Raw genomic sequence first — 116,338 nt, forward strand, 5'->3', positions numbered from 1 at the left:
GAAGCAGGCACTCTGTTTCATAGGTAAGAGTGGGGAGAGTTGGATGTGGGAAGAGAAGGTGCAGCAGGTAGACACGGGCAGGAAGAGCGACTGGAGGCTCAGACCTGGGGAAGAAAGAAAAACAAGACTTCTTGGAATAATGTTTCCTTCTTGTGGTTTCCCCAGATATTGGTCTCTAGGACTAAAATTCTATCTAATTTAATAAAAGAGAAACATGCAAATTGACTGTACCTCCCCTATACCCACAAGCCACGACCACAAGCCAATCAGGAGTGAGTATGCAAATTAACCCAACTAAGATGGCGGTGGCCATGAAGCTGGAGTGAGCAGGAGGCTTGGGTTGCCCCCAGCAATGGAGGAAGCCAAGCTTCCTGCCTGCCCTGCCGGCCCTGAGCTCCGCTCAAGCCTAGAAAGTTTCAATTATAGAAGATAAATAAATCCCAGATACCTGCTTCCAGCCTGCCTGCGGGCATGGCCAGCCTGAAAATGGCCATCAGCCCCTCACCCAGGCTGGCCAAACCCCCATGGGGTGAGGGTCCCCACTGGGGGGCTTGGCTAGCCTGAAAACAGCCATCAGCCCCTGACCCAGGCTGGCCAGGCACCCCAGTAGGGACCCCCACCCTGAAGGGGGTGTGGACAGCCTAAAAACGGCCCTGAGCCCCTCACCCAGGCTGGCCAGGCACCCCAGTGGGACCCCCACCCTGATCCAGGACACCCTTCAGGGAAAACCAGCCAGCCCCCACCCATGCACCAGGCCTCTATCTACACTAATCTACACTAATAAAAGAGAAAAATGGTAATTGGCGTACGGCGCTACCTTTTTCATTGGCTAATCAGGGCTATATGCAAATTAACTGCCAACTAAGATGGCAGTTAACTGCCAACAAAGATGGCGGCTAATTTGCATATGTAGGCACCATGCAGGGAGGCGAAAGGGAAAGCAGGAAGAAGCCCCCTGCCACTGACAGTGATCAGAAACCCAGGGGGGAGCCGCCTTTGCCCTGCCCCCCAGCCATGATCAGAGAATCAGGCGCCTTTGCCACCCTGGCCAGTGATAGCAGGAAGTAGGGGTGGAGCCAGCGATGGGAGCTGGGCACGGTTGAAGCTGGCAGTCCCAGGAGCTAGGAGTCCCTTGCCTGGGCCTAAAGCGGAGCCCACGATCGTGGGGCCACTGCAGCTGCAGGTCCCGGCTGCCCGAGCCGGACGCCTCAGCCAGAGGCGTCCTGCAGGGGCAGGGGCGGAGCCCGCGCGATCGCGGTGCCCCCCGCTGCCACTGCGGGTCTCCGCTGCCTGCGCCGGATGCCTTGGCCAGAGGCGTTAGGCCTGGACAGGGGCAGAGCCTGCAACCGCAGGGAGCTGGGGGTCCCCTGCCCAGGCCTAATGCCTCGGCCAGAGGTGTTAGGCCTGGGCAGGGGCAGAGCGGGAGATCGCGGGGAGCTGGGAGTCCCCTGTCCAGGCCTAATGTCTTGGCCAGAGGCATTAGGCCTGGGCAGGGGCGGAGCCTGCAACCACGGGGAGCTGGGGGTCCCCTGCCCAGGCCTGACACCTCTGCCGGAGGCCTCAGGCCTGGTCAAGGGGCCGATCCGGTGATTGGTGATCGGAGGGTGATGAAGGTCAACTCCTCTGGCCGAGGCATCAGGCCTGGGCGGGGGGCTGGGGGTCCCCTGCCCAGACCTGATGCCTGGGCCAGAGGCATCAGGCCTGGGTGGGGGGCAGAGCCGGGGATTGGGGGGATATGATGGTCCCCTTGCCCAGGCCTGAAGCCTGGGTCAGAGGCGTCAGGCTTGGGCGGGGGGTGGAGCAAGCGATCAGAGGGAGATGGGGGTCCCCTGCCCAGGAATGATTCCTGGGCCAGAGGCCTCAGGCCTGGGCGGGGGTCAGAGCCAGTGATCGGGGGGAGATGGGGGTCCCCTGTCCAAGCCTGACACCTCTGGCGGAGGCGTCAGGCCTGGGCAAGGGGCCGATCAGGCGATCGGAGGGTGATGGGGGTCTACGCCTCTGGCCGAGGCATCAGGCCTGGGCAAGAGGCAGAGCCAGCAATCGGAGGGGTCTGGGGGTCCCCTGCCCAGGCCTGACGCCTGGGCCAGAGGCATCAGGCCTGGGCTGGGGCAGAACCAGTGATGGGGGGAAATGAGGGTCCCCTGCCCAGGCCTGACGCCTCTGACAGAGGCGTCAGGCCTGGGCAGGGGGCCGATCCTGCGATTGGAGGGTGATGGGGGTCAACGCCTGAGGGCTCCCAGTATGTGAGAGGGGGCAGGCTGGGCTGAGGGACACTCCCCCCCCCCACCCAGTGCACAAATTTCGTGCACCGGGCCCCTAGTTTTTCATAAAACAAGTTTCATAAGGTAAAAAACAGTTTCGGAAATTAAATACTATTTATTTTATTTAGGAAAGCTCATTTTATCTGAATTGTACAACGACCATATGAAAACTATAAAAGGTTCTCATACTCAGTGACTCGACTTTGTTCATATCCCTACCAATTGCTATACATAAGGTAAAAGCAAACATTTTTTTCTAAAAGCCAAACAGGTAACTACATAACCATACAATGCAAACATTTTTTTCAAGTAAGATTAATTAACTAACTGCAGGACTTTAAACATTGCACATATTATAATAGGGCAAATACTGCTGCTTCTGATAGCAGCTGTTACTCCAGAGCTGAAATAGACAAACGTTGTTAAAACTCCAACACGAAGCAGGAGCCCTTAGGACCCAGTCTCAGAGGAAACCCATGTTGCTGGTACCCACTGAGGCTCCTCCTGAGCCTTCTGAACTGCAGACACCAACTGGGCACATGCATCTTGAAGGATGTCATTCACAATCACATGATCAAAAAACTGGCCAAACTGAGTCTCCATTTTTTGGGCTAAATCCTCCATCTCTTGTAGGTCTTCATCCTTCAGGAGAAGTGAAAGAATGCAGATAGTACAAACTCAACGAGAGAAGCAGAGATGATAGCAGTTTGTTACACTGTTATATTCAGATGCGAACTATTTTTTAAAAATTAGGTCAAATCAGTGTCCTCTATTTTAAACCAAAAAACATATGATTCTTTTGTTAGTCTTACTAATGTTTCCCTGGTCAAGGTTTTCCAAAGTTGAATGATGGTTTGTAGACAGACCAATCCTCTCAAGATCTCATTTGGACTTAAATTATCCTATTATCTAAACATTTGGAGCTCTCAAACCATATACAACATAAAACCAAAAAATGTTTACCAATTAAATATAAATAAAACTTAAACATAAATTTTAAATAAACATTAATAAGAATGGTGTTATTTTGGTCACTTTTAGCATGAGGATGGTAAGATGGTTCTATTGAATAGGCATACCTAAATTACACTTTGCTTCATGATGACTTAATTCACCTATAATATTGTCTATTTCTACTATTGTGAAATGTTCATTCAGTGAAGGATATTTGGCCTTCACTTGACACTAATGCTTTAAGTTCATTTCTGTTTTCTAGTTTGTCCACAACAATTAAAATAGTACAACTTGTCGTCAATACAATCATAAACACAAATATAAATGCAGACACTGAAATCTTGTGGCAGTACTCCTTTACAAGGTGACCATACACATGATCCAGAAATACTTTTAATTTGTCTACACTGTCATAAAAAATGAGAGAGAACACAGTTTTAAATGCCATTAGACTCAGAGAATATATCCATGGACTCCACTGTCTGAAATGCAAACTGGAGAATCAGACTTTCATACAGAAGTCATTGAAGTAAAAGAAGATACAAATAATGAGAGATAAAGGATAATATAAAGATACCTATGCTCACTTAGGCAACATACACACTATAATTAGAATGATACAGGCATTAGTATGGTCCCTATGTAAAAGATGGCATGCCAATTCATGGCACATTTCATATGTTTAATTTTGCAAGACAAAAAAGTTCTGGAGATCTTTTTCACAACGTAAATAAACACTACTGAATTATACCCTTAAAATGGTTGAGATGGTAAGTTTTGTGTTTTATGTTACATGTTGGTTTTTCTTTACCATACACAAAAATAAGTGGAAGTAATATCTTGATAGACGATGGCCATCTGGGTGCATAGACATGTAAAAATTCATTGAGCTGTACACCTAAGACTTACACACCTTGCTGAGTATATGCTATGACTTAAAATATTTAAAGTAGATTTAATTTTAAAAACTGGGGTTGTGAGGGGAAATCAGCAATCCTAGGAAAAGTTCACTGATTAATCCCACCTGGCTTGGCCCCTCTATTATTACCATCTTCATTAACATAAGTTTTCATGTTTAGAAATATATATATAAAGATACCTCATTACAGATGAGATATATTCGCTAAAGCATTTAAGAAGTAAACCCCCAAATGTTTTTATAAAATAAATAATTCATTTTAAATACAGATATCAGGCTTGTGCACACCCAATTTCTATGTGGCTTTGCAAACTGTGGTTTGAAGGGTTAAGCTAGATACTCACCCTCCAAAAAAAAATAAGAAGAAAAAACAAGAGTAGCATTATAATAGTTATTAAACTTTACTTTAATATTTATAAGTGATGTCCAGGAAAGATAAATCATAAGGCATTATTCATTAGAAACAAGAGTTATATCCCTTAACATAAGGAGGCTGTGGAAACAGTACAGTGATTTTTACCTTGAATTTCATGTCCACAAAGTAGTCTGTAATGATCTTGGCATTTTTTCGAGATTGCTTCATACAACTCAGGTTCGATGGCTTTATAAATATGACATAGGGCTTCAGTTCATGGGTTCGAGCCACTTGAATACCCTACACAGAAATGAAGTGCACATTTAAAAACAGAATTCCTACCCTAGCCAGTGTGGCCCAGTTGGTTGGAGCATCATCTCATATACCAGAAGGTGGTGGGTTCCATTCCTCATCAGGGTGGGGTCAATCTCTGGTCAGAGCAACCAATCAATTCTCTCTCTCTCTCTCTCTCTCTCTCTCTCTCTCTCTCTCTCATCAATAAAAAACATAGCCTTTGGTGAGAATTAAAAACACACACATACAAGTCCTAATTTCCTAGAGTCAACATGAATGTTCTCAAAATTTCTCAGACCAGAAATTAGCAATTATTTGTAGCCAGAGTATATTCTCATGTGCCCCCAAGTTCTCAACTCTAAAAAACATTTTAATAATCAAGAGAGCCCTAGCCGGTTTGGCTCAGTGGATAGAGCATTGGCCTGCGGACTGGTTCAATTCCGGCCAAGGACACATGCCCATGTTGCGGGCTCAATCACCCCCCAGTAGGGGGCGTGCAGGAGGCAGCCAATCAATGATTCTCTCTCATCATGTTTCTAACTCTCGACCCCTTTCCCTTCCTCTCTGAAATCAATATAAAAAATATATTTAAAAAAACAATAATCAAGAGGATTCTAGAATAAAAATTTACTTTAAATCCCGACTCTTCCTCTCACTAGCCATGACATCTTATTGAAATTCAAGAATATGATTCTATACATGATCTCACGAAACAAAGACAAAGACAGACACTCTCAAGGAGGATCAGCTCTGTTTCATCCTCACTTCCCTTTACTCTTGCCATTGATACTATTGACATCACACTGTCCACCAGCTTTGACCCTCGTAAGAACAAATCTATCGTCCCCTGATTCTCTTTAGCACACAGGTATACTTTTAAATGACTACAGAAAAGGGAAAGAAAGTACAAGTACCATAAAAATTGGGCCTACACATTGTATGTTCTTTATCTTATCTTAACTTGCTCACTCCTGCTCCATTCCACATATAGTCTTGAGGAGGTAGCTATAGATATAACAACATAGAAACCTCACCTCCTTGAGTAAAGCAACATCTTATTCCTTCTATGAAGTAAACTTGATGCCTTTGTGATCAAGGTCAAAGCAAGATTCTAATTTTTCTTTATAGCCACCTCTTAAGTTCTGGTTTTGTATCTGAGAAACTAAATTTATTTCCCAACTATACATAAGCTATTGGCAATTGGTTCTTTTTAAAAAATATCTTTTATTGATTTTAGAGAGGAAGGGAGAGGGGGAGAGAGATAGTAACATCAATGATAAGAGAGAATCATTGATGAGCTGCCTCCTGCACACCCCCTACTGGGGATCGAGCTCACCATCCAGGCATATGCCCTTGGCTGGAATTGAACCTGGGACCCTTCAGTCTACAGGCAGATGCTCTATTCACTGAGCCAAACCAGCTAGGGTGACAATTGATTCTTTATGTAAGATTCTGGCCCTTAGATATGGAAAGTAGTCTTATCCTTAAAAGGCCAACAATAACAAAATAAAACCTATAGCATGTGCCCAAAATGAATGGCATGCATTCATTACTTTGGGAAGATGGGAAACATTCCACCACAGACCCACCTGAGGCTCTAAGTCCATGACACAGATCTTCCCTTCATTGAGGACGGCTTGAACAGCATCCACGCTGGTGCCATAGAAGTGGCCTTTGTATTCCCCATACTCGAGCATCCTACAAGGGTGGAACAAAGAAAGCAAGAACTCTTTCTACAGGTAAGATATTAGTAGTAGTAACATGAAGATAAACCCCAACAGAATGGAATAAAATACTGAACTTTGCTAGCACAAAAACAATTAGTGGACATTTGACAGGAGAAAAAAATATTAGGAGATCTAAGACTTAATGAATTCTCCAAATTCTCTAAAATTTGCACTTCTATTCTGCTCCCTCTCAGAGCCCAATGACTGGTTTACGAGTATATCAATTTACATTCTTTGGTTAATTCTTCAAAAACAAACATCAATTTCCTCAGAACCTTTGAGCAGTGCATAAACTAGAGACTCTAGTTTGAATGTAAAACAAGCAGAGGTGAGAATCAGATTCTAAACATGAGCTTACCTGTGACTATACATGAGGCTTTCAAATGTTTCCTTTGACACATAGTGATACTCACGCCCATCTACTTCATAACTCTTTTTGGAACGAGTAGTATCTGTCAAAAAGGAATTTTAAAGATTTTAGAGTCTTCAAAATGTTTTGATTCATTACAAAATAAGTGAATGAATACATAAATAGGTAGACAAATAAAATACTAAAACCAAAAAGAAGTCTGACTTGGTGATAAGAAAGTAGTTCTCATATCAAAATTATTCAATCTGTAAACCTTTATTTAATGCTCATGGTGTGGACAAGAATATATTAGGTATTAGGCCAGGATAGAGATACCCGAAGGGAACACCTGATCTAACTTCTAAATAAGCAGCAGTAAATTATGTATGAGCCCTAATATGCCTCCCAGGTCGCAATCCCAGCAATATGCTATGTTTACATGGTGCACTTCACAGATCTCCTTTCACCCCTCACACTCCTGGCTGGGTGAAATGCTATTACCATAGCTAACTGGAGATTTCAGAGAGTAACTGACTTGCTCACATACACAGACTAATGAAAAGCTAAGTTGAGAACAAGAACCTAGGTGTTCTGACTCCTCCTAGACTGTTTTCTACTGCACCAGATTGTGTCAGATTTGAAATGGAGAAAGCCAAGGACCGTCCGCAGTCTGTGGGAAATGGTGACTCATTTTAGGGATCTCCAGAAGAGAGAGGGCGGTGGAGTCTGAATTCAGTCTGATTGGTTGATATGAGCACTTTGATTACAGTCTTCAACTTAAATAGCACCGGGTAGGGAACATAGGAGTCCATTGAATACCTGAAAGTGATCCATTGTCTGCTCATCCATTTATTCAACTAACGTGTATTCAAATCCATCCGCATGCCAGCCAGTCATTTGTGATTTCGTCCACACCCTGAAGTATCTGGGGTCCCCTTTTGGCCTCTTTCTACTGAGACTTCCTCTTTGGCAAAACTAAGACAACCCCAGGGGTCGCTCTCCCACATAATCCACCCACATCTGGTCCTTGGGAAACATCACAACATTTTTTGCTGTGACAGAGTCTAAAAGGGCAGCTACTTCCAAAATACAGCCGTGGGTCACTTCCTCCAAGCTCTGTCCTTTAGATAGTTTTAGGTTCAGTTTGACACCTAAATTGCAGGAAACCCATATTAAGCTCTTTAAGTGGCTTCCCCAAGGTCCTCTGTCTTGCCTTGGGGTGAAGGGGAAGCACCCGCAAGCTCTTCCCACAATGTACGGTACAAGCACACTTATAGTTACATAACATTATATGTGCATATATCATACATTTTAATAAAAAAGCAAGTAAGAGTCAAGCACAGTGCCAGGAAGGTAGCAAGTACTGAATAAATGGCAGTTACTATTGCTTTATATCAGTGGTCCTGAAAGGTCATATATATGATTGTTAACAAATGGAAAAAAGACAGTCACCTTTTAAAAGCCTAGTTAGTAAGCATTTCCCTCTTTAAAATAAATACAGTTAGACATTTTAAGAACTCCCCTTGCATCGTATATTTTTACAACAAAGAGGGTATGACATAACTGAGTGAGTTCGGTGCATCTGCAGACGCAAGGAAATGTTTACCCAAACATGAACCGCTATGAAAGAGAAACGAGAAACATACGTGGCACAGCAGTCTGAAAATGGCCAGGATTGAGTCCAATGAGTTGTCTTCTCAGTTCGTTCACTCCAACACCAGAAGGCCCTACACACACAGTCACAGACAGAACTCGTGAGGTGTGGGCAGGTACAGTGAGGCGGTGACATCACCGTGTCAGTCCTTCCCCTGAAGAAACCCGAGAGCAGCTGTTCTTAGGGAAACGGCAGAGCGTCCGGTCTCATGCACTGGAGCAGCCCAGAAGGATCCACGCTTCTCCAACGCGCAGAAACGAGGCGGGGAGTTGCCGGAAACTGACACCCCAGCCATCCTCGTCTAATATGGACCCTGAGCGAATTCCCTACCTCATTTCAGAGCATCTGCCACCCAGAAGCCAGGCCCCATAGTGAGCGGTCCTGCGACTGACAGAAGCCAGGGGCACTTTTCCCCACAGGCGACAGGCGGTTGAGTCAACACCCCCCATGCCACTGGAGGCAGGGCTGACCTCCTGGGCACGGAGCCTGTGTGGTACGCAGGGCCCATGCTTCGGGGACTGCACTTGGTTAAATGCTCTTCTTTTGCTGCGGTAAATCCCTAGTAACTTTTGAACAAGGGGCCTTGCAGTCCCGTTTTGCACTGTGCCCAGCACACTCTGCAGGTCCTGGCTGTAAGCCACATTGTTAGCCCTACAGGGACCTGCCCTGATTGCAGAGCAGGTGGCAGTGAGACGAGGTGACTGCCGCTGCCAAGACCCAGGACCGCCTGGGGGGATCTGGGTCACAAAAGGTTGATCCACACTTATGTGCCTTGTTTAGCACCAATGATACGGCCCAGGAGTTTTTGACACTTCTCTAAAGGAGATGGTTACAAATTTCTTTTAAAAATGGATCTTAAGGATTTTTTTCCCCTTATACAGAATAATGATCCAGTCTGGGAGCACAGTCATTTATGCTTAGAGAACAAATTCTAATCAGGCAAAAAAATAAATCCTATATAATAAAAGGGTAATATGCAAATTGATCCTAACAGCAGAACGACTGGGAATGACTGGTCACTATGACACACATTGACCACCAGGGGGCAGACGCTCAATGCAGGAGCTGCCCTCTGGTGGTCAGTGCACTCCCACAGGGGGAGCTCTGCTCAGCCACAAGCCAGGCTGATGGCTGCCAGTACAGCGGTGGTAGTAGAAGCCTCTCCCGCCTCCTCAGCAGCGCTAAGGATGTCCGACTGCAGCTTAGGCCTGCTCCCCACTGGCAAGTGGACATCCCCCGAGGGTTCCCAGGCTGCCAGAGAGATGCCAGGCTGCCAGAGTGATATCTGATTGCCAGCTTAGGCCCGTTCCCCCAAGGAGCGGGCCTAATCCAGCAGGTGGTCATCCCCCAAGGGGTCCCAGACTGCGAGAGGGCACAGGCCAGGCTGAGGGACACCCCCCCCCTCCCGAGTGCACAAATTTTTGTTCACCAGGCCTCTAGTATATAAATAAATGAATCTCAGTTATGACCTCATCACCGTACAACTTGTTATTCTGCAAGTTCAAATACACTACGGCATGTGACATTCAACTGTAGACAATAAAAGCATGATACATTAAGGGTTTATCTATAAACACACACACATAAAACAGCCTTTACTTTTTAAGCTGTCCCTATGGCAGCCCCTAAGAGTTCTGTGTTCACCACTGAGTGGAGAAGGGAGACCTCACTGTGGAGCAGGAGAGACACTGCCTGCCTGGATGGGACGTACCCACGAGCACGATGAGGCGGTGCTTGTCCGAGGGGCGCCGCTGGTGCCTCACCACCTCCTCATAGGGGGCCCCGGCCGCACTGTGGCAGCTGCTGGGGCAGCACAGGGTGGGGAGGAGAGACCTCCTGCGACAGAGACGCATGCTGCGGCGGAAACCAGCTGGAAGGGAAAAGCACAGAACGTGAGATCCAGGCAGGAAAGATTCCGTCCAGCTTCCAACCTGGTGGACACGCAGTGCCTGTGATCTGAAGTGCTGACTAGCAGAGCCATGCCTGTCTGACGGTAGGAGAGAGGAAGCAATAGGAAGGAAAAACAACAAGATGCCCAGACGTTACCTCTAAGTGGCACCCAGCGCCCACTATGTGCCAGGCATTGTACAGGTGCTGGTCAGATAACGGCTAACTAAACCCAGGCCTTTTCCTCATGAATTTACATCTTATGGAGGAGGAGAGACAAAAATCAACAACAACAACAACAACAACGAGTGATTAGGAGGAGGATCGGTGGATAGAGAGTTGACAAGGTGCTTCTTCAGGCAGGTGGTTCAGTCAAGTGTCCGAGACGTCAACACTGAGCAGGTGTCTGGATGAAGTAATGGAGCCAGCTAAGGAGGCATCTGGGGGGAAGAGCAGACCCGGCTGAGGGAACAGCAACTGCAAGGGTGCAGAGAAAGGAGAGGGCTTGAAGCGCTTGAGGAAGAGCATGGAGCATGTGTAGCCGTGGGCAGTGAGCAGTAGGGACAGTGGTAGGAAGTGTGTTGGAGAGGAAGCTGGGGAGACCACACAGGGCCTCGGTCCCATGTTGGACTGTGGTCAAAGTGGGGTGGGAAGTCACTGAATGGTCAAGAGGTGGGTGTGACATGATTTGGTTTATGTTGAAAGAATTCCTCCGGTTGCTGAAGGCGGGATGTAAACTGTAGGCTGAGGAGGCATAGGGTCAGGGGGCAGCAGTTTGGGGGCTACTCCCAGATGAGGGGGGCTGGTGGCTCGGGCCAGGGTAGAAACAGTGGAGCAGGCTTATTACTCACATTCTCTGATGGAAACACTAAGACACAGACAGGATTGGTGGTTGCTCACAACTGTGTGTCTAGTGGCAGAGTTGGACATTTTAGTCGTGATTTGCAAACTCCTGGAATCCTGCTTAATCTGCCCACTGAACCACAGGGCTTTCTGGTAGTGCCAAAGCTGTTCCCAGGCCCTCTCAGAAGGTAGAGCTGGGGACTATATATGTATATCTCTCTCTCTCTCACACACACACATACACACACATGCACACACATCTATATATATATATATATTTGCATCTATATATATTTTCATCTATATATGTTGAAAAGCATTAGTTCACACCAATACCTTCAAGGCCAATTCAGCACTATAGGATTTATCTTAGCATGCCTCAGCCCAGCCCCGCCCCCCACAATCCTTCCACATGTGTAACTCCTTTCTCTAACAAAGAAAAACAGCTCTTATTATCCTCAATACATTTGCTTATTGTATCACTAAAGAGCACTTGTGGGACAGTCTGGCAGAATACGGAAGATTTATATTGGGGAAATAATTAAGAAATATCCACTGGAAACCAGATTAATAACAATGAATGATCAACACATCAGAATACAGACACACACACAGACACAGACACACACACACACACACACACACACACACACACACACAAAAGATAGAGGAAAACCAGACCAAGGTTGGAAATGTCCACCAGAAAAACAAGCTATCAGAAGGTTGTCAGGTATGAATATAGCTTAGGGAGTGACAAAGACCCACCTCTGATTCATCCACACCTACCGATAAAGAACTTCTGACCGTAGCCAACAAACTCCTCCTTGTCTGGGACACAGAGAGCGGCAGGAGCGGAACACATGGGGAAGGAGGAGAAGTTTACTTAGAACAGAGGCATGTGATTCTCTCTGAATTCTCAGTGACCCTATTGCAGTCGATGGCAGCACCGCTGTCGTAGCCTTGAGTGACTGACTGAAGAATGTCCTAAGCACTTTCCATCCTATCCCGTGTTCCAAACTACATGGAGACACTCTTCAGAATGTTAGCAGTACAGTTCATATAGTCTGTCTCGTATGGTTGGGAACAGGAACCAATTTTAGGCTTATGTAAAGTTATAAGAAAGATATTGAGTCATTGTAAAAACATATAAAAATTGGGTATATTCTTAAACATGCCCAGAGTAAACTGACTTAAAAACACACACAGATAACTGGGTTTGGCTTTAACTTGTAGCTATTGATTTCTGCAGGTCCTGTAAGTAACCTCTTTGTTAGAGATGGGTTATCTTCCCCACTAGAGGCTTGGTGCACAAAATTCATGCACGGGTAGGGTTCCTAGGCCTGGCCAGCGATCAGGGCCAATCAAGTTCTCCACCTCCCGGCCTCCCCGCCCCCTCCTTCCCTCACTCCCTCAGCACCCGGAAGCTGCTGCTGGTTGCCTGCCATGTCCCATGTCACCCCCTGGTGGTCAGTGCATGTCATAGTGAGTGATCGAACTCCTGGTTAAACTCCCAAAGGGACAATTTACATATTAGCCTTTTATGATATAGGATTATTAAATGGCTCATTCTGTATAGTTAGTATTTGCTCTACAGCTGCCAATTACTTCTGACGGTCCAAGAACGGGAGAGGCAAAAAGGGAGGGAAACCGTCCAGTGGCCCTGAAACTCCTGCCTCTGCTTCCCCTGGGGTCTCAGTGAAATTGTTATAAACTCCAGAGAGAAATGTCACAGAAATGTCATTTCCAGGTACTTTTTGCTAACATCTGCTTCTCGTCACTTATGCAACTCTGTTCTGATCATTGAAAAAATACATAAAGAGCATTTTTCATAGAATGAACTGACACATACAAGCTTTTCCTCTTAACCTTTGTTTTCTTAAAAAAAAAAACAAACCCCACACATTTTAAAATATAAGGAAAACACAACAATATAGATTCCATCTCTGGTAAGTAAGCATATTTTTCTAACCGAAATATGCCAGTAAGTTTAAAGGGAAATGTTTACTTAGGGATCTATTCATCAAGCTGAATTTCTTTCATTGTTTACTTCTAAATATTTTCTATGAAATTGAATATTTCAGCCTTAAAATATCATGTATCTTAAAATGTACTCTGTCAGGTATTCATTGAAAAATCTTAAACATAGCTTTATTTGGCTTACCCAGGAAATAAAAACAGTTACCTTCTGAAAGTTCCTCTGGACATTTGAGGAAGTATAAGAATAAATAAACAAATAAATAAACAAATAAACAAACATGAAAAAGTTAAGCTTTTGAGATCAAGCAGCCATCAAATAAAGACAAATGACAAAGCGAGGCAGTCACGTCCCCCTTAGAGAAGCTGGGAGTCCTGGGAGTCCTGGCAGGATGAGCAACACCCTCCCCCTCACCCCCCAGACCCTGCTGCTGGGGGCACAGTAGCTTTTTCTGCAAGTTGCTTAGCTGGATTCTTCCTAAAGGCTTTTTATCCATGAAAACTCCTCTCTACTTGGCATGGAATGAGGCTTGAGAGAGAGAAATTATAGAAAGGCAACTGATTTGAGCCTCCGCTCTCCCCCTTCCCCAGAGGAGGCTGGGCTGCAGCCTGGGAAGCCAGGAAGTGGAGGAAGTGGGCAGGGGCGTGGGGCAGGGGCCTGAGGCAGGCACTGCCACAGGGGAGCCTGAGCGTCCTCCTTCCTCACCCTTCCCTGGTCCACGCACCCTCCCATCTCCAGCTGGCCCCTTGAAGATAGGCGAAACCGAGCACAAACATTTCCTTGACTATGGTAAGAGAAAGAGAACTTGCCTTAAGTGAACGAGGGGGGACATGCCAAAGCAGTTATAGATGATGAAAGGGAGAAAGTGAGGAGCACCCACTTGAAAGAGGGTGAGTAATGCTAACAGGCCCCAGAAGGTGGCCAGTTTTTTAAAGATATTCTGAGGGGTCTATGCTGCTCTAATGATGTCAACATTATTTTGAGGGACAGACACTTGATGATACCGTGTATCATCAGTAATAACAAATGACACATTAAAGAAAATAACGGATTCGGCACCCATAGCTCACTATCCAGGTTATCTGCTATCAGTGTGCGGAATTGATTGATGTTCAGCAATTGCAAGGCCATGTCTTTTTTCTGTTCAAACATCTCTCGCCATGGTGACTGGCTTCTAAGCCACCAGCTCTTCGTGTCCGTCTGGTGAGAACTTACCTCACTATTGTGTACCGAGGAACTTCTCGCGTGTTTGTACTGAGTTTTGTTCAGAAGGAAGTTCAAAGCATTGTGCCGGACGGTGTCATGGACTGCACAACCTCTAGCCTTCCCGATTCCGACCAATTAAAGGCCAGGGGCGCCCCTAACCAAGGTGACAACCAACAATGCCCTCACAATTCCAAAATGGCCCTAATGGCTAAGGTGAAATTTACATCTCACAACTACACTGTTGATGAATTTAAACAATGCTTGTGCCATACCCCTAACAGGTGTTCAACTTACACCAAAATCCGAAATACTATATACATTTAAAAATCAGAGCCACACACTCATGTTTTACTGACCTGATTCAAATGTTTCTTCATCTATGGTTTTTCCATGGAGGCAAAACACCAAAAGCATCATTATATTACTAGTCATACTCAATTTGCAGTTTAACAGCATAATTCCCTGTCCCTGTGCTTCTGCACGCACACCAACTGCAGAATGTGTTCCTAAATCCAGGCCAACTCAGCGGTGTCTCTATGGCACATATAAGCCTTACATGAGAGATGGTGTTAAGCAGTTGGGCCATGATGTCAAGCAAGGGTACAGCAGGAGCTTAAAAATAAATGACACAGAAGAGAATAAATAAAGCGAGGCTCAGTGGGGAGGGACAGGCAGAATGTTGTGGGGAGCTCGTATAGGTGGTTGGGTAGTGCACAGCTTTGCTGCTCAAAGGCCCGCAGATGCAGGAGGGCTGCACCCTGCGGAAGACTGGGGGTTCCTCACCCAGGGAAGTGTGGCAAGGAGAATAAGTATATGAAAGGCTTGACTGGGTGACTGGGAAAGATTTGACAAAACCCAACTTTCTCATCAGTTAAAGTGTTCTTGTTAGTGTTGTAAAGAGAAACTGAGGATTAAGAAACTAGATTTTATACGGAGAGCAACTTGAAATATAGAGCAACATCACCAATGCACACATCCTTGGATCAGGCAGTGCTGCAGCTAACGTATTCCTTGCAGCATTGTTTATAATAAAAATAAGCTGTTTAACAAATATGAGGTGGCTTTTTATGTACTAAGATGGAATCATCTCCAAGATATATAACGCTAAGTAAAAAGCCAGGAACAGAACAGTTTGTGTAGGGTATTATCAGAGGGTATTTTTATTTGTGTGTGTGTTCTTTTAAGGTAAGGATGAGTGTGAGATAGAGGAGGAAAAAATGTACATCCCTGCTTTCATATGCACAGAACACGTCTGGAGGGATTATGGAAGAACCTGGGGGCATTTATTGCCTCAAGAAATAAAACTGAGTAGGGCAGTGAGGAAAGAAAGGAACTTTTACTGAATATAATTCTGTAGCTTTTGAATTTGAAATATGTTAATGTATTGCCTAATAAAAATTTAAATTAAAATTACAGAAAGGAAATGGATTTACTGCAATTTTTTTTAAAAAGAATAATTACCTGGAAAAATAAATATTAAATCAGCATTTTCTGTAGTTATTCTAGAAAGTATATGTGAATCTTTGAAATACCCCCTATTTAAAGATTTCACATTGTTCTTCAGTTTCTAAAAACTAGACTAGCTTATTGTTAAAAACAAGACAACAGTCCCCAAATGGAGTCACTTATGCTAAGCCCCACATCACCAAGATGAGACTTACCTGAATTATAATTTGACCTCTCCGCCTGACGGAGCCCTGCATCTCCTGAATGAAATGACCTTGCCATAACCAGCCCACGTTTTGCTAGTATAACTTCCTTGCTCCTGCTCCCTTTTGCATATAAAAGTCTTTCGTTTTGTACAATTCCTCGGAGCTCTTTTCCATCTGCTAGATGCGATGCTGACCGATTCATGAATCGTTGCATAAAGTCAACAAAATCCTTAAAACTTAACGGGTGGAATGTTTTTCAGGACCATAAAGCCAAGACAAATTCACCTATCAGACCAAAGTCTCTTCAACCAGTCTCTCAACAAAACCCAAGTGATTCTTGAGCCAATCTTAGTTCTGACACTAGATAAGAAAAATCTCCCAATTTATAAAAATAAATTAAGTATAGAAATGTAAAAGGTTTTCATATAGTTCTCAAAATTTGGAACCCACTACTATTTATCTATACTAGACTCTATCAGAAGATGGTATCAGACAATAACAAAACATATATTTTGCTTTTTAAAAATTTGATACCTCAGCCCTGACCAGTTTGGCCCAGTGGCAAGAGCGTCGGCCTGCAGACTGAAGGGTCCCAGGTTCGGTTCTGGTCAAGGGCATGTACCTTGGTTGCGGGCACATTCCCAGTGGGGAGTGTGCAGGAGGCAGCTGATCGATGTTTCTCTCTCATAGATGTTTCTAACTCTCTATCCCTCTCCCTTCCTCTCTGTAAAAAAATCAATAAAATATATTTTTTTAAAAATTGATACCTCAATATTTTATAGTATTTCACATGGTGATTTCCATATGTTCCACCTGAATGTTACTGAATGTAACACCCTAGTGTTGCTGGGATCATTTCCAAGATACAGATTTCTAGAAGGCTGGTTAGACCTGAAGACATCCCCACAGCTGGGCTGCCCTTCCAAGTGTCAAAACCACAGAAGAAGGAGAGGGTAGAGGATTCATTTTACACATCTCTAACAGAGGAAAGGCCTGAGGCCCCTTTGGTTGACTCAGCTTAAGGGATTCTGGATCTGAGGTGCTCCATATTTCTTCTGCGGGTAAAACTATCAAGAGGAAATGTTACCTGCTTCCACACACTTCTCGTCAATCTTCATGTCGTCTTCTATACAAGAGCGTCGAAAGAGAAGAGTAGATTTAAGATGTGTTAGCATCACAAACAAAACCCCCTATGGGTAGGCTTATGTCGGTAAAGCACAGACCAGCTTATAAAAATGCTGCTCTACTGTATTAAATGAAAATGTGTGATATGGGCGGCTACATAACATAAAATGGTTTCAAATGTTAAAGCATTGGCTTTCGAATGCTGGACAAAGGGGTTTGCCTTTAAGCTTCAGTTTCTTTCTATAAATGAGGATAGTAATAATACCGACCATATAGGATAGGAATAGGGAAGATACTGAAAAGTTCAGGCACATGGCAAACACTCAATAAATGTTAACTATTTTTACCTTTAGCTTGGTTATGTATAAGAGAATAAGAGAATATAAATTTTAAAACCATTCAATCCTGAAAACCCTTTACACAGCGATTTTCAACCAGTGAGCCACAAGAATTTTTAAGTCATTCAACACCTGACTATTTACCCAGGGGCACTGACCTCTTTTCCCTTAGGTTGTCAAATAAGAAAATGACAGCAGCCAACACAACAATAGCCATCCAGTGTGAATGCCCTGACCTGTGTGTAGGTCATAGAACAGAGTTGCATCTCATTGGTCGGGTAGCATAATAAGGTTGCATATGATCAGTTAATTCGTGGCACCAGAAATCCTTATATACAAGTACAGGCACCTGATTTTTTAAAAAGTCACTTTGTAAATCAATCGAAATTATAAAATTTGTCAGATTGGCAAAAAATACATTTTTTGGTGTGCCGCAGAATTTTAGTAATTAGTGTATGTGCCATGAAATGAAAAATTGCTGCTTTACAACATGACCCCAATCCAACTTTGAAGGCTACTGACCACTTCCATCCCTCACAGATCTTACACTCCTGTGAGAGTCGGCATCACTGGTTCTTCCTCTGGGCCTTTGCTTACGCTGTTGCTTCTGCCTGTAATGTTCAAGGTCCCTCGGAAACACTGATCAAAATGAATGTCCCTGCCATGAACAGAATGGTATTTTCTTCCTACTGCCTGGAACTCTGCTGCTGCACATCTTATCTACCTTGTCATGTAACCATTGTCTGTTTGCCATAGTCACCCTCCTAGACCACGCCTGGAGAGTGGAAATGTCTTATTAATGTTTGCATACTTTACAGGTCTTTATACAATGCCCTGCACATAGTAGGTACATGGATTATTTATTAAACTGAGTTGAATTTTCCTTTTAATATAAAAATCTGTTTTATTTCAGCACTGTACATCTTATGCCTAGCACAGTGGCCAGGACTTCCCTGGAGATCAATAAATAGTGCTTTAATAAATGTGTTAAGTATATCCTAAAAGCACATATTATCTATAATAATAAAAGCATAATATGCAAATCGACCAAATGGCTGAACAGCAAAAGACTGTCCGGATGACCTTCTGGATGACCTTCCAGACGAAACAGGGGCTGCGAGGGCCTATCCTTGCACAAATTTCATGCACTGGGCCTCTAGTATTTTATATAATAAACTATGATATTATAAAGTAGTACTTATCACCTCCTGAAAAGGCACACCATTAATCAATGTTTTAAAGTAAAATATTCAATATGAAACATTTGATGAAATAATACTATTTTATAGAGAAGGAGCACAGATAAACAAGTAGCATAGCTGAGATTTCCAACAGTGTCATTCAATGCCTTATGTTCATTTAGAGATTATTTTCTAGAGTAATAATTTATAGCAATAATGAATTCACTAGTTCCTAGGACATAACTAGGTTTTTTGTTGTTGTTTTTTTAAAGGCAAACAAAAGCTATAGTAACAGCACAAGTAGCCCTGATTTTTAAACTTGTCCCTCTGGGATCTAATAGAGCTACTGATTTTGCTCTCTCAGAATCAACGAGTCCACACTACTGACTAGGGTGCTGCTATTTTGAAGACAGTATATGTAAAGCAGTTTCATAACTTTTTTTTTTCTGAGTTCGTATGGTGGGCTGCATTCGACTGTGGGACTGCACACTGTAAATGTTAGCTCTCTTTTCTTTTATTCCTCTCAGCGTTAAGACAACTACACGGTGTGCGTTCTTTTGACTGACATCTTTTTATACATCGGGGCATTAGTGACGAGCACACCACTAGGTACACAGTAAGAGCTTAATAAATAGCTGAACTGAGTGGAACTGATGGGGAGAACTACAGGAAATTTCTAGGAGACTTTGGAGATGAGGGTTTTTCCCAGTTACTATTTTTTACCTTCTTCCATAGAAATCGCTGGATGCAGACAAATGATTGAAGCAGAGAGAGAGAGAGAGAGAGAGAGAGAGAGAGAGAGAGAGAGGACACATTAGTCTATACTCAGTTTCTCATATTAGCTAACTGACAATAGGAAAGCAAAGTGCCAAAATTATAGTAATTAATATTCTGGGCTTATTCTCCAGAAATTTAGTAAAGATTTAGTAACAAAATGATAAGTGAATGGCCTATAGAAACCAATATATTTATGAGCCTTATTAAAATTGGGGATCTACTTGTTTCTGGCAAATCCTACTTTTCATCCCAATAAGCTATAAAAGATTGCATTCTACTCACTTCTGAATTAATGTGCTTAGTTCAGCATATTTTAGGAACTCCTATCAACTGGGAGGGAGGGAAGGGAAAGGGAAGGAGGGAAGAAAAGAGGGTGGGAAAGAAAGAGGGATGACAACTATAAGTGCATCTTCAGTAAATAACATTTTGATAACCATCTGCAAACTAGCACAGGCCTGGAATTTTTCAGTAAGTCTTCATTAATAAAAACGCCCAAATCTCTCAACTCCATAAACTGCTCCTGGGATTTCTTTTTCCTAAGGTAACATTTAAGCAGAGCAGGCAGATATGAAATAATATCTATTGTAGAATCATCTACAGCAGTTAAAAAGAAATGACCTAATAGTTTAGAAAGTGATTGCACTCCATCAGAAACATCCCTGTAAGAGTCAGTGGCTCCAACCCTGGCATTCCTGGACTTAGGGACTGGTGAGGATTTAATAGGGTCTGCAAGCGATTTTCAGGATGGGCTTTTCAAAAACTCTGATAAAAATTGCACTTAGGAAATATGAGCAAATTACATGTCACCCAGAGGGCATACTAGTTATCAGATACTGATTAGAAGCTTTGTTAGCATTCCTTTGTGTATTTGAGCAATGAAATAGGAAAGTGAATTAGAGAAGTATGTCAATTTGTCTTGATACACAAACTTTGTTAAAACACGAAGTAGCCTGGCCTGCGTGGCTCAGTGGTTGAGCATCGACCTATGAACCAGCGAGGGTTGCAGGCTCAATTCCCAGTGGGGGGCGTGCAGGAGGCAGCCAACCAATGATTCTCATCATTGATGTTTCTATCTCCCTCTCCCTCTCCCTTCATTTCTGAAATCAATTAAAATATATTTAAAAAATAAAAATAAAGATCCTGTCCTGGGCAGGAAGCCAGCCCTGAGAGAGGACGCCAGTTTGCCCCGGTGCACATGCTGGGTTTGAGGTATCAGCACACTCACACATGGGTGATTTGAGGTGGGTGTGGGGCTGGTATGGCTGAGCCCACCACAACTCTCGTTGCTTCCTACGAAAAAAGAAACGCACTATCAGAAGGAAAGTCAACCCAGGCCAACCCAGGAGGTACAGATCCAGGCCAGAATGTTCCTAGGATCTTGCTGCCTCCACCCACGTGAAAAGATTTCTTCCCCCAACACATTGTCAAATACATTCTCTAAATACACAGCCTTTCTGATGTTTCTCCTGCCTCATGGGATAGTGTTAGAGCCACAGTGACTTAGAGTGAAAATCTGCCCGTGACCACTAGTTCGCAGACCACAGGCCTCGGTACCTGCCCTCCGGCTCCCTCCCCTCCTCAGCTGGTCTCACTAGAATGTTCTAGCAGGTTGTTTCCCTCTGGCTGTCGATGCCCGCCCTCCACAGTTCCTTTACACACGGTCTCAGTTCCTGCTACCGTTCCTCGTCCGATAAACCTGGCATTTCATGTGCTCCATGCAGGACCCCACCAGAGCCTCCTCGCCACATCTGCCCTCATGAGACCATGAAGAGCGATCTCTTTGGGCCTTTGTCCCTGTTCGTGTCCTCAGCCCCCAGAGCTCAGGCCACCCTTATCCCCTACACGCTAATCCCTGTACACTGCCCACCACGCCCCTCCCTGAGCTCAGGCTACCCTTATCCCCTACACGCTAATCCCTGTACACTGCCCACCACGCCCCTCCCTGAGCTCAGGCCACCCTTATCCCCTACATGCTAATCCCTGTACACTGCCCACCACGCCCCTCCCTGAGCCCTCTCACACATACCCTGGGACTCCCGGCCCCCAGCCCTGTCTGTGAGCGAGCTCTTTGCATCCTCGCTCTAGGAAAGCCCAGGCCTCCCTGAGGCCAGCTGTGCCTGCACCTTTCCAGGGGGAGCCCCAATATGTAGCTTTTGCCAGTTCCTCTGGTGTCGGCGCTGCCACGTGGCTGGCTGCCAGCTGCCACCCTGACTTCGCTGACCGTGGCTGAGAGAGGGGCACACAGTGGCTGGCAGCCGGCCCAGTGCACCGCTGCTCATGCCTGGAGCTGGGTCCGTGTCCTTGCTTTTCCCGGCATCTCCAGACTGTTCTCCCTCCTCCCTAGGATCCCCCGCTCCAACTATTATCGCCCCACACCCTCCTCCTGGTGACCTCAGATTACTCCTGCTCACCTCACGCTCTCAGCACAGCTCTGCCCTAATTCCCGAAGACTCTATCAGGCACATAAATACCTCTTCTAACACCCTGGCTGCTCGGTTCCTGGATGTCCTCTCTCCCAATGACCTTCCCCGCGTTCTACCTGGGCCACTGCCTCCCACTGTCATACCCTGAACTTCTCAGACCAATAGCCACAATCTCTCCATAATTTCAATTCCCAGCACCCCTTTCTCTCACCTGCACCTCCTACCTTCCCAACCCCAGTAATCCATAGACCCTACAGGACCTATAATCCACTGATCTTTCTAGAACCTTCCACCAACCTGACCTCCTCACCTCCCTCCTTATGCCATGTTCCTTCATTTTAGTTCCTCCCTGGGCTGTTAAATCCACCTCTGTCTAATCCTGGCCTGCCCCCCAAGGAAACTGACGAAATGTATGCCCTTTAACCTTAAGTGGGCCCTTCATGTCGATCATACGGTATTCACCTAATCCATTCGCTCTCCAGCTCTCACAGAAACGCTTCTAGTTGTCTCCTCGCTCCTTCCCAGCACCTCCTTACCACCCTTTACTCTCAGCTCATGACACGGTTGCTTTCTTCACTGAGGAAGTCAGAGCAGTTGGAAGAGAACTTCCACAGCTCGACCATATCCCCACCCCCGCATCCGCTGCGTTCTCCGATTCCCTGCGTCACCGTCGCCGAGGATGAACTGTGGATGACCCCACCTATGGCCGACCCCTCTTCTACCTGCTCAAGGCAGTTCTCTTCTCTTTCTCCTAAGTCATGAAACATTTCCTTCTACTGGACTGTTCGCACTAGCGTTATTTATCCCACCTACACAAAATTCTCTACTTTCCCCTCTAGCAATTTCTCCATTTTTCTGCTCAGCTTTATACCAAAATGTCTCAAAATTTCCCTCCTGCTCACCATCATCAATTTCTTCACATCTCACTCTGCTAGCATTTTGGCCCCACCCCTCCCCGGAAATCACTTTTATCAGGACCCCCAAGGACATCCACATTGCTAAGTTCAATGGTCAGTTCTCAGTCCCCTCAACAGCAATTGACCTAGTTGATAGAACACCATACTGTCTTGATTTTCATCCTGCCTCATTGGTCATTTATTCTCAGTATCCTTTGCTAGTTTCTTTTCTACTTCCTGGTTTCTTAACATGGGCTGAGCCTTCACTCCCTTGTACCTCAATAGCACAGAAGCGAGGGTGCTGGGTTGAGATTCAGTATCTGAGGTTTCAACTCAGCCTTGAAAGATTAAGAGAGGAGTTGGAACTTCCATTTGCAGTTTAGTTTCCTACATGTTTCCCCTCTTTTCTAACTGTATTACTATTCGCGTTCTTCGGTATTTAGTAAGCTTAGGGCATATGGATAAGCTGGCACTTGGATTTATAAGCCAGTGTGTGAGTTTGTCCACCTGCGGGTCTCTTTCTTCTCATCTGAACTGCAATAACGAAGCCCGCGAAAACACTTCATTTCCCGATGGCTCCGGGCTGAGTCCGGGAGGGCGCACTCTCCTCACCTCTTCAGAAGGTGGCTGGAAGGGATTAGGCCAGCACAGGTGCCCAGGGCTGAGACTTTCCGGGCCTGCCACCAGAGCGCATCACTCTGGTCCACCACCTGGAGGATGTCCCCCTTCTGGAAAGGCAGCCCGGCTTCCGCACACGGGATGGTGGGGTCCTCCTGGGGCCAGTACTCAGTCATGGCTCGAACGTACACCTGACAGGGGGTGCACAATGGCACTATCAGAAGAACCCTTGCACGCATGGGCCCTCCAGACACAACTTCCTTCTATTTTTCCATCTACCGTTCCATCTTTCCTCCCCACCACAAAAAAGAGAACTTGCCTCTTGAATGAGTCTAAGAGCTATGGGAAAGGTGACTTTAGGAATAGAATCTCTTAGTTCTGAGAGGTTTTGCTCAAATGTTCACCATCCTTTTTTTTTTTTTTAATCCTCACCCGAGGATATTTTTCCATTAATTTTTAGAGAGAGGGAAAGACAGAGAGAAATATCGATGTGAGAGAAACACATCGATTGGTTGCCTCCTGCATGAGCCCCAACCAGGGCCCGGGCCAGGGCGGAGCCTGCAACTGAGGTACATGACTTTGACCAGAATCGAACCCGGGGATCCTTTGGTCCACGGGCTGATGCTCTATCCACTGAGCCAAACCAGCTAGAGCATGTTCGCCATTCTTTAAATGACTTCTTAACTTCTTGGTCCCTAATCTCCTTTATTGTATTCATTTATTCATTTGCCTCTCATGTCATCAGTATTGAAAAATATACACAGTATTGAACAAGTGCTCAACAGCATAGAGAACAGTAGCATGAAGGCGCAGTAAGTTCTCACCATCTTCTGGCTGTTCACAGGCGGGTCAGAAACTGGAACCACCTTGAACATGATTGTGCCGCGAGACATGGCCTGGAAAATGTCAGAGGGGGAAGAATGACAGCTCGCAGAGTTCCGTGCGTTCCTGGGATTCAGCACAGGGAGCTGCAGCTCAGATGCTCAAGTGCAGTGGTGGTTTCCTCCGCAGGGACTTTTACAAGGGCTCACGGCTAAACAGGACCACCCAGAAATGGAAATTAGGAAGTAGTTTAGCTCTGCTCTGCCCTGCTCCAGAGTCCGCTAAAACCTGCACCAAGGCCTGGCCTCCCCCAGGGACCCTCCTCCTAACTGCCACCAGGACCACCCCGCCCAGCAAGGTCTCCCTCCCACAGGCGCTGGGGCGGAGCTGAGCTCTCCATCTGACACCCCCTCTTCAAACCTCAGTCAGTAATTATTTCCTGGTCCTGCACCAGCAGCCCGGTGTGAGGGGAAATGAGGGGCTCCCAAGTCTCCCGCGGTGGGGGGGAGGTGGGGGAGTTGATAAGCTAATGGTGGCAATGGGGGGCCCTCACACATTTGGAGGAGACAGAAAACCTGTCCGCCCAACAGGGACGGTAACAATCACTCTTTCACCCACACTGTGGCAGGCATTGGAGGTGGAGAGATTAACAAAACCTTGCTCTCACTCTTAGGAATGTCACAGCCCCATCGTCCTGCAACTCTACTCCTGGCCCCGGACTGAGGTGGAGGCAGTGGGTCTGTGATGGACAGCACTCCAAGCTCCCTGTGTACCACACACTCTCACAGCCGTGGTTGCAAAATATGTAGGCGCTTGATATACTCCTTCTAATACCACTCCCCCTCTCAGTGCCCGAGGCATATAAAATTTCCATTTCCCAAAGAACCCGGTCTCAGGACCACTGATGTCCCCGATACAGGCCCCACACCTGGGGTGTGCATGGGGAGATGGGGGTTGGGGGGCAAACTACTATGCTATTGACAGCGGGCCTGTGATTCAGGCAACTGTTGGAAGGACGGGAATAGGGACCTGAAGGAGAGAAAAGGCTTGTATAACCAGGTCAGAAATTTCCAGTGCACATCACCAAGGATGTCCCGCTCCCCACGCTGCCCTCCGGTGACTTCTTCCTCACCCCAAAACGGCCTCAAGGAAGATGTTAAGCAGATTTCAGCCGTACAAAATGTTAGGGGAGCAAAGGGTGGTCTGCTCAGGTTCAGACTCTGCTCCACAGTCTCACTCTGCCCACGTGGGCTCAGTTTCCAGTGGAGCAACCCAGGTGATGAAGGACCTGGGCAGGGTACCTGGCAGGCTCCCTGAGACAGGGAGAGCAGCTGGGGAAGGGAAGTCTCTTCCCGAGGGTGGGCGGGTGGCGGACAGAAACAGACTAGTCTGGGGCCTGGAGAGAGGACGCGTGGAGAGGGATCAAGTCGCCCTCACACACATGAACACACCAGGGGCTGCATGGCCCGTTCAGCCTCGCATCTCAGGGAGGCACGAGGAGGGCCAAGAGGAGACCGTTACCAGAATCTGGATCACTTGCTCGGGGTCCAGTCCCTCCACTGCAACTCCATTCACTTCCACCAGTTTGTCTCCGGCGTATAACAAACCTAGGCAGCCAGGAACACAAAACAAAGAAGGGGACAAAGATGTTGGCAGAGAGCGAGGCACCTATCCCACAGCTCTTAACAAAGTCGCCAGCTCAAGCGTGCTCTGACGGTTTAAAATTGACTGTGAAATACGAATGCTAATACTACTAAAGCAACATGGTTATTCTGTTTACACCACCACCAAAGTGCAGGAGAACTGCCTTTTCCCACTTCTCCGCCAGCCCTGGGTATTGACGGATGGTGGCATCACTATTTTTGCTAATCTGGTATTGTAAAATGGAACTGGAACACTGGTGAGAAGATAACACTACAAGCAAAGATGTCAGGGTCCCGAGGACATGATAAGTGGAAAGGAAAGGGGGGAACACCTCAAAAGAGACCCTGTGAAACGCGGGGGTGAGGATTAAGCCTTGAGAAATACGAAGCAAAGCCGTGGGACTGTGAGGGAGAGGAGACAAGAAGCAGAATGATGTCGACCAGAAACCAAGGAGGATGACAGTTTCAAGAAAGGCAAGGTCAACAACATCACATGTGCTGGAGAGGCTGGAGGAAGGGCCAGTGGGGCAACTAGGAAATCCTGGGGTGGTAGCTGTAAGGATGTTGGGGTAAAACCCTGTGCCAGGTGTTGGGGCCACGGACAGTGAGGACAGGGGGCGGCAGGGACAGAACTGCTTGCTTCAGTAGCACAGCAGTGTAAGGTCCACGGCAGAAAGAGAGGGCCAGCGAAAGGCCTTTCAGGATGGGGAAGAGCTATGCCTTTTGAAAGCAGGAGGACCAAGTGAAGAGTGAAAGTTGGGAAGATAGAGTGAGGCCGACCTGGACTTGAATCCTGACTCAAATTGAGCAAGTTCGTTCGTTAATCACTTTGAGCCTCAGTTTCCTCATCTGTAAAATGGCATGATAATACCTACCTCGTGATGTTGCTATGAGAACTGAGAGAACATTATTATGGAGCCCAGATGGAGGAATCAGTGGAGGAACACGATTCCTCTGGAATATTTATTCCTTCTTTCTTTAGTAACCAAGCAATGCAATGGCACTTACTACAGCCCCAACCTTAGTTAGGACAGAGGGCTTTTCCTGCCACGAAAACTAAACTATCAAGCGTGTCCTAGCTTCCGGGCCCCACTGTACCCTGTGCTCCAGCCTACCACTCCTCTCGGCCAGCCCGCCGTGGATGATTCTGGCCACCAGGATGTCCCCCGTCATCTCATGGCGCTTGATGGTAGCTCCCTGGGGAGAGAGTACAATGGAATTCCTCTTTCAGCTTCGTGACCATTCTCCTCCTGGCTTCCCTCAGTGGAGCTCTGGTCTTTCAGATAAAGGCATTCATACCAAGCAGGGCCCTACCAAGCCATCAAAAGGGAAAGGCCGCCCTAGCTCAGTGGTTTGGCTCAGTGGATAGAGCGTCAGCCTGCGGACGGAAGGGTTCGATTCCGGTCAAGGGTACATGCCTGGGTTGAGGGATTGATCCCCATTAGGGGACGTGCAGGAGGCAGCCAATCAATGATTCTCTCTCATTATTGATGTTTCTATCTCTCTTTCCCTCTCCCTTCCTCTCTGAAATCAATAAAGATATATTAAAAATAAATAAATAAAAGGGAAAGGCCATTCAACGTCGGCCCCCTGAGTTCTCTAACCACACAGACATAAACCATATTTAGATCCTTCCACAGATAAAGAAACCTCCTACAATTACAACCTAATCAAGGGGGCTATTCCTAGAAAATCAAATGGATGCCTTACTTAGCTTCCCATTAATGGGGGGTGGCGGGGGGACTTAGGCAAATACATTGGAATTGAGTGAAATATTTGTACATGCCAGAAAGCCAAATAATCAAATATATGTCTTATCTCATAGCTCTTTCAAAAAAGAAAAACACTACAGGGAAATCTTTCCTCGTGGAAGCATTACAACATGTGATGTGCTTGAAGCCACACGCAAAAGTCCTTAAGACCCAGGTTAGCCAGTATTACTGTAGGTGCCCCTCACGTGCTCTGAGTGCCTCAGACTGTGCCTGGGAGCACAGGCAAGAATATGGCCAGGTAACCGCTAGAGACCATCGAGTTCACCATGAACCCTGGTCTAATTCTAACTGAAATTATAAAATGGTTGTCTTACCAGGGGCTGTTGGTTTTTCACCAAACAAACAATCCTCATTGCTTCCTCACCCTCGGGGATGTTGTCCGGCAGTGGGGGTAGAAGGGGCTCAAAATCTTTCTGAGCCACAGTGTCATGGGCACCGAGCAAGGCCTGGGGACAGGGAAGGACGAGGTGAACAGCCGTCACACATGGACAGCCATCTAGGAGACGGTGACTTGATACTATGTAAGACACAATGACAGCCATCAACACACACATGCCCGGTGCAGGTCTAAGCATTTTATAAAGTGGATGACTCCGTCTTCAGGATGCTCTGTGAGGCAGGAACACTTATTGTCCCCATTTTGCAGGTAAACAAGCAAGACACAGAGAGCTTAAGCAATACTTAGTATATTCTTTCATCTCTGTTCAAATGTATTATTCTGTCACGTTCCCATTTCCTGGAAACCCATGTCACCCATGGTGCTCCTATGACCTTCAACTAAAAACAACTTTTCTGATATTTCCCCTAATGAAGGCAGAATAGGGGGGTGGGGAGGCAGTAATCAAAACACCTTATTTGTTTAACGTGTCACCAAAATTTCATGTGGAACAGGATGAGAAAAAATAGTTCCCTAGTTTAAGGTATGATTAAAAGTTCCTTCTAACGACCCACTATGTTAAACTTTCCATTCCACGGGGTGGGGAAGCAGTCCTACAGCCCTGCCTAGGTATGTGGGGCAGAGCTTCATTGGAACTGAGAAAATTCTCTAGGGTTATCTTGTGAACTACAATTTTTGACTCATAAATTCCATTGCTCCAAATGCAGACATTCTCCTGAAGTTCTCATGTGCTGATAAATGGACCCCAAAATCTGACTTTTCTTCTGCCATCAAATGTTCTCCATATACCCTCTGTCCCCATAGGGCTAATCGTCACTATGCTGTGGTTCCTACATACCTTCACACACTTTATCCAAAACTTAAAATATCCCAAGATGGAAAGGAAGGATGCTACCTTGGTTGCGCCGGAATTTTAAAGGCTTTGCAGGGAGGGAAATAAGACACCATGGAAAGTTCTGGATGTCTCCTCATAAATACGTCAGGCGTGGCTCGTGACTGACACCTTGAGCCGCTCATATCTGACTCCTACATGTTTTGATACAAACAGCAGGTCACCCATGTACGGCAATAGGACATGTATTCAGAGAGCACATTTTCCAGCACATTCTTTCCTTTCCCTACTTTGTCTATGTGCCAGGTGGGCATGTCTTGTCTGTTTAGCAAGCACTTGCCTTAAAGTGCGGAGCCTGGAGGATTTGTCTCAGCTCCTGGATCTCGGGGGAGCCAGGGGCTGCATGTAACATCTCCACCACCTGGTTGATGAGAAAGCATACATTGTGAAATTGTTTAATGTGGGAGACAGCCGGCCAGTTTCCTCCCTTCTAGTAAAGCTCAATGAGGAACCCTCAGTGGATGCATAATCATCCATCAGACTTTCCCACGAGAGCCTTTGATTTCTTTAAAGAAGCCCCGTGAGTAAAGTGCGTCCCATTCGAGCTCTACTGTTCTGTGGACTACAAGCCACCTCACCTCATGGGACAGGGCCTGTGCCTGGGAGGTGGCAGGAAGGAGTTTCTTCCCTTTAAATTCCTGGAGGCAGTCATACACCTGCAGAGGGCGGCCGTGCGAGAACAAGAAGGGCGTGTCCATCACAGACCAGCTGACGTCTTGGGGGTCAGCATCTCCAAGGGAAGGAACAGCCTGGGAGCCGCACAGCAGCCGGGCAGCCGTGCGGGCCTCTAATAAGGGGTCTCCGGTTGTCAAGGAGAAGTGAAGCCAAGCTGGGTGGTTCTAACGCTCCAAAGGCTCCCCTCCTGGTTGCCATGGCAAAGTGACCTTCCCTAACTGGTTTCACTGAAAAAGACTCAAACTTTTACTCTTGTTAAACCAAGAAAAAGAGGGGTTTCTAGGACTGAGACCAATGGCGACTTGGGGCCAGACCCCCGCAAGGCCCTGGGCTGGGCAGCTGGGCAGATGTGAGCTCTGGGATCAGGGTTCGCCCGAGAACGTGAACAAAAGGTCGGACACACAGATGCTTATTTGCACTCCACTCTTATCTTTTGTTTGTTTTCTCCTCCCTCCCTAATTCTCCAGTAAAAGTTCATTTATAAAAATTCCGACTTCGTCTCTGCTGACCCGTAGGAGTTTTTTCCAACCAGGACCTAGGGTTGGGCCGAGTCCACCAAGGCCCGCCGGGCTCCACGGTGCAGCCCTTCGTCTCATTGTAGACACATCGTTTCTCTTACGGATGCAAAACCGAGACCCAGAGGCCGGGGCAGACAAGTCTCCTCCCTCCAGAGCTGGAAGATGCACTTCCTGCCCTGCCTCAGGGCCAGTGCTCAGGGTCCCAGACCCACTAGGCTGCTGCACTGAGGCAGGAGTGTCAAGCACAGACGCTCAGTGTGAGAAGGGCAGTGCCTTCAGTGACACACAGCTCCTCCAGGAGGAAACGCACCTGGCAGCAACCCGGTGGGTTTCCCCAGCTTTCCTGAGATATAAGTGACAGAGAACACTGTGTAAGCGTAAGATACAAACGTGGCTGCTCTGTGACCCCAGGGCCCTGGGGAGAAAAGAAAGGAGCTGCCGTGCTCTTTACCATCTAAGTTAGTTCCTTCCTAAACTAAGAGGTTTGTTAGCTCTCTCTGCAAACTGCCCTCTAAGAACTTTTCCTTCCTGGCCAGTGTGGCTCAGTGGTTGAGCATCGACCTATGAACCAGGAGATCACGGTTCGATTCCTGGTCAGGGCACATGCCCAGTGTGGGATGTGCAGGAGGCAGCCGGTCAATGATTCTCTCTCATCATTGATATTTCTCTTTCTCGCTCTCCCTTCCTCTCTGAAATCCATAAAAATACATTTAACACATTTAAAAGAGAACGTGTTTCCAAGTTGGGATTTCCTGCCAGGGACATGCAGCCCTGCTGGGTAGGCGGTTTCTGCCCCCAGGATAGGCCAAGGCTTCTGAGCGTCAGGGCGCACCTTTAGCAGAGCCTGCAGCCACGGGGAGTGGAGGAGGTCGTACAGGAGACACAGTCCGCTCACGTCTCGGCTGTAGAAGAAATTCAGCTCTTGCAGCACAAGCCTCAGGATTTGGGAGAGACCTGGGAAAGGCAGAGGGCAGAGTCAGGGTGGCAGGCAGGTGGAGGAGGCAAGAAGGCGGTGTACATGTGAAGGACAAGTCAGCTGGGACGTGCCACGGGGTGGCACCGAGGGGTGGCCATGACACTGGATTTAAGGCCAGAAGATCTGCCTTCAGGCCCTATTCTGTCACTTGCTCAGAAAGTCACCGAACTACCTGGGACCCAGGTTCCTGTGGCAAAAAGAGAGTATGTTAGCTCTCCCATAGGGTTGCTGCCAATGCCTGATGAAATAAGAGGTCATAGTACACAGGTGGAAGATATTGTGAGAGCAATATTGCTTTTATTCTCCCCAATCTTACCAGCCTTTGGCTTATTCCAAAACGATCTAGTTGTTTTCTGGGTACTCCTTCCCTAATTCAAACAGAGAGTCATTTGTCTACCCTTTCTGAAAATGCTTATTGAAAGTGTGATTGAAAAACTCTAACTCCCAATAAGTTTTTAATACACATCTCAGGATTCCACTGCTTAAAGGGGCTGACCAGATTTTCGTGAATGCTCGGTTTTTTAGAAGTGTTTTCATAGAAATTCTATATGATGCAGTGACATTTTGAATGTGAACAAGTTATGAAGCTCTAAGTTTAGGTAAGACATTGGGTCAATATCTTTCCTTCCTGCCCTGAAAATTACTTAGACTTATAACCAATACAAGTGGTAGGACACTCAAAAGTGTACAGGGCCCTTATAGGAACCTCAGTGAATCTATCAGAATTTTACCCATGTATTTGATCACATGTCCAGAGTGATGGTATCAGACCTCCCTAGCTTAGAAACAGGATCCGGGAGCCACATACCATCCTCGGGATTGGACGGCGTAGAACGCTTCGGGTCCTCCTTGTCGGGCGGGTCTGCGCCTTTGTCTGAGGGTATCATCCTCCCGCCTGAGCTCCCAGAGGGAACCCAGGCCTGGGGAGCAGGTCAATAGACAGCACACCGCTCACTCAACCACGCTGGCCACGCAGCTCTTGGCGCCCTGAAATACATTTTCAACAGCACTTACTGGGCGAGCCAGGCCTGTGCTACACAGGGATCCTCAGCAAACACACAAAAAACTCTTGCACTGTGGTCCTGACTCTGACCAGCACTAGCTGCGCAGAAGAGAAAACTGCTATTTCATAAAACACTCGCTCTACGGCGCCCTTTGCCTAGTTGCTTTTACCATCACTCAGAGCTTAGACACCTCCCTGACTCAGGAGCCCCATTCCCTCTCATTGTACCAGAGTCATGTGTTACTGCTGAGCCACACTCTTAGAATTTACTTTCTATATTGCTTTAGGCAGGTTTATTTCTTTCTTTATTTTTTAAAATGTTTTTATTGATTTCAGAGAGAGGGAGGAGAGATAGAAACATCACTGATGAGAATCATTGATTGGCTGCCTCACGCCCCCTACTGGGATTCAGCCCACAACCCAGGCTTGTGCCCTCAGCAGAATCGAACGCAGGACCTCCTGGTTCATGGGTTGACGCTCAATCACTGAGCTACACCGGCTGGGCTGCTTTGGGTAGGTTTAATTTCAAGAAACAGAATCCCAAAACAATAGTGGCTTAACAGAAGTTTATATCCTGCTCATGTAAACTTCCAGAGGCGGAGACAATCCCGGGCTGGTCGGGCAGCCTTGCTCCATGAAGTTCTTAGAGGGTTCTTTCCACTCAGCCCTCCACCACCCCGGGGGCGGTGTGCTCCTCACCCTCCTGCTCCAGGTGGTGGCTGGAGGCCAGCTGTCACATCTACAGTTCAGCCAGCAGGCCAGGGGGAGGGGGGCTTGAGGAAATGAGGGCAGGGGAACATGCCCACGACTTTGAGGAAGTTTCCCAGAAGGTGCCCTTCACAATGAAGAATCGCCTCATGCCCTGTGTAACCCTCAAATGTCCACTGCACTTTCATGTGGCTGGAAGAAAACCTCTATAACTATCTGAGCCTAGAACTCAACTTTTCTTTCTTTTTCTTCTTCTAATCAATAGACAAGCATTTATTTACGGCCTATTTTGTACCAAGTCAGTAATTGCCACAAGGGAATTTTTCAACTTTTCTTTACATATAGATACAAAGTACTTTTGCACAGTTTTAACATACACTGAATTTTCAGGAATGCTACTAAATGCAATTAAACCACGTAGACCAGAAAGCCCAGAACTGTACCTTTAGCTACTGAGAATGGACAGAAGGGCAGACAGGTGGATCCCCGGCATTGAGGACCACTTGGCAGGGTCTCTTACCTGCGAGACTGCACACACGTAATGTTGCTGGTATCAAGGGAAAAGCTTTATCGGGAAATTAGCTGCTTTCAGCTGCCAGTCACCTCGCTGTTCCAGATTAAATCTCTGCACATCCTCTTTGATTTAATCCACAGGCGCCTAACCATTCAATGACTCCCAAGCCTCCCTCGTCACAAATCTTAAGTAATCCTTACACTGGAGAGTCTAGTAATTTCTCTCATTTTAAATCTTCCTGTAGTATTTTCTCTCTCATTGCCAGTACATTGCTAATGGTTAAAGATTAATACTTGTGTTGAGTGTTTCAGGATAACAGACAACCCGCAACAGAAGATAGCATTTTATTTTAATGGAAGGGAAAACTGTGGAGATATCTGAGAGGAAGCCTATTAACCTTACTAATTGTTTCACGCTACGGTGAGAGAACAATGAAATCAGCAGCAGTTCCTTCTGGAAGGCCCCCTACCAAGCCACTGCTCTGAACTTCATGGTTCGCCCATCCTCTGTCTCAGATTGGAGCTACTTCTTTGTCTGAACATTTCATATTGCAGGGAGGGGGGAGAACTTTGAAAGCAGGCATCACAAAACAACAAACAGGAGAAAGGGTACTGCTGATAGCAAGGCAAAGGGTAAAGACCAAATAGCGATTATAAGGTTTATCAGCTCCTTTATCCTAAATTAACATATGGCTCTCCACTGTAGATGAAAATCCAAGCTGGGAATGGGATACATTTGTGAATGTTTTATGAAAAGCACTTAATTTTATTAAAAGTTTTTATTTTCACACTAGCCAGTTTTGCTAAGTGGATAGAGCGTCGGCCTGTGGACCAAAGGGTCCTGGGTTTGATTCCGATCAGGGGCACATGCCTTGGCTGCAGGCTCCTCCCTGGCCCGGGCCCTGGTCAGGGAGCATGCAGGAGGCGACCAATCGATATGTTTCTCTCCCAGGGATATTTCTCTGTCTTTCCCTCTCTTCCACTCTCTCTAAAAAATCAATGGAAAAACATCCTCAGGTGAGGATTGAAAAGTTTTTACTTCCAACTCTTTTCACTTTCAAACTTTTAATGCATGACCTGTATGAAATGACATCTCTGCAGCTGCAGGAGGAAAGCGCACTTGGAAGTTCTAGGTTCGAGACTCAGCTCTAATAGGAAGTGAATCACAGCCACTCCTTGTCTGTAAAACGGGAATCAGTAGGGTGAGCATTCATCAGGGTGACAGGTCCTTACAAATTGCTACAGACATTGCCTGGAGACTTAGGGCTTTTCCCGCAAGAGAACTGAAATTTTATAATTTTAATATGCTATTTGAAACATACAAATACAGTAAGAAGAAACTAATGTTAACAGGGTAGTTTCATTCATGACTCCAATAAAAGGATGAATTGTAACATGTTTTTTGTGTTTTGAAAGAATTAAGATGGCCTACCAGCATTTTAGAACTTCTCAGTGGGTCTCAAGTTCTCCTCTGACCATTTCCACAATTATCCCAGTCTCTATCTCCTAGGGCAGCCGTGGGCAAACTACGGCCCGCGGGCCGGATCCGGCCCGTTTGAAATGAATAAAACTAAAAAAAAAAAGACCATACCCTTTTATGTAATGATGTTTACTTTGAATTTATATTAGTTCACACAAACACTCCATCCATGCTTTTGTTCCGGCCCTCCGGTCCAGTTTAAGAACCCATTGTGGCCCTCGAGTCAAAAAGTTTGCCCACCCCTGTCCTAGGGGGTCAAAGGCATTCAGTACAATTGCCTTTACAGGTTAAATGTGGAATTTACTTAAAAGTCCAAGCATTCCCTAATGGAAATGAAAAGTGTTTAACATACACTGATCTTCCAGTACCGTCCCTTGGCAGCAAGCAGGCCCACGCGGGCAGAAAGCATCAGGCTTCTTGAGAAGACACCTCAACAAGGAGATGATTGACTAAGGGCTAATATTTCTAACCAGTATTTTAAATCCTCACTCCTCCCTTCCCTGAATCTGTTTAAAGGAGAAAAACAAACAAACAAAACAAAAACAAAACAAACATAAAAACACAGTAACTATCAAAATATGCCTTTTATTCAAAGAAATAACAGACTTCTTTTAAGACCCTTGTCCTCAGGTTAATAGGATCAGGTTAATTTGTCCTTTGCCACCAAAGGTGCTATAATAATTAAGTTTGTTTATTTTAAAGAGAGATGTCTGAGACCCTAGAGGAACCTCTGAGGCAGATGACAATGTGGGCACCAAAACACAAAGCCTGGTTTCTTTTAAAATTGTAGTCTGCCCTGTGTCATTTCTTTTGCAATCAAAACAACCTCATAAAGATGAATGCCTTTTATTATGAAAATTGCTGTTACATTACAGCCAACATTCCAAAACAGTATTTTAATAAACACTCGTCTTGATTATAAAGTAGAGCAAAAACCATGATCCTGTTTGTTAGCATCTGCTGATGTTTAACATAAATCAGGACACTCTGTACGCTCCCCACGTGTGCAGATGAGATGAGGAAGAGCACCTATGTTACCCAAACAGCTACTAGTGTTACTTGTACAGTATAAACCCACCACTTACAACATAAAAAAAGCAAAACACTACGATGCTGAGGTGTCACAATACTTGTGAGATGGGAAAAGCCGAGCGCGTTTCCTTTTTCGTCCCCCGTGAGGCACAGGGAAGCACACTAGGTCAGGGACAGATGCAGGGCTCTGCTTCCCTGTCTCCTAGTCTTTGCTCCACTGCAGCCTGCATGCAAAAGTCTTCGCCTCATTCCCAGGCCTCAGGCACAGCCTTTGCCTGTGGACGGGGGAGGATCCGCAGCAGCTCACAGTCAGTGTTGGAGTCCAGTGTATTCACCCTGTAGCACTCATTGTAAGGAGACCGAGGACAAGATTCCTATGTTCTTTTACTCAGGAGGCAGAATACTCCTATTTGGACACGATCCTTGTTTGGGGTTGGAATTTGTTGGTCATTATATTGAACCTCTCTCCTATGATGAATACCCTGGTGGAAAAGCTTAGAAAAAGTTAAAACTGCAGTTTAAAAGTTCCTCTTGCCCCTGTCTCAGCAAAGCAGCAGGATGCACCCAGGATTGCAAGGAACCCAGGAAGGCAGAGTGTGGTAACCGTCGTTTCGAGAACAATCTGCTCCTTGCAAAAGGGTCTGGGGTAACTGCAGGCAAACCAGAAACTCAAAAATGTCCATCGACGTCCTGAACGTGAGAACCTTCCTGACGGTGTGGAGCAGAGTACCCTTCGCCGAAGGAAGGGATGTCCTCTTTCTTCAAACAGTAGTAGAGGGGACTGGTCCAATCTGAATTCTACCTCCTTTTCGATCTTCCCTTTAAACTGTACAGTCTTTTCCTCTGGGCTCAGAGCTCTGATCATTAGTAAGGCTCAGAAATAACCAAAATAATACAACATCCTAACTTCAAGACCATTCTTTTTTGCCACTACAGGAAGGTGCCAGATGGTGCTATAACACTCTGTAGAGATAATCCAGTTGTTAGCTGTTACGCAACCTAGTTAAGCTTCTCACGCTGGATCTGGTAGTAACATGCCTGAAAAAAATAAAAACAATTTCAAAAATTTACTTTGAAAGAAATTACATAAACATAGCAACACACATGGGACTAAAGAAAGAAAATCCCTTATTCATTCTGATGGCCCAATAAAATCAGTTGCTTTTATTTTCCCTGTTCTCTTCCAGTCTCCGATGCAATGTCCATACTGCCTTGCTATAATTAATAGAAATATAATTTTATGCATTTCCCTCTAATTAAAAAAAAACACACAAAACTTTTTACAAGCTGTATAATATTCTTCACTAAGTAATACTATAATTTGCTAAGCCACTATTAATTGGACATTTAGAGAATGCTGCTCATTATAAGATACACAAATAACCATGATCAGAATCATCATGTTTGGTAAACATGCAGATTAAGCATCATTCCACACCTATGAGTCAGAATTTCTAGGAACATTTTAAAAAAGCATCCCTTGGTGATTCTGAAAGTATCCTGGCCTGGGAGTTACTCACACTATTTTCCCCAGTTCCCACCACCCTTTTCAGTTTATTTAATAAAAATGGTATTTCAGTTGAAAAGCTAAAAAATTAACCCAATGCAGAAATCTGACATTAAATTCTAGTTTCCCCCCTCATTTTAATGTCTGCCTTTCCTTCTTTCTCCCCTTTTCTATCTTTAACCCTAAAGCACTTGTAATTTGCAATATTGGTGATTCCACCTGATTCCACTCTCCTTCCAAAATTCTTAGTGAGCTATCCCATGACTTTACCATTTATTTATTTATTTACATTTTAAAAATATATTTTATTGATTTTTTACAGAGAGGACGGGAGAGGGATAGAGAGTTAGAAACATCGATGAGAGAGATACATCGATCAGCTGCCTCCTGCACACTCCCTACTGGGTATGTGCCCGCAACCCAGGTACACGCCCTTGACTGGAATCGAACCTGGGACCCTTGAGTCTGCAGGCTGACGCTCTATTCACTGAGCCAAACCGGTTAGGGCGACTTTACCATTTATTAAGTAAACTTCTCGTTTCCATTTTTTTGTCTGATGTTTCCATTTTTATATGTGAAGTTTTCATTACAATGTCTATATGGGAGCTATCCCTTCCACTTAGTTGCCTATTCCTGTAACAGTGATATACTATCTTAATTATTATAATTCTGTAACATTTTACTAACTGGAAGAGTGGGCCTATTCTCCCTCTCTTTTTTCAGAAGAGTTTTTGTCATTTTCTTTCTGTTGTTCTTCCAATAAACTTCAGAATGATTCTACCACAGTCCAAGAAAAACTGAGGTGGGGGAAGCAAAATGACTTTCAACAATCCCTAGAGAGCCCAGATCAGAGAACATCATTTGTACCTACTGGCTACAGTAATACATGGGGGGAAAGGTTCCTTCGGCCCGACCTGCGCCCTCTCGCAGTCCGGACCCCTCACTCCTTACTGATCCACCTGCAGCAGAGGCGAGAGAGGCTCCTGCCACCACCACTGTGCTCACTAGCCGGGAGCCCAGCTTCTAGCTGAGTGGCACTCCCCCTGTGGGAGCGCAATGACTACCAGGGGGAAGCTCCTGAATTGAGCGTCTGCCCCCTGGTGGTCAGTGCACGTCATAGCAATCGGTTGTTCTATTGTTCGGTCAATTTGCATATTAGGCTTTTATTATATAAGACGATATGTGCTCTAAAGGCACTTAATGTTTGCATTAAACTTATATAAAGAAGAAAACTGGCTAATGACAGATCTGTAATATGGTAACTGAAGGGCAGATTTTAAGTAGTATTAAGTAACACCTATACTCACCTTCAAGGTGGTGAACATTATGCCCTGCTCCCCATGCTGAAGATATGGGTCCATTAGATCCTCAATGAGATGTACCTCAGAGCCTAAATTCCTAATCCTGCCCAACGAGAAAAAGATACTGAATCACTTCTTGTACATCTTTCTTCTGAATCTATTTGAGGGGGAAAGAAAGAATAGGTCGACAAAGAGGTAATGACATAGTGGAATGGTTTAATAGAAATAGAATTTTTTTAGTGGGGGGGAGCATATTCCTGTCATCAGTTCAAAAAAAGCAAAAGGCATACATGTTAAAATGAGTGGTCACTAACATTAAAGTCAGAAAGACTCGTCACCTGGCCCGTAGCACCACATATAAGAAAACAGGAAACAGGTCATCCATGGACCACAAGAAGTCCTCCTGCAGAGACGCCAGCACGCCCTGAGAGATCTCCTCGAAAGTCTGCTGGATGACTTTCAGTTTGTCTGATGGGGTAAACGTTGTGCTGTTGGGGGAAAAAAAGACAAAAATATACCTGGTAATTTTCTTACTGGAGCCATTTGTTATTCATTTTTTGAGAGTATTCCCTCCTGAGGTACATCAGGCACAATGAGTCGCTGGAAGGGGTGACCTCTGTAACCTGATGGTTCTCTGAGAAAAGAAGCTTCCAACGATCTACGATTCACCTGGAAGAGTTCACTAAGTCACACGTCATCTCCTTTCACCAAGTGGATCTTATTTTCATATTATGTGCTCTTCTCTGAGGAAGTGTAGCTAATTTCCATTTGGCGAAAGATGTGATTATATAGGTAAGTTTCTGGGTAGGCGCTCCACTTTTGACAATACAAGGGCTTTGTAGAGTGAAAGGTAACAGAATGTCTCAAAAGAGCCTTTCTTATCTCCAGGCTGTTTTGACAACATCTAGGAGGGGAGGGGTACTTAGAGCTTAAGTAAAAATAAGATCTCAATAATATTTTAATAGACTAACCACTACTTTGATTTATGTGTTTTTTTCCAACAAATAAGAGATTACCTGATCTGCTGTAGACATTCCACGGCTGAGGCAAAACAAGCATCTTTTGTGGTTGGCAAAACCTGCAAAAAGAATATTTATGAAGCTCAATGAGAAAAGCTATTTTTTAAAAAAATATATCTTTATTGATTTCAGAGAGAAAGGGAGAGGGAAAGAGAGATAGAAACATGAATGATGAGAGAGAATCATTGATTGGCTGCCTCCTGCACGTCCCCTAATGGAGGTCAAGCCCACAACCCAGGCATGTGCCCTTGCCCGGAATCGAACCTGGGACCCTTCAGTCCGCAGGCCGACGCTCCATCCACTGAGCCAAACCAGTTAGGGCAGAAAAGCTATTTTTTACTGTAATAATAAAACAATACCGATGGCAGAGTGCAGGTCTTTGGTGAATAATTCACGCTTGGGTACTATTCTACCAACGTAAGGTGGAAATTTCTAGTATCTCAAATCCCCCATTCCAAAGAAAAGCACAGTTGCTAAGGAAACTAAAATCTACTATACCTTTTTAGTCTCTCCAAGGATTGACAAGGTCACTGGCCAAAATTTCCTGCAATGGAATCCATACTTTGTTAATACAAGTTGTTACTTATGGTAAATTAATCACCATAAAAACAGGTGATGGCTATATTGGCTTTCCTGTCCCCATTTAAAATAACTGTACCACAGACAGGTCAAGTTTTAATAAACATTCCAGAAGTAATTTAAGGTCTATCATGTCCCTTATGGATCTGTTATTCTATACTCTAAAATCCCTATATATTATGAATATGACCTAACAATGGCCAAAATATTTCCTTTACTCAGTCGTATTTATCTCATTTTTACTATTAAATTACTCCGCACTGAAAAGATTTACTTTCCAATTCAGGTTTAGTCTCTTTTTTGATAGCACAAATATATAATTATTGGGCGTTGGGGTGATCAGCCTTATTACAGCATAAGAAAGCATAATCACTTAGTATTCTCCTGAAATAACAAGAAACAATGCCTTTCAAAAAAAGAGCACTTTGAAAACTTTTAAATTAGAAATTATGTACGGGGGAGGAGGAACAAGAAGAGAAGAAAGCATGCCCAAGACTGAATACAATTAGGTTTTTAAAAAAAATATGAATGTATATATATTTTGCTTTAAAAACTGCAAAATATCAGGTACGATAACTTATATATATATAATTTGATATATATATATATAAAGCATGCACACACACAAATAAAAAATACGTTCTAAAGAACAATGGGGTCCATACCCATCTTCAAAAATAAAGATTGTTAAATATCACTATTTTGTGAAATAAGACAGATATGCGAATAAGTGAATAAACTGTAAATTGTATACATAATTAGATATCAAAGTACTCAATTCCTGATAATGGTATTTCCATTTTAAATTAAAACCACTTGATTCCACTCGTAACTACTGTACGTACCTCTGCACCCCAAGGAAGCCCAGCAGAGCAATATCTGGCTGCTTGTTCAGTCGCAGAACACACTCCCAGTAAACATCCTCCTCACGGTCGTTCTCCAGGGCATAGAGCATGAACAGTGGTGGGTAGAGCCGAGGCAGGAGCACGGGAAGCAGCAACCCAGAACTGGTTACCACGTAACTACAAGCAGTGGAGTGAGAGGGAGAATCATTCCTATTAAAACTCAATGCAGAATCAAAGTTGAAAGTAGAGATGGGAAATTCTGAGGAAAGGAGCAGATTACTCTACTTTTAATTTGGAGTTCACATGAGGAGCTTAGCCCCCGAGTTTTGTCTTGGACCAACTGTGAACTCTTTTCGTAACTCAGAAAATCTAACTGGAAACCCACGTGGTTTCCACTGTGAGATGATTTCTCGGTGATTATTCTAGGTCAGCATGAGGTGGCTCTCCCCAGCAGCCTTTGTGCCCAGTCATTTGCGGCTGCACTTTCATGAACTTGAGAGAGATCACCTGTCCAGCCACATCACTTTAGAAATGAGGAGGCTGAGATTGAGAGAAACCATCTTTTCTGGCGTCATTTGGCCGCCACCCCCTTTCTTCACTATCTCCACCGAGTCCATTTACCCGGGCTCTGGGGATTCGGATCTGGAATCTGACTTCCCAGTGCAGAAGGATTTCCTTTCTGTGGGCAGAGGAGCGGAGAGAGGAATGGTGCTGCCCTCTTCAGGAAGCTCGGGAAATAAAAACCTAAGGAGTAATAAAACACATAATTACAGAATTACACCTCCAGAGAGGCTGAAAGAGTAAAAACATATTCCCATTATCTAATCTATTTAAGGACCCATGAAGTCAAACTTCTTAACTGATGCTTCCCACAGAATAAAATTAAGAGTGCCGATAATGAATAATACCACTAAAAATCTTCATGTGCTATGGCTTTTTCCTGTCTAGTTATTTAAGAATGAAGAATTCCGATCTTTATGTTTCTTTTATTGGAAAATCCCATCTGAGGTCAATCTGTATAAACTCTTCGAGCAGAGACCATTATTCTCAGAGTATAAATAAGTATCAGTGGAAACTAAATGTCCAATGTTAAGGAAAAAGTGAAAACTCAATTATAAAATTTAAAAAACTTTTCATTGAATTTATTGGGGTGGCAATGGTTAATAAAATTATATAGGTTTCAGGTAGAAATTTTCAATATTTATATAAAAAGCCAAGTTGCTGAAAAAAATCTTCAAGTGATTAAACTGCCAAATTGTTGAGGATTTTTTTCTAGGCTCTGAATCTGCCCTACATTTTATCTCCAATCTCAAATGGTAGGTTTTACCAAGAACAAGTTTATTGTCCTCTTTATTTTTATAGACTTTAACTGTGACCCTTGCTCTTTAAAGACAGTCTGCAATCTTCTCTATTTTTGTAGACTTATCCCCCTAATTTTATAGTTGGTAAAGCTAATGAAGGTCAGGAAACTTATCTTCATTATACCCTTGCTAATGTCAGAGCGGAAATACTCACAACCCAGTGGTCTTTTAGATCACATCACAATGCCCCTAAAAGCTGAAACATTTCCACATATATTTAAGAAAGTTTTCTGGGACAAATTGATAAACTTTTGCATAATTATTTCAACATATTTTGTTGGCTTACACCCAGTAAATGATGTTGAATGTCACTAGTTGCAGATTTGCTTACTGTCTTAAAACTTTCCAAAAATGCTTACTCGCCCACTTTCTAACCTCCTTCAGAGTCTCTGTTCAGATATTACCTTATTAGTCAGGCCTCCTTGACCTTCTGTTAAACGGCAGCATCTTACCCCAGCCCCATCCTCTTTCCCTGTCGTTCATATTGTATATTTTATCTACTCTTTTCCCACTACAATGTAAGCTCCAGGACAATACAGATTTCAAAAAAGTTTTGTGTGTGTTGTTTTATTCTGATAAATTCCCCCAGGAGCTAGAATTGTGGCTAACACAGAGATGCCCTTGATAAATATTTGTTGAGCAAATGAACAAAGATGATACTGTTGTCAAGGAACAGGACATAAATACTCAGGGACAAAACTTCATGTTAGACTTTATCTTCTCTGTGATGGTACCTAGAGATGAAATCCAAATAAGACTACTCTATTTCATACCAAAATTACAGTTAAATAACACATTTATTTTAGCCTTCTATTACACTTAATGAGTAAGAAAGACATAAAGGAAATTAATTCACAATGGCAAAGGTTCTTCTCTTTTTATATTTATAGCATAAACATAAAAGTAAAAATGTACTTTCATGATTCAATCTATTTAAGGATCTCTGGCACAAAACCATTTTCTTGATGAATAGTTTCTGTGATAAAGGAAAACATTAATGATTCTTCACAAAGTTGTAATCTCTAGATTCAGGGCAAAGATACCCAAACATGAGTATAAACCAGTATTCCACAACTTGCCACCTTTTCATGGAAAGATCTCTTACCTCACCAGCTGGAAAATTCGCTTAAGGTAGGACTTAATCTCCTTCACAGCCTCCTGCAGTAGCCGGCGGTTGGCTCCCACACCCACGTACGTCATTCTGTACACAGCAACCAGCGTCTCCACGAGCCTGCCCAGGGGGTGCAGAGGAGTGTCACAGGCCTGAGCAGGGAGAGAATTAACAAAAGAAATACAGAGAAGCAAAACCAGGACTAAGACAAAAATGAGCAGCGAGTAGATATGGATGATACGTGTGGTTCTGCATCATTAATCCACAAGCCCAGAGCAATTTTGACTCTAGTTTTACCTTTATTAGATATTTCTTGATGTCATCATATTTCTCCACTGAGAAGGCACCAACATGCTGAGGAATGAATTCCAAACTCTCTAGTGTCTGAGTCTGTGAACGACTTAGTATCTCTGGACTATAAAAGGGAAAAGAAAGCCTCTTGTGAATTTCACATCAAGAAAGCAGATGATTGCAATGTGCACGTAAAACACGGTTTGACAACTAAAGGATAAAATGGAGGGTCTAGAACAGCGTCTGCCCCAAATGAGCACATATACGGCAACTGACCTGCTATTAAGTTTATGTAACAGTCATTCAAAGCAGCATTTAAGGTTACTTCATAACAACAAGAAATTAAAGAAGATTTTACTCCACTATAAACCATGGTGTTGAAAGATACTATGTCAGCCTGAAGAGAAAACTGGTGATAGATTTGTCAGTGATGAGAGAAAAATGGAATAAAAGGGAAAGGAAGAGCGGAGGAAAAAAGAAATCAAATCAGAGGGCAAAGGAAGAAAGAAAAATGAGTTCAAGAAGTAAGGAGATAATGAGGATGCTACAGCAGGTGGTGAGGCAAGCACACTATGGGTAAAGGGAAGCTCTGCACCAAGAGGCTAAGACCAAACACACTACTTATAATCGGCAGAAATGTTTGGTAATGGCGCTCTATCATTAGATTATAACCAATTAGAAAATAGAAACAATACACAATCATTATTTTTACACTATTTTAGAGATACAAATAAGATATGGTTTTATATAAAAGTTCATTCATCCTCACTCCTTGGGAACATTCAACAACAGCTCATGAAGGTTCACTGGAGGCCTAAAGTGTCAATGCCCACAGTAACAGGCTGACAGTGAGGGCTGGCCATCTGCAGCACACATAAGGGCAAGCCCAGTTTTAGTCAATTCTGGGAGTTTCTATTTCTTCTACTGATGGAGTAGAGGGTAAAAATCATGACCTTCATGAATGAAACACTATAATCAATTCCCATTTATACCAAATACAGAAAAAAAGACCCAAATGCTCAGCAATGCTTATGGAAGTTACTCGCTAAGTTAAAAAATAAGGACATGAAAAAGGGCAGATGGAGAAAAGAAAAGCAGGAGAAAAGGATTAAGAAAAAGTAGAAAAAGAGCCCGGCTGGTGTGGCTCAGTGGTTGAGCATTGACTTATGAACCAAGAGGTCATGGCTCGATTCCAGGTCAGGGCTGGAGCCCCAGTGTGGGGCGTGCAGGCGGCAGCCGATTAATGATTCTCTCTCATCATTGATATTTCTATCTCTCTCTCCCTCTCCCTTCCCCTCTGAAATCTATAAAACATGTATCTTTTTTAAAAAGAATTTCCTCAAGACTTTTAGCTCTTGTGAGATTCCCGTCATGGCTTCTCAAGCAGCTGGCCTTGCCCTGCCACAGAAGTAGTGGAGGCTGGAGCATGAGAAAATGGAGGAGAGAGAGCAAGCCCAGTGTACCTCCTCTATTCTCTCTGAGCTTCAGGAGTCTCTTTTTCGCATCTTGAGCCAAAGCAGAGGGTTTTTTCTGGATCTCTGTCAATCTACAGTAACATAGTGCCTGCTTCAAGGTTTCAGGTTACACTGTGTTCAGGCTGAGGGATATTTACCTTTAAAAACCTAGTAAACTCATGACTGGTTCAATGGTCCTTTGAACTCAGATGTTCTTCCCCAGTACACTAGCTGATATTTACTTTTCAGTTTTCAAATAGCTATCTATGTATTCGGTGTGGGTTTTATAGCTGAGTTCAGGAGAAGATAAGGGGGAGGGGGGGGGATGTTTTATCACTCTTACCCAGAAAAAAAAGTACACCATTGACTTTTAAATTAAATTATATTTTTAAGGTAAGTGTGGCAAACCTTGACTACTCGTGGGTTTTAAGTTTCATCTTCCTCCCATGCTCTGCCCTGTGCTGGGCAGGCATTCACCCACCTGTCTCTGTGTTGGCGCCGGTTGGCAGTCAGGGCCACAGCAATATTTTCCCATGCTTTCCAAACTTCCCCTTGGCCTGGACTTTCACAGCCCAGCTGATGCCAACATTCATCAAACACTGCTTTCCACTTCTCATCAGCTGGCACGGCCAGATTTCCTAGTTTCCTGCTATAAAAAGTCATACCACGCTTTTATTAATCACCTTTTTTGTGTGCAAAAATCCTAAAAATAAACTAATACACAATTGGGAGTGCTTCTGAGACAAAACTGCCTAGATTTGATGGTGGTTCTATTTTAAAAACACTGAATAAAAATTGTAAAGAGATGGTTTTTAACTCCTTAATGTTCACCAGACACTAAAGACTATGAATTGTTAAGTACAAAGCACACAGAATGGATTCCTTTGCTTTCTCCATTTATACAGAGTTGATTTTGTAAAGTTGATTCCTGTTAAAACAAGGACTTTCTGTGCTTTGCTCAACTCATGATAGGAATGGTGAAATGAGTGGAATGCTGGGTTCTAATAATACTCTAAGAATAAACATGTATCAAGTTCCCATCAGAACAAAGAATCTGAGATGCTACCAAAATACAAAAACAAAGCTAAAGCTGGAATCAATAAAGGAAAATATACACATGCCAAAAACTTGTCAGGAGAACATAATATAACTTAGAGACTTAGATTTTAACTTTCTTTTCCATGTGTGCAGAGTATACTATTTCACTTGTTATATGTATACATGCCTGATCTTTATTTTCCAAATCAAATTGTGTAAGGGTTCCATTTAAGAATGCCCTCTCTTAATCAACTTGGACACCTGCACCATTAACAGTAGTATTATTCCCACATACAAAACTTTTATTTTAAACTTCAGTACTCTAAGGCTTTAATCTAAACCAGGGGTCCTCAAACTTTTTAAACAGGGGGCCAGTTCACTGTCCCTCAGACTGTTGGAGGGCTGGACTATAGTTTAAAAAAAAAACTATGAACAAATTCCTATGCACACTGCACATATCTTATTTTGAAGTAAAAAACCAAAATGGGAACAAATACAATATTTGTATTTGCATGTGGCCCGTGGGCCGTAGTTTGAGGACTCCTGATCTAAACCAAGACTTTAGATTTAGCTATCCATAGGAGTGTCAGTTGACAATTCAAGGTTATACTTTGTTAAAAAAAAAAAAAAAAAAAGAAACCTTCAAAACCTTGTTCTACATTTAAAATATTAACCAGCTTTGATAAAAGCAAGACAACCAAAAACATTCATAATTAATCCAGAATTAACATTAATTACTCACAAAACTTTGGGTTTGTCTTTATCACTCTCATACAGACTAGGCTTGAAGTAAGTTCCAGTGATTTTTATGCCAGATCCCCATTCTCCACTAAAATAACCTTCTATGTAATCTCCATTTGGCATAGTCAGTGTTCCCTAGGTAAAGTTAGAGAAAATGTGGAATTAGAAAAAGTATTTTCAATTTAAAAAATCAAGAGAAAAAACAGCACCAAATGGTTAATTAACATTTCCCTTTTTAACTTACTCTTTACCAACCCCCAATTCTTTTCTTTTAGTTGTGTGTATATGCATGTGCAAAAACAGTATGTGAAAATAAACCCTGTTAAAAAAAAACACTCACAGAAAAAAATTGGTAAAATATTTTGAGCTGAATGAAAAGAACACACATTTATACAAATGCATGGGACGCTGACAAAAGAGTGCTCAGAGTCAAATTTATAGCATGTGAAAATATGCTCTAATGACATATAACATCATTAGTCTTAAGAGAAACACAAATTAAAATCACAAGATAACACTTCATATCCACTAGAATGTCAAAAAAGGAAAAAAAAGCAGAAAATAAAAAATATTAACAAAGACATGGAGAAATTAGAACCCTCATACAATGATGGGGGGAATACAAAATGCTGTAGCCACTTGGGAAAACAATTTGGTAATTTCATAATATGTTAATTATCAATTTACCATACAACTCAGCAATTACACTCAAAGGCATCTACCCAAGAGAAATAAAAACATACGTTTACACTAAAATTGGAAATAATAGAATGCCCATTAACTGCTGAAGAAAGAGATAAACAAAATGTGGTTTTGGAATACTATTCAGCAATAAAAAGGAATGAAGTACTGCATGTGCCTGGGTTGCGGGTTTGATCCCCAACCACAATCGGGGTACATGCGGGAGGCAACTGATCAATGTGGCTCTCTCACATCAATGTTTGAGGGAAAACCTCAAAAACACTGCTATTAAGAACCCACACAGAAGGGACCACGAGTGGTATGATCCTATTTATATGCAGGCAAACTTATAGAGTAATAGAGTCCACTAGAGGTTCTTTGGGGTGGGTTAGAAATGAGGGGTGACTTTAGATGGGCAGGAGATGGTCATGAAAATGCTCCAAAACTGGATTGTGGTGATGGTTGTACAACTCTTACTAAAAATCATTGAAACAGGTGAATTTTATGAAGTTAGCCTTTTTAAAAAGTCAAGGAAAATGAGTAGCACTGTATTAGAGAGAGAGAGAAGGAAGTTAGTTTCCAACCTTTCCATTCAGAGTCCAGTCATCAGAAAATTCTCCCTCATAGATTGTATCATCTTCAGAAAGCAAAACCCCATTTCCCTAGGGAAAGAAACAAGACAAAAATCACAATACATAAAATGCAGATAACTTGGGAGTACATGCAGTCATCATATTCCCTAAAGCCTTACATACTTTTAAAGACAAGAAAAATAGTACTAAGAAGGTAGAACATTAATAAATAATTTTAAAAGTTAATAACATAGGAGTTTAAAAAAGTCAATAGTAACTATGTGTAAATATGCCACTCACCATCATTTTATTAAGGTGAAAGTTGCCTTCATAGTATAATCCAAACTGGGTAACTACCACACCATTCCCTTGACATACATCATCTTGCCACATTCCCATGTACTTTTCCCCCCTTCATAGAAAGAGAAATGAAAAATCAATGATAAAGATGAGGTGGGAAAAAACAATCATCACATGAAAGATACCAAGCATCACCCTGGGTGTTCAATTTTTCTAGTTCAAGTGGTTAATTCCATCGCCTCAAACATGAGACCATGCGATAGCAAAAGGCATCTTCCTCAGAGCAATGTTCTTTCAGGGATTAACTATTAGTCCACTCGACATCGATCTGCTTCTACTTCATGGACATCCACGATAACTTTAAAATATATAACTATTCAAAATGTGATAGGCAAACTCAAACCTACACAGCTTTTTATTACCCAAAAGTTTAGTAACCAAAAAAAGAGAAAAAAGAAATGAGGTTTATCATACAAGAAGGCTCATGCTTCACCTACTCAACCTTAGAGAAATCTTACTAATCTCCACTAAAAAGACAAAATAAGTACAAACTCCTTATTAAATAAGCATGGATTTTAGGAATAACAGCAAACTTTTTTGTTGTTAATCCTCATCCCAGGCTATTTTTTCCATTGATTTTTTTTAGAGTGTGGAAGGCAAGGGGGGTGGATGGAAGAGAGAGAGAAACATCAATGTGAGAGAGGCACATTAATCAGTTGCCTCTCACACGTGCCCTGACCAGGGTTGGGGATCAAACCCACAACCCGGGCATATGCCCTTGACTGGGAATTGAACCTGCAACCTATTGGTCACAGGCTGACACTCTAACCACTGAGCAACTGGCCAGGGCAACAGCAAGTTTTTTAAAAATTTCACATTATGACAACACGAAGGGAAAAGAGTACATAATTAAGTCCAAACACAAATCAGGCCAAGTCAAATATGGAGTCAAAAGAACTGCGCACCACCCCAAGGTTTACATGAATTTAACCAAGCTTGATATCTGGGTTGTGGCATGGTGACAAGCATCTGGCCTGAGAGGAAGACCTGAGCAAAAGGTACTTAGATACCATGCTAGGACTGCAAACGGAATTTCCCCTCTAACTGTCTACCCCTATTATCTACTAATTTCATTAAAGGTTTTTCTTTGCATAATAGTGAATGATTTGGTAGCTTCTTTGAGACACTAAAGCTTTTTACGTGTGAAGCTTTAAGAAAAATGGTACCAATGTTAATTTTGAATGACCCTGACAATATAAAGAAGTAACCTATAGTTTGGTTCACAAGTAAATGAATAAAATGATGTCTGACAAGTCTTCTTATTAAAATTTTTCTCAACACTGTCAAATTAAGACACTTAGCCTTCATAAAATCATCACTGTTTTTGGAGAAATACTTTGAGATTAGAAGCAGAATACTGTACCTTGTGATATCATCAAAGACACCATATCCTGATTTCTTATCCATTACCCATTGACCAATGAACATGCTGGGAGAAGAGGAAGTCAATTTTCCACTTCGTAGCAGACCATGACCATGACGCATGTTATCTTGAAAACAACCTTCAAACACTTCACCAGAGGCATAACTGTGGTTAAAAGGGACGGATAAACATCACATCACATTTAATTTTGATGGTTATTTTTGCAAAGTTAGGAAACTTAAAAGTATATTCATGTCTTACTGGTAATTATACCAATTTAGTTATATGATTATTTTTCACCAATAAAATCTCATTTCCAATAGGAAAATGAAATGAGTGGTCTCTGAAAGAATGACAGATTTGTCCATATTAGAGCCATATAATAAACATAAATTTATAGGCAAGACATTTAGGAGAGCCTATGAAAAAGTTAAGGCTTATAAAGTTTGTACAGCTTTGTTAAGAACTAAATAAAAACCTAGTATTTTCATCTTGTGATAGATGATAGGCTGAACTTTTTAAAAAACACTTTACAGTTTCAGACATAAGAGCAAAGAAAATTTACTCCTTGAAAATTCTGGCTACACAAACATTTAAATTTACATAGTTCTTTGAAAAAGTCCTACAACCTTTCCAATGTTATTACCTATAGACTCCCTGACCACACATCTTTCCTTCTTTCCAATGGCCCACATAATGGTCTTCTTTGCTCAGTGCTTTGTTGGGGATTCTGTATTCTCCATACCTGCCAGGAGAATGAAAAACAGCAGATACATGTATGACATAGTCACCTTTTGCATATAGACACTTGTAAACATTTTAACAAGGAGGAGAGAAGATTTACCAATAGGAGGAAAGGGGTATACGGAGTCTTGGTTTACGCTGTATCTATTACCTAAGCTACTGGGCAAATAGCAAAGGAGTGAGATATCAACCTCATTATGCAGAGAGATTAAATGTTTTATCCCAGGTCCAAGGAAAAACAGAAAACCTGTGTCCTAGGTCTATCACTGCCACTTAGTAGCCACATCATCCTGGATAAGTCCCGGTACCCTGTTCTCTCACTTGTATAATAAGGGGGGGTAAATCAGGTTATCTAAAGCCTCTTCTCATCCTAAAGTTCTAGCAAATAGGAAATTAAAAGACATCACAAAAACTTATATTATCGCACACACACAAAATCACCTACCCGATCTAGATAATAATATTTAGTAAAATAATTACTTCTCTAACATAATACAAAATAATTCATTGCCATTAATTCATCATGTAAATATATTTAAGGATTAGAAAGCATGACAAGCTCATAAAAAAGTAATGCATTGAGTACCAACAGGATAATATAGAACTTAGAAGATTTTCCCTTTAGCATCTCACAGAAATTAAGATGATTTAAAACAACAGAAAGGAAAATTTCTGTATGTTCTTTGTATACAGGGGGCAGTACTATTCCAACAGTCTCACCATCAACATTGCCCAAAGTTCTCAGTCTTCACAACCAAGAAATGGAGAGAAAACACAGTCCCATTTTAACAGGTCATTGATTCGCTCTAGGTAAATCAACGCTGCATCCTAGATTCCTAGCTTTGTGTTCACACGTCTGCATTAGAGCTTAATATATGGTATGTATTTCTGGTAAACAAAACAAAAATCTACTACTTGTTTTGAAAATGACTCTGAACACAAAGTAACATAACTTGTGACTGAAGATGAATTTACTCTCATGTTTTACACAATTTTCTTACCCATCTTCCAAGCCATTCCTGAATGTGCCAGAATACATCTTTCCATCTGGCCACTTCAAAACCCCTCTGAAATGCATAAGCAAAGAATAATACATGTCAAGTAATGTCTCAGATAATCATTCCTTTCTCAGTAATTAGACTATCATCCTCACCCCAGGTGTAAATCTTAAACATTTTCACCTTCCATGAGGCTTCCCTGAAAACCAGCGTCCATCATAGGTTGCATCCTTCAGGCGAGGATCCTTGTAAAAAGTGTATTTAGCACTGCGTGAAATGGGCGGCTCCTGCCTCTGAATGCTGCTGCCACCTCCATAAGGTGGATGATCAGACGCCCCTCTCAAAGCCTGATCCACAGCTTGGCTTATAGCCCGTAGCCACTTAGTCTAGGAGCAAAAAAAAAAAAAAGTGTCAATAAGCTTAAGGCAGTAACTCATCACGCATTGCGTTAAGTCCTGCTAGCTGTCCTTGGTGTGAATAATTTTTATGCCTTCTAGTGATTTTCTTATTGAGTAATACTGACTGGCTCTTGGAATTCACTGCTATATGTTTAAAATTAAATCACATTAAAAAAAAATCTGTAGTCTTAGTTTAATGAAGATTTACCACATAATTATAGATCATGAGCCAAACAAGAAACACCTGTATCTCGTTTTTTCTATCATAAGAGACAGGAATATCGAAGTCAAAGATGGAAAGCACATAGCATACTGGACTCACCTTTTCCTGGGGTGTTGATGAAATGAGAGTGAACTGCTCCTCAGGTGTAGTTATCTTTAAGCCATTCCTAAAACATTCATAAGGATAAATACCAGTAGGTATGAGAGCCTGTCATGACGATTTCAGTCCTCCCACACGAAAAGCAACTTGTTTATTTCAAGAGGAGCAGAAGTCAATTAAATGTGAATGCAGCCATGGGCGGGTTTTCCTCCCAGAGTGGGAGAAGGGACACTGTTACTTTGCTCTGTGTTGAATGATGGGGATGTGAGCAACAGAGAAGCCCTCCATCACTTATGATCTGTCAGGACTGTCACAACAGCCGCTTTACCATCTCCATGCTGGGAGGGGAAGCCTCATTATGCAGAACGGAGAGGCCTCCTGAGCCGTTTCCACAGCTAAGGGAACAGCCAGGGTAACAGAGGAGAGAGTGAGGGCAGAGGTGGGGGTGGGGACACTTACACACCACCCGCTTCTTCAGAGAGGGGCTCTGCCCAGATGGTGGCCAAAGGGAAAACATGGTGTGTGGAGAACTGAAACAAAAACATGGAGACACATCTGAGAAAGCCCATGTTCTGTGCTGCATAACCTGTTTCAAATGCTAAGTCCACATGGTGCCACTATCTCAGCCAAATAGTCCCCATAGCAAGGACCCTGTCACATGGCTGATGCTCACTTTCAAGATGTAAACTAAAAAAGCTCCCTGAAATCTGGCCCATACTAGAAACGTAAGCTAAGTATTCTCCATCATTCAAGTTTCAGCGAAATCACAACAGATTTTAACACAAACTGATGGTATAATTCTATATAATAAAAGGCTAATATGCAAATAGACCGAACGGCAGAACAACCGAAGAACTGGTCACTATGACATGCGCTGACCACCAGGGTGCAGAACATTCGGGCACTGGCCCTGGAGGGATGGTGAGGGGGTGTGCCAGACCAAGGCAGGGTGCTGGTCGCTGTCATAGGGGCGAGCCTCTGGTGGTTACTGAAAATTCTTTGCTTCTGCGCACTGCGGTCCCACCCGGCACTCACACCTGCTGCCAGCGCTTGCCCGCTCACACCCGCAGCCGGCGCTGGAGCCGCTGCTCGCACCCATTGCCGGTGCCTGGCGCCAGTCCCGATCACTCAGCGTCATCAGCGCGTGGGAGTGGCGATGGTGGGAGCGGGGCTGCCAGCAGACAGGAGACTGGGGGGCTGGGCGGGGTCGCGGAAGATGGGCTGAGACCCGCCCCTGTGCCTACCTCAGCCTCACGGCCCACAGTTCCTTTCAAGGTGCTCGAATTCATGCACTGGGCCCCTAGTTAAATAAGTAGAGTACTCCATTTTTCAGTGTTTTTTAAGGTGAGGAATCCAGCCTACCTGGGCGTGGACCAGGGCATCATTAAAGAGAATGAACCAGTTCACAGAGAACCTCCCAGCATGCTGCAGAGATAAGGCTCGGTTGCTGCTCTCACACAGCAGTCGGCGCTCTGGCTTCCTTAAGGAATCCTGGAATTAAAAATAAATACAAAATCAAATCACCAAAATTACTTTAATATGCAAAGGGAAAATAAAAAATATACAAAAATACATTTAGGGAAACCTGTTGGTCCTAGCTTAGCTTGGTGTTAAACCTAAATTTAAATGCAATCCAAATATCCCATAAAATTAGCAACCAAAGGAGATGAAAAAGATTGAAACAAACAAAAGAAGGTGAGACACATGTTCAGAGAGGATTCCTAGGAATGAGGAAAGGAGATGTTTAGAACATCCATGGCTGTGGTCCTTAGACCACCCTTGAAAAGGGGTTCATTAAAGCATTCTCACCACAATGAGCGAGGAATGGAGAAAATGGTGGCAGCTGTTATGAATATGCCTGCTGTTAGCTGAGGTGATGGCAGTTGGCATGGCCTACTTACTGTCATTTTCCCAGGGAAAGTCTTCCAGAAGCCCAGTGTGTATTCTGCTTCCTTCCTTTTCCTGCCGAGATGGAGAGCAAGACACTCATAACAAGAACTGGAATCCTGCAGTTTCTGGTAGTCTGGAGACGTCTAGAGGCCAATATATCAAAGAGGGAAAATAATATAAAACAATTGTCCAGAATCTGTAGCCTCCGTGTGGTGCAGATACTTAGTATTAAATTTAGGGAGGAAATCCTGCTGGTATACTAAATGGAGCTGAGCAAAAAGCAGAATGGTTCCAGAAAATTCTGTAACATACAGGTACGTAAGAAATAGAGAAATAACTCCAGGGGGAAAGAAACAAACACTGGTAATTATTAGTGAGTAGAGCAGCAGAAAACTCAGGATAGACTGGGAATTTCAAATGTCTTACTCTCACGTTCCCTCCGTTTTGCGTATGTGGGTTATATCTGTTGATATTTACCATATTAGAAGGTACAGTTGAGAAATAAAACTTTCTTTAATTTACTTCAAATACAGTAACATTTTATTTTTATTTTTTTAAAATATATTTTATTGATTTTTTACAGAGAGCAAAGGAGAGGGATAGAGAGTTAGAAACATCGATGAGAGAGAAACATCGATCAGCTACCTCCTGCACACCTCCCACCGAGGATGTGCCCGCAACCCAGGTACATGCCCTTGACCAGAATCGAACCTGGGACTCTTCAGTCTACAGGCCAACGCTCTATCCACTGAGCCAAACCGGTCAGGGCAGTAACATTTTATTTTCACCTTTTTATTTATTCCAGAGAGGAAGGGAGAGGGAGAGAGAGATAGGAACATCAATGATGAGAATCTTTGAACGGCTGCCTCCTGCACACCCCACATTGGGGATCGAGCCTGTAACCCAGGCATGTGCCCTGACTGGGAATCGAACTGTGACCTCTTGGTTCGTAGGTCGATGCTCAACAATTGAGCCACGCTGGCTGGGCAATACAATATTTTAAATAAAAAATAACAAATTTTCCAAAACAAAAAAAAATTTTTTAGTGAGAAAAGTGGCATTGTTCTACATTTTTTCAAATTTCTTTATCATCTGGCTTAAAAGATGATAGCTGCTACTGCATTTAATCTTTTACAGTTGAAATATATGAAGAAAATCTTGCTTTATAAAAATATATTGTTGGGAAAGGAAGGAGTATTTTAATAGTCATTTTAAATAATTGTGGATATTCTCCTCTGAAACAGGGTAGAAGAAACAAAAAAGGTATGTGATAATGGAGTCTGTATTTTTTACATAGAACGTGGACCCTTGAGACTGGAAATAGAACAATATTACTCTTTTAACAATTCCAAGTTTTCTAGGAGGGAAGGTTTTCAATTAATTGAGGATATATTGAGGTAATATTTGTATCTCATTGGGTTATTTGTGTAGCTCAAATCTTCATTGTTAAAAGTAAGCCAGTTTGGGTTAAACTAAAGAATTCACCTACAGGACCCCGGCAGGATCAAACGAGAAAGCCTACATCAGTTCTTGGGCCGCTATGGAGACTGAAATCTGTCTAGATAAGGAGACAGAGTTTAACAAGATTAAACTATAAGGAACCCTGAAGTCATCATGGTTTCTCTAGAGCCCTTAACACAGGAAATGAAATGAAACTGTACATTTCAGTACAACCTCAAAGGCGAATGTCGTAGGACCAGTTTTATCATACACCCATATCCTAGAGCAGTGCTAATTTTCTAGGATTCTACCTAACTAATTTTATACAGAAAGTAGACCAGCTAACATATGACGAAATCCTGTAACACTGTGATTTCTCATAGCATATGCCATGGTGACCTAAATACCTGGTATGAATCTACCATGAGTCCAGGACAGGTGGCAACTCCACTGCCTTACAGGTGTGTGTTGTTGATACAGAGAGCCAGGGTTTGAAAGCTCTGTGTAACTTGTACTCAGTATGCGCTCAGTAAACTTTAACATCTATTGAATAAATAGCACTCATACTTGGCTCTCAGTTTCATAACATGAGTACAATTCATCTCAATAACATCCTGAGAGGAAACTGAATCCACCGCAAAGAAAACTAGATTTACCTACAGCTATACATTTTTCTTTCATTTCCCTGAAGAAAAATAAAGTTAATTAAACTATAGCCTAAATATTAAATTAGTGGAATTCCAGGTTGTAGAGTGGCATAATCCAAACAAACAAACAAAAAAACAAACAAGCAAGCAAACGAACTATGACCCTTGGCTTCCCAAGTGTCCAAAGAGAGTATATATATATGGGGCTTACCACTTCAAAACAAGTAGCAAGCTTTAGCAAAACTTCTGCATAATTATGAAGTCGTCTAGTTGGCAAGAAAAACAAAGTATTCAGTATTTCTATCAACTGGATGTTTTCATCAATCACTTCTGATAAATCTTGCAACAGCTCCTGGTTTTTATTTAAGAAATCACTGGAGGTGGAACAAAAAGAGGTTAAGTTAATCATTTTGGTAATGACAATATGCATGATAAGGAATAAAAATATTTCACTAGATTCTACCTTTCTCAGAATGCACATTTTTAGGTGCTATGGAATAGTAGACGATAAATACAATAAAATAAGCCAGATATAATTAAAAGAGTTTCCCTGCCGACAAGATGGAATTTTTTAAAGTATGAAAAGTAGCAAATGGTAGCTATAGTAACTCCATAATAGAGATGATAAATCTCAGACTTGTGCTTCATGTTCTAGGAAATAACTCATGCAACCCACAGTTTCAGGGAATTAATTGAAGACCAGCTAACATCATTATCTATTAATTTCTAAGCCAAAAGTCACAGCAAAAAGTGGCAAGACTAACTGCTCTAATCAGTTGTGCTAAACAGAAATACTGGAGGAAAAACAAAACTCTTTGCTCCACCAAAATTGGCATGAAATGTTAAAATACTTCTAATTTTTTCCTTTTTTTTTTCATTAAGTGTCGGTCACCTAATAAGAGTTTATTACAGGAGAGTAATAAAGCTATAGGTACCAGTACTATAACGAACAGGAAATAATAAAGCAAATTATATGCAAATATTTCAATGCTGAGATCTTCTAAAGCATTTCAAACTTCGGCCAACATTTAATTTTCATACTCAATTTTATATATAAGTTCATTATTAAAATTTACTGCAAACTTTAATGCTGGTCAGTGCCCACTGAGACTATGCTCACTAGACTAAATGCTTTTATAAAAAAGCAAGAATTCATGTGCCAGAATAATAATTATCTGCCACTTAATGAGCAATTATTATGTGCCAGGCCTGAGTGCTGTATGGGCATTATACTACAATTCTAAGCTACAAGGCCTCAAATAAGACAATGTCACACAAGACTATAAGGCAAGAATGAATCCTTTTATGATCCCTTAGAGAACTATGAAATAAAGAAATGTTAAGTCAGAAACTATGAAATGTTATTGTGGAAAGATGGAAAAATGTGTAATAACTTCCAGGAACCCCAAAGTTCAATGGCACAAACTGGATTCTTTATAACGCAATTAAGAGAGAGTGCCCTGGGGAACTGGCCCAGCGTTTTATTTGTACTTGGCTTGTGTGACTGTTTCTGCTTCTGCCTCCATGCTGTGCTGCTGAGATGTCTGAGGACACTTGCTTAAGCTTTTACAAGTGTTCTGCTCTGACCTGCTCCCGAGAGGCCAGATTACATGGTGAACACATACTCTCTCTGACCATGTTTCTCCTGAATGCCCAGTACCAGACAGAAATGTCCCAACTCTTGTGAACCTCATTAGTTTTCAGGATTTATTTCCTTGCTTATAGACTTTCCCCAAAGGGGCCCTGGTATGCTCTCAGGAAATCTGAACCAGAAATTGCTTAGCTTCTCATCTCTTGGGCGTTGTTGATCTAATAGTGGCAATACTGCTCTTCCCTTACATGGCTAGGTTTGTACTAGTTACTCAAAAAATAAATATATTAAAGGTAGAAACAACCCAAATGTCCATCAACAGATGAATGGATAAACAAAATGTATATATACAATGGAATATTATTCAACCATACAATGGAATAAAATTTTGGTATATGCAACATGGATGAGCTCTGAAAACATTATGCTTCAGGAAATAAGCCATACACAGAAGGACAAATATTGTATGATTTCTTATAGAATAGGCAATTCATAGACAGAAAATAGAATATAAGTTACCAGGGGCTGTGGGGAGGGAGAAAAGGTAACTTATTGTTTAATGGGTACAAAGTTTTTGTTGGGGATAATTTAAAATGTCTTGTTTATAGGTAATGGTGATGATTTATAAAACATGAGCCAGAGAAGGGCACAATTAGGAAGGGTAAAATGATAAATATTATGTTATGTATATTTTACAATGATAATAACGATGATTATAAACTCTATAGAATGATGAACCCACCAGACTAGCCTGAGGTAAGCAGCTAAGTGATAAACCAGCTAAGTGGTGAGAGCCTGAGCCTTATCATCCAAGATCCACACTGCCACGTGGGCTCGCTAGTTATGCTCTAGCCCAGGGGTGGGCAAACTTTTTGACTCGGGGGCCACAATGGGTTCTTAAACTGGACCGGAGGGCCGGAACAAAAGCATGGATGGAGTGTTTGTGTGAACTAATATAAATTCAAAGTAAACATCATTACATAAAAGGGTACGGTCTTTTTTTGTTTTTTAGTTTTATTCATTTCAAACGGGCCGTAGTTTGCCCACGGCTGCTCTAGACTCTAAAGTCTAGAGGTTCTCAAATTGCTCTTTTAAAATAATTTCAAATATTGACCTGATATGAATGATAACTGGAAGGTATCTGCTTACATGGCAGGCTTAGCGAGCAGCTGGAATCCTCCCATAACCAGGAAATGTGTAACAGCTGTACAATACCTTGAGCAAAAAAGAAAACACATGTACATTAGTGTTCAAGTGCATATTACTTCTTCAGAGTTTTCGAACAAGCATGTGGAACAGGTACTTCTTGGCATCTCTCCAACGAGTTTCAGCATTTTTATGATGTCAATATTCATGAACTATAAAGGACTGAAGAGAAGGGCAGGTTATGTGATAATCACAAAATCAGGGGGGAGGGAAAAAGCCATCTTAGTATAAGATGCTAACATAATAAGAAATTTTAAAAAACACCTAAAGCTATAGGTGTTTATCTGGTAAGATAAATGAATTTATCTGGTAGATAAATGTTAGTAACTTAACAAATCTGAGAAAATATGATTGAACATGGTCCCATGCACCAAGAGGTCACCAATTTGATTCCTGGTTAGAGCACATGCCCTGGTTGCAGGCTCGATCCCTGGTAGGGAGCGTGCAGGAGGCAGGCAATTGATGTTTCTCTCTCCCTCTCCCTTTCTCTCTCTCTCTAAAAAAAAAAAAATCAGTAAGAGCATATTAAAAAATGGTTACAATGGTAAAGTTTATGTTACATATATTTTACCACAATTAAAAATAATTTATAAAATTCAGAAATAGCCCAGCCAGTATGGCTCAGTTGGTTGAGCATGATCCCATGTACCAGTAGGTCATGGTTTGATTCCCAGTCAGGGCATGTGCCCGGGTTGAGCGCTTGACCCCCCCAGGGGGGGCGTGCAGGAAGTAGCCGAGTGATGTTTCTATCTCTCTCCCTATTCCTTCCTCTCTCTGAAATCAATAAAAAACATATTTAAAAGTAAAGAAAAAATTTACTTGCTTCATCTATATGAATAAATTATGTTAAAAAATAGCCCAATGTATCAAAATAAAAAAAGCATTTCAAGCATAAATTCTGAAGTATCAGAGAAGAAAAAGAACTGAAATAGATTGCACTGAATATAAGTCAAAAAAGAAAAATTATACTACTAAAAACTGAAACCTTCACACAAACAAAATTTAGCTCAAAAAAGTAAATTGGTTTCAAATTATGTTATTTTCATGTCTGAAAGATGATGAACTTAAAAGAATCCAACCAGGGTCTTTTCCTCTCAGACAATAGCTTCAGATATATTATACTTTGCTTAGAATTAAACTCACATACATCCACTTGCACATATATGCTAAGTCCAAAAGGAAATACACTAAGATTATTAACAATGCTTATTTCTGGGTGGGAGGATTATGGACGACTTAAAATATCTTTTTGACTATCTTTCCTTGCATAGTTGTCAGTAACAAGCATACATTATTTGTAGTGTAAATAACCCAAACAGAACACCAACAGCACATGAACTCCTCGCCGTGCTCTGTCCTGGCTCTGCACTGCGCTGCCGTGGCTCGGAGCTGCGCACGGAGCCTGGCACTTAGCGGCTATTCAGTCAAAGGAGAAATCCTACACTTCAGATGAACAGTGCACGCTAACAGACATTAAAATAACACTTAAATTATGTCTCACATCACAATGTCAAACTATAAATTAAGAGAAGTGAGAAGTATTTAAATTTTCAAATACACTTGGGATAGTTTACTTGAAAAACATGAAAAGAGCCTTAGATAACTATCCTTGGTTTTATTTAAAGAACATCTTTGTTTTAAAGAGAGCTTGGTCTTTAAACCCTCCATTTACACCAGTGGAAAGCAGCCCTTGGAACAGCTCCACATTTGCAATCAGTAATAGGTCTTGAAATAATTTGTTTAGTTACTTATTTCCTCAAAGTTTAGTATAATTTACTTAAGTAAACAAGTTTGTTCTCTAAAGGGAATGTTTATATATTCATATTAATTACAGTACATTTTATGCTAGGATATAGAAGAAAATATGAGAATTGTTTTTAGAGCTTTTTTTCCCCTTAGAAAAAAAGTAAAATTTTAGCAATGCAGAACTGTAGTTGTCTTAAGATAAAAATACCACTTTGTAATTTCTATTACCTTATATCACTCTCCCTAATCTAATCTCCTCTGATTAAGGAGCTGTTCTTAGCAGAAAAACCCTGCAGAGGTTGAACATGACACGGGACTGGATACTTGCTCTGTGTAACTATCCAAGAAGAGGCTGGCATGCTTCAGAATGACCAGGCTCCTGGCTTCCTTGACCCCTTGAAGGAAGCTGCTCAGTGAGGCTCCGTGCTGCCCAATCAGGTAACACAGCTTACTGAATCGGCTTGCCACTTCTTGCAACAGCTGGACAGTACTTGCGGTGCCCAAATTTTCTGTAACAAAATGATGACAACATAACCTAAAGATTCAGTTCCTGAGTATCCCCTTAAAATTAGGATTATGAATTTCCCTTTTCTTAAAGTATTCTCAACTGTGGAACCGCAATAATCACAGAGTTAAAGAAACCCTCACAGAGGCCCCATAGATTCTGACTCAGGAGGCCAGGGTTAAGATCCCAGGATGGATATGTTAAAAAGAAACGTTTTTGCAGGTAATTCTGAAGGCTCACCAAATGTGAGAACCACTGAGCTAACCCCTCTCCTCTCATTTTGAAGATGAGTAATCTGAAGCCAAGAGAAGGGGATTACCTAATTTCACACAACCGGTGAGGGACAGCCAGGAATTAAACTCACTTCTATAGTTACAGCTTGGTTAACATTTTCAACCTTTTGTACTGACTTCTACTCAGCTTATTCTTTGGACAAGCCCAACACTTCAGTACAGAGAGGGCAATCCAAACCCTAGACCGCCTGGGTTGCTCTAGACGTTACAGAGGCCATCGGGAGCCTATGTGCTCCTCCCAATCCGGAGCTCCTAGCTTAGGACTTCTCACCGACCGTGAGGCTGACGAGCAGACCAGGTGAGACCAACACCGAAACTGGCCTCACTTGGCAGCTTTTCCTTTCCTGTCAGAGCAACCCTGGAAGCCTGCGGCTTGGACTGCTTCCTCCCCTTGTCACAGTCCTAGGGTACTGGGCCCACCTACTGAAGGGGACTTTATAGAGTAGGGGACTCTACTACATTCAAAAAAGCAAAATACCTTTTTTTTTTTTTAAATGCAGAGTCTCCAACATACAGAGGAAACACTAAGTTAGTTGTTTGAAAAGTAGATGTTTTCCCACTAAAAACAATGAGCAATGATCTATACAAGCCAATGTCACTTCACTGTGGAAAAGCTGATGCACTAATCAGGTAGAATTTAGTACTAGAATATTGGCCTGAATTCTGAGTCCTCAGAGGGGCCCACGGAGTACAGGAGAAAGACAGAGAAAGAAAACTTCCTCTCCATTTTCTGAGTGCAGGGTCGAACCTAGAAAAACTTTGAAATAAGGCCCGGCGTGACTCAGAGGTTGAACATTGACCTATGAACCAGGAGGCCACCGTTCGATTCCCGGTCAGGGCACATGCCCAGGTTGCGGGCTCCATCCCCAGTGTGGGGCATGCAGGAGGCAACCTTTCAATGGTTCTTTCTCATCATTGATGTTTCTCTCTCTCTCCGCTCCACTCTGAAATCAATAAAAAATATGTATTTTTTTAAAAATCAGATGTAATTAATTCATGCTAATGTGGGGTAAGACCCTAGCATTCTTACAGTTATCAACAATTTCAAATGAATCTCTACTTGACAAAATTCTAGGAACCATAACAAAATAAGTGTATAATATATCTTAGGGTTGGTGGGGCTAGAGTATTGTTTGGGAAGTCTAGCTCCTAGGATCAACTTTCCCAAAGCTATTTCTGCTTCTCTGCCATGAATATTTCGAAAGCTCCATTTTCTACTTCCACAGCAGGAGCTCCGGGAGTGGTAGGATAGGGCAGCGGCAGCTGTGCCACTGAAAACGTGGGAATGGTTTCCAAGGTGTTGACTGCCCATGTACAAAAAGAAGAGAATGGAAAGCAAGGAGTAAACCATAACGCAAATATAGGAAGAACAGGTAAAACAAGAGTGTTCTACTTACCTAAACTGAGAAGAGGCCTGAGAATCTGAGATTTGATGTCACTTAGTTTTGCATAGAACCGTCTTTCCGTAGCAGCCAACTCATGAAGACTGGCAATATACCCCATAATATTCTTGTCCACCAAGGCTAGATAGCTGTCTCTTCCGGCTGCCACTCTGCTTATATATCCAAGCTAAAACACGGGACAAGAAAAGATTAAATATAAGATATAATTTACTAACAGCGATTTGGACACTGCAGCTGGCTTATACCAGCTGGGGAGAAGCCAACTGGCAAATATTCAGGAATTTTGAAAGTTGATAATGAAACCACTGGTAGCTTGAAATAGGCAATAATAAAATTACAAACAAAAATGGCAAAGACTACAGGAGCAGGGCTTTTTGGTTTTGTTTTGATGTCAATTTTAGAGATGGTTTACCAGTACACCATAGTTATATATGTATATCTGTACCTATAACTAACTACATACACTATACTTTATTGCCAAAAACCCTTTTATTTCATATTATATGTGTTTAGTACCACAGACACACACCCTGAATATACAAAGATCCAAATGATGTAGATAGGACTCCTTTTTGCATAAAATAGGATAAATGAGAGCAAAGAAGATTCTGTGTTATAGACCAAAATAACAAAGGTCTGGGAGTTATCTTGCCTTTTAAAAGTACTTTACAACATAAAGGGATTTTATTTAAAAATGTACTTCTTTCATTTATTCATGACACCACTGAATAAAAACATTCAATGCCTTTATTCACATATGCCTATTAAACTAGGTAACCAAGCTGCAGACCCAACGGACTATTAAAATCCCATTGTAACCAAAGACACATATTAGAGCCTCATCCTTTTCATCAGGACATTTCATCCTTTATCTGGACTGTGGCATCCTGGGTGGGGAATGTGGAACCAGGGCCAACAACCACAAACAGTCAATTAGTGTGTCTGGAGTAACAGGCTATATATAGGTTAAGAGCCAAATCTCAGCCAGTGTTGCCTTCAGCAAGAAAGATCTTGTCCGGGTACATTCACGGCTCATATATATAGCCAGAAGAACACCAAGGATAAGAAACAGTCCATAAGATATATTATTCAATAAGAATAAGAAATCCAGAATGAACTAGCTTTGAGGGTTAATTTCCTTGAGGCATATAACTTAAAGGGTGTGAGTTACCTTAGTGGGGGCGAGGGAGGAACACATCAGAAACAGGCCAATGATTTAAGTTTATGAAAAAGAATTAGAAAGTAGGAAAGCAAAGAAATTCAGATCAACAAATGAAAAAGGGATAAACAGTAGTACATAAACTGAAAAGCTAAGAGAAACAGGGCACTGTGGTGGCCTGTCAGGCTCCTGGGATTTTTACTGCCCACTTAGTTAAAAATTCATCTCTAATTCACCTCTGAGAGATCCACAAATGCAGTCAAGAAACTTCGCTGCAAAGTGTACTTTTTAATATTCCTACATGAAGGTGTTAATTCAACAAAGTATTTACTATGAGGATTCAGCAATACATAAAGAAATCCTAAAATCCCCACTCTTATGAATCTTACAGATAAGGAGGACAGACAATAGACAAATAAATAAGTTAAATAGTGTATTAGACGGTGATATGCACTGTGGAAATAAGTCAGGGAAGGAGATAAGCAGTGAAGGAGAGGATGGGAAGGGCTTGCACAGTAGTGTAACACAGTAGTCAAGGATACTTAGTAACAGGCATATGCACAAGTGACAAAGACAAAGCATTTCTGGTGTGTTACAGAATGTGGGCCTTAGGATCCAAGTCCTGTTCACCTTACTACAGGAGAGAAGTACTGGAGCCTTAGTACCACTGGAATTCTCTGGAAGGTTGTCACCTTCTGTAAGGTCCTGCCAGCCACTGTAATACAACCCAGGCTGGAAGTCTTCTGTATCCACTAAAAACAGGGAATAATCCTGGCCTGCGGCTACACTCCAGACTCCATTGTCACTCTTTACCTGCAATGACAGCAAGATACTGTCAGTCCAAGATGAAGGAATGAGACAGAACTTCAGCTCCACAGGAACTGAAATATTAGGTTACTTATCAAGTGTGGTGCAAAGTTAGTCACATCTCAAAGGGCAAATTTTCCCAGCAATGTACTCAACCAAATGCCGAACAAACAGGGGAAAGAAGGAATCCTTTGTTAGTTTTAAGTTTAGAACTGGATTGTTTTTTATAACTTAGAATTCAGGAATAAGTTGCTATAGAAGTTATCAAGTTCACAAAAGTACCTTTGCAAGACGAGGAACAGTTGTTGGAAAATCGGAATGCCCAAGTTGGCCAAAGGTATTGCTACCCCATGAGTAAACCTATTAGAAAACCACAGGAAAGCAGGTAAGAGTTTTGAATCTAACTTTGCATGTCAATTCTGAGTCTTTAACACATATATATTGTGTATGTATGTATATATGTATGTATACATACATACATACATACATACCAATAGTTACACATAAGTTACTTATACTAGTCTTTCCACAAATTACTTATACTAGTGTTTCTACTCTTTAAAATAACAGATATTAAGAAAATTCATTTTAAAAGGACCAGAGATAATGGGCAGACAGCGTAGTTTAACAATATTTTATGTGGCTAATTCTTATCCTTCCTTTATGTTCATTTTCAGAATTTATGTGGCTCACCACCTATGCTTACTCTCCTAGAATACTTTTGAGATCATTTTATCAAGTTGTAAATATTATATTGGAATATTTGGGAGACTGTATTGAATTTACACTGTCCTTATTTAATGATCTAGGGAGAAATGGCATTTGTGCAACATTGACTCTTCTCATCTAAAAATGAAACCTCTCTTCCTTTACTACTATTTTCTTTTATGATCTACTAGAGGCCTGGTGCACGAAATTCATGCACTCGGGGGGAGGGGGGTGCAGAGAGGGGCTTGTCCCTCAGCCCGCCCTGTGCCCTCTCACAGTCCAGGAGCCCTTGGGAGATGTCCAACTGCCAGCTTAGGCCCGCTCCCTGGCAGTAGGACATCCTTAGCGCTGCTGCAGAGACGGGAGAAGCTCCCGCCACTGCTGCTGGGCTCACCAGTCTGCCCCCTGGTGGTCAGTGAGCATCAGCGACCGGTCGCTCCGCCATTTGGGCAATTTGCATATTAGCCTTTTATTATATAGGATTAGAAGAGTTCTTGAGTTTGTTTCATATAGGCTCTACACATTTCCTATTAAGACTATTCCTACTGCCTTAATATTTTGTTTTAACTGTAAATAGCTTCTTTTTTTCTGTGGTATGTTTTCTGCTTTACTTTACTTATATAAGAAGGCTAACAATTATGTTTATTTTGTAATTGTTTATTTTGTAATTCCTAATCTCTTATTTTTAAGCCTTTTAGATGATTCATCATGTTAATAGTAAATTATCCTTTTCTTTCCTAATATTTATAGTTATTTATATGGGCTATGTTAGTTTTTTTGGCTAGCCTGCTATGTGAAATTTAAAATAAAGTATTTGATGGATTTAGAAGCCTTCGTTAATTTTTTCATGAAAAATCATTACAGGCAGTCCTCAGGTTACATCGGACTCAACGTACATCATTTCGTAGTTAGGGTCGCCATCTCCCATTTACAGTATTTATATAAAAAAAAAGTTCCGTCATTTCGACATATGTACATATGTCCTTTATGTTTTTTATTATTTATTTACCACAAGTAAAGGTCAGAATTGTTATCTTTCTTTTAAAGTTTTTTTACTGTTTCACTTCATTACTGCTGTGTATGTGCTCCACGTGAGTGACATAGGTGCTTATGTAGGTGGGTTCCGACTCACGGCGAAAATCGCATTACGTCGCGCCTTAGGAACAGATCTCCGATGTAACCCAAGGACCTAGTGTATATGTATATATTTAAGAATAGCTTAAAACAACTACTTTTATTAGGAGGGTTATGTATATGGCCCTGGCTTTAAGTGCTTCTGGAGGTCAATTTCAGGTCCCACGATTTTAACAGAAAAAAACGCCTTTGTTTTCTTAGCGTCTTACGTATGGAAATTCACCAATACCCTGGAAAATTTCAAGTTCTGTTTTTACATGAGAGCACATTATAGAAAGATTCTTTGACAGATAGACCTTAATCCAAACTCTACTATCACATGTGTGACTTTAGACAAGTTATGTAATTTCTCGAAGCCCCCCTTCCCCATCTGTAAAATGAAAATAATGCAATGCAATGTAAAACACTGGAAAGATCAAGTGAGATATGGGATTGTTGCTTGACACATAGCAGATACTCAAGAAATAATGGTTCAACCTTGTCATGTTGGTCTTCCATGAAATTAAGATCAGCTTGTTTTAGTTTGCCACCTACCTGGGATTTCGCACTAAGTGCAAGGGAATGGTAGCCACCTGCCTCCAGGTGAATTATTTCTTTACCATCCAGACATTTTACACACAATGGTTGAAGCCTTAAAGAAAAACATACACACACAAACTCAAAAAAAAAATGTATTCTCAGCATGAATCATGACTTTTCTCAAATTATAGAGTAAGTGCTTTTAGGTAATAATAAACATTTCAAAAGAAAACACTGAAATTAAAATGATGGATATATGTTCAACCTATTCCTAAATAGAATTTTGGATGGTTTCAACTTAATCTTTGTCTATCAATCACTAATTAATCACCACAATTCAGAACTTATTAAGAATAATCGAACTATTAAATGATTCATACAGTAGAGAGATACTTAGGACACAATGAAATGCAACCAGAGAGGGGAGTTAAGTCTTTTTTTTTCTAATGTTATAGTTGTCTATATTCTGCTAAGAGTAGACATTAACATTAACTGTTTTAGATAATCATTTCAGTCACACACCTTCACAAATGTCTAACTTGTTAATATCATAAGAGTTCCTCTTAAACAAAACAAGTTTTTCCTTGAGGTAGGTAGATAGACATGGCTTAATATTGCAGCTATAGTTGTTCTGGCAGTTGAGAAACATCTTTCAGGTTAAAAAGAATGTTGGGTGTTGTTTTGTTATTGTAAGTTAAAACTTTGAAGCATGCAAGGGTTCCTATGAAATACAACTTTATCCCAAATGTGCCTTTCTGTGTTTCAAGATGAATGTACAAGGTGGGGCAAAAGTAGGTTTATAGTTGTGAGTATGTGAGACAGAGTTTATTCTTTTATTAGTATTTATTAATTACTGTATTATTTTCCCATACGAATAACTGTTAACCTGCTGTGCCCCACCCTATTTCAAAGCCGGGATGAAGAGTTATGCCATGGATACTTAAGTCCTTTATTGTTAGGAACAAATTCAAGACTAAGACCACAGTTGTTTTTTAAATCAGAGTTAATGGTGCATAATGATTTAGAGTCAGAGGAGACCAGACTGCCTTTATGGGGAAATCAAGATGAGAAGCCTCGGCAGGAGTCCATTCCTAACAGCAAGCCCTGGCAGCACTCACCTGGGCAGGACGTCGCCATGCCCCAGCTGCCCTTCCTTCCCTTTGCCCCAGGTCCACACCTCTGTTCTCAGGGAAGGCAGGAGCGCATCTGCTTCTCCGCTATATGTCGGGGTCAGAACCACTGTCCGTGTTTTCACCCGTGCAGCCTTTCTTAGCAGCCTGGGGGACACTGAAAACAAATCAGAGATGGGATGAGGGTGTAAATGGGGGATCGGGAAGGGCGAGAGATCATTTTGATAAACTGCTGATTTTCAAAGAAATACACTAACATGGTTTTGTGAAGCATATTCACTAGGCTCTGCAAAAATGGGGATTTAATAGTCAAATGAGTTTGGCAAATGCTGCCTACTGCATTCTATCCTCCTACTGCGGCCCTGTCACGCATACATTAGCATGAAAAGGGGCTGACAAGTCCTGTGATTAAAAGCCCTGCTTAAATCAGTCTAACCCTGGCCCCCTTCCAAACATTTGCCCATAGAACCCTCTTCTGTATAACAAAAATCAATATTCCACATCTGTGATTTAAAGAGATCTCAACTATAAAATGCAAAGGACATTTAATAAGAAGAAAAATTTGGCATAAAATTCTCCTTCAGTTTTAATATGACTTATTCATGGGTTTTCTTTACACACACACTAAAATTAGCCAAGACTGAGGGTTTTACTTGCATAGATGAAAATTCAGGGCAGTGAGCATTAGGAGGCAAGATAACAGAAGTGCTCAATGGTCCAAGAAAGTGTAATGAACAAGTAGAGCAAGTGTAGGGAACAGCGGAAGGGCAGAAAAGGCAAATTTATTCTAGGATTCCTAACTTTAGAGCTTTGCACAAAATGGTATAAAGCAGGGGTTGGTAAATGACAGCCAGTGGTCAAATACAGCCCACCGCTTGTTTCTGTAAAGTTTTATTGGAATACAGCTTTGACCATTCACTTATCTGGCTGCTTTCAAGCAATGACAGCAAAGTTAAGTAGTTGTAACAGAGACTATATGGCCAACAAATCGTAAAAAATTTCTCTTTAGCTCTTACAGAAAAAGTCTGCCAACTACTGGTCAAATCCAATAATTCCCAAACTTTAGAGCACTCACGGTCACCTGGGATCTTGTTAGAATGCATATCTCATGCATCAGGTTTGGAGTGGAGCCTGAGACCCTGGGTTTCTAGCAGATCCCCAGATGCTGCTGAGATTGCTGGGCTGCAGGACATACTTTGAGAAGAAGTCTAGATGACTGAGATGCCTAAAGTGATGGAGAAATGTAGAAGGGCCAGCTGTGTCATTTCTTAACATTCTAAAGATTTATTGCTAGTGGTTTTGGAAAATGAAGTTTTCTCTTTTTGAAGCTTAAAATTATCCTACTTTCAGGTCAAGTACAGTAACTCCGCATGTGTCCAATGGTCACATTGCAACTCCATCTTTCAGTCGTACAGGCCCCAACTTGGAAATAAGGCCATTGCTGCATTCCAGAACAGAATAAGATTCATAAAAAAGCTCACAAGCAGAAGTAAACATCATGAAAAAGTTACCTTCTAAAGTTATTTCTAGAGCAGACAGACATGTAACTTTCTTTTAAAACCACCTATGGAATCAAGACAATATGGGGTGGGAAGATGGCGGCGATATAGGCAGATGCGTACCAGGTCCTGTCCCGGAGCAAATGGAATGAGCAGCTGAAACTAATAACACCCACACCGAATTGGCAAAATTGCTCAGCTGGTGAGACGGTTTGCAGCCGGGAAGAGCAGAACTCCCCTGGAAAGGTAAAAAAACCAGGGATTTGGGCAGGAAAGTTTGCCAGACCTCTGTGCCCAGAGAGTCGGAGGGAGACCGCGTGGCAGACAGCCGCGTCCCTTGGGACAGGCACAGCCCCTGACGGGGGAAGGGGAAAGGAGAACCTCGGGATTCCTGGCGCCGCCGGGGGAATTGAGAGCTGGGTTCTGTGATCACAGAGGACTGAGCCTAAAGGGGGCAGCCTGAAGAGCTGACCAGACCATGCAGTTCCGGTAAGAGAAGAAGCTTACAGAAACCAAGCCTTCCCCGTTTTCGCGGCTGGCGTTTGTTTTCACTGAATCCTGTTCATGGGACATTTCGGATACAGACACTCACCTGTGCTGAAGAGAGGGAGAGTGTGCGGAGGAGTGGAATCTGGGGAGAGACTGAGGAGAGAAGGGGGGATGGAAGAGGTGGCAGCGAATTGAGTGCTGAGACACCCCAGAGCCCAGGACTGGGGCAGCCATTCTCTCCGGAGAGTGAGACTCCTCCCCCCAGCCCCCAGGCAAGGAACACAGCCACACACAGATTCCACCCTGTACGAGATCAAGGATTAAAATAACCTGATCAGTCCCTGGGAGTTAACAGGGTCTGGCCTATAGAGGGATTTTCAATCCCAGCAACAACACAGCGCCGGTAACTAACTATTACCCAGCCAGCTCTGGGCAGTGAACTTCCACTGGACAGAGAGGCCCTATAGCCTCAGAGGCCAACCCCAGAACACTGCCACCCAGAGGCTGACCCACAAACTGACTCTTTGCTAAACACAAAATAAGGCAGTCTGGGAAACAAATGCGGCCTGCTTTAAAATAAGGACTGTGGTTTACAACACAGAGGAACAGTGTATCGCAGGGAAACTCAACACTCTCCTGAATACCTGGCAGGTCTAAGGCGAGCCACACTGAAGAATAGAAGAACCGAAGGACCTTCACTACTGCAACTTTTTTTTTTTTCACCTTTTAACTAAGAAACCAATCTGTTTTTCTTTTTTTTTCTTCTTCTTCTTTTTTTTTCTTCTTTTTCCATCACCTGATTTTACCCTTTTAATTACTACCTTCTTATTTTTAACCAGTATTATTACTGCTACCATTTTACCATTTTTTAAAGTGCCATTTTATTTTCTCTTTATTTTATTTTGGGATTAGTGTTCTCCATTCTATTTTCATCGTTATATTAGTGGTTGTTTCTAGTTTGCATTCATCTCCAGGGAGCTGTTGCTGGAATTTGTTGGGATTAGTGGCTGTTCTATAGGAGTATTCTCCTCATATAAAAAGTCTCTTCCCCTCTTCCACTTCATTCTCTCTTTTCGCTCTTTTTTTTTCTTTTCTTTTCTTTTCTTTTCTCGCTTTAATTTTCCCCCCTCCTTTTTCCCAATTTCATTTTTGCACTCCTTTTTTTGGTCCCTATTTTTCTTTTCTTTTCTTTTTTCTCTTTTATCTTTTTCTCTTCCTTCTTCCTTATCCCCCAATTCTCTTAATTCAGGTGGTCACCTTTATTTGGGGTTATTAATATCGTGAATATATTTGTGTATAGTGCCTGGTACGTGGTGCCTTGTTGTGTTGTATTTTGTGCCTTTAAATCAACACAGCAGATCCAAGCAACAGCAACCTCCTGAGCACCACACCCTCTGCTGAGGAACAGCAGCTGTACGTGAAACCTCGCCCCACCAGCCAGAAGAGCCACTACAGCTGTGAACAGCACCCACCAGAGGAGCTGCTGCCAACTGAAGAGCAGCTGCCCGAAGAGCAACCACAGACCAAGGAGTCACTGCCACCAAGGGAGCAACCACTGAACGACTCAACGTCTAGATATGTCAGTGAGATCAAACATGGGTAGACAAAGAAACCCCCAAAGGAAAGAGAAGGAGGACTCTCCAGAAAAGCAGCTAAGTAATACAGAGGCATGCAACATGACAGAAAAAGAATTCAGAATAAGGGTCCTAGAGTGCATAAACCGGATGGAGGAAAAAATCGACAACCTCTGCAAGAAGCAAGAAGAAACAGATGAAAAAATCGATAACATATGGAAGAAGCTAGAAGAAACAGATGAAAAAATCAACAACTAAAGTAAGACCCAAGAAGAAATGAAGAGTGATATAGCTGCAATGAAAAACTCCATTGAAAGTATCAACAGTAGACTAGGAGAAGCGGAGGACCGAATTAGTGAATTAGAAGACAAGGAAGCAAAACACACCCAAAATGTACTGCAATTGGAGGAAAAAATTAAAAGACAGGAGGAGAGCCTAAGGGAGCTTTGGGACAACATGAAACGAAACAACATACGAATAATAGGGGTACCAGAACAACAGAAGGATGAAAAAGGATTAGAAAACCTATTAGAAGAAATAATATCAGAAAACTTCCCTGAGGTGGGGAAGAAAAAAGTCACACAAGCCCAGAGAGTCCCAAACAAGGTGAACCCGAAAAGACCCACACCAAGACACATCATAATTACCATGGCAAATGTTCAGGACAAAGAGAGAATCTTACAGGCTGCAAGAGAGAGACGGAAAGTTACATACAAGGGATCTCCCATTAGATTGTCAAATGATTTCTCAACAGAAACACATCAGGCCAGAAAAGAATGGACAGAAATTTACAAAGTGATGCAAAGCAAAGGACTGAATCCAAGAATACTCTATCCAGCAAGGCTATCATTCAAACTTGAAGGGGAAATAAGAAGCTTCACAGACAAAAAAAAGGCTAAGGGAGTTTATCACCACCAAGCCAGCAATGCAAGGAATGCTAAAGGGACTGGTATAAAAATAAGAAATAAAAAGCTCAGAAAGAAAACAGCCACACAAAAAAAGAAATGGCTACAAACAAGTACCTTTCGATAACTTTAAACGTAAACGGACTAAATGCTCCAAACAAAAGACATCGAGTGGCTGAATGGATAAAAAAACATGACCCATACATCTGCTCTCTACAAGAAACCCACCTCATTAGAAGGGACTCACACAGACTGAAAGTGAAAGGATGGAAAAATATCTTTCAGGCAAATGGAAAGGAAAAGAAAGCTGGGGTAGCAATACTTATATCGGACAAAATCGACCTCAAAGTGAAGGCCATAACAAGAGATAAGGAAGGCCACTTCATAATACTAAAGGGATCAATACAACAAGAAGATATAACCCTGGTAAACATATATGCACCCAATGCAGGAGCACCCAAATTCATAAAAAAACTCCTGGAAGATATCAAAGGAGAGATCGACAACAATACAATCATAGTAGGGGACTTTAATACACCACTGACAGCACTGGATAAGTCCTCTAGACAAACAATCAGCAAAGATACAGCAATCCTAAATGACTCACTAGATCAGATGGACTTAATAGACATCTTCAGAACACTCCACCCCAATGCCACGGAATATACATTCTACTCAAGTGCTCATAAGACATATTCAAAAATAGACCATATATTGGGTCACAAGCAAAGTATCCCCAAATTCAAGAAGACTGAAATCATAAAAAGTGTCTTCGCAGACCACGATGGCATAATATTAGAAATAAACTACAATAAAAACAACCCAAAATACTCAAACACCTGGAAGCTGAATAGCATGCTATTAAATATTGATTGGGTTACCAATGAAATCAAAGAAGAAATTTAAAACATCCTGGAAACTAAGGACAATGAAAACACAACAATCCAAAACCTATGGGACACAATGAAAGCAGTCCTGAGAGGGAAGTTCATAGCTCTACAGGCCTATCTCAAAAAACAAGAAAAAATGGTAGTAAATCATCTAACTCTACAACTCAAAGAATTAGAAAGAGAGCAACAAGAAAACCCCAGAGTGAGCAGAAGGAAGGAGATAATAAAGATTAAAGCAGAAATAAATGACATAGAGACCACAAACACAATACAGAAAATCAATGAAACCAAGGGCTGGTTCTTTGAAAGGATAAACAAGATTGACAAACCTCTAGCCAGACTCACCAAGAAGCAAAGAGAGGACCCAAATAAACAAAATCAGAAACAATAGAGGTGAAATAACAACAGACCCCACAGAAATACAAATGATTGTTAAAAAATACTATGGACAGCTCTACTCCAACAAACTAGACAACATGGAGGAAATGGACAAATTCCTAGAAAAATACAACATTCCAAAACTCAATCAGGAAGAATCTAAAAATCTCAACAGGCCAATAACTATGGAAGAAATTGAAGCAGTCATCAAAAAGCTTCCATCAAACAAAAGCCCAGGACCAGACGGCTTCACAGGGGAGTTTTACCAAACATTCAAGGAAGAACTAAAATCTATCCTTCTCAGACTACTACAAAAAATTCAAGAGGAAGGAACACTTCCAAGCTCATTCTATGAAGCCAGCATCACCCTAATACCAAAACCAGGTAAAGACAACACAATGAAAGAGAATTACAGGCCAATATCCCTCATGAACATAGATGCCAAAATCCTCAACAAAATCTTAGCAAATCGGATCCAGCAGTACATCAGAAAGATCATACACCATGACCAAGTAGGATTTATCCCAGGGATGCAAGGATGGTACAATATCCGCAAATCAATAAACGTGATACATCACATAAACAAACTGAAAGAAAAAAACCACATGGTCATATCAATTGATGCAGAAAAAGCATTTGACAAAATTCAACACCCATTTTTGATAAAAACTCTCAGTAAGGTGGGAGTAGAAGGATCATACCTCAACATAATAAAAGCCATATATGACAGGCCCACAGCCAACATCATACTCAATGGACAAAAACTAACACCATTTCCCCTAAGAACAGGAACAAGACAGGGATGCCCCCTCTCACCACTCCTGTTCAACATAGTACTGGAAGTGTTAGCCATTGCAATTTGGCAAGAAGAAGAAATAAAAGGCATCCAAATTGGAAAAGAGGAAGTAAAACTGTCCTTATTTGCAGACGACATGATATTATACATACAAAACCCTAGAGACTCCATCAAAAAGCTACTAGACTTAATACATGAATTTGGCAATGTAGCAGGATACAAAATTAACCCCAAGAAATCTGAGGCATTTCTATACATCAATAGTGAACTTTCAGAAAGAGAGATTATAAAAACAATCCCGTTTACCATCGCACCAAAAAAATTAAGCTACCTAGGAATAAACTTAACTAAAGAGGTAAAAGACCTCTACTCAGAAAACTACAGGACGTTGAAAAAAGATATAGAGGAAGACATAAACAGATGGAAGAACATACCGTGTTCATGGACTGGTAGAATCAACATCATTAAAATGTCCATACTACCCAAAGCAATCTATAAATTCAACGCACTTCCCATTAAAATACCAACGGCATACTTCAGAGATCTAGAACGAACTCTCCAAAAATTCATCTGGAATAAAAAAAGACCCCGAATAGCTGCAGCAATCCTGAAAAAGAACAAAGTAGGTGGGATCTCAATACCAGATATCAAGTTGTATTACAAAGCCACTGTTCTCAAAACTGCCTGGTACTGGCACAAGAATAGGCATATAGATCAATGGAATAGAATAGAGAGCCCAGAAATAGGCCCGAACCAATATGCTCAATTAATATTTGACAAAGGAGGCAAGAACATACAATGGAGCCAAGATAGTCTCTTCAATAAATGGTGTTGGGAAAATTGGACAGATATATGCAAGAAAATGAAACTAGACCACCAACTTACACCATACACAAAAATAAACTCAAAATGGATAAAGGACTTAAATGTACGACAGGAAACCATAAAAATTCTAGAAGAATCCAAAGGCAACAAAATCTCAGACATATGCCGAAGCAATTTCTTCACTGATACAGCTCCTAGGGCACTTGAAACTAAAGAGAAAATGAACAAATGGGACTACATCAAAATAAAAAGCTTCTGCACAGCAAAAGAAACCATCAACAAAACAACGAGAAAACCCACTGTGTGGGAAAACATATTTGCCAATGTCATATCTGATAAGGGCCTAATCTCCAAAATGTATAGGGAACTCATACAACTAAACAAAAGGAAGATAAACAATCCAATCAAAAAATGGGCAAAGGACCTAAATAGACACCTTTCAAAAGAGGACATCCAGAAAGCCAAGAGACACATGAAAACATGCTCAAAGTCACTAATCATCCGAGAGATGCAAATCAAAACAACAATGAGGTACCATCTCACACCTGTCGGACTGGCTATCGTCAACAAATCAACAAACGACAGGTGCTGGAGAGGATGTGGAGAAAAAGGAACACTTGTGCACTGCTGGTGGGAATGCAGACTGGTGCAGCCACTATGGAAGACAGTATGGAGTTTCCTTAAAAAACTGAAAATGGAACTCCCATTTGACCCTGTGATCCCACTTCTAGGAATATATCCCAAGAAACCAGAAACACCAATCAGAAAGGATATATGCACCCCTATGTTCATAGCAGCACAATTCACCATAGCTAAGATCTGGAAACAGCCTAAGTGCCCATCAGTGGATGAATGGATTAGAAAACTGTGGTACATCTACACGATGGAATACTATGCTGCTCTAAAAAGGAAGGAACTCTTACCATTTGCAACGTCATGGATGGAACTGGAGAGCATTATGCTAAGCGAAATAAGCCAGTCAATGAAGGAAAAATACCACATGATCTCACTCATTCATGGATAATAGAGACCATTATAAACTTTTGAACAATAATAGATACAGAGGCAGAGCTGCCTCAAACAGATTGTCAAACTGCAGCGGGAAGGCCAGGGAGGGTTGGGAGGCAGGAGGTAGGGGGATAAGAGATCAACTAAAGGACTTGTATGCATGCATATAAGCATAATCAATGGACATAAGACACTGGGGGATAGGGGAGGCTAGGGGACTGTCTAGGGCGGGGGGATAAAATGGACACATATGTAATACCCTTTGTAATACTTTAAGCAATAAAAAAAAAAAGACAATATAAACAGAAAAAAAAACCCAAACAAACAAAAAAACAAAAACAAACCACCTATGGTGACCAAAATTAAATAAATTTTGACATTTAAATATGTCAGCCTTAACAATTAGAAAAGCCAATTGATTATAATATAGCCTGTGATGTCAGGAGAATCTTGGATTCAGCAAAAGTCAATTCACGAAACCTGGCAATGTCCTTACCTTGTGACAACAATCCAGGGAGGGAGAGCCTGCGGCTGCCTCCCTCTGATTCTTCTTCTCTGATATCCACGAGACTTGAACTCTTCTTTCCTTGCATGGATTCCTGTTTAACCTGCTCTTCTCTGCTGTCCTTCAGACCTTCTGGGCCTATGGAACTGCTGCTTGCCTGAGCTCCAGGCTCACATGGGGCTGTACTATAAAAGTTCATAACTTTCTTAAGAGACAAGGCCCCGGCTTCATAGGTAGCAGCCACTCTCACACCAACAGCAGATGCACACGAGACCACGAGGCTGTTTAGGGCTGAGGTGCTTGTGGTTGGTGGGCTGTGAAGATTAGGAACTGCGTCTTCTACAAGAGGCTAAAATACATACACATACAGAAGTATATAAAAATATAAGTTCTTATACAATAGCAATCAGTAAAAAGAGTTTAACATCTATCACTATTTGCAAATATAAGAGTGTAAAGCAAAGGTCTCTTTATCTCCAAATTAAAGACATGCCCTCTTGGACATGGATTTAACAACATTATATGGAAATCAGTTCACAAAATATACAGCTCCTCATCAAAAGTACTTCGTTTTGAGTGTTGAATTTTTCTACGGTACTTAAAAATAAGCCCCAACTGCATTCATTAAATTAAACACAGCAAAAGGGGAAAGGAGAAAAAAAGTATGAACATCATCTTTAATATGAAGTATACCGTGACAGCCCTGGATAGAAGGTTGAAAAGACGAAAGCTTTATTTAGCAATCAGTTTTAGGAAACTTTACACAGAATGCTACTAAGAAATATCAGGAAAAAATAAATTGTTTTTAACAAAGCTTTTCTTAAAATGTTTTATAAATGGAAATTTAGATACAACATATACAGACAGGAAATGTTACAATTCTGGCCCATCAGCCCCTAACTTATACTCTAAGTTCAAGTCCTTCTACTGTCTCATTCATGAGTTATTTTCCATGGCCCAGAGGCTAGGTAAACTGAAGAACTACCTTTGCTCTCGCTACCATAGAGAATAAATGTAGGAGGTTAATAATTAAACATTTGGAACTAAAGTTCTTCATGTTATTCATTGCTGTATTAGAAAGTCAAACTCAAGTTCTCTAATACCTTAGTGAAAAATCAGCTGAAATTCATTGTGAGCTGTCAAGCACCATTATTTACTAAACAGCAAAGTCATTAAATGCACCTACTAACCACACACAGAAAGCTTTTGACTTATCAAAATAGGTCACAATAAATTTGCTTCCTATGCTACCTTAAGGTCAAAGAGTACCATATACATTCCTTAATTTATCCTGAACTAAAAACCAAACCAAAATTTTTAACATTGGCTTTTGAGTTTCTTAAAGGAAGTAACTTCTGTTAACTAGCACAGTGCCGGACAAGTAGTCAGTATTCAACGCATTTGTCGAATTAAATGCTAGTCAGAGGCATTGAAACCAAGGGTCTTTATTACTTTGATTAAATTTAGTTTTAAATCCTAGCTCTAGAAATCATAGTTTTCTCTCTCTAGAGACCTTGCCTTTCCCTGGATAATCAGCAGCCCCTGGGGCAGCAGGCCCTAACCCACTCTGGCAGGCTAAAGATAACATCTTGACCTAAGTTATGCTTTGGCTTCTGAGCCCTAATGTGGAATGTCCCCCTGGCTGCTTTCCCACGGGACCAGAGAGAAGAGACCTCAGACCTGGACTCAAGATCTGAAGAAATGATTTACTGCCCTTACCACACTTCAATCAGTTCCCAGCACGATCTCGAACCCCCTAACCCAGTGTCCTGTCATTTTGCCCTATATAATCTGGGGAATTTTGCCCTACATGTCACTGGGGAATTTGGGCTTTTGAGTATTAGCTTCCTGTTCTCCTAGATGGCAGCATTCATCATAAAACAGCCAATATTCTACACTGCAACTCTCCATGTTTAGTGTTTGGCTCTGCTAGAGCCGGGTGGTCTAACTCAGTTCTATAATAGAATCTTTGTGAATATAACAGAATCTTTGTTGAATTATTCAGGAGCCCACCAAAATGCAGTACCTTAGCCAAGGGGCATGGAGAGAGACGTACCACGAAAAAAAACAAAAAAAAGGAGGGAATTTTGCTACTTAAAAAACAAGCCCAGCATGACATTTTTCAACATCATAAAAGGCCAGAATTTGAACATAAAGAGTAATTTTGAGTTAATCCAGGTATTTCCTTATCTAGGCTTACATTATGAAAATAATTTATAGTCAAATTCAGAAACTAAAAAGTGCTACCAAGCCAAACATTTTCAAGTTTCTAAAGAAAAACTCAAGATGGTTGAATTCCAGTAGCAGCTTTCAATTATAAAATTTAGCAGGTACCTGAGATGGCACTGGCTTTTCACCGTTCTCCGAGTTCTCTCTCTTTGAGGGATCTGACAGTTTCTGCATGTGTTCATTCCCTGCCGGAGCATCAGGGTCCGATGGTATATTTCTAGCAGAAGATGTTTCCGTTGTTCCTATGATGTCCAGTTGTGGGGGAACAGCATCGCCACTGGTGGTCTGAACATTTCCAACATTCAGTTTGTTAGCTACAGCCGGATCATGCTGTACATGTGTGTTCTCAAACACTTCTCCCTGGCTGTCCCGGGTTTCCGTGGAGGGGCTGATGGCAGTGCTAGCCTGTTTTTCTGCCTGGGATTCCGCCAACGTCACACCTAGTGGGCAACAATGACTATCTGATATAATCACGTGGTCTTCTTTGTCAGTCATAGTCATCAATAGCTGGCTGCACTGGTTGCATCGTTCTGGGACTGGCTTCTGAGAAGGGGGGCACTGCACGAGTGCTAAGCTGTGGGACGCACCACAGGCAACCTGGAGCACGACACGCCCAGCAAGATGCTCCACCTTTTGTGGCTTTGTCACTGGGAAGGTAGTGGTCATGAGACCCAACTGACAACCGGTACCCCATGCCCAAATCTCTCTGCTTATCGACAATGCCAGTGTGTGCTCCTCGCCACATGCCAACTGCAAAATCCTGACTGCTAAAGAAGGACTGGTCTCGGAGTCAGCAATGCTGACGGCACTGGGCTCCGGAACCCACTGCTGGTTGGCGACGGCGCACTGGCCAGCGGAGTTCTCTCCCCACATGTACACGACACCGCTTTCTGTCACCGCTCCACTGTGGAAACTCCCCGCTGCCACAGTAACGACACATTGCCCAACCAGGGCATGTTCTAGAATGGGGCTGCTCGGACAGGTCTCTGCTGGTGCACTTCTCCAGGGAAGGGTGCCGAAGCTGTACACCGCCCCATCTGAAAGTTAAAAAGGGGAGAGGGTAGTGAATTAACTAGACCTCTATCAGCAAAGTTTTAATCCCCTCTTCATTTAACAAAATAGGATTTTTTTTCCTAAAGTACAGTGTCGAGATTTGGTTCAAGCGTATAATATTCCAAACGTATTCATCTTTAAATGAATGACAACTTCTAACATTCTGAAATACAGTGAGAATTTCAACAAATTGCAGGGTATTTCTTCAAATGAAGGGTATTGCTCTTTCCTTCAGCCTCATCCTACAAACTCTAGCATTGATCCACTACCAACGGCTACCATCGCAGGCCATTACAAAAGCAGAGTCCCACTGTTCAAAGACTGAATGATCATGACAAGATAAAGTAAGCAGAACATAAAGTTTGTTAGGCAGAAGACACATTTGTTAATATCTACAACATTCACTAATACTGAATAAGTCAGAACAGCAGAAAATTTAGGCAATGGTATAAAAACATTAGATTCATTTTGGCCAAAATTAAGAAATTAATTTTATACCTCCAGGTTGTACAGAAAGCACCAGTGTTAACAAGATGTGGCTGTCTTTAGGTTGTGTGCTGTACGATGTGTAATTTTTAAATGTTATCCTATATAATAAAAGCATAATATGCAAATCGACCGAACGGTGGAACAACCCGTTGGCAGGGGGTGGGGCCGGTGAGCAGGCGGCGCCAGGCCAGCCAAGGCGCGAGCCAGTGGGCAGAGGGAAGGGACAGCGATCAGAGGGCAGCAGTGACCAGCGGCAGCGGAGGGACGACTGGGGGCAGGAGGGCCAGGGCCAGCCACTAGCCAGCCGGCTCCATCCCCTGATCAGCCTGCCAAGTCGCCTCCGGTCAGTCAGAAATCCCCTGAGGGCTCCCGGACCGTGAGAGGGCACAGGCTGGGCTGAGGGACTGCCCCCCCCCCTTCCAGTGCACAAATTTTCATGCGCCGGGCCTCTAGTATATAAATAATATACAGTGTGTGATGCTTAACAACAGGAATACATTCTGATAAATGTGTTGGTTAGTGATTTAGTCACTGTGTGGACATCATAGAGTAATGATGGCGAACCTTTTGAGCTTGGCGTGTCAGCATTTTGAAAAACCCTAACTTACTCTGGTGCTGTGTCACATATAGAAATTTTTTTGATATTTGCAACCATAGTAAAACAAAGATTTATATTTTTGATATTTATTTTATATATTGAAATGCCATTTAACAAAGAAAAATCAACCAAAAAAATGAGTTTGCGTGTCACCTGACACGCATGTCATAGGTTCGCCATCACTGTCATAGAGTGTACTTATACAAACCTAGGTGGTGTATGCTTACTATACATCTAAACTATAGGGCAAAGGGTAAAGTCTATTGTTCCATAGGGGAGGAAAAATAATTTTCCCTCTATCCTTCTGGGTTCTAGGCTGAAACATCCCTGTAATAAAAGTCAGATTAATGAAAGAAAAACTATCATTCTCCCTTTTATTCCAGTTATGGTATATCTTAAATATAAGAACTAGCTAGCCCTGCCAATATGGCCCAGTGGTTGAGCATCAACCCATGAACCAGGAGGTCATGGTTCAACTCCTGATCAGGGCACATGCATGGGTTGTGGGATTGATCCCCCAGTGTGGGGCATGCAGGAGGCAGCTGATCGATGATTCTCTCATCGTTGATGTTTCTATCTCTCTCTCCCTCTTCCTTCCTCTCTAAAATCAATAAAAATATATTTTAAAAAGATATATAAGAGTTAATCTGATTTCTGATAAAGTATATATCTTAAATTTAAGAATTAATCCAATTTCTGATAAAGGGAATAAAAACATATTTTGAAAACAAAAAGAATATAAGCTTCAGCAGAGTTCATTAAAAACACCTGGCATCCAGTAACTCTCTTCCTGCTCTTCCACACTCAGACATTCGCTAGACTCTCAGTTCCCATTGGCTAAGCCAGGGGTGGGCAAACTTTTTGACTCGAGGGCCACAACGGGTTCTTAAACTGGACCGGAAGGCCAGAACAAAAGCATGGATGGAGTGTTTGTGTGAACTAATATAAATTCAAAGTAAACATCATTACATAAAAGGGTACGGTCTTTTTTTTTTTAGTTTTATTCATTTCAAACGGCCGAATCCGGCCTGCGGGCCGTAGTTTGTCCACAGCTGGGCTAAGCCATTCTTTCCAATACCTTCCGTCAGAAGAACTCCATGCTTCACTCCCAGGGCCGCCTGAAGAACAGTCCTTTCTCCCCAGCCGGGCAATCTCTCTGGGGTTACAGAGCAGGATCCCGCTGGCCAGACATGGACCAGGCCTCTTTCTTTGGATCCTTCTGCCTTTGTTGAGCTACACACATGAAGAAAAATCACTTAAATGTTCCTGCAACTCAGAGCTGTATCTTACTAGTATGTCATAGGACTGGCACCTTTTACCAGCACATAGGAGACTGGGTCAGATAATTTAAGTAGCACCTATTTTATGCTTTAGCACAAAAGTGGAGATAAAACAAATTATATAAAAGGTGTGGAAAATAATCTAAACCCACAAATTACTTTATCTCTACCTAAGAAGCAAACAAAACCTGGGCTATTTTTTGAAGGTTTATGATTTCGTAGCATAAAATGTCAAGATCTTAACTTCTCGATACATTAATTCCTTGTTTAGGTATTAAAGTTATAACATGCCCCAAGTTGGAGTTTTCTTTTAAATTTTTGTTTGTAATGTGGTAACAAAGTATTTGATGAGGAAGATAGAAGGAATAGGGATCCATATTTCACTTCACACTGCATTTAAGTTCTAGAATTTATTAAAAAATTTAAGACCCAAATTTAAAGGACCTAGCAACAAAGCTTATCACTAATCAGCTTTATTTCAATATCTTTCTCTACCAATCAACACACATGTCATTCACTATTCCTACTTAATAACTACCAACAAGAAAATTAAAGTTAAAAGAAGCTACACATATGTGGACATGCTTTCTGTGGTTTCCTACAAGGATAGAGAAAGAAGAAATGGTTTTTTACCTTCTCTTCTTTGAGTCCATCGGTCAGTGGGAGCACTCCATCACCAAATCGTTTCCTCTTTGCAAAAGCATCTAAAGACCTAAATGTCAGAGCACAGGTAAGCAAAAAGAGCAGTGAAAGAATGCTTTGCAATTTTATCCCACAGATTAAAAAAAAAAAAAGCAGCCCTGTAACAAGTGCACATTCACTCGGCAATAAATACGCAGTGAAACTATTTGAACTATTTCACATCTTGCCTGCCAAAGAGGACTATAGACTGAGCCTGCCCATATAAAATGCCTGTTGACTATAAAATGTAATGTCAAAGGAAGACTAGCTGCAATTAGGCTGTACTTTGTCAAGGCAACAGACTTACTCGGTTTGAGTTTTATTGTAAAGAAAGTAGTTCAATCTGAAAACTCAATGTGTTAAGTTCATTTCATAAACACTAAGGTTACTTTTTAAATGTCTCTGGAACAAACGAACATTTAAGTACCAATTAAGTAAGAATTCCTAAAATCCCTTCAGTAATGTATCAAGTAGTTTTAATTTACATTTTGCAGTAATGGACACAAAAATTACATTATTAAAATAGAAAGTTTTTCAATTATTGGAACTAGCAGTGTTTTCCTAAAATCAACCTCAATTCAAAACCATAATCCAAAGGGAAGAGTAAAATATGTTTTAAAATCAACCACTGAATAGAAAAGAGCTATATGAAAATTATGGTACAAATATCATGACCCATCAGTTCAGAAACCTAATGTTTAAGAGAGAGAAATAGAAACAGGCAGACAGTAATACTCAATGCGTTTCAACTAAAAATTCACATTTTTAAGGACACCAAAACTCATGAAAATAAAGGCAATAAGGTTTTATTTGTGTGAACCATAAAAATACTGGGGCCAAATTTATGATTTTTCTGCAAAGAGATGTAACCTGGTCACTGTACTCTAAAACAGCTCCTACCAGCAGGAATGATGTAAGAGCCATCTGTTTATACCAGGTTGCCTGTGAATTCTTATGGTTTCCCATCTGTATATCTGGAGGAAATTACGCTCTACCTAATGCTTATTTTAGAAAGAGTTTGAATCATTCAAATTTGGATGAAGGGTACTATGTGAACAAAAGATATATCTGAATAATTTTAATAAATGCTATTAATTTGATATGATCATTACGTGAGTTTTTTTTTAACTAAATCTTTATTGTTCAGATTATTACAGTTGTTCCTCTTTTTCCCCCCCATAGCTCCCCTCCACCCAGTTCCCATCCCACCCTCTGCCCTTACCCCTCGCCCCCGACTGTCCTCATCCATAGGTGTATGATTTTTGTCCAGTCTCTTCCTGAACCCTCCACACCCCTTTCCCCCCGAGAACTGTCAGTCTACTCCCTTCCTATGCCCCTGATTCTATTATATTCACCAGTTTATTCTGTTCATCAGATTATTTATTCACTTGATTTTTAGATTCACTTGTTGATAGAAGTGTACTTGTTCATAATTTTTCTCTTTACCTTTTTCTTCTTCTTCCTCTTCTTAAAGAATACCTTTCAGCATTTCATATAATATTGGTTTGGTGGTGATGAACTCCTTTAGCTTTTCCTTATCTGTGAAGCTCTTTATCTGACCTTCAATTCTGAATGATAGCTTTGCTGGATAAAGTAATCTTGGTTGCAGGTTCTTGGTATTCATCACTTTGAATATTTCTTGCCACTCCCTTCTGGCCTGCATAGTTTCTGTTGAGAAATCAGGTGGCAATCTTATGGGTACTCTCTTGTAGGTAACTGTTTTTCTCTTGCTGCTTTTAAGATTCTCTTTGTCTTTTGCCCTTGGCATTTTAATTATGATGTGTTTTGGTGTGGGCCTCTTTTGTTTGGGGTTCTCTGCGCTTCCTGGACTTGTAAGTCTATTTCTGTCACCAGGTAGGGGAAGTTTTCTGTCATTATTTCTTCAAAGAGGTTTTCAAAATCTTGCTCTCTCTCTTCTTCTGGCACCCCTATAATTCAGATGTTGGTTCGCTTGAAGTTGTCCCCGAGGCTCCTTACACTATCCTCATATTTTTGGATTCTTTTTTCATTTTGCTTTTCCAGTTGGGTGTTTTTTACTTCTTCGAATTTCAAATCTTTGACTTGATTCTTGCGATCCTCTAGTCTGCTGTTGGATCTCTGTATAATATTCTTTATTTCAGTCAGTGTATGCTTAATTTCTATTTGGTCCTTTTTCATATCCTTGAGGGTCTCACTAGATTTATTGAGGGTCTCACTAAATTTATTGGCGGTTTCTAGAAAATTCTTGAAAAACCTTGTAAGTGTGGTTTTGAACTCTATATCCAGTAGTTTGCTTTCCTCCATTTGTCATTTGTGACCTGTTTCTTTGTCTCCGCATTTTGGCTGCTTCCCTGTGTTGATAGAGTGGCTTTCTGTGCTAGGTGACCTATAGGCCCAGTAGCTAAGCCTCCCCAATTACCTGAGGTGGACACTCTTGGTGCACCCCTTTGTGGACTGTGTGCACAGTCTTGTTGTAGTTAAGCCTTGATTGTAGTGGGTATCACTGGGAGGAATTGACCTCCAGGCCAATTGGCTGTGAGAATCAGCTGTGTCTACCTACGGCGGGAGAACTTCTGTGCTGGACACACCCTTCTGGGGCAAGACTTGCTTCAGTGGGGCTTTGGTGCTCACTGAGTCTGCCCCCTGAGTGTGTCCCTTATGGATCTGAGGAGTTGTTATCTGGATGGTCCCACTCTGACCACTGGGTACACTGGCACTTGGATCTCTAAGGAGGTGCTAATTTCGCCTCTGCCTGAAGCTACCCAGCAGGAGCTACGGAGAGATCTGCAGATTCCTCTTCTTTGTTTGGGATTTGGAGGTGCCCAGATGAGGTCCAGCTGTGAAGCAATGCAAGCTGCTGTGGGGCCTTGGGCCTTCTTTTGGATGTTCTGGGTCTCTCTGACCCAGCTGCAATTTGTTAGGTAATGTTAGATTGCAAAGGGCCAGGGCATTTATATGCAAAAGCCTCTGCTGCAGCCTGGGTGGGGCGGGGTCTCAGAGAATCAACAGGGTGGAGCAAACAGCTATGGCTGCTCCTCAATCCTGCCCTAAGAGGTCCCGGGTCTCAGTGTCCTGCGGTAATCGCTACAAGCACCTCTGAGAGAAAGCTGCTCTCGAGTTCTGCCCGCTGCCAGACAGTCCAGTTTCTCCCCGTATGAGTTTGGGTCCCCAGAGACTCACCCGGAACTGGAGTTCAGAGCAGGAGCGCGTGTCTCCCTCCTGAATGAAAAAGACAACCACGTCCTCAGTTGCCAGCCCTTTCCGCCTGCGTCTCCGTACCTCTGTACTTTACTTCTGCACCTCCTCTGAGTTTCAGTGTGCTTTTCTCTTTCCTTCTAGTTGTAAAATTTCCACTCAGCCAGCCTTCCTATGGTTCTGGATAATGTGCGTTTTGTCTTTTAGTTGGTATTTTGAAGTGGTTGTAGGAGGCAGCAATTTCCAGTGTTTATGCCGCCATCTTGGTTTCTCCTTATGTGACAGTTTTATGTGTGACAGTAATTAACTTTAAGTAAAATGTGCAGTTCATGGTGTACAGAGGAATTCTGAAGCCAGATCTAACTTGTGCTTACCTATCAGAGATCAAGAAGTAACTGTTCGACTGTGGAATCTCAGAGGGAAAGCGGAGATGGGTGGGTGGGTGGGAAGAAATCAACCAAAGAACTTGTATGCATATTTGCATAATAACCCACGGACACAGACAATAGGGAGGTGAAGGCCTGGGGTGGGGGGTGGAGGCAAGTTAAAAGAGATCAATGGGGAGAAAAGGGGGACATATGCAATATTTTCAACAATAAAGATACATAAAAAAAGAGAGGTAATGTTCCCTCGATTAAAGTTAAACCATACCCAGCAGAAACCGCTGGGAGGGTGTGGAAGTACAGGGGCACACTTACAACTAATTAACTGTATGTAAATTGAATTTTGTCCTACTGCCTGACATTCAGAATGTTGAAAATCTTTTGATAAAGTGAATAAAACACTCAACCTTCTCTTTTAGTGCTCTATTTTTAAATAGAGTTTTTTAGAAGGGGATTTCACTTTACACCATATGGTTTCTCACCACCACTCATTTTTTTAAATCCAAAGGGAATTACAAAGCTACAAACTGTTTTACAACTTTCTTTCATTCCTGACTACACACGGTAGGCACAATAATGGTCCCAAAGATGCCCTTGTCCTATAACCACAACTTGTGAATATGTTAGGCTACTTGGCAAAAGGAAATCAAGGTTGCTAGTCAGCTGACTTTAAGATAGGGAGCCTATCTGGTATCCGGGCAGACCCGATGTAATTGTAAGAGTCCTTAGAAGTGGAAGAGGGAGGGAGAAGGAGAGAGAGAAAGACGTGACGGTGGAAGCAGGGTGAGAGAGATACTACATAGCTGGTTTTCAAGATTGGGCAGGGAGAGGGGGATACATTAGCTAATGTGAGTGGCCTCTAGAAGCTAAAAGGCAAGGAAGGAGGTCATCTCCTAGAGCAGCCGTTCTCAACCTGTGGGTCGCTACCCCCTTGGGGGTCGAACGACCCTTTCACAGGGGTTGCCTAAGACCATCGGAAAGCACAAATATAATTACATATTGTTTTTGTGATTAATCACTATGCTTTAATTATGTTCAATTTGTAACAATGAAAATACATCCTGCATATCAGATATTTACATTACGATTCATAACAGTAGCAAAATTACAGTTATGTAGTAGCAAAGAAAATAATTTTATGGTTGGGGGTCACCACAACATGAGGAACTGTATTAAAGGGTCGCGGCATTAGGAAGGTTGAGAACCACTGTCCTAGAGCCTCCAGAAAAGAATGCAGCCCTGAGAGTGGGACCATCCAGTTTGCAGCTCCATGGAACCATAATAGACACACTCAGGGGGCAGACTCAGTGAGCACCAAAGTCCCATCGAAGCAAGTCTAGCCCCAGAGGGGTGTCTCCAGCACAGAAGTTCTCCCACTGCAGACACAGCTGATTCTCACAGCCAATTGGCCTGGAGGTCAATTCCTCACAGTGATAACTACAACAATCAAGGCTTAATTACAACAAGACCGTGCACAAAGCCCACAAGGGGGTGCACCAAGAGTGTCTACCTCAGGTAATTGGGACACTTAGCACAGAAAGGCACTCTATCGACACAGTGAAGCATAAAAAATGCTGAGACAAAGAAACAGGACACAAAGGACAGAATCGGAGGAAAGCAAACTGCTGGATATAGAGTTCAAAATCACACTTTTTTTTTTTTAAAATATATTTTATTCATTTTTTACAGAGAGGAAGGGAGAGAGATAGAGAGTTAGAAACATCGATGAGAGAGAAACATCGATCAGCTGCCTCCTGCACATCTCCTACTGGGGATGTGCCCGCAACCAAGGTACATGCCCTTGACCGGAATCGAACCTGGGACCTTTCAGTCTGCAGGCCGACGCTCTATCCACTGAGCCAAACCGGTTTCGGCCAAAACCACACTTTTAAGGTCTTTAAAGAACTGTCTAGAAGCCACCGACAAATTTAATAAGGCCCTCGAAAAGACTGGTGAGACCAACGATAAATGTAGTGAGATCCTCAAGAAGACTGGTGAGACTGCTGACAAATGCAGTGAGATCCTCAAGAAATCTAATGAAACCCTCGATGTTGTGATAAAGGACCAACTAGAAATTAAGCATACACTGACTGAAATAAAGAATGTTATACAGACTCCCAACAGCAGGCCAGAGGATCACAAGAATCAAGTCAAAGATTTGAAATACGAAAAAGCAATAAACACCCAACCAGAAAAGCAAAATGAAAAAAGAATCCAAAAATACGAAGATAGTGTAAGGAGCCTCTGGGACAGCTTCAAGCGTACCAACATCCGAATTATAGGGGTGCCAGAAGATGAGAGAGAGCAAGATTTTGAAAACCTCTCTGAAGAAATAATGACAGAAAACTTCCCCTACCTGGTGAAAGAAATAGATTTACAAGTCCAGGAATTGCAGAGAACCCCAAACAAAAGGAATTCAAAGAGGACCACACCAAGACACATCATAATTAAAATGCCAAGAGCAAAAGACAAAGAGAGAATCCTAAAAGCAGCAAGAGAAAGAAAATCAGTTACCTACAAGGGAGTACCCATACGACTGTCAGCTGATTTCTCAACAGAAACTTTGCAGGCCAGAAGGGAGTGGCAAGAAATATTCAAAGTGATGAATACCAAGAACCTACAACCAAGACTACTTTATCCAGCAAAGCTATCATTCAGAAGTGAAGGCCAGATAAAGAGCTTCAGAGATAAGAAAAAGCTAAAGGAGTTCATCACCATCAAACCAGTATTATATGAAATGCTGAAAGGTATCCTTTAAGAAGAGGAAGAAGAAGAAAAAGGTAAAGATACAAATTATGAACAACAAATACACATCTTATCAACAAGTGAATCTAAATAGCAAGTGAATAAATAATCTGATGAACAGTATGAACTGGTGATTGTAATAGAATCAGGGACATAGAAAGGGAATGGACTGACTATTCTTGGGGGGGGAGAGGAAGGGGTGAGGGGGATTCGGGAAGAGATTGGACAATAATCATGCACCTATGGATGAGGACAGTGGGTGGGGAGTGAGGGCGGAGGGTGGGGTGGGAACTGGAAGGAGGGGAGTTATGGTGGGAAAAAAGAGTACTAATGTAATAATCTGAACAATAAAGATTTAATTTAAAAAAAAAAAAAAAAGAATGCAGCCCTGCTGACACCTGGATTTCAGCCCTGAGAGACTTGCCGAACTTTAACCTAAAGAGATGTAAGATAATAACTGTGTTATTTCAAGCCACTAAGTGTGTAGCAATTTGTTACAGTAGCAACAGAAAGTTACCTAACATACTACTCATAGATAGCTTTCTGTATCAGTTTTTACAGATCTATCTCATTTTGTCTTATGGTGTTTAATGTTTGACTTCCAAGAAATGTCTGCCTGAAACTCAAATATAGCAACGAGAAAAAGAGAAAAGACTGCAAAGGAAGCATAACTAAAAAGAAATATTGCAGCTAAGTATTATGGGAAGCTTATATCACAAAGTGGCCCCAGGCAGGGCACAGGTAGTGGCTGACTTTGCACTCATAGGAGGGCCCAGAGCCAGTGCACCTGGGCTTTAGACCATGCCAGATTACAATTTACACATCCATGAGTGACACACTCAAGGGGCAGACTCAGTGAGCACCAAAGCCCCATTGACGCAAGTCCTGATCCACAGGGGTGTCTCCTGCATAGCAGCTCTTCCGCTGTAGTTGCAGCTGGCACTCACAGCCAACTGGCCTCGGGGTCAATTCCTCCCAGTGACACCAACAGCAATCAAGGCTCAACTACAACAAGACAGTGCACACAGCCCACACACGGCACACTTAAAGTGCCCAGCTTAGGTGACTGGGGAGGCTAAGCCACTGGGCCCTACAGGACACCTACTACATAAGGCCAATTCCAGGAGACATAGCAGCTCTACCTAATACATAGAAACAAACACAGGGAAGCAGCCAAAATGTGGAGACAAAGAAACATGTCACAAATGAAAGAACAGGATAAATCTCCAAAAAAAGAACTAAATGAAATGGAAGCAAGCAAACTATTAGATAGAAAGTTCATAACAATGGTTCTACGGATGCTCAAGGATCTTACTGAGAACATCAAAGACATGAAAAAGAACCAGTCAGGCCCTGACCGGTTTGGCTCAGTGGATAGAGTGTCGGCCTGCGGACTGAAGGGTCCTGGGTTCGATTCTGGTCAAGGGCATGTACCTTGTTTGCGGGCACATCCCAAGTAGGGGGTGTGCAGGAGGCAGCTGATACGATGTTTCTCTCTCATCGATGTTTCTAACTCTCTATCCCTCTCCATTCCTCTCTGTAAAAAATCAATAAAATATATTTATAAAAAAAAAAAAAAAAAAAGAACCAGTCAGAAATAAAGGATACACTAACTGAAATAAAGAATAATTTACAGGGAATAAACAATGGAGTACCAGAAGCGAGAGAATCAAATCAGCAATTTGGAATATGAGAAAGCAAAAACACCCAATCAGAAGAGCAAAAAGAAAAAAGAACCCAAAAATATGAAGATAGTGTAAAGAGCCTCTGGGATAACTTAATGTGTACCAACATTCACATCATGGGGGTGCCAGAAGGAGAAGAGAGAGAGCAAGATAGTGAAAATCTATTTGAAGAAATAATGACAGAAAACTTCCCCTACCTGGTGAAAGAAATTGACTTACAAGTCCAGGAAGTGCAGAGAACCCCAAACAAGATAAAGCCAAAGAGGACCACACCAAGACACATCATAATTAAAATGCGAAGGGCAAAAGACAGAGAAAATATTAAAAGCAGCAAGAGAAAAACAGTTAGTTACCTACAAGGGAGCACCCATATGACTGTCAGCTGATTTCTCAACAGGAACTTTGCAGGCCAGAAGGGAGTAGTAAGAAATATTCAAAGGGATGAATAGCAAGGGCCTACAACCAAGATTACCCTGCAAAGCTAACATTTAGAATTGAAGGTCAGAAAAAGAGCTTCACAGACAAGAAAAAGCTAAAGGAGTTCATCACCACCAAACCAGGATTATGAAATGTTGAAGGGTGCTCCTGAAGAAGAAAGAGGGGGAGGGGGACTAGAGGGTGGAGAGAAGAGGAGGAAGGGGAAGGAGGGAGAAGGGCAAGTAAGGCTTGATTATGTTTTAGACATTGGTGGGTGATAGAAGAGAAGGAGGTATCAACTATTATCTCTAGGTTCTGCCTTGAACAACTGTATGTTGGTGATGTCGTTTACTGAAATGGGGAAGAGTAAAGAGAGAGAAATCTGAGGTGGAAGATAAGCTTCTGGTAAGATAAAGTTGTTTCTGTTAAGTTTAAAATGCCTGTGGGAAATCCAAAAGCACGTATCAAGTGAGCAGATGAATATATGTGTATGGAGTTCAAAAAAAGGTTTCAGCTTACATATACAAACTTGGGAAGGCATATGAATAATATTTGAAATCAAGACAGTGGGTAATATCATTGGAGTGTGCATTCAGAGAAAGGAAAGGCAGAGGTCAAGCTGTAAGGAGCTCTTGCACCAGGGCTGGGGAGGATGAGGAACAAGCAAAAATGACTGAGGTGAGGAGTGCTCTGAGGGAAAGAAAAAACATGAGTCTGTGTGGGCACAGAAGTGAAGCAGAGGGCGTTTCCAGCAGGAAGGACTGGTCAATTAGGTCAACGCAGCTGGGCTCTCCCAGGATAACTGAAAAGGGCCCACTGGACGTGCCAGCACAGGCATCGTGCTGAGATGGCCACGGTTTGAGCAGTACAGGAGGGGACTGAAAGCCAGACTGGAGGAGGATGCCTGTACATGGCAGGTAAGGATATGAGATCAAAGTTCATGCAACTGATTCTTTTGAAAAATGTTGTTAAAATGGCAAACAGAGAAATGGAGCGGTAGCTGGAGAGAAATGTGAAGAGCAAGGGTGTGTTTTTGTGTGTTGGGGGAGATGGTCAAATACGTTTGCAGGACAAAGGCATTGATCCTAGAATGCAAGGGAGATAAGGAGAGAGGGCAGAACCAAGTCCTGGACAAAGTGAAGTAGGAACATGTGTGGTGGGTTGATCTTTCACAAAAGGAAGGGTCTACATTTTAAAAAGGAAGGAAACCACAGGTAAAGATATAGGCAGGATCACAGATTTTGTGGTGGGAGGATATAGTCCCATATGATGTAAGTGACTAGGACTTCACAGTACGTTGATATGTGTCCTAATCTCACTCTGGGCTCCATTCATTGCTTATTTTATCTTGCCATATTTACACATTTTTGTAAAGTGCCTTAATATTTTTAGGAACGAGGCAGAATATAAATAATTTTTAAATGAGAACAGAAATGTGTCAGTAGACTATTATCCCAAATGCACAGAGAAAATTAAATCATGTAGGAGTCTTTATTCTGCAGATAAAGTCCTTTTGCCTTAATAGTGCAGTGAAAGGTAAATTTGTAAGTCATAAATATACTAACTTTCAAATGCTTAAATTTCAACAACTAAAACCACGTGCATTTCTTGCACCTATTATGTTCTAGGTTCTAAAACTGCCATGGGAGCCAATAATATCTTATTCTCTACTATATCCCAGCTGCTTAACGCAGTCCTGATATGTAACAGGTACTCAATAAATAACTGTAGACAGACTAGGCCTATAAATAAACAAGTTCCCGCTGATAAGGAGTTTACGTACTGGTGTGTTCTGTCTTTCTCACTAGAAGAATGACTATGTAAAGCAGACAGTACCCTCAACATACAGAAAGCTAACTTACACTAGCAAAGTTGGGCCCTTCCTGTCTTCTTCTCCTGTCACTAACTGGTTTAAAATAGGTGTACTGATTAAAATAGTAAAATAAAGCAATAATTGTAGTTATAAATGTAATGATATTAGTGTTTAGAATAACAAGACATTAAGAAAGACAATAAAAATAATAGAGAAGCAAACTGTATTAGAATACCCTGAAAAGAATTTTGACACAGAGTAAACCCAATATAAAACTACTACAGATTTCATGCAGGCACTTACAGTCTATTTTTAAAATATGACTACATTTCATTGCAATGTAGAGTTTATACTGTGAGTTTGGTAAACAACAATTTAAGACACTATGGTACTCTACACATGGTACATGCTTAATAAATGTTTGCTTTTACACAAAAATATGTTTACACATAGATTAAGGCAACTTTGGATTCAAACACCTGACTTACAACTAATCTAAACACCAACTGCTACTTCCTGAATATCCTGCCACGGAAGCCATCACAACACTACTGAAGGTCAAGCAACACACATCTTGCAGTGACATCTTGACAAACCAACCACTACCAAAGGTCAAGGCCTCTCTGAATTCCAGCCCTCTCAGCCTTAACTGATGCAGTGGGAGCCGACCAGCCCCTTAAATCCTGACCCAGAGTTCAGGGATTCAGTAAATTTATGCATTCAACAAAGTCTGGCCTAAAAGTACTTGTTATTTACAATGCTGTTATTAATGAGATAATGCACTTACTAAGTAAGCCATTGATTTTCAAAATATATTATAAACTCCTAAAGGTCAGAAACTATGACTTACTCATCAGTATACTCCTGTACCCATAGCAACCACCAGGTACAAGCTGAGTACTCAGTGGAAGACAGCCCTTGATCTTAAGTTTCAAGCCACAGACTTCCAAATGATACAGAAGATTTCTAGAGCTTGTAGTAAAAGTCAGTATCAGAGAGAAAAGGAAAGTGACATCTCCTAGTAGAAACATACATAATTTGCTAATGTATTTTCTAACAACAAAATCACTTATATTTCATATCACTTCACAAATGTTAGACAACCCAGGAAAGAACAGTCTCTTTCTCTTTGTACATGAGACAGTTTTTGGTGCAATCAGGGATGCTAAACTCTTATATATGGCCTGTATATATCCTTTGCCAACTTGCTTTTTTTCACTCAATATTATGTACATGAGATGTATTCATGTTGATGAACATAGATCTAGTTCATTCATTTTTACTAGGGGATAGTATTCCATTGTATAAATAAACCACAGTTTATACATTTCCCTACTGAAGTACAGCTGAATTGTTCTACTTTATTGCCATTTTATGAGCTGCTATAATCATCTTTGCTACATGTTATTTGGGCAATTGCCCCAAGTTTAGTTAACATTTTGGCTCAATCAGGTTGAGGAATGAAAGTTCACCCAGATGCCAATGTTAGGTCTAACTGTTACCAGAGAAGTTAGTGGCTCCAATTTCCCCATCACTGGTGAGAGTGGGCTGGCTCTTGCAATACATCTGTAGAAAAAGACGTTTCTAAGACTCGCCTGGGAGGACAATGGCTTTTATTGGCCTGGAATTATGTTTCTCGGGTTGCAAAGGCCCATGTCCCTTAACCCAGTCCTGAAACAGGTGCAGCGGGAGGTCCAGTAGTGTCACATGGACGAATGCTGGAGAGCAACCCCTACCACGGGAGAGCCAGGAGCCTAGCACAGGAGAGAGAGAACCAAGAGCCAAGCGCCAAGAGAGAATTCCCTTTGTTCAGAAGTTTAAATATTCAGGTTTCACTGTCCCCCGCCTTGCAGGGGCCACACCTATTCTGGCCAATTTACCTGTTCCCAGGTATGATTGACAGACAGGTAAGCACCTTCCCATATCACTCAGACCTTATTGGGCATGTATCTAAACTGCCTTTGTCCAATCCCTTCCCCCATCAATCAAGACTTAGAGTGTTAAATTGTCAAAGCTGTATAAATGGCATGCCTATATTATCTGGTCTTCCCTTTACTCCTTCCTTTCCTGTTAAATAATAACCAGGTTATTATAACTGTATCATAACTACTACCTTCCTAATATAGAGGTCATGTGAACTGTATGATGATTCAGAAAAAAAAAATTAAATAATGTGATCATTAAGGGAAACATGAGATGATCAATTTGTGGAATTAATGAGACTAAAGCTGATCTTCTCTCTAAGCATAATTCACAAACAGCCCCATAGGAGATGAGAGAATTATCCTTTTTTTTTTTTTCACAAAAGAACTCTACAATAAAAAAATGAACTCTACCCCTGGCTGGCATGGCTCATCTGGTCGGAGCATCATCCCATACACCAAAAGGTTGCAGGCGGGTTCAATCCCCAGTCAGGGCGCATTGAAGTTTTCTCTCTCTCTCTTTCTCTCCCTTCCTCTCTCTCTAAAAATCAACAAACATATCCTAGGGTGAGGATTAAAAACAAACAAACACAAAACAATGTAAAGACACCACTATTACATATATAAACATACATATATAAACAGGTGATGAGGATAGGAAAATAAATGCAATACTAAACAGCTCCAAATCATAGTTTATTGCTACTTTATTTGTGGTTACCATTCATTTTCTTTTTTTAAAAATATATTTTATTGATTTTTTACAGAGAGGAAGGGAGAGGGATAGAGTTAGAAACATCGATGAGAGAGAAACATTGGTCAGCTGCCTCCTGCACGCCCCCTACTGAGGGTGTGCCCGCAACCAAGGTACATGCCCTTGACCAGAATTGAACCTGGGACCCTTCAGTCTGCAGGCTGACGCTCTATACACTGAGCCAAACCGGTTAGGGCGTTACCATTCATTTTCTTAAGGACTGATACCCTATAAAATCTACTACTCTCTTATTACTGATGACTGAATTGTTTGATCATCAATAAAGAAGAGTTAAAAGAAAAATATGTTTTAAAAAATCTCCATACCAGAAAAATCTGTATCCCTAATACAGTTGGAATATGTGGCAGATTTAACTCCGTAAAGTTATAAAAACCACTAAATGATTTAGAAGTCATTAAAATCCTCACAGCATTCCTGAGTGTCTGAGAGAGGGACACAACCTCACACTACTACATCAAAGCAAGCCTTTCACACCAGCTCAAAAACCACCACTCTTACATCCCTTCCTATTTTTTAACTCACACCTTACATAGTCTCACATTCATACAGAATTATACAAAGCCGGTCATATACTTTGGAAATAATCTTAAAATGGACCCAGCAATATTACATTACACCCGTGTCTTTTCATGAAAAGACAGACGATTAATAGTAATCTTTCCAACCAAATACACAAAAACTAAAATCAGGTATCAGGAGTGTTTTTACTAGTAATAAACCCGTTGCTTCTTTAACAGTCAAACTGTTCAGTGTTTAAAATCACAATCTAAGTTGCGAAAGGCTGAGCTCTGGAGAAAAGGGATTCCAGTTAACAATGCTTAAATCTTTTTTTTTAAAGGCTTATATAATGCCACTCGAGTCCCCACCGCCCCCCAAAAAGCCTGTTTAGTACTTTACTTTCTTCATCATTATCTTTTTAAATGTTAATATTGTGAAACAGCTTGAACTTTTTTGCTATAGTTATAAGCCTTGAATCTGTCAACAGTAATCACAGTTTGAGAACTAAGTATTAAATTTAAACTAGGTATAGACTCCATCAGCATCTTTAGATGCCCTTATAGATTCCAAAGTTACTACAGACAATCCTGAAATCATATCTTCTCTAACTATAAGCCTATGTATCATAAAATTATCTGGGAACCATCCCTTGATTTTTGAAAGTGAATTATAGTTCTTTCCTAAAAATATTTAGTTCTCTTTGCCACCATTTAGTTAAAAAAAAAAAAAAATGTCAGTTTGGGTCATGATATAGTGGAAAAAAGAAATTATTACTTATAAAAATAGCTAGTATGTATTGAATATCTACCAGGTGCCAGGCACTGTAATAAATGAGACATGAACCATCAAATGTAAAGATACTACTCCCAGGAAGGTACTTTGACCTCCAACTGCAAGATAAAGAAAATGAGGCAGGAAAGTTAAGTAACTTTCCCAATGTAAGCGGATGTATATCCAGATCCAAATCCTAGGATCTCAACCACTCTGCTTTTGCTAATAAGATTGAAATATTGCCATTTACTGCAAAAGCAAAATTTTCACTGCTTTTAAATTCTTGAAGTATTTCATTAACCCAGAGGTGGTCACTCCAAACCATTCATAGCGATGATAAACTGAAAAGGAATATTGGGCCAATAAGTTTGCTGAATGTTTATACCCGTTCATCATAATAAACACACAACCGAAAGCCTTTTCAAGCACAGTCACAGCCGCCCACACATGTACAGAGCGACAGACGAAGGATATGCCCCGGAGCTCTTTCCACCCGGACCCCGAACGGGAACACAGTCCCTGGGACCGGAGGGTGCGCTTCCCCTTCCCTCGGCACCGAAGGCCTCCCTCCCGCGCGGGAGTCAGCACCGCTCTTCTGCCAGCAAAGAGCTGTGTCCCGAGCAGCACCCCCGCCAGCGCCGGGGCTACTGCCTCCCACAGCCCCTGCTCACGCCCCGGCGTCGCAGCTCCAAAGAACTTACCGCCCTCGGGCAGATCGTTTTACACACGAGAGGACTTGGCTGAACTACTAATGCTTCATATCAAAGTCGTTTTCTTTGTCCGAACCCGCCTTTTCGAGCCGCCCAAACCCTCGATCCCCTCTCCGCGGCGATTCCGGGGCAACCCCCAGGTTCGCGGCCAGCGCCCCGGGATTTCAGCGCAGCGCTAGGAGTGAGCATTCATAGAGCCTCATGAATGAATGGGGGGACGCAGCGTGGGTGGAGCCGGGAAGAGGGGGGATCGTGAAGGCATGTCACGCGGCTGAGCCCACCGCAGGGGCGCCCCGTCCGGGGAGGGAGGAAAGGTGGCGACTGGAAGAACCCGGGGCCCGGGCGCAGCGGCGCAGTGGGTCGGGTGCCGGCTTGGGAAGCCGCGAGCGCTGTCTCTGCGGGTCCCCGCAGCGCGATCGCGGTCCCGACCCGCGCCCCCGCCTCCCGCCTCCCGGAGGCCCGGGCCAACCCGCCCTCAGAAGCCGAGGCGGCCCGGGGACGCGCGCCGACTCACCTGACGCTCTACCGGCGGCACCGCGGTCTGCATCCCCTGCGAGCTTGCAGCCCAACAACACCGCGAGATCAGCTGATTCACGGGGGGCGGGGCCTCCGGCGGCCGCGGACCAATAGGCGACGAGGGAGAGGGAAGTAGGCGGAGTCAGATGCCAACGGTGGCTGGTAGGGATCAAAATTACTCAAGAGGCATTGGGCACTGAGGGCAAAAACCTCCGAAGGACGGCCCCTCCCTTACCATGGGGCGGGGCCACCGGTCTGAGGCCGATGACGTAACTTGGAGCCGCGGGGGCCCACCACCCCGGTGCTGCCGCTGGGGAAGCTGCTGATGGCAGAGAGGTTGGTAGCTGCAGTCATTGTGTGACCGTCTCAAACGGCAAGAATCAGAAGGGTAAGTTTGCTGCTCTTTACAGCGAAAAGGCTAAAATATCTGCAAAGCGCTTCTATGGACTGGACCCCAATGGTAGTCGCTTCCGCCCCCCGCGAATGACGTCATCGCCCGAGGCGCGGGCTGGCCCTGGCGTCCACGTTTTTCCCTGCTTAGCTGCAACCCCAAAGGGTGGAGGAGGGTGGGAGGGAATGGATTGGGCTCTCCTACGATTCCCACAAGGTACCCCGCTATCCAATATGAGTAAAACCCGTTTGCCTACCGCAGCCACAGCCCCATTCGGACTCAGCTCGCGCCCAAGATCCCCACGAAGATTTTCGGGAGCCGCGAACGCGCGGAGGCTCCCTCTGCCGAGAGGTTGCGTGCCTTCCTGAGCCTGCAACCTTGTGTCTGGACCACCGACGGCAGATGTGCAGTTAAGGCCTGGAGCTCCTGGCAGACATGGTCTATCACGTCGTTCACTCAGTTGTCGTCTTGGTCCTCCGCCCACCTGCAAACCCGTGAGCCTGCAGCAGTTGAACCAACCTTGCCCTTCCGGCACCACTGCTGGACACCACGTAACCTGTGAACTGGCACCAGTGCAAACCAGCGTGTCCACCTTCAGTCAGCACTTCCATGGGACCGGGCGACCTTGCTAAGCCTGAAACAGTCTTTTCCAAATTGCTACTCAGATATTCTGCTATTCCCAGTCCCCTACTATTCCCAACCCTCACTCTCCTAATTTGTTACTGAATTCTACCCACCCCATCCCTTTGGTAAGAATGAAAAACTTTGCCTCCTACATTTCTGAAGAAAATGAGACCGCTGGGAAGGAATTTCCTTAACGCCCACCAGCCACTATGACAGAACCTACCTGCAGCCCTTCCTTTCCTTCTCAGAGGAGGTGTTCTGTCCTCTCAAGGTTAATCCAGCCGCTTGAACCCCGAATCCCTTCCAATCCCTTTAGAGACTTTTCTCTTTTGTGTATTTTCTATCTCCGCCTCTCTCTTACTCGTATTTTTCAGTATATGAGCCTGTTCCTGCCTATCCCATCTTTTAATTTCTTTTTCCTCTGTCCTCATTTCTTTAGCAACCTCCTTTTCTTTCCCACTCTTTCCTATCCCTTTTTATAGTCTCTACTTTTTCAGGTCTTCCGACACCAGTAGTCACCTCTTACTTTTGGAATCTAATGATTCAGTTTAAGAATGAAAACATTTTATGCAGCCATTTAAGTGAAAGAACAAATCTATCTGTATTGATATGGAATGATCTGGAAGTTAGATTAAGAGAAAAAATACTAGGAGAGAGAGAGAGAGGGGTGTCCTCTGAAAGGACACATTAAAATGTGACTAGCCCTGGCTGGGTAGCTCAATTGGTTAGAGTGTGGTCTTGAGACACCAAGGTTGTAGGTTTGATCCCTGGTCAGGGCACATATAAGAGGCAACTAATGAATGCGTAAATAAATATATAGAATAACAAATTGATGTTTCTGCCCTAGCCAGTTTGGTTCAGTGGATAAAGCATTGGCCTGCAGACTGGAGGGTCCCAGGTTCGATTGTGGTCAAGGGCACATACCCAGGTTGTGGGCTCGATCCCCAGTAGGGGACATGCAGGAGGAAGCTGATCAATGATTATCTCTCATTATTGATGTTTCTATCTCTTTCTCCCTCCTTCTTCCTCTCTGAAGTCAATGAAAAATATATTTTAAAGCTCCAGTCCAGCCTTCACAAGATGCTGCACGCCGGCGGGAGGTTTGGAGCCTCCAGAACTGTGTGCGCGGGTGGAACTTCAGGAACCTGGGGGCTGTAGGATGCAGGGTCCCGGGAGCTGAGGCCTTTAAGAAGATCCTGAAACTTCCTGCCTCAGTTTCCCCATCTGTAGAATGAAATAATAGTGCCTGTGGCATAAAGATGTTGTGAGGAATAAATGATTGACTCCAAAGTCCAACAGTACCTGGTACAGAAAAAGCATTCAGAATATAGCCATTGAAAGGTTTAAAAGCATTGAATCAATTTGTATTCCAAAATTGGACCAACACAAAGACTTGATGTTGTGGAATTGGGAGCAAACCAGCAATGTCATCTAATGAACAAGAAAGAGTCATGTGTTATAATGGTGAAGTCCTTGTTTTTCAGTTGTCTAAAGGAAATTTTGCAGATAAAGGGCCTGCAGAAATACCCATTTTACATGTCAGAAGAATGGTATTTGACAGAGAAACAAGTGCATTTGTTCAGAAGTCCACTGGATTCTTTAGCATAAAGGAAGAAAACTCTGATTTAAAAATCTTGTGTTGCAACTGTGTATCAGATTTCAGAACTGGAATGAACCTCCCTTATATTATGATACAATGCAATGAAAAGAATAATGTTTTCAAATATTTTCTACTGTTTCTTCACAGTACCAATAAATTTGAAAAACGTTTGAATTTTAGACTAGCCCATGAGTTGAAGGATGGCCTAGGGGTCTTTAACGGGCCTTTAATTATATGGAAACATGTTAAAACATTCTTCTATCTCTCTCCCCAGACTAGCAAAGTTATTACTGTGTCCATTAACTTTTCCTCTATTGAGTGGGCAGGAGAGATTGAAAATCTAGGTATGGTTTTATTAGGACAAAAGAAATGTTATTTATCTGAGGAGGAAAGCACCTCAGAGCCTTCAAAATCAGATTATGCAACTTGGAACACCAGATTTTGTGTATGCTTGCTTGAAAGTGAAGAAGTAATAAGTGATACATATATTATCCCTCCTGCTTATAGCAGTGTGATAACTTGTGTGCATGTCTGTGCAACTGAGTTTGTCAACAACAAGCTAAGAATGTCTTTGATTGCCCTTACTCGGAGGAATCAGCTGATTTCATTCCAGAATGGGACTCCTAAAAGTGTGTGCCAGCTTCCATTTGAAGATCCTTGTGCAGTACAAATTATGGATTCAGGCGAAGACCGCCTTCTCATTGTGTTTTTCAGGTCCAGTGCTTGTGGTGTTTGGGAAAAGAACTTCCAGGTTGCTGCTGAGTGGGAGCAAATTAGCTCAGTACTCATAGATGACTTTATTGGAACGGGGACAGAACAAGTACTGCTACTTTTAAAGGACTCCTTAAATTCAGATTGCCTGAGTTCATTTAAAATAACAGATCTTGACAACATAAACTATTCAAGTCAAACATTGGATTGCAATAAAGATGACGTATTTGAAGACAAAGAAGATAATCGTTATTTGGTGATTCCAGCTCTGGAAAGAAGAGTGAAAGTTGGCTTGGCTTCTATTCAGGAAGTTCAGCAGCATCTTTTGCTTAAGGAAAAGGTTATCTTAAAAACTTACAAAGCTTTAATGAACTTGCTTCAAGGAAAAGAATGTAGCACATCAATTGCAGAGGAGGAATGTCTTGTAACTCTTTGTGGTGAAGAAGAAAATCCTGTTCATACTTGTGATACGAACTTATCAGGCAATTCTCAAGTTTCAAAACAGCTAGTAGAGAAGACATGGTATCGTGTAATAGATGATAGTTTGGTTGTTGGAGTGAAAACCACATCTGCTTTGAAGCTGCCTCTCAGCCAGGTGACTTTATCGTTGGTAATGGATGAACCCCATAGCTCCAGCTTTCGGCTTATTAAGTGTCAAAACAGGGTGATCAAGTTGAGTAGGGACTCTTTTTCAGCACCCTGCTCAGTGCCATATGAAAAAGGCCCAGAGGCAAAAAGAATCAAATTGACTGTTGATAGTGAGGAAGAGGAAGAAGAGAGGTTTGTTGGTGGACAATATTCTGAGAAAGAGTGTGTTCAGATAGTTACTGCCGTAACAGCTCTTTCGCCACTTTTAGCATTCAGTCAGGTATGTTGCATTGTGCTGCTGCAAATTAGGGAGAGAGAAAATGGTAACTCTTCTGAACATCGTTTTTTTCCATGTGGCAGACTTTTTCTAAGTCTAGAAGATTTTTCAAGTGGGAAATACCTAGTGACCTTTCCAAAGAAACCTATAGAACAAATGGAAGATCTCTTTGCACTTCTTGCAACATTGCAAAAAACTTGCTTCCAAATTACATCAGCCAGATATGCCCTGACTTCAATGAGGACATGGCTCTTGGAACACATGAAATGTGAAGTAATTAAAAAATTTCCAGAAATTTGCTTTTGCAAAGGGTCAGAAAATTTGTATGGGACGCTCTTCCACTGGCAACAAAGGACACCATTTGAAGGGATTTTAATAATCTATTCCAGGAATCAATCAGTTTTGTTTCAGTGCCTTCATAATCTCACCAGAGTTCTCCCTATAAACTGTTTCTTGAAAAATGTAAAATCAGGAAGTGAGGATTTCCTAAGTGATCATTTGGCATTAACTTTGGAGAAGGAATTGGTTATCCTTGGTTCTCTTTCTTCTGCCTTAGTTAAGGTTGAAAACAACTTGGTGCAGAGCTATGAAGCAAGCAAAGAAAATAGTAGTGGTGTTCTGACTGTTTTATCGGACAGCAAAGAAACCATCCAGCCCTGCAGAGGAGAACTTCAGAGAGAAAAGCAAACGTTGGGGATGGACCTAAAAGTGAGTGGTGCCCTTTATAGAGAACTGACTTTGCAATTAGCTGAGGTTCAGCTGAAATCAGACCTTACTGCACAGAAATTGAGTGGTCAGTAATTATAATCTCAATCTGGTTATATTTTAAAATATTTTCCCTGCCAGAATAGTTTGGCTTCACTTTGTTTTATTTCACATTATATGCCTCCTTTGTAAAAATTAAAAGTGAGGCTTTTTGTAGAATCAGGTTTTGGTGATGCACAAAATATCAAGCCTTAGAGCAGCACTTCTTGAACTGGGGCCATTTTGCCTCCCTCCAACCTTCTCCCCCCTTTCCTCACCTTCCCTGCCCAGGAGCATTTATCTTGTTTGGAGACTACTTTTTTTTAATTGTCAAAAGGAGTGGACAGTGGGGAGGCTGATGCAGGGGTGCTATTCACATCTGGTAGGTAGGAGCCAGGGATTCTGCTAAATATCCCAGTGTGCACTGATGAACCCCCCCCTAGAAAGAATGATTCTTGCCCGGCTGGTGTGGCTCAGTGGTTGAGCGTCAACCTATGAACCAGGAGGTCGGGGTTCAATTCCGATCAGGGCACATGCCCAGGTTGTGGGCTCGATCCCCAGTGTGGGGCGTGCAGAAGGCAGCCAATCCATGATTCTCTCTCATCATTGATGTTTCTATTTCTCGTTCCCTCTTCCTCTCTGAAATCAGTAAAAATATATTGAAAAAAAAAAAGAATTATCCATCCCGTAATCCCAAGGTTGAGAAATCCTGCCTTAGAGTTACCACTTGAGAGAAGACAGAAGTGCTTTAACAGTATTTTGCTCGAAATCCTTTTTTAAAACTTAAATAGTTCTTTTATTGTATTCTGCTTAATAAAATCTAGCTTATGTGAATTAAAAAAAAATGGATGTTCCTGTTTCTTGCTCTAAAAAATAAAAAAATAAAAACTTTTAAAAAGGTGACTAATGCCAAGGAGAATTGGGAACAGAAGTGGAAGGAAAACTCACTTTTTACTCTATGCAATATTGCACTGTTTGAACTTGTAACTTTACAAATAGAGTTTGAATATACTTTTTACTTATTTTTTGAAACATGAAAAAAGTGTGTAGTCTTATCTTCTTTCCCCTCTTAGTCTTCTAGATTTCTGGGACACACTCCTGGGTTTTCCTCCTACTCTTTCAGATCTTTTCAGACTCTTTCACTTGTCCCTAAAATTCTCGGATTAAATAAACATTTATTCCATGCGTATACTGTGCTGGGCACTGTTCTAGGCCCGTGGTCAGCAAACTGCGGTTCGCGAGCCACATGTGGCTTTTTGGCCCCTTGAGTGTGGCTCTTCCACAAAATACCATGTGCGGGCGCACGTACAGTGCGATTGAAACTTCGTGGCCCATGCACAGAAGTCGGTTTTCGGCCTGGGCGAGTCTATTTTGAAGAAGTACTGTTGATATTTGGCTCTGTTGACTGATGCGTTTGCCGACCACTGTTCTAGGCACTAGGGAGACATGATAATGAAAAGAAACAGGCAGGAGTTCCTGTTCTCACAGAGCTTGCACTCTGCTGGTGTGGAAGACAGTTGGTGCCATCGGTTCCTCCCTTCATGTATGCTAAATGCCACTCTGCAAGTGATGGAATCTATTTCTTCCCCTGATCATGGGCTAGACTTGTGATTTTTTTTGTAACTAATTGAATGTGGCAGAAATGAAGTTCTGGGACTTCTGAATTAATTCCTTAACTAAACTGGCAGCTTCCAGATCTCCCTCGGAGAAGCCAGCTGCCACCCTAAAGAAGCTTCAGCAATACCACAGATTGATAAGGAAAGTGTAGAGATAAGCCGCGTGGAAGCCTGGCATTCAGGTGCCAGAATGCGAGTGAAATCCTCAAGTTCCTTCCAGGTCAGCCCAGTTCCTGGCCACGTGCAGCCGAATGACTGACACCAGCTAATGCCAGTGGTGCAGAGCAGCTTCACCAAGACCTGCCTGAATTCCTGACTGACGCTGGTCCTAGTTCCAGTCTTCTGACTGATGATCCACTGGAGGGATTGAGGAGGGATTCTCCCACCTTTTTGTTCTTAAAAGTCAGAAAACGAGGATCCTTCTGGACTCAACGGTCAAAAGCATTGAATGCCCTGGAACAATCCAGGAGTGAGTGTGTGAATGTGTGTCTGTGTGAGTGAGTGTGTGTGTGTGTGTGTGTGTGGAGGGGGATGGGGTGCAGCCTGTGGAAGGTAATGATAGTTAGCCTAATTTTGATAATATTGCAATACAATATATTATTTGCAAAATGCTTCACATGTGTATTTTATCCTTAAAACAACTCCACGATGGGTATAATTATTCCTAAAATACACGTGAAGAAACTGAAGCCCACTGACTTTTCCAGGGTAACCCAACTACTCTAAGTGGCAGAGGGACCCATGCCCAGGTCTCCAAATCCAGATCTCCAAACTCCAAATTCTCATTCCACCACCCCCCGCCCGCCCTACACACTCACACGTGAACTCCCACTGGATCAAGGTGGTGAATAGAGAATTCAGGACTAAGATAAAAAGTAGGGTTCAAAAAGGACATGATGGAGAATAACAGAAGTAACAGGCTCAGTGAAGGCTGGCATTTGAAACTAAGATTCGTGGAGGGCAGTGTACAGGGATGTGCTCAAAGTGGGTCATAACAACAAGACGTAAACACTGGCTCTAGGCCCCCATCCTCCATGCATGTGTATATGTGTGGGGTAGGGGTAGCTTCACACACGTATAAATGCTATTTACTTTAACAGCCATTTATTAGGAGTCTGAAAGGAGCATAGGATAAAGTTCATACTCTCAAAGAATGCATTTACTAACGTGTTAGGAAAACAGTGAAATCAGTCCTTAGAAAACAGTTCAGACAATCAATGATCTGGGAGCTCAGCCTTTCAGGAGAGGGGGTAGTGGTGGGGAGAACCAGAGAGGTAAGGAAAGGTTCAGAGCAAAGATGGAACCTACGCTAGGCCTTGAAGGAGGGGTAGAGACCGCCAAGGGAAGAGCATGTCAGATGAGAAACAGTGAGTTGGACAGCGTGTTGGACAGTGAGGCTACTGGTGTGGCTGCCGTGACCTGTAGGTGGATGACTGGGGAATTGTGATGGGCGGGGCAGGGTAAAGTCAGGTTGTCAGAGCCAAGCCCAGGAATTTAGACTGATTCCATTGGGTGTGTGTGTGGGGGGGGGAGCGCGGGGGGGGGGGGGGTGTGTCTTTGAGGATATTTAACCAGAAATGATCAAAAGGGTATTTTAAAAGTATACCGCAGAAAGATATTCTGGGCTTTTAAAGTAAAGTTGTAGTCTGTGTATCGCATTCTACCTAACCATTAAAATAGAGGCTGTGTGTACGTGTGTGTGAGACTTTTTATTCTTACTGAATTAGATTACATCTCTTTCTATCCCAAATTAAACAGGGGAGTTTAAACAACTTAGACCTTTGTTTTCAAAAATGGATGCTGAGATTCAGAGTGGTTGAGATTTTAGAACAGGGGCACCCAACTCTCGTTGACATCTGGGAGCACTTTACTATGTGGCTGAACTTCATGCAAGAAGATAATGAACCAAATGAGGAGCAAAGACCTGCTGGTGGCATGTTGTAATTTTGGGGAATGATTTAAATAGAAATGCTTCTACTCATCTCATACCAACAGTAATTAGTGGATTGAATGACTAATCACCAGATGTAGGTAAGCAAATGCTGACTTATTTTTAGACTGGAAGCATGAAGCTATATGAGAGTTGTTGAGACACATGCTCATAAATCCTGCATTATGACATATAAGTAACCACTGGAGCAAGCATATTTTAATAAAATGTAAATGTCTATGTATTCTTCTGTATCTGAGTTACTTTTATGTAATACTAGAGGCCCAGTTCATGAAATTGTGCGTGGGTAGGGTCCCTAGGCCTAGCCTGCGATCAGGGCTATCTTCCGCCAGTTCGCCAGTCCCCAGTCCCGTCCCGCCGACGACACCCATCTCGGTTCCCTGTGGTCCCCTGTTCGCCACCCGGGGTTCAGAGCCTCCAGGATGGGGGGAGGGACCGAGAGGTGGTCAATGCACCTCATAGTGACTGGTCAATTGGCCATTCTGGTCATTACACCATTATAGTCGCTGGCCTTTTATTATATAGGATATGCTTAATAATGTTACACTTCTCAAGCTGGGCATTACAGTCACTTTTTTTGTGGTGTGCTAAAAATAAAGAGCAGTGGTTTGGGCCACAGGGCCTCTTTTTGTGTGTGTACTACAGTATATAACATGTAAATTGTAAACATCTAAAGAAAGCATTTAGGCCCAATCTACAAAAAATAGCATCCCAAATATTTCTTTGCAAGTGAGTTTGAAACTTAGAACATGTTTTCCTATAGAAACAGTGAAGTAAATACTGTATTTATTCCTGGACTAATCTACAAATGTTATGTGATTTATGATGTTCATATAATGTGCATTTGCAATGGAAAAAACAAAGGAAGCAATACTTTTGCAATGCTTTATAATTTAAAAAGAGGAGAAGCTCTTGGTACTAAGTACTTTTTCATAGGTGCTGGTGCTTACAGAAAAGCAGGTTTTAAGGGACAAGGATGAGGAGTCCGATGGAAGTTGTAGAGCTCTGGCAGGCAGAGGGGAAGGGGTAGTTAGTGGGAAACAGCCGATCCAGCCACACTGGAGCCGGAGGCAACAAGAAAAAACATGCGCCCTATGCGTACGTGGATCAAAGTAGCTTCTCATATTTGGAATCAATAGGAAAAAGTTAATAAAAGCCTAACAGTTTGGAAAAACATCTATAAGTAAAACCCCGTGTTGCCAATCTACTCACACACCATTGTCAACCCTCATAAACCCGCCTGCCCCGCCCAGGCAGGGCTGGAGGTGGGAAGGGGGGGGGACCCCTGCAGCCACTGGGGGCAACCGACGGCTGATTGGAAACCCCTGACTGTTCCCTTTGCACAGATTATAAAACAAGCAGGAGTAGCTCGTTTTTATTTAAAATGTTGCTACTGTACTTTGTTCACCATCAATTTTTTTATTTTAAATTTAATTTTAAAATATTGCATTAAGATTATTTTTATTTGACTTGATTACCAAGGGGTGTGTGTGTGTGTGTGTGTGTCCCCTCTGCCTTACCCCAATCCAGGCACTGGTGGGAAGCAGCGAGGAAGCCCCCGGTTAAACTTTTCGCCCCTCTTCTTTCTTCCCTCCCTTCCTTCTCCCTCGCTCTCCCTCTTGCTCCTCCTCCCCTCCCCCCTTCCTATCTTTTAATTATTTTTTTAAATGGACTTTTCTTACTCTGGGTCTCCAGCTCCATCACTTTCACTGGCTGCTACTGAAGGCCCTTCCAGGGCAGGGGGCTCCTGGGGGCCCGGGGCTGGGGCAGGCAAAGGAGTTCTGAGGGGAAGAGGGCTAATCGATTTGCACAAATTTTAAAATGCTTAATTTTTAAAAAGCTGGTTAAACCCTTTAAGTTTTAGAGACCTGGGGCCACGTCTGGTTTGTCCAGCCCTAGCGACTGCTAGGCTTCAGTATGTGATAAAGGCAGTTGCAGGAATAAACGTCTGAAGTAACCGGGTGGGGGTTAAGAAGAAAGACTTTTGTAAAAGGACGCGTGTAACCTTGAGAGTTTGCCTGAGGTGGAATCACCTTGGCTGTGAGTGGCAAAGCACACAGAAAACTGAAGTGATGGGTGGTGTAGTCAGTAGTTAGAGCATCGGCCCCACATACTGAACGGTCAAGGGTTCGATTTCTGGTCAAGGGCATGTTCCTGGGTCGCAGGTTCAATCCTACTTGCGGGAGGCACTGATTGATATGTCTCTCTCACATCAATGTTTCTCTCCGCCCCCCCTCCCCCCACTCCCTTCCACCCTCTCTAGAGATAGATAGAAAGAGTATCCTCAGGTGAGGATTAACAACAACTGAGGTGAGTTGTGGTGGAGGAGAGATTTGGGGTTTGGAGGAGTCTTCTCTTAAGGAAAAAGAAGGTTGGAGGGAAGAAAGTGGATTTGTCCAGTTCTCCATCCTGGCCACCGAGTGGTGCTGTTGGCACAAGGCTGGCTGCTTTCTGGACTTGGGCTAGAAGGCGCCAGCCATCCTGGGATGGAGATGGGGAGAGGGAGCCACAGAGGGTCCTCCATACAGTTTGTGAGTATCAGAAATTTACAAGTCAGGTTTTCGTAAGTTTTGCTTATTTGTATTTATGTTCCCACAATATGTGGATATTTTAAAGCACAGTAACAAACAGTACTGAAACTCTACTGCGCCGAGAACTGTGGAATGTGCTTCAGCATGACAAAGGATGGGTTTCCACGCTGCCGCTTGGCTAGACAGAGCTAGAAACTTCAGGGCAACGTTAAAGAAAGTTCTGGGAGCATTTAATGTAGTTCATAGAAATGCGCCATGACAAATTGTTCGCAGGGGTCATTATTCTTTAGTCAGTCAGCAGCCTGAGCACGTCTGCAGTGAACTGACTGTCCCGAGTGCACCTTGACTGGGGGGCTGGTAGGAGGAGAGGCATGGAGTGGGCATGCCCCTCAGCTTCTGCTCTCAGGGGTGCGTGTTTCCTGTCGGAAAGAAAGCTCTTCCACAGGGTTTAGGATCCCATTCTGAGTACCAAGAAACAGAAACCCTGTGTGCTGCTAAGTTGATGGACCCACTGTGTGTCGGGGCAAAGGGTACTCACTGTGTGGTGAAGAGCATAGGTCCTAAAATCAATGCCAGTGGGTTCAAATTCTGACACTTGCACTCGAAGAAACTTCGGACACTCCCCAGTTTTCTCATCTCCAATTGGGGTGGTAAATAGCTATGTCGCGGAATTTAAATGAGATGATGTGTATGAAGTGCTTGCTTAGAACAGATCAAAGGAAACGGTAGCCATATGAGGTGGAACTGCCTAGGAAAGGAAGCGAGGGCCAAGAACAGGCGTGGAAACTCCCGGTGTGACTTGTTATCTCCCAGTTCTTAATTTGTCTCAAGAAGGAAGGCGAAGTAGGTTTAAAGAATGGACTTTGAAGCTGCTCTGCCTGGGCTCAAATCCTGGTTTCACCACTTCTTTCTTGTGTGGCCCTGGGCAAATTATTTAATACGTCTGACGGCGGAATTGTTATGAGAAAATTACAAGTAAGCCATGTGTTTGCCTTATTATTAGCCGCTTTTTCCCCTACCGGTAGCCAGGAGGCTTTGACTAAATATGTAGCGAGTTGCCTCCCCATGGGACCTGACTATATTTACAAATCTATTCTTTATTAAAAGAACATTAAATCACTCTTTTAAAAACCATGATGTTATGTTGAAAGTGGAAGATTAAATATAAAATTGGCGTCCTCTATTATCCGTGGGCCACCAATTCTCAGTTCAAGTCATTTCTGGAATTTTCCGTCAATGCCTTGACTCCAGAAATGAAGACAAGCAATCATACAAATGCAAAAAATAAAAAAAACACAACAGAAGACATCTGGTCTGCAGAAGCACCCTTTTATTTTATCCTGAAAATAGGGAGTCTCCCACTTTCCCTGCACCTACAGATTCCTGAAGATTCCTATATAGTTTTAGACAAAGGGTCCTTTTTAGGCACAGTGCTCAGTCTAATTGCGTTGTTTCACAAGCTAAACCATTGTGTCACAGGAACACCTTGCAATTAGATTTCTTTACCTGCCTGTGAAATGTCTCTTTTAACCTGTCATTACTTCCCAGTAGTTTCAGAGGGTGGACCTACACATATGGAATCGCTCAGCACGCTGGAGCGTTCCATCTGTAGCTCACAGTTTTGATCTACAACAGGTTTAACTACTCTTTCCAAGTGAAGGCCAGGATGTGGGGAGAGCCCGAAAGGGAGACGGAATCTAGTGTTACAGCCAGGAGCACGGAACTTCAGGCTAGAAAACTGGAACTGGGGCATTTGGCATTTCTGAGCAGAAATTTCCGAGGGCTGCAGGCATGTTCTTAAATCAGTAAGAGCTTGTGAAATTTGGAAACATGGCCATCGTGCTCCACATATTTTTTCTCGTTAGTTTTGAACCCTTGTCTTTCCCGAGGGCAGCGGAAATAGAAGGTAGCACTGGAACTTATACCACCAACTTCCTCGTGAAAACTAAGTGCAAGCACACAAACAGCACACTGACCTGCAGTGACAGTGGGATGGAAAGAAGGACCACAGATGCATGTAGTTACAACGGAGACCCAGACACCATGTGCTTGCAGTTCTGCTTACAGTCAGCAGACAGCACTGTCCGCCTGTACAGGTTTTTAGGGGAACAAGAGTTGAAAGTACTCCAGGGAGAAGAGAGACGTGATTTAAGAATCATACTCTGTAGCTGTTATTTGGGCCGAAGATGATGTCACATGAGTTTTGATGAGTGAACAGTCACTTCACTATTACTGGTTCACCTTAAATAGAATAACTAATTTCAATCTAGTCCTAATGAGAAATGAGACCAAACAGATTTTTTTTTTTCCTTTTGTGCAAATTCAATGATCAGTGTCTCCTCGTTAAATGAAATTTGGAAAATTCAGTAGTCTATACAGATATTTCTTACAGTTTGCTAGATTAGTAACCTTGGGAAGGTTACATCAGTTCTCTGAGACTCAGGACCCTCATGATTAAGTGGGGATAATAATGCTGCCTACTCACTGTCACGGGCTGGAGGATCAGCAGGAGGCTGACGCAGAGCAAGCTGTTACTGTTGATACTACTACTACTGAGATAGGCCGAGCCTCTCCTAAACAGATGGGAATGTTCTTCAGTTAGTTTTTTTTTTTAAGCCTCTCCTGGATAAGTTTAAAGTTTCTCTTCAGAGCTCTGCTCTGCACCTGCTCCAGGAGATACCAGCCAAGGGGGGAGCCTGGAAAGCAAAGAGCTCCTGTGCGCCTGCGTGAAGAGCCCCGCTCTATATAAGCCTGACCCCAGCAGCAGTTTGGGGGAGCCATGCTGTTGTTAGCCTATGCTCCCCTGGTGCATCAGGCTCACTCCCTTTCTTCTTTCTCTCCAACTTTTGGATTTGTTTTGCCTCCTCTCCTGATTTCTACCTAGAGGGGGGGCAAGACTCCCTTAGGTGGTCAAACTACTATTGTACTTTTATCTAAAGACACACACACACACACACACACACACACACACACACACACACACACATTAGAAGTAGGCAGAAATGAATATAAATAAATAATCAAAAGAGATAAATAAATAATCAAAATGTATGGATTTCATGTGAATGTGTTTTTAAGAATATTGTTTTTGCCCAGCCAGTGTGGCTCCAGTGGTTGAGTGTTGACCCAGGAACCAAGAGGTCTAGGTTCGATTCCTGGTCAGGTCACATGCCCAGGGTTTTGGACGCAGGCCCTGGTGGAGGCATGTGCAGGAGGCAGCAAATCAATGAACTTTCTCTCTATCCCTCTCCCTTCTCTCTCTAAAAATCAATAAACACATATTTTTAAAAAATAATTTTTTTCTACTTTCTTATTTAGAAAATTCTTAAATACACAAAAGTGAACCTCCATTAAACCACCATCTAGCTTAAACATTTATCAACATTTTTACTAATTTTGTTATTTATTTATTCCCAACATTATTTTTCTGGAATATTTTAAAACAAGGAAATTATATCATTCTGCCTATAAATATTTAGTATGCATTTTTAACTGTAGGATTGTCTTAAAACATAATTACCATGCAAAATTAAAAATGATTCTTAAGATCATCTAATACCATATTCAATTTTTCATATTTGTCTCAGAAATACCATTTTACAGGGCATGGTTACCAGCGGCTGGGGCATGGGGGAAATGGGGAAATATTGGTCAAAGACATGTATATATAAATTCAGATTTGCAGGATGAATAAATTCTGGAGATATTCAGCAGGGTGACTATAGTTAGCAATACTGCATTGCATACTTGAAATTTGCTAAAATAACTGCTCCTAATTGTTCTCGCAAACAAAAAATTAACTATGTGCAGGGACAGATATGTTAATTAGCTTGATTGTGGTAAACATTTCACAATGAACACATATATCAAAACATAATCTTGTATACCTTAAATATATAAATTTTGTTTGTCCATGATGCCTCATTAAAGCTGGGTTGGGGAGAGAGATGTTTTACAGTTGATTTGTTCTAATCAGGATTCAAACAAGGTCTACATATTGCATCTGTTGAAGCTCTTAAGATTTCTGAATTATCTTCTTTTTGTATGTCATTGATTTGTTAGATAAAGCAGGTTATTCATCTTTGCTGATATCGCTGTTTGCTTCCTTGTAGTGTTATTTAACTTCTCTGTCCTCTGTATTTCTTGTAATTTGGTATGAGATCTAGACACTTGATTAGATTCAGACTAAATTTTTTTCTTTAGTCAAAACTACATCAGCCCTGGCGGGTGGTTCAGTTTGGAGCACCACCCTGTGCACCAAAAGGCTGTAGGTTCGATTCCCACCAGGGCACATACCTAAGCTATGGGTTTCATCCCCAGTCAGGGCACTTACAGGAGGCAACCAATTGATATTTCTCTCTCACATCGATGCCTCTCTCTCTCTCTCTCTCTCTCTCTCTCTCTCTCTCTTTCTCTCTTTCTTCCTTTCTCTCTCTAAAATCAATAAAAACATATCCTGCCCAGCTGGTGTGACTCAGTGGTTGAGCACCAACATAGTTCGATTCCAGGTCAGGGCACATGCCTGGGTTGTGGGTTCGATCCCCAGTGTGGGGTGTACAGGAGGCAGCCAATCAATGATTCTCTCTCATCATTGATGTTTCTGCATCTCTCTCCTCCTCTTCTTCCTCTCTGAAATCAATAAAAATATACTTTTTTAAAAAAGAAGTCACTTAATTGACTTTAGACAAAGCATGAATTATTTTATTTTTGAAAAGTTTGAAGGATCTTTCACAATTTCTCTCAGTAGCCCATTTTAGTATCAAAACAGAGCATTTTAAGCCTTTAAAAAATCAGGCTATGCTATTTCAGCAACTTGTGACTTAGGTGACTCACCCCCTGGGCTAATTCATGTGCTAACCATTTAAAAATTAGAAAAGGTATGATCATTAGACGGTGATCATGAAAAACTGTCTCAAACCCTGTCTGGGATATAACTTTTGTATGATAACATTGACAATCTCCTTTTTAGGACAAAATCACCATATCTGACAAACTATAATCTAATTGTGATAAATTCTAAAGGAATTACGAAATATTCTGAGAAATTCGCTTTTCTCACTCTGTGGTGATTGTCAACCAAAAGTTAAATAGTCTTTAACCAAATACTATTTTATCTTTTTGTATTAATATAAGTCAGTGGTTCTCAACCTTCCTAATGCCGCGACCCTTTAATACAGTTCCTCATGTTGTGGTGACCCCCAATTTCATTGTTACAAGTTGAACATAATTAAAGCATAGTGATTAATCACAAAACAATATGTAATTATGTATGTGTTTTCTGATGGTCTTAGGCGGCCCCTGTGAAAGGGTCGTTTGACCCCCAAAGAGGTCGCGACCCACAGGTTGAGAACCACTGATCTAAGTAGTCACCTAAAAAAACCAAAAACAAAAAACTACATGTCTCTAATTTGAGTGACTCTTTGAATTGGCCTGTTCTAGGTATTTTCTCTTGTAGCAATATTAAAATATTAAAATAAAACTTTAATACATGCTCATAATTAAATCATCTGAAAGGTTTTTTTAAACCATTGTGAGGCTCATTATGTCAAATATACATAAATAAGCCTCATTTTTTTCTTTTAATGATGATGATTGTGTGTGTGTGTGTCCTACATTCTGTCTCGCCCAGGTTAGTACATTATAGTGGCAATAACCAACCTTAGGAGTCTAGGAAAGTAAAAAGTTCTGTTCAAAGGCTACAAACTAGCCTAAGCTAGATCCTTGATGTGGCATTCTATTAATATCGTAAACATTAATTACATTGATGTGAAAGGAAGGGGGGGAGAGGGAAGGACAGAGGAAAAGAAGGAGATATTTTATGCCAGCTCCTCTCTCTCTGCCAGTGGGCAACGGAACCTGTATTGGTATCTCTATTGTAAGAACAACCCGGGGACTCACTAGATAGTTTTTGAATGAATGAATGAATGAATGACTACCCCTCTGTGAGTACTAGATACACTATTGCTTGA

At 42.3% G+C, this 116,338-nt stretch overlaps 3 protein-coding genes across 21 annotated transcripts; 1 reads left to right on the forward strand and 2 right to left on the reverse strand.

The window, feature by feature from the left end:
• Positions 1 to 2,365: 2,365 nt before the first annotated feature.
• MPP4 (membrane palmitoylated protein 4) lies at positions 2,366 to 32,144 on the reverse strand. The gene is made up of 20 exons (XM_036320590.1): positions 31,938 to 32,144; positions 30,986 to 31,107; positions 29,241 to 29,321; positions 27,986 to 28,117; positions 27,015 to 27,096; positions 25,778 to 25,863; positions 24,259 to 24,330; positions 23,429 to 23,625; positions 20,723 to 20,787; positions 19,444 to 19,461; positions 17,164 to 17,202; positions 14,781 to 14,801; positions 13,426 to 13,440; positions 12,030 to 12,071; positions 10,225 to 10,383; positions 8,506 to 8,586; positions 6,869 to 6,962; positions 6,373 to 6,481; positions 4,655 to 4,789; positions 2,366 to 2,903 (listed from the first exon to the last, which is right to left on the reverse strand). The coding sequence occupies exons 1-20, from the start codon at positions 32,014 to 32,016 to the stop codon at positions 2,712 to 2,714; spliced, it is 1,821 nt and encodes a 606-aa protein (XP_036176483.1). The 5' UTR covers positions 32,017 to 32,144; the 3' UTR covers positions 2,366 to 2,711.
• A 3,254-nt stretch (positions 32,145 to 35,398) lies between these two features.
• ALS2 (alsin Rho guanine nucleotide exchange factor ALS2) lies at positions 35,399 to 99,407 on the reverse strand. Of its 19 annotated transcripts, none has more exons than XR_004969165.1 (34): positions 99,335 to 99,407; positions 83,880 to 83,958; positions 83,045 to 83,199; positions 79,932 to 80,863; positions 77,589 to 77,946; positions 68,717 to 68,885; positions 67,614 to 67,710; positions 65,520 to 65,597; positions 65,061 to 65,243; positions 63,266 to 63,437; positions 61,399 to 61,579; positions 59,268 to 59,333; positions 56,739 to 56,901; positions 54,452 to 54,583; positions 53,913 to 54,041; positions 53,010 to 53,080; positions 52,551 to 52,617; positions 52,014 to 52,216; positions 51,834 to 51,899; positions 50,735 to 50,833; positions 50,089 to 50,253; positions 48,666 to 48,777; positions 48,378 to 48,455; positions 47,114 to 47,247; positions 45,815 to 45,982; positions 43,886 to 44,003; positions 43,583 to 43,740; positions 41,738 to 41,860; positions 41,117 to 41,293; positions 40,191 to 40,236; positions 39,690 to 39,751; positions 39,012 to 39,161; positions 38,680 to 38,830; positions 35,399 to 36,903 (listed from the first exon to the last, which is right to left on the reverse strand). XR_004969165.1 is itself a non-coding variant. In XM_036318791.1 (34 exons), exons 2-34 carry the CDS (start codon positions 83,897 to 83,899, stop codon positions 36,865 to 36,867), a joined length of 4,965 nt encoding a protein of 1,654 aa, XP_036174684.1. In that variant the 5' UTR covers positions 83,900 to 83,958; positions 99,335 to 99,407; the 3' UTR covers positions 35,399 to 36,864. The 19 variants fall into 19 exon arrangements, 16 of the variants coding, with proteins under 16 accessions (XP_036174684.1, XP_036174682.1, XP_036174683.1 ...); XM_036318791.1 differs by having other exon boundaries at positions 38,680 to 38,776; positions 45,815 to 45,979; XM_036318789.1 differs by having other exon boundaries at positions 38,680 to 38,776.
• Positions 99,408 to 101,748: 2,341 nt separating this feature from the next.
• LOC118661466 (Fanconi anemia group B protein-like) lies at positions 101,749 to 105,451 on the forward strand (the record flags this gene model as incomplete). The annotated part of the gene is made up of 1 exon (XM_036319568.1): positions 101,749 to 105,451. A coding segment is annotated over one exon (2,580 nt), but the record flags the coding sequence as incomplete, so codon positions are not given.
• Positions 105,452 to 116,338: the final 10,887 nt, after the last annotated feature.

Source organism: Myotis myotis, unplaced genomic scaffold, assembly GCF_014108235.1.
Source record: "Myotis myotis isolate mMyoMyo1 unplaced genomic scaffold, mMyoMyo1.p scaffold_m19_p_8, whole genome shotgun sequence".
In the NCBI taxonomy this organism is placed as follows: Eukaryota; Metazoa; Chordata; class Mammalia; order Chiroptera; family Vespertilionidae; genus Myotis; species Myotis myotis.

Excerpts from the sequence above, each read along its gene's own strand:
- MPP4 (XM_036320590.1), bottom strand. The coding sequence starts at position 32,016 with ATGATACCCTCAGACAAAGGCGCAGACCCGCCCGACAAGGAGGACCCG. Across the intron at positions 14,802-17,163 it reads CGAGAAGTGTGTGGAAGCAG|ATGAAGAAACATTTGAATCA; the intron begins GTAACATTTCCT and ends GAAAAACCATAG. Across the intron at positions 4,790-6,372 it reads TCATGGACTTAGAGCCTCAG|GGTATTCAAGTGGCTCGAAC; the intron begins GTGGGTCTGTGG and ends ATTTCTGTGTAG.
- ALS2 (XM_036318789.1), bottom strand. The coding sequence starts at position 83,899 with ATGGACTCAAAGAAGAGAAG. Across the intron at positions 52,618-53,009 it reads TCTGAAGAAGCGGGTGGTGT|GAATGGCTTAAAGATAACTA; the intron begins GTAAGTGTCCCC and ends TGAATGTTTTAG. Across the intron at positions 48,778-50,088 it reads GTCTTTGATGATATCACAAG|GGGGGAAAAGTACATGGGAA; the intron begins GTACAGTATTCT and ends CTTTCTATGAAG.